At 39.0% G+C, this 115,988-nt stretch overlaps 2 protein-coding genes and 1 long non-coding RNA gene across 17 annotated transcripts; 2 read left to right on the top strand and 1 right to left on the bottom strand.

Moving 5' to 3' along the window:
- Positions 1-10,809: 10,809 nt before the first annotated feature.
- Positions 10,810-39,158, bottom strand: ZNF793 (zinc finger protein 793). 5 transcript variants are annotated; one of them, XM_078439070.2, is made up of 7 exons: positions 39,047-39,158; positions 37,730-37,871; positions 28,104-28,213; positions 23,502-23,544; positions 18,134-18,263; positions 17,511-17,606; positions 10,810-15,778 (listed from the first exon to the last, which is right to left on the bottom strand). In XM_078439070.2, exons 4-7 carry the CDS (start codon positions 23,514-23,516, stop codon positions 14,826-14,828), a joined length of 1,194 nt encoding a protein of 397 aa, XP_078295196.1. In that variant the 5' UTR covers positions 23,517-23,544; positions 28,104-28,213; positions 37,730-37,871; positions 39,047-39,158; the 3' UTR covers positions 10,810-14,825. The 5 variants fall into 5 exon arrangements, with proteins under 5 accessions (XP_078295196.1, XP_078295197.1, XP_078295194.1 ...); XM_078439071.2 differs by having other exon boundaries at positions 18,134-18,260; XM_078439068.2 differs by lacking the exon at positions 28,104-28,213.
- Positions 39,159-39,387: 229 nt separating this feature from the next.
- Positions 39,388-73,427, top strand: LOC132691052 (uncharacterized). Of its 6 annotated transcripts, none has more exons than XR_013552567.2 (7): positions 39,388-39,487; positions 46,639-46,966; positions 47,073-47,169; positions 61,811-61,882; positions 66,115-66,318; positions 72,100-72,136; positions 72,528-73,427. It is a non-coding gene; the product is annotated as an uncharacterized LOC132691052 (long non-coding RNA). The 6 variants fall into 6 exon arrangements; XR_014136192.1 differs by having other exon boundaries at positions 68,618-72,136; XR_014136191.1 differs by lacking the exons at positions 72,100-72,136; positions 72,528-73,427 and adding an exon at positions 68,618-71,383 and having other exon boundaries at positions 47,073-47,189.
- A 6,012-nt stretch (positions 73,428-79,439) lies between these two features.
- On the top strand, positions 79,440-105,246 carry ZFP30 (ZFP30 zinc finger protein). Of its 6 annotated transcripts, XM_078439054.2 has the most exons (8): positions 79,440-79,937; positions 80,123-80,262; positions 80,468-80,539; positions 82,746-82,844; positions 86,371-86,456; positions 88,631-88,757; positions 89,744-89,842; positions 96,200-105,246. In XM_078439054.2, exons 5-8 carry the CDS (start codon positions 86,448-86,450, stop codon positions 97,567-97,569), a joined length of 1,605 nt encoding a protein of 534 aa, XP_078295180.1. In that variant the 5' UTR covers positions 79,440-79,937; positions 80,123-80,262; positions 80,468-80,539; positions 82,746-82,844; positions 86,371-86,447; the 3' UTR covers positions 97,570-105,246. The 6 variants fall into 6 exon arrangements, with proteins under 6 accessions (XP_078295180.1, XP_078295178.1, XP_078295179.1 ...); XM_078439052.2 differs by lacking the exon at positions 82,746-82,844; XM_078439053.2 differs by lacking the exon at positions 82,746-82,844 and having other exon boundaries at positions 80,123-80,291.
- The last annotated feature ends 10,742 nt before the right edge of the window (positions 105,247-115,988 follow it).

Below are 115,988 nucleotides of genomic sequence, written 5' to 3'. Positions count from 1 at the left end.
TACTGTAACAGCTGGACATCTGCAGTCAAAAAAAAAAAAAAAAAATCTAGACCCACCTTACAGCCTTCACAAAAAATTAATTCAAAATGGATCATAGTCCTAATTGTAAAATGCAAAACTATAAAACTCCTAGAAGATAACACAAGAGAAAATACAGATGACTTTAGGTTTGGTGATGACTTTTTAATACAACACCAAAAGCATGATCCATGAAAGAAAGGATTGGTAAGCTGTACTTCATTAAAATTTTTAAAACTTCCACTCTGCAAAAGACACTTAAGAGAATGAGAAGACAAGCCATACACTAGAAGAAAATATTTGTGAAAGACCTATCTGATAATGGATTAGTATCCAAAATATACAAACAATTCTTAAAATTCAACAATAAGAAAACCCAATTTTTAAAAATGGGCAAAATTCCAGACATCACCAAAGAAAATGTACAGATGAAAAACATACAAAAAGATGCTCAATATCGTCTCCAAAGAGTTGTAAATTAGAACAATGAGATACCACTACACACTCGTGAGAATGGCTAAAATCCAAAACACTGGTAACACCAAATGCTGGCTAGGATGTAGGATAACAAGAAGTCTCATTCATTGCTAATGGGAATGCAGAATGTTTACAGCCACTTTGGAAGACAGTTTGGCACTTTCTTGTAAACTAAACATACTTTTAGCACACAATCCAGAAATCATGCCCCTTGGTGCTTACAAGTTAATTGAAACTTGCATTCACATAAATATTTGCACCTGAGGGGCGCCTGGGTGGCCCAGTCGGTTAAGCGTCTGACTTCGGCTCAGGTCATGATCTCACGGTTCTTGGGTTCAAGCCCCACGTTGGGCTCTGTGCTGACAGCTCAGAGCCTGGAACCTGTTTCAGATTCTGTGTCTCCCTCTCTTTCTCTGCCCCTCCCCCACTCGCGCTCTGTCTCAAAAATAAACATTAAAAAAAAAATTTAAAAACTTGCACCTGAGATAACATTTGCAAGATGGTGGAATAGGACACCCTAGATCCTCCTTCCCTTATGGAGAACCAAATCAAATCAACAAAATAACTGTGAGAAATCCAGAAGCCAGTCAAGAGGTTCTTTCACTCCAGGCAATCACAAAACCAATGGAATAGAAGCCTGGTAGGAAGTTTGGGATACTCTGCATTCTCTCTCAACAGAGAGAGGTACATTTGATTGGAAAACCCTAACTCCCATCTCTCTGGGGATAGAAAGGAGAAGAATGTTTCTCTAAGCGACTTTGGAGGGGGGAGGGGCTACCCAAGGGACTGTCTTGCTTGTGTCCAAGTACTGACAGGGATGTAGCAACAGGTTGAGGGTATTTCTGAGAATAAAGACATCAATGTGTGCCAGTCTACAGTACCACTAATAAATAGAAGGAGGAGCACCAGACCATGATTTACTAACCGCCCCAGATAGGCTGCAGTATCGTGGACAGTCACAAGGGCAAGTTCCTAGTAGAAACCAGTAAATCTATTCAAATAGATTGTACACACCAGCCCTGGAAGGATACATGCTCAGAAAAGGCTTGAGAGGTCTCCAGAATCTTTAGCCAGGCCATGTGGAAAATGTCTTGCCTGTAGGAAAGGAGACCAGAAAATCTGAGACAGTTGACTGATTCTTCAGATGCTGAATCCCGACAACAAAAATAACAAAACATACCATGATAGATTTAAAGGAACCAATTAAGTCTTTAAAAAGCCCAATCTAAATAGAGATACGAACTGCCAAAGAATTCAAAATTACCATCATAAGGATGCTCGATGAATTAAAAGAGCTCAGGTATCCATTGATCGATGAATAGATAAGGAAAATGTGGCATACACATACAATAGAATATTATGCAACCTTAAGAAAGAGGGAAATCCTGACAGATGCTACAACATAGATGACCCTGAAGGACATTATGCTAAGTGAAATAAGCCATTTGCAAAATAAAAAATATTATATTTCACCCCATCAACTATCCAAGCTATTCAAAATTATAGAAATAGAAAATATATATACCTAGTCAAATATATATGTACATATATTTTTGATAGTGATATCTCAGTTTATTTCTTGGTTCAAGGTTTCAGGCCCAGCAGTTATATTGTTGGAGGATATGAACTGATAATTTAGTGAAGTATATGTAGTGATTTGGATTTGTATGTAACCAAGTAGTTATGGTTGGAAATGCAGGGCAGAAGGTCAGGATGGAAAGCTTAAAGTGGGATAGCAGAGAAGGCACTGGGGAGTGAATTGTTCTCTCCCATGGGGATCAGGGAGTTGACTACTATGAGGTGAGTGCCTCCTGGGGAAAGCAATAATTTCCATTAATTTTTAGAATGACACAAGTAGTGACCTCTACCAGATTTCCCTTTACAAATGGGACTCTAGGGGTATAAGTTTCAGCAGGGAGCAAAGAGTATATTAGGATAATGAGTTAAGCATAGAGTGAGCTCAGGACAGATAATTGGATTCCTAATATCAAGGAAGAAAAGCAATAAATGTCCTTAGGACATTGCCTTAGGAAAGGCAGTCCACAGGTGTCACTGGAATGAAGGTTTTGATGTCCTGGGCAAAGCTGTTTGCAGTGCAGGGGTAAAATCATCTTGGTCTTGGATTGGGGTGATGTCATTTAAGGTAATGTCATCTTTATGAGAAAGCTCCTGGACCAAAGTGTTGTCACCTGGGATGTGGGACTGAGGTGACCTTTCTAAGTGGGTACCCACTTGAATTGATATGAGTCTTAGCATTTGTTTTATTGAAAGTGTGGCTTTTTTGGAGGGGTTGGGCCTCTGAACTATAAACCAGTGAAAGCACCCAGACCAATAGTAATAAGACAACAGAATGTTGTGCAGCTGCACTTGACAGGTTTTTGTTTTATGGTGAGAATTTAGCTCAAATGGGTCCCACATCAGATTAGCAGCTACTTGGCCCATGAAACAATCTATGGTTAATTGATCTCCGGAGGGTTTGTGCCCTCAATCTGGCCTCCAGCACTTATTTTATATATATATATATATATATATATATATATATATATATATATATATACACACACACACATATACATTATATATGTATGTGTGTGTGTATATATATGTATATATGTATATGTACATATATGTATATGTATATATGTATATACATATATTTATATATATATATATACACACATATACATTATATATTATATATGTATGTGTGTATGTGTATATATATATATATAATTTATTGTCAAATTGGTTTCCATACAACACCCAGTGCTCATCCCAACCCTCAGTTTGTTCTCAGTATTTAAGAGTCTCTTATGGTTTGCCTCCTTCCCTCTGTGTAACTTTTTTTCCCCCGTTCCTCTCCCCCATGGTCTTCTGTTAAGTTTCTCAGGACCCACATATGAGTGAAAGCATATGGTATCTGTCTTTCTCTGCCTGACTTATTTCAGTTCCATCCATGTTGCTACAAATGGCCAGATTTCATTCCTTCTCATTGCCAAATAGTATTCCAATGTATATATAAACCACATCTTCTTTATCCATTCATCAGTTGATGGACATTTAGGCTCTTTCCATAATTTGGCTATTGTTGAAAGTGCTGCTATAAACATTGGGGTACAAGTGCCCCTATGCATTAGCACTCCTGTATCCCTTGGATAAATTCCTAGTAGTGCTATTGCTGGATCATAGAGTAGATGTATTTAATTTTTTGAGGAACCTCCAGAGGAACTGTTTTCCAGAGGAAGTGTTTTCCAGAACGGCTGCACCAGTTTGCATTCCCACCAACAGTGCAAGAGGGTTCCTGTTTCTTCACATCCTCTCCAGCATCTATAGTCTCCTGATTTGTTCATTTTAGCCACTCTGACCAGCATGAGGTGGTATCTCAGTGTGGTTTTGATTTGTATTTCCCTGATGAGGAGTGACGTTGAGCATCTTTTCATGTGCCTGTTGGACACCTGGATGCCTTCTTTAGAAAAGTGTCTATTCATGTCTTCTGCCCATTTCTTCACTGGATTATTTGTTTTTTGGGTGTGGAGTTTGGTGAGTTCTTTATAGATTTTGGATACTAGCCCTTTATCTGATATGTCATTTGCAAATATCTTTTCCTATTCTGTCAGTTGCCTTTTAGTTTTGATTGTTTTCTTTGCACTGCAGAAGCTTTTTATCTTGATGAGGTCCCAATAGTTCATTTTTGCTTTTAATTCCCTTGCCTTTGGAGATGTGTCGAGTAAGAAATTGCTACAGCTGAGGTCAGAGAGGTTTTTTCCTGCTTTCTCCTCTAGGGTTTTGATGGTTTCCTGTTTCACATTCAGGTCCTTCATCCATTTTGAGTTTATTTTTGTGAATGGTGTGAGAAAGTGGTCTAGTTTCATTCTTCTGCATGTTACTGCCCAGTTCTCCCAGCACCATTTGTTAAAGAGACTGTCTTTTTTCCACTGGATATTCTTTCCTGCTTTGTCAAAGATTAGTTGGCCACACATTTTTGGGTCCAATTCTGGAGTTTCTATTCTATTCCATTGGTCTATGTGTCTGTTTTTGTGCCAATACCATGCTGTCTTGATGATGACAGCTTTGTAGTAGAAGCTAAAGTCTGGGATTGTGATGCCTCCCACTTTGGTTTTCTTCTTCAATATTACTTTAGCTATTTGGGGTCTTTTGTGGTTCCATACAAATTTTAGGATTGCTTGTTCTAGGTTCGAGAAGAATACTGGTGCAATTTTGATTGGGATTGCATTGAATGTGTAGATTGCTTTGGGCAATATTGACATTTTAACAATATTTATTCTTCCAATCCATGAGCATGGAATGTTTTTCCACTTCTTTGTATCTTCTTCAATTTCCTTCATAAGCTTTCTACAGTTTTAAGCATACAGATCTTTTACATCTTTGGTTAGGTTTATTCCTAGGTATTTTATGATTGTGAATGGGATCAGTTTCTTTATTCGTCTTTCTGTTGCTTCATTATTGGTTATAAAAATGCAACTGATTTCTGTACATTAATTTTGTATCCTGTGACTTTGCTGAATTCATGTATCAATTCTAGCAGACTTTTAGTGAAGTCTGTCGGGTTTTCCATGTAGAGTATCATGTCATCTGCAAAAAGTGAAAGCTTGACTTCATCTTTGCCAATTTTGATGCCTTTGATTACCTTTTGTTGTCTGGTTGTTGATGCTAGAACTTTCAACACTATGTTAAACAACAGCAGTGAGAGTGGACATCCCTGTCGTGTTCCTGATCTCAGGGGTAAAGCTCTCAGTTTTCCCCATTGAGGATGATGTTAGCTGTGGGCTTTTCATAAATGGCTTTTATGATGTTTAAGTATGTTCCTTCTATCCCGACTTTCTCAAGGGTTTTTATTAAGAAAGGATGTTGTATTTTGTCAAATGCTTTTTCTGCATCTATTGACAGAATCATATGGTTCTTATCTTTTCTTTTATTAATGTGATGTATCACATTGATTTGCGAATATTGAACCAGCCCTGCAGCCCAGGAATGAATCCCACTTGATCATGGTGAATAATTCTTTTTATCTGCTGTTGAATTTGATTTGCTAGTATCTTGTGGAGAATTTTTGCATCCATGTTCACCAGGGATATTGGCCTATAGTTCTCTTTTTTTGCTGGTCTCTGTCTGGTTTGGGAATCAAAGTAATGCTGGCTTCATAGAATGAGTCTGGAAGTTTTCCTTCCCTTTCTATTTTTTGGAACAGCTTGAGACGGATAGGTATTATCTCTGCTTTAAATGTCTGGTAGAATTCCCCAGGGAAGCCATCTGGTCCTGGACCCTTATTTGTTCGGAGATTTTTGATAACTGATTCAATTTCTTCACTAGTTATGGGTCTGTTCAAATTTTCTGTTTCTTCCCATGTGAGTTTTGGTAATGTGTGGATATTTAGGAATTTGTCCATTTCTTCCAGGTTGTCCAATTTGTTGGCATATAATTTTTCATAGTATTCCCTGATAATTGCTTGTATTTCTGAGGGATTGGCTGTAATAATTCCATTTTCATTTGTGATTTTATCTATTTGGGTCCTTTCTCTTTTCTTTTTGAGAAGCCTGGCTAGAGATTTATCAATTTTGTTTATTTTCAAAAAACCAACTCTTGGTTTCATTGATCTGCTCTACTGTTTTTTTAGCTTCTATATTATTTATTTCTGCTCTGGTCTTTATTATTTCTCTTCTTCTGCTGGGTTTGGGGTGTCTTTGTTGTTCTGCTTCTAGTTCCTTTAGGTGTGCTGTTAGATTTTGTATTTGGGATTTTTCTTGTTTCTTGAGATTGGCCTCCAGTACTTATGACAAGATAAAAAAAATTATAAAGATAAGGAGAGACGAAGTGCCTGGGTGAATCAGTTGGTTAAGTGTCTGACTCTTGATTTCAGCTCAGGTCATGATCTTGTGGTTCGTGTTCGAGCCCCATGTCAGTGCAGAGACAGTGCAGAGCCTCCTTGGGATTCTCTCAGTCCCTCTCTCTCTGCCCCTCCCTCCCACTCTCTCTCTCTCTCTCTCAAAATAAATTAATAAACTAAAAAAAAAAACTATTCAAAAAAGATGAGATATTAAAGGACTTCATATATAATGAGTCTTTATATACATGGAGATGAGACACATTTCCCTTTTAAATATAAGAAACAGTGATGAGAAAGTTTTTTAGAGTTGGTATAAGGTATGAATTGGCCAAGGAGCATTGAATTAAGAGATTAAGGCCCAGGGCAAGAGAGGCTCATTTAGGGGTCTATTTGTCAGACTGGTATCGAAAAGGAGTTGAGGACACCATTATGTTTCAGTTAACCTGGCTATCTGGGACCTATTAAGGACATGAAAGTTCTATTGAATGCCTCTTTCAAGAGCGCAGTGTGTGTATTCTGAGAAGTGAATTATGTGCCTTGGTTACTATCAGTAATGTCTATAACTCTGAAAGAAATAAGGTGTGTCCTGGCAAGGCCTTGTATTGTGGTCTTAGTATATGTAGAGCCGTGTGTAATATTGATTTGTATCTGGGGTTTCTGTGCAGCAACAGACTTTTTTACCCTGAAGGGAACAATTTTTAATCAATGGGCCAACAGTCTGTAATGAATATGAAGACGGAACCATTTGTTGGCTGGGACATCCAGTGCTAAGGTGACTGCCTAAAGTTTGCCCAAGTGTATTGTCCCTTGTGTCCTATCATTTATGAGGGAAATCCTGGCTAAGGGAAGGGAAACAGAAATATTACACTGAGCTCCATCACATAAGATGGTTGGCAGTGCTCTTTGTATGTAGCCTACAAACACTCTTCACTGTACATTCAGTTGATACCAAGGGGCTCCCAGATAGCAAAGGGGGAGGGTGAAGGGAGACCTCCTCCAGTACTATGGCATCTGGCAAGGGACTAAGGACAGGGGAGACCAGCTCTTGCAGATTTGGCTCCACCCTGTCTTAAGGAGATCTCAGTAGCTTTGCCAAGCCTGTCAGGCACTGTTTCCATGACCCAGAGCATAATGAGAAGCTGGGTAAAGAGGGTCACAGCCTCAGGGTCTGTGAGAACCTCTCTTTCTAGGAGATCCTAATATGTGGCCAGCCATCAGTTGTCTTAATGGTGTGTACATGAATCCAAGATAACCAGTCTCTTTCATCAGTTCTTGGATAACTTATGGCCATCAAGTGGTCCACAGACTCTAGGAGGCATGACAGGCTACTAAAGCCTCTATGGTGAAGGAATTTCTGAGGACACTAATGAGAGTAACTGTTGATTTCAACTTGGACAGATTTTAACCCTTTTGTTGGGGAGGGTTCCATTAAGGAGGGCTGATTTATCCATGGAAACATCAATTAGATAAAGTAAAATTTAGAAATGAGGACTATGTTGCCACAAGAACCCAAAAAAGACTAAAACATGTTGGACTTGTATGTCTGTAATGAGTGTGTGAAATGAATCTCCTTGCAGGAGTATGTGATTAATGTAGTGCCATACTCGTGCTCCTAGAGAAAGGCAGATACAGCTAAGATTTTGTCTGCAATTTGTAACAACAAAGTTATTGAGGAACTCCATGGGTAGCCTGGAAAAATTTATTATGTCCCTTTGGAAGCAAGGACAAACTACAGCTGAGAGGTTGTTGAAATAGGCATTAAACAGAACATATTAGCCAAATCTATAAGAGCAAAATATTTACCAGTTGTTGAAAATTGAATAGAATTAGTAATTTTAATAATATTGGGTATTGGGTATGGGGCCTCTAATAGATGGGACCATAGCATTAAGGTTGTAGTAATTCACCATGTGGCACCATGCACTCATTTATGCACTTATATTTGTTTGTTTGTTTGTTTATCTTCCAAGCTTAAGGCAGGCAAAATTAGGCTATCAAATGTAGAAGTGTTAGGGATAATCACCCTCTATACATTAGACTTATATAATAAATTTTAATCCTCAAAGCCCTTGTTTTAATTTATATTGGATCATATTAATATTTTAACTGGAATCTATATTCCATATTATCAGGCCAATTTCTCCACCCCCCAACTCCACTGTCTTGCTTTTAATTAGTTTCAAACTAAGTTTTTAGTTTAAAATTTTTTTAAGTTCAATTTATTTATTTATTTATTTATTTATTTAGAAAGTGCGCACACAGGAGAGGGAAGTACAGAGAGAGAGGGGGAAAGAATCCCAAGCTGAAAGAGTGAAGCCCCATGTAGGGCTCAAACTCCTGAACTCCGAGATCATCCTGAGCTGAAATCAAGAGTCAGACTCAACTGACTGGACCATCCAGGTGCCCTTCATAAGCTTTTAAAGTGGAATCAACCAGAAGGTGAGAGTGTAAGGGAAATGATTTTCCAACACCTCTCATGTACCCTAAAATTTCTTTTTGGGAATGCAACAGGTTCTTTGCTGTTTACAAGGGGTGTGGGAAAAATATCTTTTCTCATGTTTCTCCTTTAGTCTCACACTACTACCACACTCACAACACTTCTGACACTCAAGGAATTCTGTGACAGCAGCTGGAGGCCTACAATTTAACTCAATTCTGACCCTATCTACCTGGAGATAGCACCAGAACTCATAAGTTAAGGCTTATTCCCACACGACTGCCCTGTTACCATTCCCACCCCCACAGATATTTCAGATGCCAATCACAAGTCTAGGTTGTTATGTGTGCTCCTGACACATCAGCTATAATGTGGAGGTCCCAAGACCCCCTCCTAAGGTTTGATTAACTTGCTAGAGCAGCTTACAGAACCCAGGAAAACAGTTTACTTGCTGTTTACCAGCTTATTATAAAAAGATATGATAAAGTATATAGATGAACATCCAGATAGAAAGATACATAGGGCTAGGTCTGGGACGGTTCTGAGTGCAGGAACTTCTGTTACGTGGAGTTGGGGTGTGCCACCCTCCTGGTAAATGGCTGTGCTCATCAACTTGGAAATTCCCCAGACCCCATTCTATTGGGATTTTTATGGATGCTTCCTCACATAGACACGATCAATTAACAACTCCATTTCTAGCACCTCTATTCTCTCTAGAAAGCTGGACTTCAGAGAGGCCCATATGGCAAGGAACTAAGGGTAGCCTCTGGCCCACAGCCAGCAAGGAACTGAGGCCCTTAGTCTAATAGCTCACAAAGAACTGAATTCTGCCAACAACCATGTGATCTTGCAAGCAGGTCCTTCCCTAGTTGAGGATCAGATGAGACCACTGTTCTGGGAAATACTGAACTATAGCCTTGTAAGACCCTGAATCAGAGGACCTAGCTAAGCTATACCTGGACTTCTGACTCAGAGAAACTGCAAGATGATGTGTGTTGCTTTAAGCTACTAAGTTTGTGCTTATTTTTAGGTAGTACTAGATAACTAACACACCTAGGTTACCAAAGCTAAAGACCAGTGTTTATAAATGTCATAATTCAGTTTCTCATTACTATTTGTTCTGTAAGGATGATGCTTTGTTTCAGGGCTAATGATTAGGTGTGTTGTCCATATCCAAAGTCCACTCTTGTCTGCCCATTAGAATTACTAGGGATGCTTGAATCCTTGGAGCTAATTAAACAGAATCTCTGGGGCCAAGGCCTGCTGAGATGTATTTTTAAAAAATTCTGCAAAATTATCTTGCCCAAGATATTTATTAACTACAAGGGAAGTTAGTACCTTCCTAATGTAGAAATCTAACAGTAAACATCTTAACCATGTGATCAATGGTGACTGTTAGATTTCATCAACATCATGTATCCTCTGATATTATGCTCTGAGGATACATCACTTTTGTAGTATTGATGCATAACCTCAGTGAAATCAGAGAAAATACTGAATCAAACACAAATTGAGGAATATTCTACAAAATAACTGGTGAGTATTCCTTAAAAAAAAAAAAAAAAAAAGCGTCTAAGTCATGAAAGACCAAACACTGAGGAACTGTCACAAATTGGAGGAGACTGAAGATAAATAACAAGTAAATGCACTGTGGGGTCTTGACTTGAACTTGGACTAGATAGACATCAGTGGGAAGGACTATACTTACTAGTTTGTATCATGTTAATTTCCTGGTTTTGATAATTGTACTAAGGTTATATAAGATGTTACCATTAGGAGACACTGGATGAAGACTACATAAGAACTGTTTTGCAACTTTTTTTTATAAATCAAAATTTATTTCAAAATAAAAACAAAAAACCTCTCTCTGCTTGGGAGTTTCTCAAAATATTTCCTTTTGCTTTACAGAAGCACAAGTAACAATCTAGACATTTACTTTTACTTTGGTGATATCTGAAGGACAGTGCTGGAGGAAAGGCAGTAAACCAGACCAAGGTGCCATCTTGTCAGAAAACAGAAACACTTGCAATGCTTTATGCACTTTGAAACATTTTCCCCCTTTATTTTGTTTTTCAAATTACAAAAGGTATATATGTTAAAACAAGTAAAACAATACAAAGACATATAAATTAAACAACTGCCATTTTTCCCTTCCCTACCAAGATAACCAATGTTAACACCCTGCTGTATATCCATCCATACTTTGTTCATATAAACATACATGCATATATACACATACAGGATTTTTAATTAAAAAAAATAGATTTGTATACATTATTCTGCAATTTGCCCTTTTCACTTAACAATATAGCACAAACATATCAACAAATTAGCAGAATTCTAGCTCCCCACTCAAATAACTTTAAACACACATTTGAGATATCATACTTGGTTCATTTATGTATTTTTTTTTCTTTTTGGCTTTCATTTTCCCTCTCTGACTCCTCAAACCAACCTATATCACCCACCTCCCCCCAACCCAATGTATACTCTTCAATACTTTTCTCCATGCATAGAAAATCATACACAAACATATATGGATACATATTTATCACTCATAAACACCTAGAGGCATTTTGTCACTGATTTACAAAAACAGGATCATATTTTACACACTTAAAATATGCTTTTTTCACTCCCTTGCTTTTTTCACTCAAGAAAACATTATGGAATTCAAGTCCACTAGCATGGTTTAATTTGTTCACCTTAGTGGCTATATAAACATGTTATGGAATGGATATAATTCCTTCCCTTTTCCAATTTCCCTATTGATGGGCATTTATTTGGATTCTAGTGTCTTCTTGCCACTAGGAATAATTTTATAATAAATATCCATATTCATCTGTCTTTACGTATTGGGGTTTTACTTCTAAGAGATTCCTCAAAGTGGCATAAGTACTTTAAATTATAATAGATGTTACCACATTGATTTTTTGAAAGAGCTGTAATGATTATGTTTCTACCAGTGGTGTATAAGAACCTTTGTTGGGACAGCAAAAAAGCAGTCCTGCTATTTTTTGTCAGTTTGATTGCACAGTTATCTCATTAGGACTTTAAATCTTTTTTAATGTTTATTTATTTTTGAAAGAGAGAGAGTGCTAGTGGGGAAGGGGCAGAGAGAGAGGGAGACCCAGAATCCAAAGCAGTCTCCAGGTTCCGAGCTGTCAACAGAGAGCCCAACGCAGGGCTCAAACTCATGAACCTCAAGATCATGACCTGAGCCGAAGCTGGATGCTCAACCCCACTCATTATGACACCCCATCTCATTATGAGTTTAATCTGTATTCCCCAACAACCACTGAAGCTAAACATTTTTTGATAGCCAGCCAGTTGGGTTTGCTGTTTTTACAACTGTCTATTCACAATACTTTCCCATGTTTTGCCACTGAGTTATCTTTTTCCTGTCAATTTGAAAAGCACCTCTTCTCTGATTGGCTTTGCAAATATTTCCCTCAAAAATATCGTGTACTGACTTTGTTGATGGCACCTTTTGCCATACAAAAGATTATACTTTTATGTAGTCAAGTATTTTTTAATAGCCTTCAAGTATCTTTTGTTGGTAAAGTTAATCTTCCCAACTCCTAGATTATACCTGTAGTCTCCTTTCATTTTTCCTTCAAGAATTTTATTATTAAACAATTTAAATCTTAAATCCACCTGGATTTTTTTTTCATATGCTTTGGGGTATTAGTCAAATTTCACTTTCTTCCTGAGTAAAAGCCAATTCTACCAGAATTCTTTTTAAATAAACTATTCCTTTCCCCTCTAGCCTGAAATTCCACCTCTTCCATATATGAGAAAGCTCATATACACTTAGGTCTATTTCAAGATTTTCTATTCTGATCCATTGATGTATTTATCCTTTGCCAATACTTTATTAATTTGATTAAAGTGACTTCATGTTATATTCTGACATCTGGTATGAAATTCTTTTTCATACTTTTCTTGTCTAGATTGTTAGGCATTTGTTCTTCCATATGGATTTTAAGATCATTTCACATAAGTTAAAAGAAAAAATCACTGACATTTAGTGTAATTCCAAAAGAAGTACATGTAAGTTATTAGATGTTTACAGAGAAAACTTAATTTCTATACTGTCTTTTTAGAAAATTACCTTTCAACCCAAAACAATTACTAGTCTCTTCATTTATTGATATATAATATCATCAAAAAGTTTCCCTCTTTTTAAATTGTTTATACCAATTATTTAATTTAATTTTTTTACTGCCTTCATTGGAAACTCCAACACAATGTTTAGTAAAAATAGACAGCAGTGAACACCCTTATCTCTAATACTATTAAATTCTTAATTTTCAAAAAATGGTTTCAGTATAAAATATGCTATAGGATTTTGGTAAAGTAACTCCTAAGTGGTTACTAAGTATTACAATTTAATTTACATTTTATTAGATTGGAAATGTTTGCAGATTCTATTAAATATCTTGTCAGCATTGATGGATGGCATCTTCTCTTTTAAACTGTTAATTTTATTGATTTATTTCCTATTACTGCATTGGCTCTGCATTCTTGGAATAATTCTTCCTTGGTCATTATGTCATTCTTTAGGTATATTGCTGAATTCTACTTGTAATTATTTTAATTATAATTTTTGTTTCTAAATTCATGAGTAAGACTGGCCTGGAGTTTTCTTTTTTCCAATTACCTTTATTTGGTTTTGGTGTTAAAACTTATTCTGACTTCATAAAATAAACTGGAGAACATAATCTATGGGCTGAAATACTTCAAATAACACTGGTATCAAGAAGAAACAATGAAATCATCTGGGCCCTGGAGCATTTTTCAATCCTAGATCTTTAACCACTTTTCCAAACTCTTCAATGGTAATTGTTCTATCAAGTTTCTACTTCTTGCAATTTTCCTAACTTCTATTTTGCAAGAAAAGCATTTAATTCCTCTTTTAAAAACAGGTTGATCTAGATTTGTATGAAGTATCTTTTATCACTCTTTTAATCATATCTTTATCTGTGATTATTTTTTTCCCAGATTTTTATTTAAATTCCAGTTAATTAACATACAGTGTAATATTAGTTTCAGGTGTAGAATTTAGTGATTCATCACTTACATACAACATCCGGTGCTCATGTGATTGTTTCCTTTCTCATTCTGGACCAGGCATTCTTACAGGAGGCATATCTTGAACAGTGTGGGCATTTGTTTTATTTGGAAGATGTGGCAGCTCAAGGAAGTAGATTTTTTTTTCAAGATTGGAATGATGAAACAATTTGGGTTTTCATGCCCAGGATATTCACAGGGAAATTGATAGGGAAGAAAAGTGGACATTGCTGAATTAATTTGCAAAAAGAAAAAAAAAAAAACAACAGAAAAATTCTATCTTTGGTCTCTGCAAGAAACATTTCTGAATTATAAGACTCATATAAACACTGTCTTTCCTAATTTGCTGCAAAGGCATGTTAAGCTAAGACTAATAAAATAGAAGTAGTGCACAATATGCCAGGGCCACACTACTATTTGTCAAATAATGGCTGTGCTATCAAGTTTATAGTATTTTGTTCATCCAATATTGTGAAACTATTCCTTAGCCTTGCCTTTTCAACATTAACAAATGTTCTTATTTTTTATATTGTTAAGACATTAAAAGACAATGGTGATATTTAGAGTGAAAAAGTTTGGTGAATGGCATTCTACATACTATGTGACAAATGTGCTTGATATTCACAAATCACATTAAATCCACATTTACGTTTCCAAAATATAAATAATGCTTATTATGTGGCTCACTGTGGAATATGCCATAATATACCAATTCTTTTCACATATATTTTGTATTGTTATTCCATTAACATATTTTTAAACTTTCATAAGCCAGAGTGACCATGTTTATGTTTTATAAAGTGTTTTCTACAATCTTTGTATAAAGTTTCCTATCACAATTAGAACATGACTCCCCTTATGGTAAAAACATTTTGTCCAAATTCATTAAATCAATGAGAGTTCTCCTGAAAATGAATGCTTCCACATACAATGAAATAGGATACCTTGCTTAAGGCTTCCCACAATTATTATGTTTTAATTCCTATAGGCATTCTTTCTGGCATGAATTTTCTGGTGTCTACTGAGGTTTGGCTTCTGATAGAAAGCTTTGCCACATTCACTGCATCCATAGGGTTTTTCTCCTGTATGAGTTCTCCAATGTTTATTGAGGCATGATTTTTGGCTGAAGGATTTTCCACATTCTCTACAACGATATGGTCTTTCTCCTGTGTGTATTTTTCGATGTACATTGAGGTATGACTTCTCACCAAATGACTTCCCACATTCACTGCACACAAAGGGTCTTTCTCCAGTATGTGTTCTTTGATGTTCTCTGCGGTGTGACTTCTGAGTGAAGGCTTTCCCACAAAAAAAACATTCAAAGGGTCTTACCCCAGTGTGAATTCGCTGGTGTTTAATAAGGGTTGACTTATGTGAAAAGGCTTTCCCACAGTCAGTGCATCCATATGGCTTCTCCCCAGTGTGACTTCTCTGATGCCTAATGAATTCAGACTTGTAGCAGAAGGCTTTCCCACACTCACTACAGACATGGGGTTTCTCTGTAGGTGGAACCCTCTTACGTTTGTACACAAGAGAATTGGTTACTGTTGGTTTATACATAAGTGCTGGGTTGTGGCTAAAAGCTCTCTCACAGTGACTGCATTCCCAGAGTTTTTCTCCATTAGGTTTTCTATCATGGTTTGTATGCTGTAACAATTTCCCACATCCACAGCACTCATCTTTTTTTGAATAGTTTCTCTTAAAACCAATCAAGTCTAAATTATGGTTCACACTTTTTCCATAGGGGTCCCAGTTATTGGGGTCTTGAACTGAAGGAAAAAGATTAATGCTCAGAGGTGATATTTTCCCAAACTTATTGTTTTCATGGCTTCTTTCCTTGGGCAATGTTTTTTTGCTGATGAATGCCCCTTGTTTCAAAATCATGTCTTGCTGTCTTTTCCTCTGGACATTAACTTGACAAATGTTTTCTGGAGAAAATACAGCAAACCTTTCTTTATTCTATTATTATGATCTGGAATAAAATTACTTGAAAAATACCCTAAACATTTAAGCAACACACAGCATATAAACAGACACAGCCTGAACCATAACTAAATGCGGAGAAGGGTGCTGTATGAGAAGACTCACAACAGGCACAAATGAAATGGAACATGTCACAGAGTATACAAAGTTATAATTTTGAAGAAGATGGAATATTATAGACCAGTGGTTGGCAAACATGTTCTTAAAGGGTCAGAGAGTAAATATTTTAGGCTTTGTGGGCCATATGGTCTCAGTCAAAATTATTCAACTCTCCCACTGTATTTGGGGAACACAGTATGTAAATGTTAAGGCATGGCTGTGTTCCAATAAACTTTCTTCACAAAATCACGTGGCCAAACTATAGGCTGTAGTCTGTCAATCTTGTTACTGAGGAAAGGGGTTTAAGTGTCATATAGCACCTTGCTATTCAATGTGTGGCTCTTAAAAGAGGGAAAAGAAAGGCAGCTGATAGCCAGGTTACAATGTTTCAGGAAGGCTGATGAGCACAGTTTAATGAAGCAAAATACACCCCAAAGGGTACCAGTGTGTTGGTGTGACAGTTATGAGTACTGGTTCTGAAATACGACCACATGAGTTCAAATCTCTGTTTGGTCCCTTACTATGCTATATGTTCTTAGATAAGTTTCCTAACTTTCCTGTGATCGTTTCATTTGTAAATGGAGTAATAAAGGTTGGATACCTCACAGGTCTTGTAAGGGTTGAACAAGATGATATATGTAAAAGGCTGAGAACAGATCTGGCATATAGTGAGCACACACTGAGTGTTGGCCAGTAATTCTAATGCTGTTACTGCTACTACTACAACCAAGGTGGATGAAAGGTGACTGGTGGTAATTTCAGAGACATTTTGGAGAGAAGCACGAAAATAACTTGAATGGTATTTTCATAATGTAATATTAATTCAATTATGTGATTACAAAACCAAGAGTGAGTGGCATAAAGAGATGTGGGAACAGACAACACTGACTCTTCTTACTAAGTTCATGACTCTTGTGGAGAAGTAGTTCAGAGGCATCCTTAAGAGTAGGTTACCAACACTTGGGGTACCATGGGTATTGTTGCAATATTTTACAGAGCTGCTAGGAAAGGGGCAGTTATTCTGAATGTTATAAGGAAGTGGTTAAGATGGGCCAAGCTCAGTCATCTCCTTTACCACCCAGGTGTCTTTAGTTACCTGAAATTCAATACTTCCTCTTCTGTGACTTAAGGAAACTAAAGGACTAAGGGATAACTTAAAGGATTAGGGAAAGGATGGGAAGTGAGAGTATGGGTATGGCAGGCAGGTCTGAGGCGTTTTACCTGGAAAGTGTGGGAAAAGGGAATAGGAAGGGACCAGCAGGAGCAGGGGAATGACAGAAGCTTATTTGTGAGAAAGCCTGAATGTGATGGAAAAGGTAACCTTAAGAGAAATGAAGGATTCTGGAGATAGGGGGATGGAGCAAGAGCACAGGGAGAGGTGAGATTTAAAGAAGGAAAGGAACACCTGGATAAGGGAGGTGGGGTGCATGGAGGTTGAAGGACATCAAGAAGGCTAAAGCTCTCAGAGAAATGTCTCCAGTGGCTTGCAAAGCTCTAAGGCTTTTGAAAGGTGGACTCAACAAAATCCCAAAGGTGCCAGCCTCCCATAGCACCTCTTGCTGGATTTATCATACTTACCCTGACAGTGGCAGCCCGAGCATGCTGCCTCACAGATCCACGGTGCTTCTTCCTGCTCCAGCTTGAGGATCACATATGGTTTAGTGCCTTCATAACCTGTTCCAGGGAAATGATCCAGGCCTTGGGCTGAGCTCCTTGGTCTTCAGGGCCACTCAGGCAGCATTAAAGGCTGCACAACAGACATTGGACTTGGGAGAAGACTGTACACACACCTTGTCCAGAACCCAAAAGGAATTAGTAACTCAGGACCACTGAAACTCAAGCCAAACTCACTGGGGCAGCACAGTATAAGGGTTAGGGATGCAGACTGTGCAGCCAGACTACTGGGGTTCAAATCCTAGCCTGGCTCTATTATGTACTTGGTGAATAACACTGGGCAAGTGACTTCACCTATTTGCCTCTGTTTCCAAATGTGTAAAATGGTGGTATAAATAGTACCTACCTCATGGGGCTCTTATGAGGATTAAATAAGTTAATATGTTAAAAGTGGCTGAAATAGTGTCTGGCACATAAAAAGTATTTGGTACTTCAGAGCTCTAGGTATCTCAGTTACTTTTAGCAACTGAAAAATGAAAGGTGGTCAATCAAGCACAATCTAAATTGTGTGGAGGAGTTCTTCTTACCCACTGAAACAAGGTTGCTATAGGTCTCCAGCATCACATCCCGGTACAGTGCCCTCTGGGCAGGATTCAGCCTGTACCACTCCTCTTGAGTGAAGCCCACTACCACGTCTTTGAATGACACAGGTCTCTGCTGAGGATGAAATGACACTGAGTCATGTGGGAAAAATGTAGCCAGGGGTAGATGGTATGGAATTTTTATGTTCCTAGGTCAGAGCTTATCATGATCATTTATCTACCTAGAATACCTTTTACATTCCTGGCTTTAGGCTATCTATGGTAGGAAAAATAACAATCTCACTGGAACCTACTGCCACATACACTTTGAGTCAACAGATACTGACTGAAGACCTGCTGTGTATAACCCAGTGCTGGTTGCTGGAAACACAATCATGGATGGTTCCTGACCTCAAGGAGCTGACAGCCCAGCAAAGAGCAATATGTAAAGCCATCAGGGTGAAAGTATAAGAGCTATGGTGGCAAGACATCTAGGTTATAGCATGTAGAAAAGTGTGACTGTTTCAAAGGCTAGTAAGGCTTCAGAGCTACGGGATATGTGGAGCTGAGTCTCCTCTACAGAAAGATGAAGAAACTACAGTCCTTGCAGAGGGAGCAGCATGAACACCGGCATGGGAGCAGCACAGTGATTTTAAGGGCTACAAGGCACTCAGTAGCAGGAAGAGAATACAGGGGCCTGTGGGTGATGAGATGATGGACTTTAAATCAATGGAAATATCAAGGAATAGGTGTGTATAGAAAGCACATTCTAGAAGGCATGTGGTGAGTTTCCTGCGTTCCACATCAAGTGGTACACCAGTAACTCTAAGCAGACTGAAAAGTTAAGGGTATATATTGAATTCCTAAAGTAACCACTAAAATTATAGTGCAAACAGGTATACTGAAGTAAACGAATTTCAAAAATATTTAATACACACACACACACACACACACACACACACAAGAGAAAAGAAATAAAGGAACAAAAGGCGATAGGACAAACAGAAAACTAAATACTAAAAGGATAGATACAAATCCAACCACACCAATAATTATATTAAATGATATTAAATTATAATATAAATTAATATAAGATTGAACACTCCAAAAGGCAGAGATTGGTAGGCTGGATAAAAAACCTGCCTAAAGAAGTATAGAACTCACATAATTTGAAAGTGAATGGCTAGAAAGAGAAATGTGATGGGGGATCTGGAGAGAAGTGAAAAGAAAGACCGTAATAATGCAGGTGGAAGATGATGTTCACAAGTAGCACAGTAAGACACAGTGAGACAGAGAAAAGAAAGAGTAAAGAAGAGCAGAACCTGAACCTTAACTGGTTGTGGGGAGTGAGTGAAAAGGGGTAAGGGTAACACCCAGGTGTCTCAAAGCCAACTGGGTGATGGTGGTGGTAAATCAGAAGTGAGAAAAACAGAAGTGAGAAGCAAAGAGGATGTGTTGTTAGTCATGTCTGGGGACACATGGGTGGAGACACTTAGCAGGCAGTGGGATGGACGCAGGAGTCTTGTAGCAGAAGCAAGATCAGGAAGGGAGCTAAAAGCTCTGTGAGCCATCAGCAGAGAAATGGTAGCTAAGATTGTTAGTGTGGGATCTCTCTGCAGGGAGACAGGATGAGCAAAGTGCCTAGGCCAGAGCCCCAAGGGACACTAAAGAGTTCAGCTGGAGACCCAAAGAAGGACCCATGGGTATTAACCTAAAGAGGGCACCTGTGATATTAAGATATATTAAGAAATATATATTTGGTCTTCCTTCATGGTTCCTAGAACAAAGCTTCTTAAACCCTTGTAACTTCCTGAGTAATAGGGATAATAGGAGTATCTTTTGTTATTCATAACAAGCCCCAGTCAAGGATACACGAGTTTTTGCTAATGACACAGATGGGGGCTGGTTGCCACAGGAACTAGCCATGTGATTAGAGGGTTGGAACTTTCAGTCTCCTTTTCCACCCCCTCTAGATGGGGGTGGGTGTGGGTGGGCAGTACTGGAGATTGAGCTGATCCCCAACCCATGATTTAATCAGTGATGCCTACAAAATGGAAATCCCATGAAAACCCTGGAGGGCTTCCAGGTTGGTGAACACATCTGGGAGGATGCACACCCCAAACTCCACAGACAGAAGCTCATATGCTCAGGACCATTCTGTACCTTCTCATCTGGCTTTCCATTTGTAACCTTTATAATAAACCTATAATAGTAAATAAAGTGTTTCCCAGAGTTCTGTGAGTCACTATAGCAAATTATCAAAACTAAGCAAGGGGTCACAGGAACCCCTGATTTACAGCTAGTTGGTCAGAAGTTCAGGTGACAACCTGGGATGCAATTAGCATGTGGGGGGGGGGCAGTCTTGTGAGACTGAGACCCTAACTTGTAGGGTCTGTGCTAACTCTGAGTTGAATTAAATTGTAGGACACCTAGTTGGCATCCACAGAGAATTGGAGAACTGTTTGGTGTAAGGAAAAGTAATCCTCTATTCCTGTGAGTAGAGGAAACTAACTATGATACATCTTCAACTGACTGTAAAGAATGAACCTGGCCCAAAGAGAGGTCTGATCTTTGCACTCAGCTCCTGGGAGTTAATCTCTAAGCCCCTGGAATGTTCTGTGTGATAAGACTGCCTTTGTTTACCTGGGGGCTTTCGGTCACATGAGATGGTCTAACAATGTGATTTCTGGTGGGGGCTTTGGGTCACAGGCATCAGCTCAACCTCAGGAGGTGGCTGTACATCTCTTTGAAAAATGTGGGATCCTACAGTGGCACCTGAGCAGTGGCCCAAGCAGATGGGCTGGAAGGCAGGACCAAAACCAGGGTGAAGCCATGGATGCTGGTACATGAGACCCTAAGGCCCATACCAAGGCCATGTACATAGTGGGTAACAACCAGATATCCTCTCTGATGCCAGAATGACATACCATGGTAGAGGGAGAGTAGCAATCAGGCTTTTATCACAGAGCATGGAGCCTGGGTCAGTTGACAGCTCTGGGTTGATATTTCCCAAACAGAGCTAATTGGAATGGGAATGAGATGGGATGGGATGGAATAGAACAGAACAAAATAGATGTAATTTGGCACCCAAAAGGCCATGTCATTTTCACCAAACATAGGACGTAACATTAAGGTTGTAAAATTAGCATGGCTTAGTGATTGAGTGTGAGAGGGAGAAGGTGGGGAGAAGTCAAGGGTAAATCTCAGGGTCCTGGTTTGCCCACTGTGATGGTACCATTTCCCGAGGTGGAAAACGGGGGCACAAAAAGGTTCAGAGACTTGTGCAAGGTCATACAGATAGTAAGAACTGGGATTAAAATTCAGCAGTCTGGTTCCAAAGTGTGTGCTCTTATCCAGTATATGGTGCTGCCTTCCACACAGAAGGGGGCAAAAGGTGCGATCTAATTTAGCAGAACAATAAAAAAGCATCTTCTGATTTCAACCTCAGTGAAGTCACCTGGGATCTTGGCCAGAAAAGTTTTAGTAAGGTGGGAAGAAAGGATGTTGGACTCAAGAAAGAATAAGAAACATGGGATGCCTGGGTGGCTCAATCAGTTGACTCTTGATTTTGGCTCAGGTCATGATCCCAGGGTCGTGGGAGTCAGGCTCCATGCTCAGTGTGGAGCCTGCTTAGGATTTTCTCTCTCCCTGCCCCTCTCCCCCACTCACACACACTTTCTCTCTCTAAAAAATAAAAATTAATTAAAAAAAAAAGAAAGAATAAGAAGCAGGATATGGAAACACCAAGAGAAGGAAATCACCACAGGAGGCGAAGGAGGCCAGGGGAGAAAGGCAAGGATTTTTTGGTTTGGAAGTGGTGATGGTTTCTAGGGTTGGAGGCACTGATGGTGGTTGTAGGGACAAGGGAAAAGATCTGGGAAAGGGGAAAGGATGAGTCTTCAGAAAGAGATATCCCTGCTGGAGGGAGGCCTCCAAAGAGGTGGAAATGCAGGAACTCCAGGGCTGAGGGGGTCTTGTCAGGACACAGGGCCCTTCACAGTCCAGAGATGGTGAGGAAGGTAGGGGGAGCTGGGAACACTTCACACTGAGACTTGCTAGGGAATAAGATGTTCAACTGTTTGCTGCCAAACTCGTAAAAACAGTTAAGGGAATGACAGTAATTTAAATACTGGAGAGCTCATCTGTTCCCCAGTCTAGATCAAAGCTACAGATACCCTGGATCAAAATCAGGACTTCCATAAACGTAGAGGAAGCTTCCTGCCTGTCCCCTCTGAAAAGAAATAATATTTGTATTTTCAATTACTCTAACTGAAATTTAGCATTTTATTCCATTACATATGTGGGCCACAAAGCACAGAGGAGTTAAAACTTCCTGCAACCCTGGGGCACCTGGATGGCTCAGTTGGTTGAGCTTCTGATTCTTGATTTTGGCTCAGGTCATTATCTAATGGTTCATGGGTTCAAGCCCCATGTCCAGGTTTGTGCTGACGATGCAGAGCCTCCTTGGGATTCTCTCTCTGCCCCTCCCCCACTCATGCATGAGCATGTGCTCTCTCTCTCAAAAAATACATTTTAAAAACTTAAAAAGAGGGGCGCCTGGGTGGCTCAGGTCATGATCTCACAGTCTGTGGGTTCGAGCCCCGCGTCAGGCTCTGTGCTGACAGCTCGGAGCCTGGAGCCTGTTTCCAATCCTGTGTCTCCCTCTCTCTCTGCCCCTACCCCAGTCTCACTTTGTCTCACTCTGTCTCTCAAAAATAAATAAATATTTAAAAAAAATTAAAAAAAAAACTTAAAAAGAAAAACACTTCCTGCAACCTCAACACAGATTGTGGTCCCAAGTACTAATATGTACCACCTCTAGCATATTTTAACTGGAAAAAAAGGGGGTAGACCGTATGTGTAAGTATCTTGCCATTGTATCTACATGTAGAGAGAAAAACTGTGGTTTTCCACCCAAATCCCCCTGAAGGACCAAGGTATTTCTCCCAGCTGCTAGAAGACTGGCTACTGCAGGCTTCAGACCTTTTGCAAACCGCACTTGGTCAAAGGGAGGTACCCCACCCAAGCTTAAGTCCCCCACCACGGGGCAGAAAACCAATGACTGATTGATTTCCGAATTAAAGGCCTCCTTGGCTCCATTCAGGACAAAGTTGGAGTTGGAGGGCCATCCCAATTTCAAAGCATCTTGTAAGATCAGCTGGTGCCGTTTAACTCCCTCTGCCTAATCCTGCTTCCTTCACTCTTTATAGGTGTTCCAAGAGTCTCCCTACTAAACTTCATGTGTGCAAACCTCCATCTCCAAGTCTGTTTTCTAAGAACCCAATCTGTGACAAAGTATATATGCTTGAAATGCACATATTTTTTCTAGAACAGTTTCCCAAGGGAAACTAGGTTACTTAAATGTCACACTTACCTGGTACTCAATCATTTTCTGTTCTTGGAAAAAGATTTGAATCCTGTGAAGACAGAGATTGGGGGGAGAAGGAGGAGAAAGAGAACAGAGCTGTGAGGGACCAGGCCCATCCTGGAACATGCAAAGTCGCTATGTAAATCTTATATAAAAACCTATGCTTTAAATCACTGTGGTAGAAGAAAAAATATAGGGCCATTCAATTCAGAATGTGAATGTATAAAACAGACCCCCCAGGAAGTAAAAGCTGCTACCAAGTAAGTGAAAATTTATTTAAAAACAAAATCCTTAAAACTTAAATAACTGGCCCCATGGAGCCACGTTCATGCTCTGAATAAGATCACCTTTGCACAAGGACAATATGTTTTCTCTTAAAGGCAAAATGCCTGGGTTTTACCTCTTATTTACTTTTAAAGTTTGCACTTTACTTCACCTACTAGTTTTTATGAAATCCTATATTTAGGATGCTTTTTCTATAATAATGTTATTATTTTTTTAAAGTATAAACTGGAAAAAGGCTTTTGTAACTTATTACAAAGAACTTAAAGCAAAATAAAATAACTGCATAACATTAGTAAAACTAATAGTTACTTAAACTATGGCACAAATGATTACTAAAAGCTAAACCTTGTTATTCATCTGGAATATTATTAAGTGTTGTCGTTAAAAAATAATTTTCAACGAATGAGAACAAACAACTGTTACTTTTTTTTTTTAAATGTTTATTTATTTTTGAGACAGAGAGACAGAGCATGAACGGGGGAGGGTCAGAGAGAGAGGGAGACATAGAATCTGAAGCAGGCTCCAGGCTCTGAGCTTTCAGCACAGAGCCCGACGCGGGGCTCGAACTCACTGACCGTGAGATGATGACCTGAGCCGAAGTCGGACGCTCAACCGACTGAGCCACCCAGGCGCCCCAAACTGTTACTTTTTAAAAAATTTTATTTATTTCTTTTGAGAGAGAGAGAAAGAGTGCAAGCGGGGAAGAGGCAGAGAGAAGGAGAGAGAGAATCCCAAGCAGGCTCCGTGATGTCAGTGCAGAGCCCAACGTGGGGCTCAACTCACAAACTGTGAGATCAGGACCTGAGCCAAGATCAAGAGTCAGATGCTTAACCAACTAAGGCACCCAGGCGCCTCAACAATTGTTATTTTTAATTAAGGTGTTTAATTAAAGAGATAACTACGTGGCTTAAATTATAAAAGAAAAAGGGTAAATCATAGTTTAAGAGTATAAATATTTTACGATGTACTTGAATGTTTAATGTTAAAATCATCAATGGGATAACTCCTGATTTTAAAAATTATATCTTTTGTGGCTGTTCTCACTGAAGTAACTTGAGGTGGTGTCATCCCAACTAGAAAAACCTGCTAGTACCCAGATTCTGATCTCTTCCACTAATTTCACCAAAAACGAACTAAACCTCCTTGGGAAATGGCTGAGTCCACATCTGGAGCAAAGAACACAAAATGCATCTCTGTAATATTAAGTGCCAGAAAGCAAAGACACTTCTTCAGTGATGGGTCCTGGCAAAGGGACAGAGGAGCCAGCCTCACAGGCTCTAACCATGTGAGAAGGAGTGCTAGTTTCAAGGGGAAAAAATTCTTTCAAAATGAATACGTTCTCCTGGCTTTGTTTTACAGAAGTCTTTTCTCACTAATCTACTGACAAATCAATCATCTTTTGAAAAAGGAAAATAATTTTAAAGTGCTGGAAATATTCTCTGTCATAATCTAGGTGGTGGGTACATGAGGGTACACATGGAAAACTTCTTAACATATAATGCTAAATGAGTTAATGATTTACTTTTAGCAGACAATAAATATCCACTCTCTCTTAATTGTATCAAAATGCTTTGAAATATTGTACAGGTCAGACAACATAAGTCATATAGCACAGTTAGTGTGAAAGAGGCATTTAGCTGTCCTATCAGTAATAGAAGGACTGAGCAGTGAGCTTATTATGCTTTTTGAAATATTTTTTTCTTTCCTGAGGTATAATTTACATAAAATAAATGAATCCGGTTTAATTGTATAGTTCAATGAGTTTTGACAAATGTATTCACCCACATAACCACCACATTATCAGGATATGGAACATTTCCAGGAACATCCTGTTCACAAGATAGAATAATGAATTTGTCTTAATGATGCTAAGATTAACTACTTAGATTCCTGTCTCTAGAATAAAAAAAGTGATTTCCTTGAATGCTAAATAAAATATAGATACTTCTTTGCTTAAAAAATAATCAAGTTATACCAGTAAGTCAAAAAAATAGTTTAAAAAAAAGGAAGATCTACTGTTTGAATTTCATTTACATGAAGGTCAGAAACAGGCAACCCTAACCTATGTCACTGCTTTGACTAGGCACTGCTTGGGAGGGGTGGGGGAAACCTTTGGGGCGCTGGAAATGTTCCCTATTATGATCTGGGTGGTAGGTATATGAGTGTGCACATGTGGAACGATTCATTAAGCTACACGCTGTTCTCTATGCACATCTCAAGTTAAAAAAAAAATATCCCATTATTTAAAAAATATATGTGTAGAAAAACTTTTGGTATGAAATACAATAAAATGTTAGTGTTTCGATTTGGGTGGCAGGATGTTTCTTATTCTAATCTGTAACTGAAACACACACACAGGTACATACTTCATTATTTACAGATCATTATTCCACTGCTTTTTTTCATCATGAGGGAAGCCACAGGAGGGCTTTGAAAGCAGGAGAAGGTTCTCTGAGAGAACTGAACCGTCCACTAGGGACAGAGCTGGCAGGAAAGGCCTAAGGCCCAGCAAGCTGGGGCAGTTAATCCAGCTTTGGAGAACTACTCAATCCTCTAAAAGAGTATACTCCCTCCCTCACCCTCCTGGACTGAGCTACTCAGCTTTGGCCTGGTCTCCAAGGCTGCAAGGTTCCAGCTGAGTGGTGGTGTGGCAAACATGTCAGCGAATGGGTATCTGGAGGCCTGTGTTCTGTGGCCTGGGAAAGTCACTTCCTTCACTTTTAAATAAGATGGCAACATCAATGTATGCAAAAACCATTGGCAAAAGCTGGGTGAAAAAATAGGGTATTTCTATAGTATCTGAATATCCCCCCCCAAGATATTTATTAATTATAAAATGAGGGGGCGCCTGGGTAGCTCAGTCGGTTAAGTATCTGACTCTTGATTTTGGCTCAGGTCATGATCTCACGGTTTGTGAGTTTGATGTTCCATGCTTTTAGCACGGAGCCTGCTTGGATTCTCTCTCTTCCCCGCACTCTCTCTCTCTCTGCCTCTCCCTGGCTTGTGCTCGCTCGCTCTCTCTCTCTCAAAATAAGACTAAAGTGAACTTAAAAAAAATAGCAACTTTGCCTTGGAGAAACCTGGCAGATATCACCTTAGCCTTAACCTTGTGATATTAACAAGTGATGAGACATATCATCATGTGCCCCCTGATATGATACACCGTGACGGGCACAACATCCCTTCCGTGATATTCTGCCCAAAATGAACACTTGAATCTAATCATGAAGAAACAGACAAAATCATACTGAGTGACATTAATACAAAATAGCTGACCAATGCTCTTCAAAAATATTGAAACTTTATGAAAGACAAAGACTGAGGAACTGATCCCAATTAAAGGAGACTAAAGGGATGTGTCAACTAAAGGTAGCAGGTGATCCCAAACTGGATTCTAGAATGAAAAAAGAAATGTTGCCATGAAATGGCATTATTGGTTCACATCTGAATATGGACTGTGGATTGGATAATGGTATCAAATGAGTGTTAACTGCCTGATTTTGAAAACTGCTAGTTGTATAAGGAAAATGTTCTCATTCTTAGGAAATGTACACTGAAGTACTTTGGGGTAAAGGAGCATCATGTTTGTAACTTACTCTGAAAAACTTGAGAAAAAAAGTATAAAAATATATTTATAACATTATATTTAGAGAAAGAGAGGATGTGATTGTAAACATTTATCTAGGTGAACTTATATGAAGAACACATAAAAGCTGACAGTAATATTCCTGCAAATCTTCCAAGTAGAGTTTAATTAAAAAAAAATCTATAGCTATAGTAGGTCTGCTGCCACCAGAACTCTGAGAATCCAGGAACTTTTCTGCCCCTTGTCAGGATGGAATGAATTCCCCATATTCCCAGAGGCCAGGTAAGGTGGCAAAAATGATAAGGGAGCAACCTAGAGTCCAGAAACTGCCAGTAAGAGTAAGGGAATGGGTTGACCACATCCCATACTACAAGATGGCAAAATGCACTATGTTGGACCGAGGTCTCCTTCCCTTAAGAGAACACGCCTATCACACTTGACCTTCTCTGCTTTCCCCTTCACTTCGGTCTCTCTGAATCTTGGAACCAACCCTTTCCCTACCCTGAGCCATGGAGGGTCTCTGGAAGGAATGATGCCAAGTTGAGTCTTGCTCAGCTTCTGGCTAAGGGATGATGCTATTTCCTGCTACTTAGGAGTCTTTGCTCTGGCAAGAGGTCTCGGACCCTACGTTCCTCCTTCAGAAGAGATTCTTTTCCCAAGATCCCCTCTCTGGATCCAGAGGATCTTCTACCTGGCCTGCTAGTCCCTCACAGCTCCATCTCTCAACAGTAACTCACCCTCAGCTGTAGCCCCAGGCAGGGCCTTCTGTAGACTTGACCAAGGTCCTGTGGAGCCCTGCTGTCAGCGAAGTGGTGGGACCCACAGGTATACAGGGGACTCAGGTAACCTGAAGATAAACAGACCTCAAGGTAAGAGTCATCCACCAGTCCCTCCTCAATACTCTCTGAGGCTCAAGAGGAAGAAGTCTGCGGAGGACTATGCAGGAGACATAGCTGAGTGATGGCTCTGCTGTGGGTGTGGGGTAGGGGGAACTTCTGGAAAGACTGTGAGCTTTGGAATCATCAGACAGAAGACTGAACCAAGCAATTCCTCTAACTGACTGGGGGGAATCTAGGCCAAATAATTTACCTGCCTGGGGCTCAGTTTATTTATCTGTGAAAACAGGAATGATAAATGATAAAAATAATTTTTATTTTAATGTTTATTTATTTTTGAAAGGGAGAGACAGAACGTGAGCGGAGGAGGGGCAGAGAGAGAGAGAAAGACACAGAATCTGAAGCAGGCTCCAGGCTCTGAGCTGTCAGCACAGAGCCCGATGCAGGGCTTGAACTCGTGAACTGCGAGACGTTGGACACTTAGCCAACTGAGCCACCCACACGCCCCAATAAAAATAATTTTTAAAAGCCCATCTGTAGAGGCTTTCTATAAGTTACCTCATTTAATACAAAATTCAGGTATGGTTGAAAGGGGCTGAATTATGACTAACACTTTTATCCTTATCACTTAGGAAATTCCAAGGGTTTCAGGAGATCTGTGCCAGAAATGCACTGAAAGACCAAAAATATATTTCTGCTTACAAATCATAGTATCACACAGACTAAAATAAGAAGGGCAGGAAACAGTAATTGGGTGCACATGGTGAAATTAAAGAGACGTTGTTTTCTAACTTCTTTCAACAATAAGGTAAAATTATTTAGAAATTTTGTTTTTCACTAAAAAGCAGATTATTTTTCGGGGCGCCTGGGTGGCTCAGTCAGTTAAGTGTCTGACTTTGGCTCAAGTCATGATCTTGTGGTTCACGGGTTCGAGCCCTGCATCGGGCTCTGTGCTGACAGCTCAGAGCCTGGAGCCTGCTCTGAATTCTGTTTCTTCTCTCTGCCTCTCCCCACTTGTGCTCTCTCTGTCTCTCAAAAATAAATAAATGTTTTTTAAAAAAAAGGCAGATCATTTTTCTACTAAAGGGCTTGTCTGCATACCCCTAGTACAGCAGACAAAGCCACAGTGCCACATGCTCCAAGGAAGGAAATGTGAAAAACAAGGTTCCCCTCCTCCCTCAGCCTCAAGTTCTCCCCCAAACTGAGCAACACTGGGGGAAGGCAAAGTCAATCACTCTCTTTCTTGATAAAGAGTCAATCTTGGTAAGTGGTACCAACATGCAGTCAGTCTCCCCACTGCATCGTCAATGAAGGGGGGTAGGTGGCTCCCCGAGAGTCCCCCAACAGAAGCACAGCAGTCATCTTTTCTTCCTTACCTACATGAATCTGTCTCACACATCTGTATCACCAGTCCCTAACATTTGAACTCAAAAGCCATGTTTTACTATATATTTACCATCATTTGGATGCTCTCAGGCATCAATTTTAAATCAGATAGATCAGAGATCTCTCATGAACTCAGTATCCTTTCCCTCAACTAGCTCTTCTCAGGTCACAGCTTTATACTCTTCAAGTTCTATAAGATGTTTTAAAACTTTGGTAGGCTGCCTCACATTACTTATTTTTCAGAAATATCCTTGGGGCACCTGGGTGGCTCAGTTGAGTGTCCGACTCTTGACTTTGACTCAGGTCATGATCCCAGGGTCCTGTGATCCAGTGCTGCATCAGGCTCCACTCTCAGCATGAAGCCTGCCTGGGATTCTTCCTCTCTCTCCCTCTGCCCCTCCCCCCAGCTCGGGCTCTCTCTCTCTCTCAAAATAAATAAAATGGAAAAAACAAACAAACAAACAAAAAGAAATATCCGGGCTAAGGGTGCCTGACTGGCTTAGTCAGGAGAGCTTGCGACTCTTGATCTCAAAGTTGTGAGTTCAAACCCTACACTGGGCATGGAGCCTACTTAAAAAAAATATCCTGGCTATTCTCAAATGTATCATGTTCAGTATATAATGTAGAATTATTCTACTACACTAAAAAAAAAAAAAAATCTCTCCTTAGATTTTGCTTGATGTCGTACAATTTAAATTTGCCCATTCATATAAGAAAATGTACACAATTTTGAAAAATATTGAGCCTTTCAATCCAAGATCAAGATTTCTCCATTTAATCAAGACTTCCCTTACATTTCAAAACATTTTTATACTTTGCTTCATGTAGGTACTCCAATTCTCTTTTTATATTTATTGCTAGGTAGCCAATTGTGTTTCAGGTTCCTATTCTAAATGGCATGTTTTCATCCTCATAATTACTAACTGAAATTGAAAAGTCATCAATTTATTTTCCTATACTCATTTTAAAACAGCCACCTTACTGAACTTTCTTTTTAATATTTTTTTTTTTAGTTTATTTTTGCAGGGAGAGAGAGAGAGAGCAAGCATGAGTGGGAGAGGGACAGAGAGAGAGGGAGACACAGAATCCGAAGCAGGCTCCAGGCTCTGAGCTGCCAGCATAGAGCCCGACACGGGGCTCGAACTCACGGACCGCGAGATCATGACCTGAGCTGAAGTCGGATGCTCAACCGACTGAGCCACCCAGGCGCCCCACTGAACTTTCTTAATATCTGTAATAGTTTGGAATGAATCATCTTGAGCTTTGTATGTGTATTGGGGGGGGAGGTATGTAATTATTTCATCCACAAATACTTAACAGTTTTTTCTTCTCTTTTCTAAATGTGTTATACCTCTTCCCTCACTCTTTGATTACTGCACTCACTATACTCTAAAAGGTAAAATTACATTAGGGACAGGCTGCTCACTTGAATGCCAGTAAATTGGATACTGAGTTTCAATTTGACATAAAGAAGGTCTTATCGTGTTTAAAACATATCAAAACAGTCTTACTTTACTATTTAAAAAAAAATCCAGGGGTACCTGGATGGCTCAGTCAGTTGAGTGTCCGACTTCAGCTCATCTCATGGTTTGTGGGTTCAAGCCCTGCATCAAGCTCTGCGCTGACAGCTCGGAGACTGGAGCCTGCTTCAGATTGGATTCTGTGTCTCCCTCTCTCTCTGCCCCTCCCCACTCGTGCTCTGGTGCTTTCTCTCTCTCTCAAAAATAAACATTAAAAGAAAAAAATTTTAAAGAAATCCAGAACAAATGTTGAACTTTATCAAATTCTTTTTTATTATCTATCATCTATTTATCATCATCTATCATTTTTTAGCATCTATCAGGACTGTATGGTATTTTTCCTTTGACTTACTAATATGGTAAAATTCATTAACAAATCCTTTAAACATCGAATTTACCTTGCACCTTTAGGATGAATTTCTTTGCTCTCAGAATGCATTATTATTTGAATGTATTGTTAATTTATTCAATTTTTGTTTTTTAGGATTTTGCATATATAGTCACAAAGTTGGTCTATGATTTTCTTTTGCAATGCCACCTTTTCCAGTTTTTGTAATCAATGCAACAATGATGTCTTTATAAAAAGAGGTGGTAATGCTTCCCTCCTTTATAAATTATCTTGGAGAGTTTAACTATTTGAAAAATTATATGCTACTTGAAGTGACTTCAAGGCTCTATAAGAAATCTCCAACTGGACCATCCAAGTCTGATAGTTGACTTGTTTTTTGTTTATTTTTTGAGAAATAGGGGATGATGGGGCCCCTGGGTGGCTCAGTCAATCGTCCAACTGTTGGTTTCAGTTCAGGTCATGATCTCATGGTTCATGGGTTTGAGCTCTGCATTGGGCTCTGTGCTGACAGCTTGAAGCCTACTTGGGATTCTGTCTTCCTCTCTCTCTGCCCCTCCTCTGCTCACTCTCACTCTCTCAAAAATAAACAAACACTAAAAAAAGAAATAGGGGATGGCAGGAAGTGGTGTGCAGGAATCTTTCTGAATATTTGAAACTTTAGCTCTTGATCTTTTAGTTTTCTTTCTCTTTGTATTGAAGTTTTATACAGCCATATAGTCCTAGAAAATAATGTTCTGCATCCTAGCTTTGAAATATATTAGTTAAGTTTTACAAAAATACTTTTTAATAATATGATTATTCTATTTTTTGCATTCTTATTTGTTTACCTGTTCATTCCTCCTGATTTGATAAGGTTTGCTAATGGTTTATCTATATTATCAATTTTTTAAAAATTAGATTTATTAGTTTCCCCTTTTTTCTTTAACTCATTAATTTCCCCTTTTATTTATTTATTATTGATTCCTTCTACTTCTCATATATACCTTCTAACACTCTCAATTAAATGTTTAATTAAGACAGAAAATAAAGGGGCACCTGGGTGGCTCAGTCGGTTAAGCGTCCGACTTCAGCTCAGATCATGATCTTACAGTTCATGGGTTCAAGCCCTCCATCAGGCTCTGTACTGACACCTCAGAGCCTGGTGCCTGCTTCTGATTCTGTATCTCCCTCTCTCTCTCTGCTCCTCCCCCACTTGTGCTCTTTCTCTCTCTCAAAAAAAAAAAAAAAAAAAAAAAAAAATTAAAAAAAAAAAAAGAAAACTATCCACAGTTTGGTATAAATCAATTGAAGACACTATCCCCCATTATCTTATCTGACCTTTTCAATCTTGATTTTTAAAAAATACAGTAAGATTTACTGTCACAGAATAAATGAAACCATGACTTAGATTTTATAATACACATGGATCATTTCATCAGGTTTTGACAATTCTATCATATTTCTGACAGGATGTTTCTTTTCCTTCTCCAGCTCCCAATCCCTCATTGTGGGAGCATGATGGAAATCTACCTGGCCCAGAGTGGGACCCTAGCAGTTTCCTGTCTGTGTGGGTCATTTTGTCACATGAGCTGACAACTCTTTCTCTACAAGAAGTCAATCTCCCAAGATGTTTTCTTTGCAATTAAGAAGATCGGAGCTCTGGCTAATGGTATAACTCAACATTTCAAACAGCTTTGCAAGTTTCTGATGTACAGTTCGTATTTTATTATATGTAACTAGGCCACACTATTATATTTTTACCGATAAATACATAGGGGAATAAGGAAAGCTTCAACTAATATATGTAGAAGTAACAGTACAATTAGAAAATTATCATATGACAACCACAATAATAGTAGTTGATTCAGGCAAAAATCACTAATGGAGGGGCACCTTGGTGGCTCAGTCAGTTAAGTGTCAGTCTCTTGATTTCTGCTCAGGTCATGATCTCACCGTTGTGGCACTGGGCTCCGTGTTGGGCTCCGAGCTGGCTGTGGAGACTGCTTAAGATTCTCTCTCCTTCTCCCTCTGCCCCTCCCCTACTCTCTTTCTCTCTTTCAAAAAAAAAAAAATCATTAACGGATACTAATACTAAGTGAATGAAAATTTGAAATTATTTAACATGGTCTCAAAATATTTCCCCCTAAGATACTAAGTGGAGGGCCATGGTGGTCATACCTTAACCAAGTGATCAAAGTTAACATTACCAGCAATGCGACACACCAACATCATGCCTCTCGTGACACATGGCACATTGAGGACACAATATCATTTCTGTGGTATTCCTGTCAGAAATATACATGATTCGGGGTGCCTGGGTGGCTCAGTTGGTTAAGTGGCCAACTTCATTTCAAGTCATGATCTTGTGGTTTGTGAGTTCCAGCCCCATGCTGGGCTCTGTGTAGACAGCTCAGAGCCTGGATGGAGCCTGCTTCGGATTCTGTCTCTCCTCTCTCTGCCCCTTCCCTACTTATGCTCTCTCTCTCTCTCTCTCTCTCTCAAAAATAAACATTAAGAAAATGTTTAAAAAATATACATGATTTTTTTAAAGTTTATTTTGAGAGAGAGAGAGAGAGCGTGAGAGAGCAGATGAGGGGCAAAGAGAGAGAGAGAGAGAGACAGAATCCCAAGCAGTCCACACTGTCAGTGCAGAGCCCAGTGCAGTGTTCAAACCCACGAACCATGAGATCATGACCAGAGTTGAAGTCAAGAGTTGGACACTTAACCAACTGAGCCACCCAGATGCCCCTACATGATTTTAATCATGAAGAAGAATCAGAAAAACTTAAATTGAAGAACACCTTATAAAAATAATTGGCTGTACTCCTCAAAATGTCAAGGTCAAAAGAAGCAAAAAGCAACTGAGAAAATATTCCAATTTTAACATAGTCTAAAGAGACATGACAACTAAATGCAACATGTAATCGTGAATTTGAATCCTGAACCAGAAAAAAGAATTGCTATAAAGGACATTATTGGGACAACTTAAAAAAATCTAAATAAGGTCTGTAGATTATAATACTAACACCATAATAATAATAATAATACTGTTTCAATGTTAACTTCACTGTTTTCAATAATTATATTATGGTCATATAAGGAAATACACATAGGGGTAAGGACCATCATGTCTGCAACTACCAAATGGTTCAGAAAAAAAAATCAAAATCTACATATATATACATATATAGCAAGAAAATGAAATTATTTACACATATAGGAAAATATTAACTACTGCAGAATCTGGGTGAAGGGTGTAATAAGACTTCTGTACTATTCTTGCAACTTTCTTAACTCTAAAATTATTTAAAAACAAAACAAAAATCCCTTATGTTTGTGGAAAGGCAAGCAAGATGGAGAGACCTGTGAGTCAAAGAAGGAGGTTAGCTGTTTTCCCAGGTTAAGTCAGGTTGGATGGGAGGGACAGAGGCTTCTCCTCTGCCCAGAATGAATCCATCAGATCTTCTAGGTTCACTGAAAAAGACTCCTTGCAGAGTATCCTATATTTGCTGAGCCTCAGGGCAGGTAGCCCCTGAAGAGACTCTTTCAAGCTACCTTATTCAGGTCTTTGCAAGCAAAGGTCAGTCTCCAAAGGTTAATAAGAGATTTTGACCAGGGGGCTCTGGACCCCTCCGAATATCTACAAAGAGCCATCCTCAACTTGTTAACTTCATTAATGGGACCCTTATTTCACATCTACTCTAAACCCATAGGGTCCATTTCACTGTGCATAATTTTGGCTTCCAGAGAGACTTAACAGAAAACAGGCAATCTCAAATGGCCAAGCCAGGGCTGTAGATGAGAAACCAAAGAGTTTTGTTTTTGTTTTTTTTAATTTTTAAAACAATATTTTAGGGGCGCCCGGGGGGCTCAGTCGGTTGAGCATCCAACTTTGGCCCAGGTCATGATCTCACAGTTCGCGAGTTCGAGCCCCGTGTCGGGCTCTGTGCTGACAGCTCAGAGCCTGGAGCCTGCTTCACATTCTGTGTCTCCCTCTCTCTCTGCCCCATCCCCACTCATGCTCTGTCTCTCTGTCTTAAAAATAAATAAAAGATTAAAAAATTTTTTTTAATATTTTATTTATTTTGAGAGAGAGAGAGAGACAGAGCTTGAGCGGGGGAAGGGCTGAGGGAGACGGAGACACAGAATCCAAAGCAGGCTCCAGGCTCTGAGCTATCAGCACAGAGCCCAACGCAGGGCTTGAACGCACAAACTGCGAGATCATGACCTGAGCTGAAGTAGGACTGAACCACCCAGGCGTCCCTTGGTTTCAGAGTTTTGGACAAAACTTCCCATGGTATGAATGTTTTGCCTTCAGATTATTTCTATGACTCTATTTAAGTCAAGTTCAAAAATAGGCAAAATTAATCCATGATATTAGACCCAGCAGTGGCAATGGGTACTGACTGATACAAAAGGCTTCAGGGTGCGAGAGATGATGTCTATGTTGATCTTGGTTGAATTTACATGATTTTCCTCAATGTAGAAATTCACCGAGCTATACCCTTAGGATAAGCATACTTCACTGTATGTATGTTATACCTGTATGTATGTTATACCAAGTTATACCACCTGTATGTTATACCAAGTTATACCACCTGTATGTATGTTATACCAGGTTTTAAAAAAGCCTATTTAATTATCTGGAAAAATGTCTGAGGTACAAATAAAATGAAATAATTTGTATTCATACTTAAAAAACCTTCACACATAGCTACATACTTCCTCTTTCTTCCTACCCCCCTGGTATGAGTGTTCCCCCTCCTCTTTTTTTTAAGTAGGCTCCATGCCAATGCGGGGCCTGAACTCACCACCCTGAGATTAGGACCTGAACTGAAACCAAGGTCGGACGCTTAACGGACTGAGCCACCCAGATGCCCTGAATGTTCTAATTAGGGTTCAAAACAGACAACATTAATCAGTAACGTTAGAAGCTGGGAGAATGGTTTCCCCTTGGCAGGGTGTAACAGGGAAAGGGTATTATGGAAGCTTTCAGGGTGCTACAACATTGTTTTCTGACCTGAGTACATTACCCCAGGGTTTTCCCTTTGTGGTAATTCATTGAGCTGTATATTTCTGTATATTTCTGTATGTATCTTATATCTCAGTAAAACGTTTAAAAAAAAGATGGTGCTCCTGGGTGGCATCTGATTGAGCATCTGATTCCTGACTTTGGCTTAGGTCATGATCCCAGAGTCATGGGATCCAGCCTCAGGTCAGGCTCTGGGCTGAGAGTTGAGCCTGCTTAAGATTCTCTCTCTCCCACACCTCTCTCTCTCTTCCTCTTTGCCCCTCTCCCTTGCTGGAGTGTGTATGCTCTCTCGCTGGAGTGTGTATGCTCTCTCGCTCTCTCAAATAAAATAAGATAAAATAAAATAAAAACATTAAAAAAAAATTATTTGCTCCCCAACCTGGCACTAAATACAGTGTAGGTGTCAAAGGAAAATAGCACAAGAAAAAGAAAATGCCCTAACTCCTTATCTAAGCTCATGACTTCTGCATCAAAACAACTACCTGTCTTTGATTCTGTGCAACTGAAAACAGAGACTATCTGCTCTAAAAACTAAAGCCTGATGTGCATGGCTTCCGACAGATATTTAACTGCCTTACCTTTCAGCTTCCTTTGTTTCAGAAAATGTTACAGTTATTGTGCTTTGTCTGAGGACTACATGAGGATTGGATATAATATTTTAAAAAACAAAATACTGTTTTGGCATTTTACCCCTTCATTAAGCTAATGGTCAAAATCTTATATCCGTTTTATTTGTAATCTTATCTTGGCCCATCTTAATTAGCATTAGTTTGACTTTAATTTCAATGAAGAGCAGTTTCTAAAAATAGCTTCAAGTTTTGATTTTGTGGTTTTATCTTTACTGAATTATTCTGCCAGGATATTATAAGGAACAGATTCAAGGAGGTCAAATGTGTCATGCCTAAAAAATACAGAACAAGGCAAGAAGATTCTTAGAACACAGTAACTTCCAGATCCAGTTTCTTTTCCTTATATTATTTATTTATTTATTTTTGTTTTTTCCTCAACCTTACTGAGGTATGGGACATATAATATTGTAGAAGTTTAAAGTGTACAATGCCATGACTTGATATATGTATATATTGCAAAATAATTGCCACAATAGTGTTAACACTTCCATCACCTCACATAATTACTTTTTTTTTTGGTATGTGTGTGTTAACAACATTTTTAAGTTAAGCCTAGATAAAAGTATTTTCCAAACACTCTCAAAGTTTGTTCCTTTGGCAAAATCTTTTACAAGATCAGTTTAGATACTTACTCAGTAAATTCTTTGTTTTTTAACCACAGGCAAAGACACATCCATCCTAGCTGCCATGGAGTCAGAATAGATTTCCAGAAACCAGACTCATTCTTGGGATGCTGTCACAGACAGATACATCATTACTGTTGCCAGAAAGGACCTTAAAGGAAACATTAAAAGAAATATGCACTAAATGCTTGGCAAAAGCAATAGAAGACACATCCTTAATAACATATTACTTTAGATAAGTTTAACACTTGGTCCTTTGAAAGCACTATCTTTAACGCTGGGACAATAAAAAGGGGAAGGAGGTTGCAGAGTTTTGATGTGGGCTTTTGGGAGAGACTGAACTGAACTGACTGCTCATCAGCTGGAGAGAGTCACAGGGGTTGAAGTGTGCTCCCATTATGCAGGACTGCAGACTCAAATCCTTAACTCTCCCATCCACAACCTCTAAATTTCCCAATCCTTCTTAACATCCATTAAGCTTCCTAATCACAGACATATATGGCGCCCCAATCTACAACAAAGGATCTTGTAGTCACTGATATTCCCGGATGTCCAAAAATGACCATCAGAGACCGCTAGCCAGTGACTACAAAGCTCACTGATCCATTCTGATTGCCCAACAGAGAATTACACAGATCACCAATCACGAACCCACACTGATCTCCAATGATACCCCAATGACTGAATATCAATCGCTGACCCCAACAGACCCACCTCCCCCCCACAATTACTGACAGTCCCATTCGCTGACCCCCCACTGATCCGTATGTTCTCCATTCCTTGATTTACAAAAGTTCAATCACTAATACCCTCAGATTCCTCCCATCGATGATCTAAAGGAAGTGTCAATCACTGATGGCCGAAAGCATTTCTCTAAACCTTGGTCCCCATTAACCCTTCTCATCAGTTAACCTCAAAGTTTCCACAATCATCACTTCCAGGTACCCAAACAGAACTCAGAACCTCCAATCACGGACCCTCTCAGGCTTCCGATCATTGCGCTCTAAGAAGCACCCACTTGGCTCCAGACCCCTAAAGACCACTGTAAACTGATCCCCACTCACTGTGCCAATCAAGAAATCGAGAACCCTCCTTTATTGATTCCCACATACTTCTAATCCATCTTCACAGACACTGCCACTGACTCCTACAAACCTCCTCCCGCCCCACAGACCCCCACGAGGTTCACAAGTCCAATCACTTAACCTCTTCAGTAAGCTCGTCACTGACCCTTACGGGCACCCATGACTGACCCATAAGGGCCACCGTAGTCGTCCGATCACTATCCTACAGAAGTCTTTAATTTTGACTGTTTCTCATACTGACCTTTCCCATTTTTCCTGGATCCGCGCCCATAACCCGAAATTGATCTTCGTACCACGCCGCCTCACCGCAGTATAATCTCTTCCCATCCCGAGTGGCCAGTGCGCAGACTCAGTCGCGACTTTGAGGCTGTCGGCCTCCACCTGGCAACCTTCCAAGCGAACAGGATTCTGGGTTTCTGAACTTTAACAGAAGGCCTGATGGCCGCTCCCTCTTGACACCTTGTTGGAGGCAGCCATGTTTAAATCTGTGCCGTACAGTAGTGATTAGGCCCTTTGTTAGACCAGAGGGTTAAGCTGTTTTAGGGCTGGGAGAAACAAGTGCTCCTGGGGCTGCAAACACAGACGTCCCGGCTGCTTTTAGCATCTCAGAAGCCCAAACCGGCTGTGACCAATATGGAGGCGAAGCTGAGCTTTCTTTGTCTCCAGCAGGGCAGGCGCTGAGGTAAGATGGCCTCGTACATTTATACTGTTTCTTACGTGTAATGGGCGGGGCCGCCTTATAGGAGGAGCTCCCCCCAAAAAGGTGAAACTTCTCTTCGAACGGCTCTTGGAGTTGGAGAGCAGCTAAGAAGCTCTTCCCTTGGGGACACTGAGGCCACCGGAGGAAGGGTCGAGAACTCCGGTGAGAGCGGAGCCATGGGAGAGGGCGAGTAAGAAGCTATTGGCTCTTACCGAAAGAAAATGTTGGAAGCAGGGACTTTTTTTTTTTTTTTTTAGGATTTCAACTATTTTAAATAAATGATAATTAAGACTTTTAGCACTCTATGTTTTTGCTGCTGATATGAGAGATCCCATAGGAAATAAAAAAAATTTAAAGAGACATAATTCCCTGCCTTGTGTTAATGCTGGGCCAGATATACAGGGACTTTGTCTTAAGTAGTGTTACAAAATAAAAATTCAGGTGGGTAAATTTGAACATCTAGTTGAGTTTATTGAACGATTCATGAATCAGGCCACATCCCATCTAGCAAGTCAAAAGGAGCTCCCCGAAGTTGTACAAAATGGAAAGCTTTTATAGGAAGATGGGGCGATGTGGGAAAGGGGCAAGAAAGTTATTAGCAAAAGAAAGGATTGTTCCAGGCAAGGTCACCTTCCTTTAGGTGGAAGAGCAGGGAGTCTTTTTAGGTGGATAACTGACCCATATGGATCACCAGGTTTGTCACTGAACACAAAGGGCACCTAGCTTGGGTGCATCAGCCAAACGATTGACCCATGTCTTTCGGTTTGAGCAAATGGATTTTACTATTTGCAGGTAGTACGGAGACAGAGATAGTCCACAAAGTTCTGTCTCTAACACAAACTTCAGGACCAATTTATACTGCTAGCGGCAACCTTTTGGTAGGCTATTCTTGCAATTAAGAAGTGGTCACAGGAACTGAGAAAACCTTTATAAAAATTGTTCAAGCATAACTTAACAGGGGTTTGCTGAACTCCAATTTCCCAGGAACATTTATGATTTTTTTTTGTTCCCAGACATCTGCTCAATTGAATAACTTTGGTGGGTTTCCAGGAACAGGGAAGTTCTCAAGGACTCATAAAGCTGAAAAACAAACATGCTGAGAAACAGGATAGTTTATTTAATTTCTCACTGTGGTCCCTGATGAGCTAATCCCTAACTAACATAATTTCATTTTAGGGGGATGGAGAGGGCCCAAGTAACAGTTTACCTCATTGGTGCTAATCAGAAAATTCCTGATTACTGGTTAATGATGAAGTTTTGGGGTGATGGTGGGGTCTGGACCCGAGGGCCAAAAAAGAATTCTTGAAGACATCTTTGGTGCAAAAAGGTGATTTTATTAAAGCATGGGACAGGACCCATGGGCACGAAGAGCTGTACAGGGGTTGTGACAAGTAACTCATTATATTAACCTCAGGTTGGGAGGAGGTCAGGGATAGAGTATGTCTCTAAGGGATTTTGGAAGCAAGGTTTCCAGGACCTTGAGGGGCTAACTGTTGCTAGGGAAACATCATTTATCACTGTTTAATAAAACCTAAGTCATGAGACCCTTCAGATGCGTATCGGGGACCATAAACTTGGAGCATGATTGCCAGCATATATCCTGGGTCAGTTGAGATAAAGGAAGTGGACAATGTTAAGCCGGGATCTCTTTTGCCCCCAGAAAAGAGTCATCCTTGAGGCAGCTGAGCTCATAGAGGGAGGTCACTCTGCCTGTCTCAAGGACTTGTCAATGGGCTGTAAGCAGAAAGGGAATTTAATTTTTCATTTGCCTTAGTTTCCCCCATTACCATGGCAAGCACTTAAACCCCTTCCTTTGTTCTTGGGTGAACCAGGAGTGTCCAAGGAATATCACACAGATCCCACCTAGGGTGGGGGTGGGGGTGCTAGCTTGTACTTTATCCTTCAGTCTGCCTCATGCTCCTTCATCAATTAAGACTTACGTTTCTACGGGAGGTTGAAACTACAGTTAAGTTAGGTAGTAGTAAGCCCTGGTTTGGAGGCTTAGATAAATGACACGATTTAGGGCTTGTGGTTTTCTTTCTAACAGTGGCCTGCCCCGGATGCTGACCTGAGACAAGGATGTGAGTGTGGGCAGTTTTTTTGGCAGGTAGGGGCTAGGGAAGTGACAAAGGAGGAGTGGAACCCAATACAGAGTGTATCAATGAGGGGATTATCCCTGTGAACAATGGGAGCTCAGTGCTGTGGGGAACTCTGGAAGACAGTGTAGATACAAGTTGTCTCGTTCAAGGGCCACTGAAGCTGAGATATTTGTACATCATTTCTCAGTCCTCATTTTTGGGTGCTACTACAAGGGCCTTAAAACTCTAGCACTTCTAGCCTGTCTCATGGGCAAGGTCTCAGGCAGAGTCTGTAGGAACTGTATGCAGAATGTGTAGGCAGAGTTTCTGTTAGGCCCCATTTACTAATCATCTTCTTCTTCTTCTTAAGTTTATTTATTTACTTTGAGAGAGAGAGAGTGCAAGCAAGAGAGAGGCAGAGAGAGAGAATCCCAAGCAGTCTCTGCACTGCCAGTGCAGAGACCGATGTGGGATTTGAACTCACGAACTGCAGGATCATGACTTGAGCTGAAGTCAGACACTTAACAGACTAAGCCACCCAGGTACCTCTTCTTTTCTTTTTAATGTTTATTTATTTATTTATTTTGAGAGAGAGAGAGAGAGAGAGAGAGAGAGGGAACCAAACAGAGAGAGAGGAGAGAAAATCCCAACAGACCCTGTGCTGTCAGCATGGAGCCCAATCTCAGATTATGACCTGAGCTGAAATCCAGAATCAGACTGGTTAGCCGACTGAGCCACCCAGGCACCCCTGTTTACTCAGGTTCTATATTTTGCCTGTGAATAAGCCAAAGAGGCTATGTTCCCACTTCAAGGGGGAAGCAAGAAAGCTAATCATTCTCTGAGTTTTGTCCTGCGCCCCAAACACCTGATGATATCCAATAAGAGCCAGATCCCAAACATGTTCCAGGACATAGCTTCAAACAAACCTCTGCTGACCCTGGCATCAACACCCCCTACCATTGGTGATTTTCAGAATAACACCTATTGTTCACCAAACTCTTGCCTTTGATTGGATCCTACCCTGGATTCCTGAAAGAAACTGAGTACTCTAAACCCCTTTCCAATATAAACACTTAACCACAAGTGATGATGAGACTCATTCTCTTTTCCTTCCTGAGTCTCCCAGACACTCTGTCTGCTATTCTCTGTCACTCACACTTTTCAGTAAACTCTGTCTTCACTTTCTCCAGCTCTCATTAGATTTCTCTCCTGCATAAAGCCAAGGACCCTCTTGGCTGGTCCTGTGGAACCGTCCTGAGTCTTCAGACCCAGCCTGCCTGCATCATACTGACAGGATTCATTTCATAGCACCCAAAGCAGTGCTCTACCTATCATAGACATTGGAATCTTTAGGAATGGTTACCTTGTCTTATGAAAATAGCTTTTTAAAAAAACATAATTCCAATTGGTCATCATACTAACTGGTGTAACAGCTGACCCCCAAAATGGCTACCTGTTGCCATTAACACCTTTGTGTAGTCCCCTTCCACATTGGACCAGGGCTGGTCTAGGAGGCTAATAAAATACAGTAGAAGTGATGGCACACCACTGCTAAGATTAAATTATAAATGATACCTCTTCTGTCTTCAAGGTGTGCTCACTCGCTCTCTTCTCTCTCTCTCTCTCTCTCTCTCTCTCTCTCTCTTGCTCTCTCTCAAATAATTTACTCTGGGAGAAGTTAGTTGTCATGTCATGAGGACGCTGACACAGCCTATGTAGAGGCCCAGGTAGCAAGGAACTGAAATCTGCCAACAGCCAGGGAGGAACTGATACCCTCCCCATCCAAGTGGGTCATCTTGGGAGCAGATCCTGCAGCCCTGGTCAAACCTTGACATGCTGCAGGCCTTGCCAATAACAGATTGACTGCAACTGCATGAGAGACTCAGCACTCTAACCAGCAGCTCCCGTATTGTTGACTTTCAGAAACCGTGTGAGATACTAAATGTTTGTTTTAAGCTGTTGAGTTTGGGAGTAATTTGTTATACAGCAATAGATAACTGATGCTGTGGTAAAAATACTATAATTGATGTCTTTGGATTTCTTAAAGACGTCCTTAAACTTGTGAGATTTTTCTTTCAGATCAGAGAGGATTATTAGCATTTTCCTCTTGTCCTGCATGATGGAACAATCATTGCTCTGCTGGAGCCAAGTTAGTGGAAGAAAGACTCTTGGAATAAGATTGCAAATTTACATACAAAACTATTTCATGTCCTACAGGGCAATAAAAACCAAACCTTTAAGGTTATCTTTTCTGTAAAAAATCAATTTGCATCTGTAATAGACTAATAGATGAAATGCATCAGTTTTTTGCAAGTGAATACCTAGCTATGCATATGCATAGTCTGAGTCCTAATTAGTAAAAAGCCAATCACACCTATATTACACTAGAGTAGTAGGATCTCAAACTGGTGCAATTTTATTTTTTTTTTAATTTTTTAAAACATTTTTATTTATTTTTGAGAGAGAGAGAGACAGAACATGAGCGGGGGATGGGCAGAGAGAGAGGGAGACACAGAATCCAAAGCGGGCTCCAGGCCCTGAGCTGTCAGCACAAAGCCCAACATGGGGCTCAAACCCACCAACTGTGAGATCATGACGTGAGCCAAAGTCAGACGCTTAACCTACTGAGCCACCCAGGCACCCTCAAACTGTGCAATTTTAATCCCCAGGGTACATTTGGCAATGTCTGGAGACAGTTTTGGTTGTCACCATCTGGGGGGGTGGGAGGGGAAGGATGGGCAGAATGCAACTAGCACATGGTGGGTAAAAGCCAGGGATGGATGCCCCCAACCATTCTACAATGCAGAAGACAACCTTCCACAACAAAGGATTATCTGGCCAAAAATGTGAACAGTGCTAAATTTAGAAAACCTTCACTAGAATGGCTTATTAGACCTTGGGTCAACTTTTATTTAAAAAAAAATTTTTTTTTAATGTTTATTTTTTAGAGAGAGACAGAGAGCGTGAGCGAGCACGAGTTGGGGAGGGGCAGAGAGAGATGGGGACACAGAATCCAAAGCAGGCTCCAGGCTCTGAGCTGTTAGCACAGAGCCTGACATGGGACTCCAACTCACCAGCAGTGAGATCATGACCTGAGCCGAATTCGGACGCTTAACTGACGGAGCCAGCCAGGTGTCCCAACCTTGGGTGGGTTTTTGGACCATGCTCTGGTATGACTTTGAAGAGTCACACAGGATGACATAGTAATGTTTCCTTATTTCCTAGTTTTTTAAAATAACTTTTCTTAATGCAAAATTGGCAAAATACTGAGAACTTAAATCTGGATAATGAGTACATAGTGATTAATCTTTTCTCTCTGTTTTTGTAAATATTTTTGTGAAAAAAAGAAAAAACTGTAAATTCTTATCTTTAGCTTATGGTCAGTGCCATGTATGAGGGACCATGACTGAAGATCATGTTTAGATATAATGTTTAAATCTAAAGATGTTCTTCTTTTACAACTTGCCCCCTATGCTCTGCCTTTCTCTTAAGTCCAGTGCTTCTGAATTCTAGCTAAATCTTAAAGTCACTCAGAAACTTAAAAAATACCAATGATTGGGATCCATTCCCAGCAATCCTCATTTGCTTTTCCTGGGGCAAAGTTCTATTTTTCTTTCTTTTCAAGTTTACTAGATGTGGGAAATTATGGACTCACAACCTAAATCAATTAAGGAACCTCAAATTTGATTTGACTTGGGCTGGCTAATACCTGGCAAGATGAATGAGAGTCCACACTGCAGGTGGGCATACCAACCTTATGCTTCTGCCTCCACAAATAACTTTTTAGGGATAATGACCAGCAAGCTGTCATAGATAACAAGTCATGCAAGGGAACAGAACCACATGAGCGAGACCTAGCAGAAAGAGTAGAGGGGTGCCTGGGTGGCTCAGTCGGTTAAGCATCTGAATTCAGCTAAGGTCATGATCTCATGGTCCGTGGGTTCAAACCTGTATTGGGCTGTATGCTGACAGCTCAGAGGCTGGAGTCTGCTTTGGATTCTGTGTATCCCTCTCTCTGCACGTCCCCTGCTCATGCTCTGTCTCTCTCTCTCTCTCTCAAAAATGAATAAACATTAAAAAAAAAAAACAACCCAGTAGACAGTATGGTTGACCCTTGAACAGAATATGTTTGACCGCATGGTCCACTGATCTGTGGATTTTTTTCCCGATAAACACAGTGAAGTAATGCAAATGTATTTTCTCTTTATTATAATTGTCTTAATAACATTTTCTTTTCTCTAGCTTACTTTATTCTAAAAATATAGTATATAATACATATACAAAATATGTGTTGTTTGACTGTTTATGTTATTGTTAAGGCTTTCAGTCAATGGTATACCATTAGTAGTTAAGTTTTGGGGAATTAAGTTATAAACAGATTTTCAACTCTGATGGGGGGGTCAGCACCCCTAACACCCCCATATTGTTCAAGGGTCAACTGTGTAAGCAGATCCGTCTAAACAGAGTAGTTTTGGACTATCGATGTGGCTTTAGTTTAGCATGAGACAGATTGTGAGCAGGGGAGGGGCAGAAAGAGGGAGACACAGAATCCAGAGCAGGCTCCAGGCTCTGAGCTGTCAGCACAGAGATCAACACCAGGCTTGAACTCACAAACCATAAGATCATGACCTGAGCCAAGCTGGATGCTTAACCAACTGAGCCATGTAGATATCACCATAAGAGAAGATTTGATGAAAGTAAAAAACAAAACCGTAGAACCTTCCAGAGAAAAAAAAGGGCTTTCAAAGGAGCAACCATTCCACCAAGAAAAAGCAAAGAGATAAGCAATTGGATATCATTTTAAAGTGAAAGAAAAATAGAATGCAGATAACATCACTAGACAACAGGAATGAAAAGGCCAAGAGCTAAGAATGAATGATCCCATTGTATGTAAAGCATAGTGAAACCAAAAGTTATTTTGTACAAAGAAAATATCAACAGAGAAATTTATAACAATAGCATATATCCCAGAAGAAACATATATGTTGATGAGAAAAAATTATTTCAATGATAACAGAATTCTATGAATTTCATTTTGATTTTGTTTCTTCCTAGGACTTACACAAAATAAACATGCATCAGGATCCTCAAAGACAAGAAAAGATTGAGAAAACGTGGAAGGTGGCAAAGGCTAAGGGGAAATAACAACTGAATGTAAAGCAGATCCTGGATCAGAAAAAAAGACATTAGTGGGAAAATGGCAGAATCTCCATTAAAATCTGCAGCTCAGTTTATAATGTTGTACCACCGTGAAGTTCCTGTTCTCAAAATATCTACAATTAGTTATGTGGTTCCCTTTAGAGCAAGAGGGCTTGTGAGATGTTATAAAGACTGTACATGGCCCATTGTTGTACCTCTTCTATAATATGAAAGTGAGTTGACAGTGAGTATTCTTGTTATGTTTATATTCTTTGTTTTTGTTTTGTTTTGTTTTGTTTTGCTTTATTTATTCATTCATTCATTCATTCATTCATTCATATCTCTGGCAGACTTCTTCAGGGACAATCACATTCACACATTCAATGAAGACTTGAGACAAGGATCCTACCGCACATCCTAGGCTCCCCTTGCCACCTCTTCAGACTGGTATGGAGGGAATGTGGCTGGTAGGTTGGGGGCAGGGATATGAAAGTCCAAGTCCCTAAGTGATAGTGTCTATTGTAAATAGACACTCATAGGTATTGTGAGACCAGTACCTCCTTCAGACATTGAAAAAGGACCCCAATCCTGGCCTCAAACTCCAGGGGTTACTGACTCTTTGAGCACATTCCTAGAAATAGTGGAACCACCCCACCTCTTTTAGCTGTACTTGGGACTGGTCATGGAGAGTGCTATCTCCTGACTTGGGCACCTTGGTGGGCCAGCACCTCCACAGGGCCAATTCTAAAACTTCTACCGAGGGGGGCCATGCCTCTTAGAGCACTTTCCTGGAAATGCTGCACCTGCCCTGTCTTATATCACCAATTCCTTACCCCAATTCCTTTCAGATAACTGGACCTGGCTATTGAGGGTGCTACCTCCTGAGTTGGATGTAAATATGGGTGGGCTAGCAGGCACCTTACTTCTTCCACAGGAGCAAATCCTCCAAGAGGCCTTCCTGGAGCCAGGGCTCTTTCCAAAGTAGTTGTCCTCCTGGGAGAGTCTTGCCCCATGTGACAGGGACTGGCTGGACTTTCCTTTAAAAGATAGGTCAGCTATCTGGTGCCATTCTCCCTTTGCCCTGAATGTACAAACTAATGGAGGGGGCCACAGGAGGCCTTGGTCTGAATTCCTTGAGAACCTCTCCAAACAGGAAGGCATAGTTCTGTAAACTTAAAAGGCAGTTCCTGAAAAATAGAGTGTTTGTCTTCCTGGAAGACAGAAGATGCTCCAGGTGCTTTCTGGTTTTCCAAGAGTTCTCTGGTTTTTATCACAGACATACCTTTTCCTTCCCCAGGCACACTCTGCCAGATAAGATTCTCAGGGCTTACCTTTCCCCAGAGTACAAGGTGCTGTCTGTCACTAAGGGTTCCTGATGGAACACCCTACATAGTGTCCCTCTCCCACTTGCCTATTATCAACCTCTTCACTTAAAAAAATCCTCCTCAGCTTTCTACCTGTACAAGAGTTTTCTTCCTCTTGGAGAGAAGTGGGAAAGCCATGATATTGGACAGTATTTAGTGGAGGAAGAATTGAAGACTATATGGAACCAGTTGAGAATTTATCTTCCATCTTCTCCAGTGACCTGGTTTCAAAAATTAGGCAAGGTAGGACCTGCTTTTCTCAGGTGTGATATGACCAGGATTTTGCTTTGCCAAGTCCCATTGATGGCTTTTGATGGTTAGTTTGGATTAAGAGGCAGGGCTTTATGGAGACAAGATAGTTAAAATTGTAGTGAGGACAAAGTATGAGTTGAAGTTTCCCCACCTGAGTTGGTTTCTGGGCAATGACAGCCTGATGTGCTTCATGGAAAGATACAGTATGGATAGCTTGCCTAACAGCCTGATGTCCGCACTTTGATTCTAGCTGAGATGGACTCCTAGCTGAGATCTATACCGCTATTAGACATGTGGGCTACTAACTTCAAAAAATTGTGTCAGGGGTTGTGCGCCCTGACAATGGTGGTTGGGGGATGAAGTGGTTATAACCACTGTGGAAAGGAACACAATGGGAAAGAAATGTTTTCTTCCTGGCTCTGTGGCTTTTGCAAAGAGTTACCTGAAAGGCTTTCCAGGTTCTGCCCCTTCCCTGTGTTGGAGCTTCCATTATGGCAGCACTCCACCTCTATGTTTGTAAAAAATCATCATACACTTAAAGGAGTAGCAGTGTGCTTTGTTTGAGTGAATTATGTTTGAATGAAATTCTGAGTGAAAGACAGTTTACTGATACAGGGGAAGTACAAATATAAAGTCAGTCATAAGTGAAAGACACAGAAAAGCAGTGGTCAACTGGACAGGGAATGGAATCTCTTTTATGAGTTTACAAACAAGAAAATAAACCAAGGAAATGAGAAAAAGATGCTCACAACTGAAAACAACAAAAGAAATGGCCTGAGCAGACAGGTTTAAGAACAAGTGGACGTAGCAGAAGGAAAAGTGAACTCCCTGGAATATAACATGGACCACAGAGGAGGAGAGAAAGGGCAATAATGCTTCCCATAGGTCTTCCAGAATCCAGGCTCTTTCTTCAGTGGCTATCCTCCTGACATATTCTTGACCTCAGTGTCAGGAACAGCCAGCCTCCCTTTGACAAAGCTGGCAAGTCCTGTGGAGCTCCTGTCCCTCTGCCTCATATCTGTAGCCTCAGAGGAGGGCTTGGTCTGAATTCCTGTAGTCTGGGGCATCTAGTCTCCTGATACCTTTCTTATTCTCTAGTCCCAAGACCAGTGCCCCTGGAAACAATAGCTTGGCCTACCTGAAGGCTGAGGTCCAGAGAAGGGAATGGGATTTGCCTGTCCAGTGGGTTTCCCAATCCCTATGTGGCCACCTAGTGTGGCCACATTTATTTAGCAAGTCTTTCATGGCCCTTTGTCTTTACAAGGATTTTTCCTCCTCCTGGAGGGAAAGTCTCGAACTGTGATGGGAGACAGTATTTTGTGGAGGAGGAAAAGTAGGCCTGGTTGGTACCTTTGATGTCCTCTCCAGACCCCGGTTGACAGACTGGGCCTGGTTGGAGCCACTTGTTTCAGTCAGGAATACAGTCCAGTGTGGCGGTTGGCTGTGTCTGGGGGTGCAGTGTTAGGGGTGAGAGACAGTGGTTTTTGAAGAGAGAAAGAATCCAACACCATACAAAGAATGACGTACGTTTGGAGATTGGCCTGCCTGACTTTGTTTTGGGGCAAGACACTATGTGTGAGTCTTAGAGCTGACTCTGGTTCAGGAGAGCTTGAGGGTAAGATGCCTGCCTGGAGTGTGGACTTGGATCGGGGCTGTGTCTGAGTCTCAGTTCAGGCATACACCACTAGAGGCCACCACTGACTGGAATCCTGCATGTCGGGACATCAGCACCTCCATGGTGCTGATACCCACAAAGGGCTTCTAGCAGTTCTCTAGAGAACCCTGAGGAAAAAGAAGCGGTTTCTTCTAGTCCCCAGTGATTTTTCACTCATAGTTTCCTCAGAGGCTTTCTGGGTTCCATCCCCTCCAGTGTTTGAGGTTCTGGTGACAGCAGCAAACCACCTCCAAGGACATCTGCCAAATGTTGTCAGACACCAAATGGAAAGGCAGTGCATTTTGTTTGATGTGAATTATGCTCAAAGACAGTTCCTTGGTAGTGGCAGGGGAGGTAGGGACATAGATTCAGTCACAGAAGAGAAATGCTCAGGCTGGACAGGAAATGAAATCTCTTCTAGGAGTTCAATAACAACACAAAAACCAGGAGAAAAGAAAAAAAAAGTTTTGCCCATGACATACAAAAAATATGTGATGACCTCAGCAGAATAGTTTCAGAAGGAAAAATGAACTCGCTGGAATATAACACGTCCCCTATAGGAGGAGGAGAGAATAATGGAAATTGCTGAGGAGCAAACACAGGCACAGAGAACAGAAAGATCAAGTTGAATAGGTGTAGAATTGGGATCCAGCAAGGGAAGATGGAGGAAGAAAGTGTATGTCTGAGGCAGTATTTGGATACTGCAAGACTGACAGTGACCCCAAGCCATGCTTGGGCAGCAAGAAGAAGCCCCGGAAGGCTCACAATCAAGAATTTCATATCCAGGACCACAAGAAGAAACATGGCTGGTGCCAACCCCAAATCAGACAAGATTGCAGTGGGTGGGGAAAAAAAAGAAAAGAAAAAAAAAAAAGAAAAGAAAAGCACATTCCAAGTAGCAACGCTCCTCTGGAAAACACCCCTCCCACCTCCACTTCTACTCCCCCAAACTCAAACGGGGACCGGCTTCCCAGTAAGGAGTGGAAGCCAGAAGATGAAATGCTGGAAGTGGATCAGTGGTAAATTTGCCATCAAGTCAGCCACGGAGTGGATCATACCCTCCTAATGTGACTTGCCTCCTGTGGATCATGGCACAATGGTTAGGTGAGATATATGAATTTTGGGAAGTGGGGTGAGGTGGGGCCTTAAAGAGTGAAGAGCACCTTCTTTGACCTCTTTCCTCAAAGTCTAAAAGGCATTCCTGAGCAGGTCTTTTTGTATTCTTGTGTTTGGAAAGGTGCCTTTTAGGATGGAGAGGGGCTTCCTACAACTGCTGGTCTGAAGCCATCGCCAGGTCAGGCACACCTTAAGAAAACCGAGGACAAACGAGGAGGAAAAAAATCACACTCAGCTACACAGCCAAACACAGCAAAAACAGCTACAAGGTCACTAGGAAGAATGGGGACTGTAAGCATCCCTAGGCCTAGATGACAAGTCCCATCCCTCCACCCACACTGGGCAGCTCATTGGCTTCCGGCTGGCTCTGGCTCCAGTAACTGAAGCCTGCGAGGGAGCAAATTGGCCCGGAAGCACACAGGGGCAGTCCCATCTCAGGGTCAGAGGGCAGACCCCTTCCAGAATCATCCCAGGCACACTCGCAAGGGAAGGGATACCAACGCTACTGTTCTCATCCTGCTTGGTCAGTCTAGCTTGGCCCTCCCTCGCTCCCTCTCTTCTTTCCTCCCTCCCTCCCTTCTTTCCATCCGCTGGACCCACTAGAAGACAGAGGACAGCCACAGCCTGTGTCTCAGCCTGTCCAACACTACCGCCAGAGGGCGCCCCCGCCCCCCTACAGTTTCCGCCCTTCGTTTAGGAATGGTGGTGGTTCCTGGTGAAGCTGGCAATATCTGTTGCCCGCACTTGTGCAGTTGGAGGGCGGGCCTCAACCCCGAGTTGCTGGGCTCCTGGAGCGTTGTGGCCGGTGGGGAGGGGGTGAAAGAGGAGGGTGTAACCCGGGAAGTGGGGAGGGTGAGCCTGCTTTACTCTCCTCGGTTCCCCTAGATCATGGGCCTCTGGACCACAGCCGTGGCCGCCACTACGGCCATGCCGGCCAGATTTGATGGCCAGATGCAGACACTACAGACTGCATACACTATGGACCGAAATCCAAATGGAGCGGGTAGGAATGGGATCTGATGTAAGGCCAGGTGGGGTGGGGATGATATCTGGTGAGTGAGGTAGTAAAGATCCCATAGCCTTGTCACCTGAAAATCCATTTTCCCTGAGACCTAGATGTGGGTGGAGGAGTCCCATGCCCTGGCACCACACATCGGAGCTTTTGCCTCTCCCAGTGCCTTTCAGGAATCCCTTTCTGCAGGTCTGCAACCCCACTGCCCCCCACCCCCCGGAAAAACACCCTCTTCCCTAGTGTACATAGGCCCAGCTGTGGAGGGGCTCCCTCCCTGGTGGGGCACACCAGTTGCTTAGCACCTGCCTCCTTGGACAGGGGGGATGGTGCTTCCCAGAAGCATTCCAGGACCCAGGGCTCTTTCCTCAGTGGCTGGCCGCTGACGGATTCTTGACCTCCCTCTGTCAAGGACAGTCAGCCTCCCCTTGACAAAGCAAATAAGTCCTGTGGTGCATCTGTAGACTCAGGGGAGGGCCTGAGTTACTTCTGGCCCTGGTGTCTAGTCTCCTGATGACTTTATTGTCCCCTCGTGTATTTCTCCTAAGATGAGTGCCATAGAAAGCAGGAAAGCACAGCTTGGGCCTGCATGAATGCTGAGGTCCACAGAAGAGGGTGGGATTTGCCTGCCCAGTGAGTTCCCGTGGCCTACCTGCTGTGGCCATATTCATTTGGCAAGTCTTTCATGGCCTTCTGTCTTCACAGAGATTTTTCCTTGCAAGTTATTACACATGCTGTTTATTTTTCACTTGATTTTTTTCTTACATGTGCTTTCCTTCTCCATGTATGTTTTCCCTGATAGACATGTTCATGGGCCTTTTATTTTCATTGATTGATGGCAGCCCATGGCAGTGAGAGAGCATTGGTGAATTCAGACCCTTCCCAATGCCCCTTTTCCTCCGACCTAGTATATACATAGGCATTTGGTAAGTCTTGGTTTGTCCACATTTTAGTGGAGTTTCTTTCTCTGTAGGAAATAGTAAACCTTTATTTTACATATTATCTGCTGGGGGAAGAATTAAGCTTAGATAGAATTAGATTCTATTTATAGTTGATCTTGAAAGATGTATTTTTAAAACAAAGCAAGGTAGAAGGTATTGGTTCTAGCCATTAGGTGAGCAGAACTTGCACTAAGAGAATGTCAGGCATAGGTATTAACTATTTTTTAACATAGAATTTTATTTTCACTTTTTTTTAACGTTTATTTATTAATGAGAGACAGACACAGAGCCTGAGCAGGGGAGGGGTAGAGAGAGGGGGAGACATAGAATCTGAAGTAGGCTCCAGGCTCTGAGCTGTCAGCACAGAGCCCGACACAGGGCTCAAGCTCACAAACTGTGAGATCATGACCTGAGCCAAAGTTAATTGCTTAAACAACTAAGCCACCCAGGTGCCCCCTATTTCACTTTTTAAAGTTTATTTATTTATTTTGAGAGAGACAGAAACAGCACAAGTGGGGAAGGGGCAGAGAGAGAGAGAGGGAGAGAGAATCCCAAGCAGGCTCTATGCTGCCAGCATAGAGCCCAACATGGGGCTCGAACTCACGAAACTGTGAGATCATGACCTGAGCCAAAACCAAGTCAGAGGCTTGCCCAATTGAGCCACCCAGGCACTCCTGTAACAGAGGACTTTAGATTAAGAGAATATAGTAATGAGAACTGTGTTGAAGCCTTTGAAATTTAACTGTGTCAGTTTGTGTCAGATGAAACTCTTATGTGCCTTTGGGAGATAGCACAACTTGATGGTTAATAGTCTGACTCTGGAATTTTATTCTGGGTCTTAATTCTAACTTGGTCATTTGCCATCTGTGGGCACTTGGGCCATTCACTGAAATTCTCTGTAGAACTGTTTTGTCATTTCTAGAATGGTGGTTTGGTAGTAAAGTGTTCAAGTTTACCTAGAAAGAGGTATTTTTTTTTCTCCTTAGCTCCTACTTATTTTTACCTCTTTGGAATATTTTGCCTGGTAAATGTCTTTGTTTACGAGCGGCTCTGTGTTAGGCAGGGATTAACAAGGTTATTTGGAGTACAGGCCTTAGGCCAAGCCAAATAATAACAACTAATTTACATAGAGGCTTTGGGTCACACTAACAATGTGATTCAGGGTCTAGGCTTTTGGTCACATAACTGTCAACATCCAGAGGGGCTGTAAACATAGGCAATATTTTTATTTAGTAGGCAACATACAGACAATCATCCATGGAGTTTTAAGAAAGACTCTGATACCAATGCTCAAGTGAGCTTCTTTATATTTTTTAATTAATTTATTTAATTCAAATTAGTTAACATACAGTGTAATATTGGTTTCAGGAGTAGAACCCAGTGATTCATCACTTCCATATAACACCCAGTGCTCATCCCAACAAGTGCCCTCTTTAATGCCCACTGCCCATTTAGCCCTACCCCCTACCCACCTCCCCTCCAGCAACCCTCAGTTTGTTGCTATAATTAAGAGTGTCTTATGGTTTACCTCCCTCTCTGTTTTTATCTTATTTTTCCTTCCCTTCCCCTGTGTTCATCTGTTGTGTTTCTTAAATTCCACATGTGAGTGAAATCATATGATATTTGTCTTTCTCTGACTGACTTATTTCGCTTAGCATACATAATACATTATAGTTCCATCCATGTTGTTGCAAATGCCAAGATTTCATTCTTTTTGATGGCCGAGTAATATTCCATTGTATATATCTACCACATCTTTTTTATCCATTTGTCAGTCAATGGACATTTGGGCTTTTTCCATAATTTGGCTATTGTTGATAATAACACCGCTAAAAACATTAGGGTGCATGTGCCCCTTCGAATTAGCAATTTTTTAAGTCTTTTGGATAAATACCTAGTAGTGCAATTGCTGAGTTGTAGAGTAGTTCTATTTTTAACTTTTTGAGGACTCTCCACACTGTTTTCCAGAGTGGCTGCACCAGTTTGCATTCCCACCAAAAGCATAATAGGGTTCCCCTTTCTCCACATCCTCACCAATAGCTATTGTTTCCTGAGTTGTTAATTTTAGCCATTCTGACCAGTATGAGGTGGTATCTCATTGTGGTTTTGATTTGTATTCCCTGATGATGAGTGATGTTGACCATCATTTCATGTATCTGTTAGCCCTCTGGATGTCTTCTTTGGAAAAGTGTTCATGTGTTCTGCCCATTTCTTCACTGGATTATTTGGGGTTTTTTTTGAGTGTTGAGTTTGATAATTCTAAATTTCTTCTTTAATTTCCTGGTTAACCCATTCATTCTTTAGTAGGATGTTCTTTAACTTCCAAGTATTTGGGGGCTTTCTGAATTTTTTTCTTATAGTTGATTTGTTTCATAGCATCTGAAAATGCTACGAAAATAGCATTTTGTTATCTGAAAATATGCATGGTATAATCTTGATCTTTTTGTACCTGTTGAGGGCTGATATGTGACCCAGTATGTGATCTATTCTGGAGAATGTTCCATATGCGTTCAAGAAGAATGTGTATTCCGCTCCCTTAGGATGAAATGTTCTGAATATATCTGTTAAGTCCATCTGGTCCAGTGTGTCATTCAAAGCCATTGTTTCCTTGTTGATTTTCTGCTTAGATGATCTGTCCATTGTTGTAAGTGGGGTATTAAAATCTCCTATTATGGTATTATTATCAATGAGTTTTCTTTATGTTTGTGATTAATTGATTCACATATTTGGGTGTTCCAAGTTGGGGCATAAATATTTACAATTGTTAGGTCTTCTTGACGGAAAGACCCCTTAATTATGATATAATGCCCTTCTTCATCTCTTGTTACAGTCTATGTTTTTAAATCTAGTTTGTCTGATATAGTATGGCTATTCTGGCCTTCTTTTCATCTCCATTAGCATGAAAGATGGTTCTCTATCCCTTCACTTTCAATCTGTAGGTGTCTTTAAGTCTAAAATGAGTCTCTTGTAGGGGCACCTGGTGGCTCAATCGTTAAGCGTCCAACTTTGGCTCAGGTCATGATCTCAAGGTTTGTGAGTTCGAACCCTACATCAGGCTCTGTGCTGACCAGTCAGAGCCTGGAGCCTGCTTTGGATTCTGTGTCTCCCTCTCTCTCTGCCCTTCCCCTGCTAATGCTCTGTCTCTCAAAAATAAATAAACATTAAATAAATAAATAAAATGAGTCTCTTGTAGGCAACATATAGATGAATCTTGTTGTGTTTTTTTATCCATTCTGATACCATATGTCTTTTGATTGGAACATTTAGTCTATTTACATTCAGAATGATTACTGAAAGACATGAATTTAGTGCCAGTGTGTTACCTGTAGAGTTGGTGTGTCTGGTAATGTTCTCTGGTTCTTTGTAGTCTTTGTTGCTTTGGTCTTTTTTTTTTTTTCCACTCAGAGAGACAACCGCCCCCCCCCCCCCCCTTAAATTTCTTGTGGGGCTGGTTTAGTGGTTTAGTGGTTGAATGGCTTAGTGGTCACAAACTCCTTTAGTTTTGTTTGTCTGGGAAACTCTCCTATACTGAATGACAGCCTTGCTGGATAAAGAATTCTTGGCTGTATATTTTTCCTATTCAGCACATTGAGTATTTCCTGCCATTCCCTTCTGGCCTGCCAAGTTTCAGTGGACAGGTCTGCTGTTAACCTTATTATGTTCCATTCTTGTAGGTTAAGCACCTTTTGTCCCTAGCTGTTTTCAGAATTCTCTCTTTATTTTTGTATTTTGCAAGTTTCACTATGATATGTCATGGTGTTGAATTGTTTTTGTTGATTTTGAGGGGAGTTCTCTGTGCCTCTTGGATTTGAATGCCTGTTTCCTTCCCCAGATTAGAGAAGTTCTCAGCTATCATTTGTTCAAATAAACCTTCTGCCCCCTTTTCGCCTTTCTTCTTCTGGGACTCCCTATGATATGGATATTGTTTTGTTTCATGGAATCACTTAGTTCTCTAAGTCTCCCCTCGTGATCTAATAATTTCCTTTCCCTCTTTTTCAGCTTCATTATTTTCCATAATTTTATCTCTATATCACCTATTCTCTCCTCTGCTTCTTCAGTCCTCATTGTCACTGTATCCAGTTTGTTTTGTATCTCAGTTACAGCACTTTTTATTTCATCCTGACTAGTTCTTAGGTCTTTGATCTCTGCGGCAAGGATTTTTCTGGTGTCGTCTATGCTTTTCTCAAGCCCAGTTAGTAATCTAATGACTATTGTTCTAAATTATTGTTCGGATATATTGCTTATGTCTATTTTGAGCAATTCTCTGGCTGTGATTTCCTCTTGATTTTTCTTTTGGGGAGAATTCTTCCATCTTGTCATTTTGGCTAAGTTTCTGTCTTTTGTGTGCTTTAAAATGTTTTGTGTTTCCTGAACCTGAGAGTACTGCTGTATTAAAAAGGGGTCATACCCTGTCCAGGGCCTGGCACTTCATGAAGTGTTTCTAGTGTATGTTGTGTATACTCTGTTGTTGCTTTTTGGCTGCTCTTTCCTACTGGTCAGTCCTCTGCAGAGTTCCTCCATGCTTCCTGTGGTGGAGTGTTTGGACCTTTAACTAGGTCCACACCTTTGATTTGTTTGTTCAAGTAACCTTGGTAAAAAGGGGGGAGGGAGAAAAAGCCTGATCTCAAAAAAAAAAAAAAAAAAAAAAAAAAGACAAAAGGAAAGGGTACAAAAAACCAAACAGAGAATCAAAAAACTATAAGGCTGATTCCAAAGAAAAAGAAAGGAAAAGAAAAGGAAAAAAAGAAGGAAGGAAAAAGGAAGAAAAAGAAAGAATTTTAAAAACTCTGATCCAAAAAAAGAGAAAAGGTAATAAAAAAAACAAACGAGAAACTACGAGCCTGATTAAACTCATTAAACAGCAGCTCTCCATTCTGCCCTCCCCCCAATCTCTGGCAAGCTCTATTCTAGTTGCAGTCTCTATAACAGATACCTCATTTAAGTGCAATTATACAGTATTTGTCTTTTTGTGACTGGCTTATTTCACTTAGCATGATGTCTGTAACTTTTCCCCATGTTGTATGTAGCACGTGTCAGAATTTCCTTCCTTTTTAAGGCTGAATAATTCTATTGTATGTGTATACCACATTTTGTTCTATTTACCTGGCAATAGACACTTGGACTGCTTCCACCTTTGGCTGTTGTAAATAATGCTGCTATGAAAATGGGTGTACAAAAATTTCTTTGAACACTCTCTTCAGTTATTTTGGATATATACCCAGAAGTGGAATGGGTGGACAATATGGTGATTCTATTTTTAATTTTTTGAAGAATCACCATACTGTTTTCCATTGCATCTGTACCATTTTACATTACCAACAGTGCATAAGGATCCCAAAATCTAAATATCCTCACCAATACTTGTTATTTTGTTTTTCTTTTCTTTTTGATAGTAGCCATTCTAATAGGTGTAAGGTAGTATGTCTCATCGTGATTTTGATTTGCATTTCCCTGGTCAGTGATATTGAGCATCTTTTTATATTCTTATTGACCGTTTATATATCTTCTTTAGAGAAATGTCTATTCAAGTCCTTTGCTCATTTTAAAAGTGGGTTGTTTGGGGTTATTGTGGTTGAGTGGTAGGAGTTCTTCATATATTCTGGATATTAACCTCTTATCAGGTATATGATTTGCAAATATTGTCTCCCATTCTATGGGTTGCCTTTTCACTCTGTTGATTGTGTCCTTTGATGCACAGTTTAAACTTTTTATGTAATATAATTTATTTTTCCTCTTATTGCTTGTACTTTTGGTATCATATCCAAGAAATGATTGCCAGATTCAATGTCGTGAACCCTTCCCCTATGTTGTCTTCTAATAATTTTATAGTTTTACACTCTTACACTTAGGTCTTTGATCCATATTGAATTAATAGTTTTATATTGTGTAAGGTAAGGGTCCAACTTCATTCTTTCACATGTGAATATTCAATTTTCCCAATCCCAAATTAGATTCTTCAAATCCAATTTTCTTTTTTTTTTTTTTTTTTTTTTTTAACGTTTATTTATTTTTGAGACAGAGAGAGACAGAGCATGAATGGGGGAGGGTCAGAGAGAGAGGGAGGCACAGAATCTGAAACGGGCTCCAGGCTCTGAGCTGTCAGCACAGAGCCCAACGCGGGGCTTGAACTCACGGACCGTGAGATCATGACCTGAGCCGAAGTCGGACGCTTAACCGACTGAGCCACCCAGGCGCCCCAAATCCAATTTTCAATTGTTTGTTGAAAAGATTGTTGTTTCCCCCATGGAATGGTCTTGCAGCCTTGTCAAAAATCAACTAACTATACTGCAAGGTAATTTTCTGGGCTTCTTATTCTTTTTTACTGGTCTGTATGTCCATCTTAATGTCAGTACAACACTGTTTTGATTACTGTAGCTTTGTAGTAGGTTTGAAATCAGGGTGAGACCTCTAACTTTGTTCTTTTTTTTCAAGAGTTTTTTTGGGGGACATTCAGGGTCCCTTAAGATTCCATATGAATTTTAGGATGGATTTTTCTATTTTTACAAAAAATGTTACTGGAATTTTGATAGTGATTGCATTGAAGCCACAAGGACCAGTTCAACTACAACGTTGGTTCCAAAAAGGGAACCTGAGCCCAGGTAAGTACCTCCAGCCATTTATAGCATCACTATTGATAGGTTGAGACTGGCGCAAAATAGTATTCTGTATATGTCTGTTAGGTTCAGCTGGTTTATAGTGTTAATCAAGTCCTCTGTTTCCTTACTGACTTTCTATCTGCCTCTTCTATCATTACTGAAAGTGGGAACTGAAGTCTACTATTATTGTAGAGCTGTGTATTTCTTCAGTTCTATCAATGTTTGCTTCATAGATTTAGGACCTCTGATATTTGTTGTATATATGCTCATAATTGTATGTCATCTTAATTGACCCTTTTATCATTATATAATGTCCTTTTTTTTTTTTTGTCTCTCGTAAGAATTTTTGAGCTAAAGTCCACATTAGCATAGCTACTCCTGCTGTCTCTTGGCTACTATCTACCTGGAATATCTTTTCCCATACTTTCACTTTCAACTTATATATGTCCTTAGAGATTTTCAATCTTTTATAGATGGCATATGGTTGAATATTGATTTTTATTTTTATTTTTTAATTTCTTAAAAGCTTATTTTGAGAGAGAGAGAGACAGAGAGAGAGAGAGAGAATCCCATGCAGTCTCCATGCTGTCAGCGAGGAGCCTGACCCAGGAATCAGTCTCACAAATCGTGAGATCATGACCTGAGCCAAAACCAAGAGTCAGTCTTTTAAATGATTGAGCCACCCAGGCACCCCTGAATCCTGAGTTTTAAAAACCCATCCTGTCAATCTGTATCTTTTGATTGGCAGTTTAATCAATTTACATTTAAGCTAATGTAAGGACTTACTTTTGCCAAATTGTTATTTTGTCACAGACTTTGAGTCAGAGTTCCCTCTTGTCCAGCAAGAGAGTGGATGCAGAATTGAATACGAGAGAGGCTAATGTCCGGGAGGAGACGAGAGCCCCAAGTAAGGGTCCTTGCTCCATATTTATTAGGATCAGAAGGCTTACAAACATGATGGACATGCAGAAAGAGACAATAAAACACTAACCATTAATTCATGTGTGTGAGAGAAAGGCGGTTTCAAAGGTACGTGGTGTTAGGGGTTTGGGTCAATACAAATCAAAGTCCCAGTGCTGAGCAGATGGCTGTTTACTGCAGCCACCAGGCACTGTGTCTGTTTATCTTAACTTGTCTAGGGGCTAACCCTGCTGCCTCAGGGTTAACAAGGCATTTTTCTTGCTAATTAGCTCTGGACGTTTTTACCCTGCTGCAGGGGCTTTCTGCTTCTACCTGTTCACAGACACTTCCATCCTGTGGAAGTGACTTTCCGCTCTATGCTTTCTACACTGGTGGCACTTTCTCCCTGTGCTGGCTTTCCACCCTAAGCCTTGTTAACCCATTGGTGAAAGCTCAGGAAATTCTTAAGCTTATTCCTCACATTATTTGTTTCTGTAGGTCTTAAAATTTTTTGTCTTTCATTTCCTCCATTCCTTCCTTTGAGTTTGGCTTTAAATGTAGAACACTGAAAGCAGCTGTTTTTGCACATCCTTGGGATACTCTTGGGAAACATGGTACTAAAGAATGTGAGTACAAGTCAAAAACTATTCAGGATTACCCATGTTTCCTTCAGCTTTAGAGGAGAGCTCAGAGGGGGGAAGAATCGCAGGCTCACTGGGAGGTGTAAACCACCACAAGCCCAGTCAGCAGTTGTGGCTTGAGGGATGAAAGTCATCTGACTGGCTCCATGTTGCCCCAGAGCAGTTGTCCTCTGTGGTATCCTCAGCACATAGCATAGTACATGGCACACAATATGAATTCAATAAGAATTTGGTAGGTGAATAGAGAAATTCCACCAATGGCTCTGTCTGTAGGCTTCATCTAGTGACTAGCACACAGTAGGAGCTCAATAAATAGCAACTGCTATGGGCAGTTGAGATGGTAGAGTGGTTAAGTCTCTGATATTTGGAATAAAAGAAATCACAGCAACTCCACTTATGTGCTATTGGGGCTGAGTAGGTCACATAACCTCTCTGAGATTCAATTTCCTCATATGTAGGATGAGAATTTACATCATGGGGTCCAGTGGGGATTAAAGAAGCTAATCCATGAAGAGCCTAGTATATGCTGAGTGCCCAGCAAGTTATAGCTATTGAAATTAATATTATTACCAAAATGTTAAGTAACTCTGGTAAACACTGCTGTTTTCATTCCAGGATTTGCAAAACAAGGACTGAGCAGATCACCTCCACATTTCTTCCACGCTACAATTCTATGAATTGGAAATGGTGAGATTTTGTTTTTCTTTCTTTCTTTCTCCTTTCTTTTTCTTTCTTTCTTTCTTTCTTTCTTTCTTTCTTTCTTTCTTTCTTTTCTTCTCTCTCTCTCCTTCCCTCTCTTTCTCTTTTGCAACAGGGGTTGGAATATAAATGTCACAGAGAATTTTGGAAGATAAAGTTTTGAAAAGCCATAGAAACGTTCAAAGAGAGGCCAGGAAGATGACCTGTATGTGTGCTAGGTCTTCCCAGAGAGTAAGATCAGATGAAGTTCCCTTAACAGTCACCCAGACTCCTGGGTGCCCACGTCCCTATCAGCTTTTGGAGAAGGACCATCTCCTCCCCAGGCCTCCCTGGGTCCTGGGTGATTTCTGGGTCCTGTGGACTTAGAGGCACATCTTTTATGTTCTGCTTCATCTGTCTCTGTATCAAGCTAAAAGCATTGCCTCCTGTTGCCTTCAACAGTCGTGCTCAAGATGTTGGGGCAGCAGAGGGGTCTGTGCCAGGGAACACCCAAGGCACTCTCCAAAGCTCTGGGTCATATATCAGTTCTGTATGTCCATGTGACATCAAGTCCATAAGCTCCTGGGTCTGACCCTCTCTGTTCTAAGGTTAAATTCCAACCATGTAGCTCTGTGGGGACACACAACATGCTTTCCCTTCCCCTCTTCTCCACACCTCTTCTACCTTTCCTCACATCTTTGACCAAAAGCACCCTTTCTGCCAAAATTATTCAGAATAAATGAGTATTCTCCCCTCTCTTTGTCTGCAGAGGAGACTTCAGTAGGGTCCATATCATAGAGTTGTGAGGGGTGAATGAGAGAAGCCATGTAAAGCATGAAGCCCAGGAATAGGAACAGTAAGCGTTTGAGAAGTGGAAATTGCTGTTACCATTATCATCAACAAGAAGTGCAAAAAGTCCATTTTCCTAAAAAAGAAATTGTATATTTATAAAAACCACATTGTTTGATTTATCATTTATGATCAGTTTTAAAGACATAAGAAGTTTTAATATTGGCGTCAAATGTGAATTTTCTTTATTAAAATATAAACAAAAATAAACCCATGTGTCAGCTGAGAGAGGGGGATGTTTGTTATTCAGTAGGCCACAGAGGGACCTTGTTTTATTTCATGTTGTCATGGTCTCAGAGAAACCTTGTCTGATATGATGTCTGTGAGATTGTTTATGTCCAACAGGAGAAAAGAATGGCCTGGTAGTGAACATCAGCCCTGTTTCCAAATGTTGGGGGAATTCCTTTCTCACAACTTTTCATTCACATTCATGCAGCAGACATTTAGTGAGCACCTACTAGATGCCAGGCCACGCAGCAGTGATGGTGAATACAGGGGTAAACAATACTCTCTACACGTTAGACTTCCCAGCATGCAGGAAAAGAGCAGGGGAAAAGTTAGAAAAGGGGAAGAACAGGTGCAGCCATCTGAAGGGCCAGAGATTCCCTGAAGAGGAAGTAATACCAAGTAGGAAAAGCACGGATGAGTCTGGAGGTGGGGGCAGCCTCTGGGGAAAACTAGTGCGTTTCTAACAGAAAGGGATAGTTTTAAAAGATGACGCTGCAGAGCTAAGCAAGAGCTAAACCTCTGGTAAACCTTAACAATGTTAAGGATTTTCAAGGTATGTGGCTTAAAAAAAAGGAAAAGGAAAAGAAAAAGAACAAAAAGGCAAGTGTTTTATAATTTTTAGTACAAACTTTGCTTTACTGTGCAGATCTTTAAAAATATTATGTAGGTGGTAGAGATATAGATATAGATACTGATATATCAGCATAGCAATATATCTAAAATATATTAATTTTTAAAAGTAAGTTTCTTAAGAGTATGTACAAGAGGCTACAATTAAAAAATATAAATATGGACACCACGAATGCCCAAACACAAGGTGACCCCAAATCTAAGGTACTTTTTCCAATGCAGTAATATTTCACAGTGAGCCAAGAAGATTTTGTTGGGATTGTCCTGATTGTATAAATTTTTAGGGAAATGAGATATGTACTTATAATATGTATTAGTTTAGATGAATTATATATTTAAATTGAATGAATAATATATAAATTTTGGTCTTTTCCAATTTCATGTTTTGAAAAAAAATTTTTTTTAACTCTCTACAAGTAGCAGTGTTTTTCTCATCCCCAAAGCAATTTTTTGATAATTTTTAAATGTTTATTTATATTTGAGAGAGAGTGCACATGCATGCACGAGTGGGGGAGGGGCAGAGAGATGGAGACAGAATCTGAAACAGGCTCCAGGCTTGGAGCTGTCAGCACAGAGCCCAACAGGGGGCTCAAACTCACAAGATCATGACCTGAGCTAAAGGCAGACACTTAACCAATTGAGCCACCCAGGCACCTCCCCCAAAGCTATTTTTGAGGTTTGTAAGCCAGTTTTCCAGGGTCCATCATTTTCTCTTCTAAGTAGAATAAGAAGTGGAATCTGAACATTATTGACAATGATGCATTCATTGCATGCATTCATGTGACATTAATACATTTTTCTATTTATCCTGTAGATACGTATATATTTTAAGTAATGTTTACACTCAATGTGGGGCTCTAACTCATGACCCCAAGATCAAGAGTTGCATGCTCCCCCAAATGAGCCAGCCAGGCACCCCTATAGGTATATATTTCTTATCTTCAAAATATCAAAATAGGATTTCCTATTTAAATAATTGTTAAAATACTTGTGTGCAATGCTATCCAGTCTATGCAAATGTACAGTCATCTTCCCAGGAATAACTGCCAAATCTGAACTAAGTTTCTCTGCCACTTGTTTGACTAATTTCTCTTCCTCCTCCTCCTCCTCCTTCTTTTAGAGAGAGTGAGTGGGGGGGTTGGTGGGGAGAGGGGCAGAGGAGAGAGAAGGGGAATATTAAGCAGGCTGTATGCTCAGTGCAGAGCCAGAGCCAGGGCTCAATCCCACGACCCTGGGATCATGACCTGAGCTGAAATCAAGACTCAAACACTCAAACCAACTGGGACACCCAGGCACCCCTGTTTGACTGATTTCATAGGGAGACCTCTTTAGGCCTCCAAAGCTCAAATGAATGGAGATCCTTTAAGGTCAATGAATCTTCTCCAAACTGTCCTATTATCTCTAAAATAAAGTCCTTCAGATAACTGCACCCTCTCCCATGAAAGACTTTTTAAGGACTCACATGTAAGACTCCTCACTTTTTGGTATGGGGTAATGGGGTAGGGAGGACTCACCTAGTAATAAGAATGGAAGAACATACACCCAAATATAAATGATCAGGATCCCTTGGTGATAGGATTATATGGATGGTTCTTATTTTCTTCATTCTGTACATCTGTACTTTTTTTTTTTTTTTTGATGTTTATTTATTTTGAGAGAGAGAGAGCAAGAGCACAAGCAGAGAAGAGGCAGAGAGAGGGGGAGAGAGAGAATCCCGAGCAGGCTCTGCACTGTCAGCACAGATCCTCATGTGGGGCTCAATCTCACAAACCATGAGATCATGAGCCAAAATCCAGAGTCAGATGCTCAACTGACTGAGACACCCAGGCACCTCTGCACATCTCCATTTTCTAATTTTTCTACCATGAACATGGATTAGTCATATAATAAGGAACAAAACAAGCAATAAAAATTGTAGGTGCCTTTTGTTTGTTTGTTTGTTTTAAGGAATTGTTTTCTGGCCCCAGACCCTCAAGCTTAGCCCAAGCCTCTGCATCCCTTCACTCCAGGCAGGAAGCACCTCCACACCTAGGAGCAGATGTTATTTACCTCCTGTAGGGATCAAGGTCTCCTCTTCATGCAGTAGGAAATGGGGAAAGGGAAGAGGCCAGCTCCAGGACACTTGAAAATTCCTAGGCTGAGTCTGAGGCCCACGGGAATTGCCCATCTCCCAGTCATTGTTCTTGTCAGCCTCAAACAGAAAGAAAATTCCACCTCTACAAGCTGAATTTCAATTTGCAAGTGTCAAGAGAGCAGGGAGAACGGCAGGAGGCTGGCTACTGAGCATAAGGCAGCCCAGGGCATGGGAACAATGTGCTGCAGGGAAGGTGCCCGTTCATCCTAGGGGGAGGAGGATAAATCCCTCTCTACCTTTACATGCTCTCCCTCCCCAGCTCTAGTCTTCTAGTTTTCTGGAGAAAGGCTAGACGGTGCCTTCTTCAAAAGAGTGGGCAGAAGCAGAGAGGATTTATTCAAGGGGTGCCCCGAATAAATTAAATTTATTCAATTTAAATATATATTCATGATTCCTGCAGAAATGGAACCTTCCCAGAACATGGGTGAGACCCCTGCAGACATGCTGGATACCCTCCCGGGGTAGAGCCCTCAGCCCCACTGAAGGGTACTGGAAGGAGGAAGTATAGGATACCCGGCGGGGAATCAAGTGGTTCCTGCAGGATCAGTGCCTCCATAATGACCAAGGTTTAGACCAAGACTTCAGGGTGCTAAAGGTGGTGAAGGTAAGCATTTGTGGACCCAGCGGGTTTCTTTTTTTTTTTTATTTTATTTTATTTTTTATTTTATTTTATTTTATTTTTTAATATATGAAATTTACTGTCAAATTGGTTTCCATACAACACCCAGTGCTCATCCCAAAAGGTGCCCTCCTCCCAGCGGGTTTCAAACCCAGCTCTTTCCCCTTGGACATTTGAGGCCTTGGGGGTGGAACTGCTTCATCTCTTTAAGCCTCAGATTCCTTTTTACCACTTGTTATAGGAAATAAGTGTATTGTCATCATCATTGTTTTCATATTGGGGATCCAGTTCTATGAGTTCCAAGGAATTTGGTGGAACAGGTATAGCAGTATAGCAGGTCATTATAATAATTGTGCTTTTTGTGTGTGGTTTAATGCTTCTTTACCTCCAAAGTTATAAAGATATTCTCCTACATTTTCTTCTAAAACAGCTTGTTCTAAAATGGTTTCTTCTGGGAAAATAACTTATAACTCAACTTTCAAGATGTCATGCTAAATGAAAAATGTTTTAACTATAAGTCTAGATTTTTCTTTATTCTGCTAAAATGAAAATAATGTAACACTAACTTAAATTAAGTAAATCAGGCTTTAGCTGGAGGAAATAATGGCTGCCATGTGTGAGGCTGAAAAGGAAGGACACACAGCTTTAAAAGATCTTAAAAAGCAGAAGCCAAAGGGTCGCCTGGGTGGCTCAGTCGGTTAAGCGTCCGACTTCGGCTCAGGTCATGATTTCGCCGTCCATGAGTTTGAGCCCCGCGTCGGGCTCTGTGCTGACAGCTCAGAGCCTGGAGCCCGTTTCCGATTCTGTGTCTCCCTCTCTCTGACCATCCCCCGTTCATGCTCTGTCTCTCTCTGTCTCAAAAAAAAAAAAAAAAAAAAAAAAATCCAAAACAGACACAAGTAACCATCCTTGTCTTCAAGGATCACCAATTTCCTTCTAAGACACACATCATAATTGGAACAATGCAGTTATCAACCTGCCAGATACTCAATGCTACAGGGCCAGAAACAGGAAAAGTCAGTCTCAGTTAAATACAGGTCAAGAGCCAGATGCTGGAAAATGACAGCAAGTATTTAAGCAGGAAGCAATGTGATGACATTGGCATTTAGGATAAGTCAGGCAGTGGCATATTAGGTGGATTAGAAAGAAGCTAAATCCAGGTGCTGGGCTAGGAAGCCATTACAGTAAAACCAGGCCTCAGAAAGGCCTAGAATTGTTATGTAGGTAAAAGTTGGACAGAGAAAAAGAGAAATTCAGGGCTATTCTGAAGGGGAAAAAATAAAATCAGGGTGGGTTTTCATACTAGAGTTGAACACTCACTATAACCACTTCCCTAGTAAACCAGGGGATTTGGGGAAGAGAAGTGACATAGAGTCTGGGAACTCTCAAAATTCTAGCCCTCCTTCCACTTCCCATTATTATATTCCTACTACTGAGTGGCATCCCTGGGCTGGGCCACACCTATGTAACCCCCAGAGCTGCATAGGAAGGGGCTGGTTTTGACCTAATTCACAGATGAGGGAAACAAGAGAACTCCCTTCCTTTCCGGGCCAAACTTGCTCACATTTGGTTAAGAAACTGGGCTCACTTAGGCCTGAAAGTCAGAGCATCCAGTGTGGAGTCCAGTCCCAAACTGCTAGTGACCTAGGGGCAGTTCTGAGCTGGAATTTCCTAATTTTTGGCATGAGCTTTAGCATGAGGAACTTGGTCCAGCTCCAAAATACCAAGATTTAGGGAAGCAGACTTCTCAACAGCAACAACTAGAAGCCAGGAGGTAGCAGAATCATATCTTTATTATTTTTTTTAATGTTTATTTATTTTTGAGAGGAAGAGAGTGTGCAAACAGGTGAAGGGCAGAGAGAACGGGGGAAGGAGGATCCAAAGCAGACTCTGCACTGTCAGCACAGAGCCCGATGAGGAGCTCAAACTCACCAACTGTGAGATCATGACCTGAGCTGAAGTGGGATGCTTAACTGACTAAGTCACCCAGGCTCCCCCCAGAATAATATATTTAAAGGTTGAGGTTAAAAATCCAGAACTGGGCATCTAGGAAATGAGCCAAGAATGATGATAAAATAATTACAAATTAAAACAAGAGTTCACTACCAAGAGACATCATTAAATGAACCTCAAAAGAATATGCCTCAGGAAAAATGAAAATGATCCCAGAAGGACAATTTAATGCACAACAAAGAATGGTGAGCACACACAATGGTAAACATGTATGTGAATAAAAACTAACTTTTGGAAAATATTAATTAACACAATACTATCTAATTGGCAGTATCAAAAGGAAAACACAGAAATGGACTTCCACTCCAACCATGATGGAGTCACAAGGACCAGATTTACCTTTGCTGCTTCAACAAATGAAAAACTGGAAAAAATAAGTAAAACAACATTTGAAAACAGGCAAAGCAGGGGAAAAATCCCTGAGAGAAGGAGAAAAGGAGGGAAGTCCTGTGACTGTCCTCGTGTACTTCCTGTAGAGACTTTTGCAAGCCACAGCAGAGGAAAGGGTAAACTAAACAGTCTTCCTGAACTGAAAAGATAAGAGTTGAGAATTCAGGAAGGCCGAAGTGGCTAGAATTCCAAGAAATTATACAGTCGATAGAATTCATGGAAAAGGTTGTCAAATAGGCTATTCTAAATAAAACTTCACGTATTCAAGAAGACAGAAGGTGTTGTCAAATGTGCAAGGAAGCCTCCTGAAAGGGAAGAGGGGCATGGGAGGGTGCCAGTGAAGCTCTCAGAATGATGAGTGCCACTGGCTGCCCCAGCCGCCTGTGAGTGCTATCAGAACTCACAAGAGATTGTGTATCCTACATGTATCCTGCTGGCTACGGTTCATCATCCGAGTAAGAATTGAAAAGTGTTTCAGAACCAGGAAGAAAAGCCCCACTTTCATGCAGTGTCTCTCCACTCCCATCTAGTAAAAAGCTTAACACTAGCCCAGCTGTCAGTGGGGAATGTTTACATGGCTCAGCTCCAATACTGCAAAGCAGGTCAAGGAAGGATAGATTTGCTAGGAAATAAATTGATAAAGCACAAGAGTATCCAAAACATTATATCTTTTGATTTTCACCTCTGACAAAGAAGATTCAACCTGAAGATTCACCAAAGAGAAACAGAGATCTCTATCAGTATCAATAAAAGGACAATGAAAATATAGCTCGTGAATAGAAGCCCAACTCTCTTCAGATTTTACCAGTAAGATGTCACATTTCCATTCCTCTGTTTTTCCACATTTAATTTCTAGACTTAGAAATATCATAATTTGGAAATTACAGTAAAGTATATATGCTGGTCTTAACTCCCTGGATGTGCTTTCATTATATTCACAGAATTGCTTATTTACAAGTAGTAGTCACCCCCTTGTCCGCGGGACATACATTCCAAGACCCTCAGGGGATGCCTCAAAGTACATACATACCAAACTCTGTATGTGCTATGTTTTTCCTATACATACATACCTATGGTAAAGTTTAACTTACAAATTAGGCATAGTTAGAGATTAACAATAATAACTAATAATAAAATAGAACAATTATAATAACATACAGTATAAAATCGTGAATATGGTTTCTCTCAATATATTACTGTACTATGATAGCCTTCTTCTTGTGATGTGACATGATAAATGCCTATGTGATGAGATGAAGTGAAGTGAATGACATAAGTACTATGACAAAGCACTAGGCTACTATTGATTGACTTTTTCATGGTATGTCAGGAGGATCATCTGCTTCCAGGCAGATGTGGTTGACCACAGATAACTGAAACAGTGAAAAGTGAAACTTTAGATGGGAGGGGGAAGCTACTTATGTGAATACATACACATACAAGCATATGCACGCGTGCACAAACACACTTAACCTTATTAGTTTTCAAAGAAATACAAATTGAAGCAACAGTTAAGAAAGCATGTTTTACCCATCTAATTGACAAAATGTAATTAGCATCCAATACTGCAGAGGGTACAGAAAAAGAAGGTGAAATTCAAGACTTGTGGGGAAAGGAAGAATATATGGGATAATATTTATTTCTTTATAATGTTTTCAACAGTAGAATGAGTGTTACTTTTGTAATTTTGGAAGAATTTTGTAAAAGTAAATTTTTAAGTTATACAAACAGAACTCTCAAAGCTCAAAAAATTAAAAAAAAAAAACCAATCCCATTAGAAAACATGCATAAGAGACAAGGATACATTTAACTGAGGATATACACATGCCAAATAAGCACACATGAAAGGATGTTCAACATCATTAGCCATGAGAGATATGCAGATTAAAACCTCAGTGAGCTATCACTACTATCATTTCACTTTAGAATGGCTAAAATGAAAAAGAGTAGCAATACCAAATGCTGGCAAGAATGCAGAGAAACTGAATCACTAATATATTGCTACTGGTAAGGTAAAATAGTACAGCCATTGCTATTACCATAAGTTTGGTGATTTCTTAAAAACTAAACATGGTGGGGCACTTGGGTGGCTCAGTCAGTTAAGCATCCAACTCTTGGTTTTTGGCTCAGGTCATGATCTCATGGTTTGTGGGTTCGAGCCCCATGTTGGGGTCTGCATTGACAGCATGGAGCCTGCTTCAGATTCTCTCTTTTCCTCTCTGTCCCTCCCCCGCTCTCTCTCACACATGTGCACTCTTTCTCTCTCTCTTAAAATGAATCAACTTTATATATTTAAAAAAAAAACACGACTAAACATGTAACTACCATATGACCCAGCAATTAAGGCTCTTTGGGTGTTTCCTCAACAGAAATGTAAACGAAGTTTACATAAAAACTTGTACACAAATATTTGTAACAGCTGTATTTGTAACAGCCAAGGCCCAAAAACAACCCAGATTCCCTCAAAAAGTAAACTAACTGAAGCTGATCCATATCATGGAAAGCTATTCAGATATAAAAAAGAAAGAAGGAAAATAATAGAAAAGAAAAATAACTATTGCTATACACAACAACCTGGATGAGTATCCTGAGAATCATGCTGAATGGAAAAAAAAAAAAAAAAAAAAAAAAAAAGCCAATCCTAAAAGATTACATTCTGTATAATCCCACCTATATAACATTCCTAAAATGACAATATTTTAGAAATAGAGAACAGATTAGTGGTTGCAGGTATGAAAGAGGTAATGGTAACAGAGAAGAGTGGTTGTGGTTCTAAAAATGCAACATTAGTGATCCTTGCATGATGCAAATGTTCAGTATCTTCACTATTATCAGTGTCAATACCTGGGTATTGTGGTATTCTGTTATGGGGTTTGCAAGATGTTAGAATTGGGGAAAGTTGGAAAAATGGTACATGTGATCTCTCTGTATGAATTCTATCAAATGTATAATTGCTTGGAATTCTAGCCACTTTGGCCTTCCTGAATTGTCAGCTCTTTTCAGTTCATGGGAGACTATTTAGTTTACCCTTTCCTGTGCTGTGGCTTGCAAAAGTCTCTACTGGAAGTACTCTAGGGCAACCACAAGACTTCCCTTTTCTCCTTCTCTCAGGGATTATTCTCCTGCTTCGCCTGTTTTTAAATGTTGCTTTATTTATTTTTTCTAGTTTTTCATTTGTTAAAGGCAACAAAGGTAAATCTGGTCCTTAATACTCCATCATGGTTAGAGTGGAAGTCCACTTGTTTTTTCCTTTTAATACTGCCAATTAGATGGTATTATGTTAATTAATGCTTCTGTAAAGTTAGTTTTTATTCACATACATGTTTACCATTGTTGTGTTCACCACTCTTTGTTGCACACTAGATTGTCCTTCTGGGATCATTTTCATTCTTCCTGAAGTGTATCCTTTTGAGGTTCATTTAACGATATCTCTTGGTAGTAAACTCTTGTTTTAATTTGTAAATATTTTATCATCATTCTTTTTTTTTTTTTTTTTTTTTTTTTTAATTTTTTTTTTTTTTCAACGTTTATTTATTTTTGGGACAGAGAGAGACAGAGCATGAACGGGGGAGGGACAGAGAGAGAGGGAGACACAGAATCGGAAACAGGCTCCAGGCTCTGAGCCATCAGCCCAGAGCCTGACGCGGGGCTCGAACTCACGGACCGTGAGATCGTGACCTGGCTGAAGTCGGACGCTTAACCGACTGCGCCACCCAGGCGCCCCTCATCATTCTTGAAAGACTCACTTCCTAGATGCCCAGTTATGGGCTTTAACCCTCAACTCTTTAAAGATATGATTCTGTGGGAATGCAAGCTGGTGCAGCCACTCTGGAAGAGTATGGAGGTTCTTCAAAAAACTAAAAATAGAACTACCCTACGGCCCAGCAACTGCACTACTAGGTATTTATCCAAGGGATACAGGTGTGCTGTTTTGGAGGGACACATGCACCCCAGTGTTTATAGCAGCACTATCAACAATAGCCAAAGTATGGAAAGAGCCCAGATGTCCAACAATGGATGAATGGATAAAGAAGATGTGGTGTATATATATATATATATATATATATATATATATATATATATATACAGCGGAGTATTACTCGGCAATGAAAAAGAATGAAATCAGGGCGCCTGGGTGACTCAGTTGGTTGAGCACCCGACTTCAGCTCAGGTCATGATCTCATGGTTTGTGGGTTCGAGCCCCGCATCAGGCTTTGTGCTGACTGCTTCCTCAGAGCCTGGAGCCTGCTTCAGATTCTGTGTCTCCTTCTCTCTCTCTCCCTCCCCTGCTCACGCTTTGTCTCACTCTGTTTCTCAAAAATAAATAAATGTAAAAAAAAAAAAAAAAATGAAATCTTGCTATTTGCAACTACGTGGATGGAACCGGAGGGTATTATGCTAAGTGAAATTAGTCAGTCAGAGAAAGACAAAAATCATATGACTTCACTCATAGGAGGACTTTAAGAGACAAAACAGATGAACATAAGGGAAGGGAAACAAAAATAATATAAAAACAGGGAGGGGGACAAAACAGAAGAGACTCATAAATATGGAGAAAAAAGTGAGGGTTACTGGAGGGGGTGTGGGAGGGGGGATGGGATAAATAGGGAAGGGGCACTAAGGAATCTACTTCTGAAATCATTGTTGCACTGTATGCTAATTTGGATGTAAATTTTAAAAATTAAATTAAACTTAAAAAAATGATAAAGATATGATTCTGTCTCTGGCTTCCGTTGTTGCTGTTCGGAGGTCTGCTGTTTTCTAACTGCAATAATTTTGTAGGTACTCTGTTTTTAATGCTTTTAGCTTAGGTGCTTTTAATTTTGTCTTTTGTATTCTCAAGTTGTTCTTGTTGCTGTTTTTAATAATATATTTAAGTATGCATCTTTTTTATCTCATTCATCTCACCTAGGATGTACTGTGCTTCCTAGATTTGTGGACTCATAGTTTTCTTCAATTCTGGAAACTTTACATTCATGATCTCTTTAGATACTGCCTTTTTTCATTCATTGTTTCCTTTTGACACTCCAATGAGAGCTATGTTAGACCTTTTCATTCTGTCCTCCACCCCCATTTTTATTGAGGTGTAACTGAATATTAAAATGACAGCTTGGCATATGCATACACTATGAAATGTCACCACATTCAAGCTAATCTACGTATCCATTCTACATACTAGCCCTTTTTTGGATATGTGGTTTACAAATATTTTCTCCTAGACTATGTCTTGTCTTTTCAACCTTTAAATGTGGACTTTCACAAGCCAAATACTTTACTTTTAATGAAGCCCAAGTTTTCAGTTTTCCTTTTATGGATTATGCTTTTGGTATCAGGTCTAAGTACTCTACCTCAACCTCGAACCTAAAGATTTTGTCCTGTTTCTTCCTACAAGTTTTATACTTTTAATGTTTAAGTCTGTGATCCTTTTTGATCTTCATATAAGGTTCATTTTAAAATTTTTGCTCTTTAATACTTTCTTCCTCCTGCTTGCTTTGTTTATATTGCTTTTTTTCCCCTTCGGTTCTTGAAGTGGAAGCTTAACTAGATTTTTGATTTGGGACTCTTCTTATTTTCTAATGTATTCACTTAGTGCTAAAAAGTTCCCCATAGCACTGCTTTAGCTGTGTCCCACAAATTTTGGTATGTTGTATTTTCATTCAACTTAATGTAATTTTCTAATTTCCCTTAAGGTTTCCTCTTTGACCCACAGTTTATTTAGAAGAGTGTTGTTTAGTTTCTAAGCGTTTGGAGATTTTCCTGCCTTCTGTTACTGATTTCTAGTTTGATTCCATTGTGGTCAGAGAATGTCCAAAAGAATTGGTTTCAAGTCTTTTTAAACATTTTTTAAAATGCTTATTTATTTATTTTGAGAGAGAGAGCAAGAGCACACATGAGCGAAGGAGGGGGAAAGAAAGAGAGGGAAAGAGAGAATTCCAGGCAGCCTCCAAGCTGTTAGCACAGAGCTCATTGTGGGGCTCAATCTCATGAACCATGAGATCATGACCTGAGGCAAAATCAAGAGTTGGATGCTTAACCAACTGGGCCACCACATGCCCCAATTCTTTTAAGTATTTTGAGGTTTATTTTATGGCCACGGATTTGCCATATCTTATTATATGCTCCATGGTAAACAATGTGTTTTCGGCTGCTGTTGGAACAAATGTTCTATAAATGTCAGTTAGACCCTGTTGGCTGCTGAGTCCTATATTCTGGTAAAGATGATAAACCTGGAGAGGTATGTACCTGGAAACAGTTTGGTTGAAAATTTGTGCACAAACTGGTTGCTCTCTCCCTTTACTTTTCCTCTTTTATGTAATCAAATACACTGCACATAGGGTTTGATCTCTGGATAAACCGACCTAGAAAGGATGTACAACTGCACAAAAGAAGACAGGATTGAGGCACAGGCAGCCTGAGTGAAAAATCAGGCCACTAAGGACCTTCCTTATCCTAGCCCCAAACACCAGTAACTCAGGAGACTGGACATGTTTTCTGCTCTAAACAGAGCAGAAAGAACAGAGAACAGAGCTCTCTGGCAGTCTTCCAGTAAAAAGGCTGGCTCTAATATCTGCCAGTTGAGAAACTTTACCTCTTGACTAGAGGCAAGGATTACCACACATTTCAGGAAAGGATCCCATGTAAATTAAACAATTCAAGGTTTTTTTGCAAAAAGAATTTGATTTGGACATAAAAGACAAAAATGGAGAAGAAAACTTTGAACAACTGTAATTACCCTGATAGAAAATTATACTGCATCCATATATAATAAGAGAAACCTATGAAAAAGGAAAAATTAGGCACAACTCATGAATAGTCCTTCCAGCAAATACAAATCCCAGGAATAAAAAATCTAAAATAGGGGTGCCTGGGTGGCTCAGTTAGTTGAACGACTGACTCTTGATTTCAGCTCAGGTCATGATCTCATGGTCATGAGATCAAGCCCCGTGTCTGACTCTGCATTGAGTGTGGAGCCTGCTTGGGAATCTTTCCCTCTCTCCCTCTGCCCCTCTCCACACCCCTGCATCTGTCTGTCTCTCTCTCAAAAATAAATAAACGTTTTTTAAAAAACTTAAAAACGTTTGTCCAAAAACAAAAATATAAGAAATATTCTCAGATCTGGAGTCTAAAGACTAAAATTCTCACCTAGCATAAAAAATGTTTGAAAATCCATACCATAAGTTAGGACATTTCAGTACACTGGAGATATAAATAACAATAAGTATCTGAATGGGGAGGGGGACATAAAGTTACATATACAGGAATGGAAAGCAACTAGTATTAGATTTGACAACATAAGCTACCAGAAGACTTGAGGTGATGTTTCCAAATTTTGAATACTGGAGAAGTGTGAGAGTAGAATAAAGACATTTTCAAACATGAAAGAACTAAAAAATTTAACTCTAACACATGCATCTAAAGGAAGCTATTGAAAAAAGAACCTTAATGAACCTTAATGAAAATGAAAAATTAACTTGATTCCAGGAAACAGTAATCCGATTCAGGAAAACAATGAAAGTGAGCTTCATGACAACTGTAGAGTCCAACTGGAGCCCCAGAACGGTAGACTGAGAGATTCTAATGGGATATTTGTTGTTGGTTTTTTAAAAAAGGTTTATTTAGTTATTTTGAGGGGGGGGGAGGGGCGGGGGGATTTCAAGCAGGCTCTGTGCTCTCAGCGGAGAGCCCGATGTGGGGCTTGATCTCACGAACTGTGAAATCATGATCTGAGCCAAAATCAAGAGTCAGATGCTTAACCAACAGAGCCACCCAGGCACCCCTCTAATTGGATATTTGAACAATTTAAAAAAATCATCTGTGGATATTTAACATAAATGTGGAACATTTATCTGTGGAACATCTATAAAAACTAAGAACAGGTACAAAGAAAACTAATGAAATCCTTAATAAACAAAAAAAGCTAGAAAATCTACTTGATTTTGAATAAAAAATAATTTACATAGTTAGTATATAAGTACCACATATTGACTTTGAGATATAATTATATTTGGAGGTGGTCAAGGAGAAAGAAAAAGGTGTAAGTTTTTTGCTTTAAATGAAATATTGATTATTACATTGACATTTTTATTAAAAAAGACATTTTTAACTGCTAAAAATAAGACTGATCTTTTTTTAATGTTTATTTATTTATTTTGAGAGAGCGAGAGAGAGAGAGAGCAAGTGCATGAGTGAAAGAGGAGCAGAGAGAGAATACCAAGCAGACTTCATGCTGTCAGTGCAGAGCCCAACGTGGGGCACAATCTCACAAACTGTGAGATTATGACCTGAGCCAAAATCAAGGTCAGACACTCAAATGACTGAGCCGCCCAGGCACCCCAAGACTGATCTTTTAACTAAAAGTGTTCAAAGATACTTTTATTATCCAAGAGTGATTGAAAACATTGAATTCATCCAAGATTTCATCTAAGTGCAGTTAAAAACAAAAACAAAAAAACCCTCATATGCAGATGAATATTGCAAGTACATTTATAAGAGAAAATAAAGTGCCCTTCTTTTGTTTTATGAAGTCCTATTAATTTCAACTTCCTGATTATATACTCCTACAATCTTATACTCATAAATAATGATAATTTTACATCCTCATTTCCAGTATTTTTGTGCCTGTAATTATTTTACTCACTTAAATGCCATAGCGCCACATTCTTGAGAGCACACTTAGTGGCCAAGATGCTGACCATCAAAATCCCAGAACCTAGTAACACAGTGATCCATGCTGGGGAGGAAAGATTATCCTTTGCCCTTCAAGATTCTCCTGGCTGATCTAAGAGTTAAACTGACACACCATAAATTAACAGAAGATAAACAAACAAAAGTTTAATAAAACATATACTTCCTGTATACAAGGGAGAGACCTAGGAAAACTGCGTGGCTCCCTGAAATGGCCAAAGCCATCACCTTAATTACCATCTTCAGTTAAAGACAAAAGATGTTGGGGTGGAGGGTCAGTTATGGGAGGTTACCAGGAAAAGCATATTAAATAAGGATAAGGTTGTTATGCAGATTTAAGTCCATGCCTTCTCCAGGGATAACATTCTAGAGATTTAGGTACCATCTTCTTCTTGGTACAGTGAGGGAGACACCCTTAAAAATAGAGATTTCCCTTACAAATGTAAATGTTTCTTACAAAAAGGTAACTTGTACTCAGTTTCAGAGCTTCTGTGTTTGAGTTCCTTAAAAAAATAATCAGCCTATAATAATCCTTATGCTAAAGAGACACATTTTGGGTGGCAAATTCTGCTCCCCTACACCCACAAACATGGTATCCATGCAAAGCAAGAACCAGAAGTACAGGCCTATCAAAACCGTGCCAGAAATAACACACAATGGGGCTTCGGGGAGAAAATATTTTACCTCTACTCATCTTAGGTTCTCTGCTAGGGCTCTGCAACAAAAAAGACAGATTAATAGGAGACATAAACAACTTATTAACATGTGTGCGCATGTCTTATGGGAGAAAACAAGAGTAACTCAAAAGTGGTGGCTTAGCACTCTAGCTTATACAGCATCTTTAACAAATAATATGGCTGTAGAGAAATGACAGGATAAAGAAAAGCAGTTTTAGAATCCCAAGTGTGGCAGTCTGTGAAAGGAAACTAATGGGAGTAAAACCTATTTGCAGATTCCTTTGGTACCATCTATGGGCTAAGAATCTAGAGCTGTCTCAAACAACTCAACAAACTCAACAACAGGGTATAAAACTCAAACAGGATATAAAATGAGAATTTATACCCTGAATTTAGGCAGAAATGGGGGAGGGTAGAGAGAGCTCTCCTGACTTTCATGCTTCTAAATTGCTTTCAGCTCAAAATAATTTTTTTGTCCAAGAGGCATATATAGAGGTGACATACTCTGGTTACCTTCACAGCACAGCCATCTTCAAGGATACACACAATGTGAGGCACTTCATTGTTACAATAAAAGAAACCAGCTCCAGATGGAGTCATTTTACCCTTAGAGAGCAAACCAAGATTAACAATTTTAATTAATCAACAGTTGCAGTTCCAACCACTCCCATAAATGTGACCTTTAAACAGTCAACCTGAAATTTCCTGAACAGCACTAGTAATCTGCAAAATAAGACTCCTGCCTATTCCCTTCCCTCAAAAAGATGACCTGGCCTGAAACAACCCTTTCTTTTCTTTTGCTAATAATTTCCTTGCCCCATCATCCTGCCTGGAAATCCTTCCATTCTGTAAAACTCCTAGGAATGTCTATTTACTAGAAGGGAGGCTGCCAACTCATTAAGAGTTAAATAAAGCCGATTAGATCTAGCCAATTGAGTCTGTTTCGTAATGCTACAAACCACAGAGACTTCAGAGATCCCTAGTCAGGCAAAATCATGCACAGTGTTCTCTGTGGCGCTTTCTCAGTCTTACATCCAAAGAATGACATATGCGGGGAAATCGCTCCATGTAGGAAAAAACACAACCCAGTATGCAATTACACTCTCAGGCACTTGGCGGTACCACGCCAGTCCCTCAGGAAGCTCCACGTGAACCACACACAGAGCACTGGGTATCGGTCAGGGTCCCCGTTACGAGCCTAGAGATCTGGATACCCAGGCCCAAGCCGGGCTCCTGGCTCCAACCTTTCTTACCTGCACCCCTTTCCCTTCCCCTACCCTCCAGCGATTGTGGCTCCAAGAGGCTCCCTGACCTCAGTAAAGGACAGGGTTCGCCCCCCCCCCACCCCACCCCAGCGCCTGCGTACTCGGAACGGAAACTGCAACTCCCCGGAGCCTCCACGCTCGTCTTGAGGGCGGTGCGGTGCTCGCGGCTCAAACCGAGGGCGGAGCCGAGAACCGAAAGAGGAAAGCCAGAATACGTAGCTTTTGTGATTTTTGGACTACTGTTCCAAAAGGGGAGCAGGCTCGGATTACCCTCGGTAGCACCGATCACTCACAGAGTCACCATTACGGGCCTGAGGAGTCCTGGCCCTGCAGAATTATGCTTCTCCATTCCGCAGGCCAGCTGCTGTAATCTGGCCCCATTTCCCCCCGCGAGCCCTTCTGAAGAGCCGAGGCCCTTCCCCCGCCCCCTGCGCGCTTGCGCACTCGTGCCGAGATAGACACTCTAGAAGCCCGACACAGCAGACTTGAGGGCTGGGCGGTCCTCAGAGCCAGTGGCGGCCGGAGTGCGCGAACTGCTTTTCTGAAGGACTAGATTCCGCAGACCCGACCCGGGGTGGGTCCTGGGGCCTCGGGCTACTGTGCGATTCTTCCCGAGTGAGGGCTTGCAGTTAGAGACACGGCCGGCTTGGGTTTAAATTCGTGCGCCAGTAGCGCCGCTGGGCCGGGTATGTGGGCGCGGCCTGTTCTGCAATGCGAGACCCTGCGGTCCTACTCACCTCGGTCTTCTCTACCACCCAGGCCTGGCTGTAAGAGGGAAGTCGGAGGTGGAGCCCCAGAATAAAGGTACCCTGCAGAGCGCTGGAACCAGATTCAGGGCTGGCCTGTGAGGACGGAACGACCCCTTGGACCGAAGAAGACGCAGTGGGCCGTCCCAGGCGGTGAGCAGTAGCGACGACCAAGCTATTGGGTACCGAGAGCTGCGAACCCGGACTCGGGTGACCGCAAACCTTTCCTCGTTTGCCTCTGGTTTGTGTTTGTGCATGCCTGTGGCGATTAGCGACGGGCGAGGGGCAAGGGGCAGAGCGGGTGGGTTTTGACGGACTAAGAAAAGCCTGGGGTGTAATGAACACTTTGCTTCCCTAGCCCTGCCAGTCTCCAGAGAAGGCCTTTGAAGTGAAACGAATCGCTGCCGCGCCTCTAAAAGCCAGGTTCTGTGTGAGTTTGTGCTGATTCTTTGTTTCCGTGAAATGATTTGATTTTATGGACACTGGGCTTTTTAAATTTTCTTCCCTTGTTATGTGCTGCTTAAGAATGATCTATTCATTGATTTGTGCTTTAAGATTTCCCTACCTAGTTAATGGCAGAGGACCTAATTAATAGATAACACTTCTTAGTGCCCGTCTAATACAGTTCTACGTTTAGTTTAACCATATGCTATATATTCTGATTATGGAAATGCCCCTTTTGGAAGTGAAAGTTCATGCTTTGTTTTCGACTGTGATTTGTTAAGGAGTAGTTCAGGGTTTGTTTAGATATCTTCAATGATTGATTCCAGAGTAGGGGTGGGAATTTTTTTCCAAGAGACTCCGCCATTGGAGATTTTTGGTAACTCTTGCCAGATGTGGTAGAGATTTGGTAGCATGAGTTTATTTTGCTTATTTTTGACAAATACAAAATGGTATATGTTTAACGCATAAATATATACATGTTTCAGTATATGTATACATTGTGGAATGGAATGATTACCACCGTCAGACTAACATCCATCACCTCCCATAGTTAACTTTTGTGTAAATAACTATGGTGAGTGGTGAGAGAATACTTAAGATCTACTCTTGTGGCAAATTTCAAACGTGTGTGGTGAGAATACTTAAGATCTACTCTGGTGGCAAATTTCAAGCCTATAATACATTATCATTATTTATAGTAACCATGTTGTACATTAGGTCTTCAGAGTTTACTTATGACTGAGAGTTTGTAGCATAAGTTTATTTAGGGCATGTTATTGGATAGACTGAGGTGTATAAGGTATTTAAGAATTTTGAAGCTAGGGGTGCGCCTGGGTGGCTCAGTCGGTTAAGCATGGGACTTCCGCTCAGGTCATGATCTCGCGGTCAGAGAGTTCCAGCCCAGTGGTGGGCTCTGTGCTGACACCTCAAGAGTCTAGAGCCTGCTTTGGATTCTTTGTCTCTCTCTCTGCCCCTCCCCTGCTGGCCTCTCTCAAAATAAATAAACATTAAAAATATATAAAAAATAAAAGGATTTTGAACCTAGGTTGAGAGAATTTGAATCTTGCCCACCACTTAAATCTGAGGGAGTTTGAGCAATATTTCTGTGTCTCAGTTTCTTCATCCATTAAATCAGAATTATAATAGTATTTATGTTGCAGAGTGGTTTTGAAGATTACCTGAATTAGTACCTGTAAAGCTCTTAGAGGAGTACCCCGCACATTGGAAGACTGCTTAACTAATATTACCTATTGGTATTAAATGATGATTGTTAGTCATTCTCTATCAGTTTTCTGTATTCCCAAGAGTAATGAAAATGTGAGCTTAATTAGGATGAATGCTTGCTAGCAGGAAAATGAATCACATACTCAAATGGACCAAAAGAGGAGTTCTTAACATGAAGTCTTTGGACTGTGTTTATGGGTTTTCAGGCCAACAAAAATCTAAGATTATGTACAGGATTGTTGTATATACTTGTTGGTAATTTGGTGGGGAGGAAGTCTGTCATTTCATGATACTAATCAAAGTTGTATAAGACCCAACAAGGTTGATTCTTACTGGTGTAGAATCGAAGTTTGGGATAACTGGGAATGACTTTTGTTATAATCTTTTATAAAAGTAGCATCCAGCAATATGGAAATGGTTAAGTAACTCACACTCCATCCATGTGATGCGATGTTATACGATACTAAAAATTCTATTTATTAGTAATTTAGTTAGTCATTAGAAAAACATATATGTATATAATGTAACATTAAGAAGTATTTATTCTGAATAAAAATCTTTAAGAAATTAAGTTATAGATGTATCTTGAACACTAAGATAACAATTTATAAGATACATTACAAGGGTTTAATAACTAGTGTATTAACTGGAGCCCAGTAGAGTTAAGCTCAAATATTTGAGCAGATGCTATGAAATAAGCATTTTTTCCCCTGTCTTTAGTTTGGAAAAGCATTGTGATCCTTCACAGAAGGTTCTCAGGTGTTGACGAAATACAATATTCAAGAATTGGTAGCGCGGAGGCTCATGGTTCATGGGTTCTAGCCCCTCATTGGGCTCTGGACTGACAGTGTAGAGCCTGCTTGGGATTCTCTCTCTCTCTCATTTCCCTGTTTTTACCACTTACATAGGCCAATTTAATCACAAAATTTTAAAAACATTTTATTTTTCTAAGTAATCTCTGTATCTAGTGTAGGGTTGGAACCCACAGCCCCGAGATCAAGAGTCACTCACTCTGTGGACTGAGCCAGCCAGACACCCCTAATCACAGTTTTCTTAATGACTATAAGGTATCCCATTCTCCCAAATCATTAAAAAATTATTTTTAGTGAGAATAGCTTTTTATAAATTTTTATTTATTTGTTTTTAGCTTTGAAAAATACTTTGTGTGTGTGTGTGTGAGAGAGAGAGAGAGAGAGAGAGAGAGAGCGCATGAGTAGGGGAGGGGCAGAGAGAGGGAGGAGGAGAAAGGAGGCTTTGTGCTGTCAATGCAGAACCCCAAACAAACCATGAGATCATGACCTGAGCCAAAATCAAGAGTCAGACACTTAACCCACTGAGCCACCCAGGCGCTCCAATGAGAATAGCTTTTTAAAACGATATTTCTGATGGAATTAATGCAGGCTTGTGAAATAAAATTATCCATGGTCCCAATATCCAGAAATAATCACTATTAATATTTAGAGCATATTTTCCCAAAATATTTCTACAAGCATGTATTTTTGTGTACGATTTTATTTCTGAATAATGGTATAACCCTAATTAAAAATTTAAAAGAAATCAAGACCTCTAGTTCTTGTTCTAGTTTAATTTTTTAAAGTTTATTTATTTATTTTGAGAGAGACAGACACAGTGCTAGTGAGGGAGGGGCAGAGAGAGAGGGAGAGGGAGAATCCCAAGCAGGCACCCTGCTGTCAGCACAGAGCCCTGTTGTGGAACTTGGTCTCACAAACCGTGAGATCATGACCTGAACCAAAACTAAGAGTTGGGCCCTTAACCGACTGAGCCACCCAGGAGTCCCCCTCTAGTTCTTAGTTTAAAAGAGACATTCAGTGTCCTCATGGATTTTTGAATCATGGATCTATGGGGAAAGGTAAAATCCCAGTAGTCCCCTTCTTGTTTGAGAAATCTTCCAAGCAATTACAATTCTTAAGATAGAAATGGAAATTAAATTGAGAGACTTAATTAAAATTAATTTTAAAATGTCAGAATTGAAATATAGAGATTTTTTTCCCCCATCTATTGATATCTGTTTCATATTGATGATTTAAAATAACTAATCATATTGGGGCGCTTGGGTTACTCAGTTGGTTAAGCGTCCGACTTTGGCTCAAGTCATGATCTCATGGTTCGCGAGTTCGAACCATGTCAGGCCCTGTGCTAACAGCTCAGAGCCTGGAGCCTGCTTTGAATTCTGTGTCTCCCTCTCTCTCTGCCCCTCCCCACCTGGTGCTCTGTCTCTCAAAAATAAATAAATGTTAAAAAATAATAAAAATTAAATAAATAAATAAAATAACTAATCATATTATATATTGTTTTGTAAACTGATTTTTTTTCTTTCAGTGTATCTTGAAAATACTTTCTATTCCTTAACTGTTTTCTAAAACTTAGCATTTAATGATTACTTTAGTATTCCATTTTATGAATGTTTTATAAATTATTTAAGAAATCAGTTATTGGGTAGTAATGTTCAAACTGCCTGAGCAATTCTTTCAACAGGCTTTCTATGTGCTATTACTTACCCAACTTTTCACTTCATGGTCATTTCAGAGACAGGAACACTTTTTACCAAGTGGGATATAGGTGACACTCTGTGAATTGTTTGGCTGAATTTCTGAAGGATTTAGTATGAAGTAGACCATAAAATTTAATTTTACCTGCCATTTCTTTCTTGGCCTTTGTCCCCCCCCCATCACTATGGAGACGAAGGTGATGCTAGGGCTCCAGGAAACTGAGTCTATAGGTTTCTGGAGATTGGGTTATTGATAAAATTGCCCTCTTTTTTTTTTTTTTTTTTTGTCATTTACTAAGACATAAGTAAACTGATGGAGACTCATGTCCTGCATGACTGTGATCTCTATCAGTTAACCATTTGTTTTCTTCCCTTTCCTTTGTTCTTGGGCAGCCAGAAGGGTCTGAGGAATATCACACATATCCCCCTGGGGGGGGGGGGGGAGGGGAGGGTTTGTGAGGTATTAGCTTGCCTTATGCTCCCTCATCATATACATGTATGTTTATGTAAGTAGTTTTCCTGCCAAATATACAATTATACTATAAAACTATTTCCTAACCTACCTTCTACCAGCAGTTTGTAGTTACCATCTTTCCATTATATCAAATAAGAATTTTACCTTCATTTTTAGTATTTTTTAAATTAAAATTTATTTTACTTTTTTAAAGTTTACTTACTTTTTTAGTAATTTCTACACCCAACATGGGGCTTGAACTCATGACCCTGAGATCAAGAGTTGCACACTCTTCACTGAGCTAACCCGGCACCCTCATTTTTCATGGGTATTTAGTGCCATTGTGTGAATGCACAATAATTCATTTAACCTGCTAAAAGATATTTAGGTTCTTTCCAGCTTTTTTGGTCCCATTATAAACACTTCCCATACATCATTCTACATCATACCTTAAGTGTCCATTTCCCCACAACTTTAGTAATAAGTAGTATTATCAATTTTTCAAATCTAGTCCAATTCCTTTAATATGGATTTCCTTAGTTATTAGTTAGTTTTAACGAATGAGTTATTTTTACTTTCTAGAGAATTAGCCATGGTCAGGTTTCACAAGGTCACTTTTCCCCAGCCTGGGTTCCAAGAGAGATGGGTTGATAAATGAGATCATGCAGGTAGTATTAATGATTCTGAACAGATATGTAGTGACTGGTGAGCTCTGAGGGCCTGCGAATGGTAGTTCATCCTCCCCCTGGGAAGGGATCCCAGTGTGCAAGTATAGTTTTGTCATGATAAAGACCGCTAGCATGGGCTATGCAAGTTTTTCTCAAATTGTGACATTTGGATGAGCAACATCAAGTATCACTTGGGAACTTGTTAGAACTGCAAATTCTCAAGCCCAACCCTAAACACCTACTAAATTCCAAACTCTAAGAGTGAGGCCCTGCAAACTGTGTTTTAATAAGCCCTCCAGGGGAATGTGATGCACACAAAGTTTGATTACCAAACTTTGTTGCTCATTATGATAACCTGGCAGAAATTTTATAAAATCTGAGGGGAATTTAAAAATCCTGATTCCCAGGTCACACTCTGTACTAATTAAATAAAAATGAGAGATGTGAGCCAGGCATCAGTATATTTTAAAGACCTGCAGGTAATTCCAGTGTCTAGCAAAGTTTAGGAAATTCTTGTCCATAGTATTTTCTATGTTTAGGTTAGGGACCCCAGCCACATTCCTGAGTCTTAGAAAGAAGTTCTGGGTTAGATGATATAACTACTTCTTGGCTGGGAAGGTGGGAATGGAGGGAAATGGATCTGCTCAGGACAGGCCTAGACAATCCATTCTCAGGTCCAGATCAGCCTCCCTGGGGCAGAAGACTAACTGGAAACACTCCTGCTAAAGTATATGAATATGTGCTTCCATGCAAAAGAATCTCTGCTCTGTGTCTGTCCTTGTGCAACTGATTTTCCTGTGGATTTGAGGACATCTGTTTGTCTAAACTACATACTACCTCTTATAACTTGTCTGTGTGTTGCTGGGGGGAGAGGGTTGTAGGAAGGGAGTAGTAGTATGACTTTTTAAAATTTGGGAGCTCTGAGGCAATTTTGTTCTTATGGCTTCACCTTCTTCCCCCAGCTCTAGCTTCTATGGACTCAGCTTCTCCAGCAAGTGACCTTTGAGGAAAACTAACCAGTTCTTGCAACTCTAAAATCATGGCTCATGTAAGTTGGTGTTTCTATTTAAAGTACGGTAATTTTTTTCAGGTTATGTGAACATTCTCATTAGATATCCTGAAACTTCTTAATAGAGCCTCACCCAACAACTTCTTCCTAGTCTTCCATTCTAGCAAGGGATGGAATCAGGCAGCCCAGGCCCCTTCTGTGTGCCTCTCTCTTCTCCATCCATGTCCATGTGTATATTGACCAAATTATTCAGCATCTCCTAAATGTTCAGTCTTTGCCTAGAGCAGAGATAAAATAGAAGTCCATAGAGGAAACTGTTTGATCTGCGACTCAGTACTGGAGATCACTGTAGAGCAGCTCCATCTAAAGGAATTATAATATGAGTTACCCATGTAATTTAAAATTTTCTAGTAGTCACATATTAAAAGTATAGAATTAGTGTCGTTTTAAAAATTTTAGAGATATACAAAGAGAGAGCGCACACTAGTTGGGGATAAGGACAGAGGGAGAAAGAGAGAATCTTAAGCAGGTTCTATGCTCAGAGTGGAGCCTGATGTGGGGCTCGATCCCACAACCGTGGGATCATAACTTCAGCTGAAACCAAGAGTTGGACACTCAGCTGACTGAGCCACCCAGGCACCCCAAAGAATTAGTGCCTTAAGTGCACTAGGCAGCATATCATCTCATAAAGAGTATAGAATAATATGCAAGGCACTTATGTCATCTTGAACTTTTTAGTAGTCTCATTAAAAAAAGTAAAAAGTAACATGTACAGTTAATGTTTTATTTAATTCAGTATATATAGTCAAAATGTTATCATTTAAAGTGTAATCAGTATGGAAATTATATTTTACATTTTTTTCTTTCTAAAGTCTTTAATAGCAGGTATGTATTTTATAATTATAGCACATCTAAATTTGGACTAGCCACAATTTAAGTGCTCAATAACTACATGTGTCTAAGTTAGAATACTGGACATTGCAGCTTCAGAGATTTTGTATAACTTAAATTTTAAATATGACTTAATATATTTAAAAGTATAGAAACATATGAAAATAATCATTACTAAGTCTAACACAAATGGACTATTGTTTAGTAAGTTATAAATATTCAGTAAAGTATTTGTTATAACAGAAAAAACACTAATGATACAATGATGAAGAGAGGTCTGGAAGAAATTTTTTAGTTTTATACAAACTCTACTTTTTAAATTTATTTTTTTATGTTTTTGAGAGAGAAAGAGAAGTGGGGGAGAAGGGCAGAGGGAAGAAAGAGAGAGAGAGAGAGAGAAAGAATCTTAAGCAGGCTCCATGCTGAGCATGGCTCAAAGCAGGGCTCAACACGGGCTCTATTCTACGACCCTGGAATCTTGACTTGAGTCGAAATCAAGAGTCAGACACTCAAGCGACTGAGCCACTCAGGCACCCCCAAACTCTACTTTTTAAAAATAGAAATTTTATGGTTCATTTGGAAGGGAAAAAAATCCATCAATTTTTTTTCTAATCCTTAAAGGAAGGGAAAAAAATCCATTAATTTTTTTTTCTAATCCTTAAAGGAAAAGGAGTTAGAATGAAACACATTTATTGAGAATTTTTTTAGGCCCATTTAAGCCCATTGCAAGCAGTGTTTTTATGATCACTATTCCAGTTAATTGTGAAATTCTGATTAATTTATGTGAACATATCTAGAAGTAAATAAAATTAAGTATCCCACAGTGCTTAATTAAGGGAAGTATCCCCCTTCCCACAGGAAGTTTTGTCTCTAGCAGTGGTTGGCAAACTACAGCTCATGAGCCAGATTCGTCCCTTGGCCTGTTTTTATTTTTATTTTTTAAAATTTTTAAAAATTTCTTTAATGTTTATTTTTGAGCATGAGTAGGGGAAGGGCAGAGGGGAGGGAGACACAGAATCTGAAGCAGTCTCCAGGCTCTGAACTGTCAGCACAAAGCCTAATGCAGGGCTCAAACACATGAACCACAGGACCATGACCTGAGCCGAAGTCGGACCGACTTAACCGACTGAGCCACCCATGTGCCCCCTTTGGCCTGTTTTCATACAGCCTTTGAGCTAATTATGTTTTGAAGGAATTGTTTAAAAAAAGAAGGGAAAGGGAAAGGATATGGAACAGACCATATGTGGCATGCAAAGCTTAAAATATTGGCCCTTTACAGAAATAAATAATTTTAGAAATAATACATGGGTTTGTCATTTCAGCATTTGGTGATGTTCAGAGATGTGGCTGTAGACTTTTCTCAGGAAGAGTGGGAATGCCTGAACTCATATCAGAGGAATTTGTACAGAGATGTGATATTAGAGAACTATAGCAACTTGGTGTCAGTGGGTAAGCTTATTTGTGTCATATAATTTAGAAATTCATAGGACTGAATTTCACGACTGTCTTTCTGGAAGCTAGCTGAATATTTTCTTTGTATTTAGGAATAGGCACCTGCAGCCATTAAGCATTTAAATAGCTCCTTCAGCTTCCCCGATAATTTAGTGACCTTTATGTCTTTCTTTGCCTTCTCCGTAATTACTTCTCTTTAATGACAGCTAGATATAAATTCTGAGACACTTATAGAAAAACCAGTTATCAAAGAAATCTGGTTTCTTATTGCTATAAATGGTCTATTATCTGTTACTTCACCTGAATGTGAGTAGGAAGACCAGAGGTATCTGGCTCCGCATATCTGTTTAAAAAGCTTATACAACATATGTGTTGCTGGGTTGAATCAACAGTTTATTAAAACTCAAGTGGACCATTGAATTTACCACAACAGACGTATTACCTTTTAAGTGATTTATGCGTAAAAGTTTAAAATACATGAATTTTGCATTTGATATTGGATGAATATCCTGGCAAGAAACTAATTATTTTCCTCTTAGCAGAAGAACAAAAAATAGCAAAAATATCTAATAAAAGTCCCTAATAAGTATGCATAGCGTGTACTGTGTACTAAACACGCATCCAAACACTTTACATTTATTAAATCAAACCTCACAACAGTACTTTGGCTAGATACAGTATTTCCTTTTTACAACAGAATAATAAGGCCATAGTGACCCAGGTAGCAGAGCCAGGATTTGAAAACCAGTGTTCTCAAATCATTATTTCTTCTTTAAAAAAAAAAAAAAAATCATTCCTTCCTCCTAAGAGACAGAGTTTGTATGAGTTTAAATAAGACAATGTTCCTACTTCTGTTCTTGTTATTCCTTGTGATCCTGAAGTAACACTATTATGAATGTTTTTTTTCAATCCCATTACTCTATTTCATTCTGCAGGCTTGATCAAGTAAATTCTTTATTACATACCCTTATGTTTTTTTCAAGCAGGGTATACCATTTCTAAGCCAGATGTGATTACTCTACTAGAGCAAGGGAAAGAACCCTGGATGGTTGTGAGGGATGAGAGAAGAAGAAGGAGCCTAGGTGAGTAAGTGCTAATCAGGCAGAGATACATGGTTATGGCATGGCATGGCCTACTGGTTGGGAAGGAAACGCACACCATAGATACTGGTAATGAAGAAAAGACCTGAAACCTGGGAAGAAAACTTAGATCTCAGCATGAGCCACCAAGGAAATTTCATCTGTACTATGGCTTGCTACTTGTTTCTTCACTTCTATTTCCCTGTCATTTCAGTGGGGGAAAGCTTTCTTCCATAATGACAACCTTTTTTTTAAATAAGGAAAAATTTTTAAATGTTTATTTATTTATTTTGAGAGAGTGGGAAAGGGAGAGGGCATGGGTAGGGGAGGGGCAGAGAGACAGGGAGAGTGAAAATCCCAAGCAGGCTCCATGCTTAGCCCTGAGCATGGTGGGTTCCACCTCACGAATGTGACATGACGACCTGAGCTGGTATCAAGAGTTAGGTGCTTAATGGAATGAGCCACCCAGGTACCCCTGTAATGACAACCATTTTACCTGTACTTTCGATCTAATCTTTTTGTTTCCAATCCATTTTTTGTATATGTATTTCTTCATTGCTCTTTTCATAAAGTTTACATTGTAGTAGGGAAGTCATACAATAAACAAACACATGGGTTACCAAATATCATAAGTGATTAAGTATTATGAAGAAAAGTATCTTATGTGGATCCTGAGAAACTTAACAGAAGACCATGGGGGAGGGGAAGGGAAAAAAAAAAAAGTTAGAGAGGGAGCCAAACCATAAGAGACACTTAAAAACTGAGAACAATCTGAGGGTTGATGGGGGGTGGGAGGGAGGGGAGGGTGGGTGATGGGTATTGAGGAGGGCACCTGTTGGGATGAGCACTGGGTGTTGTATGGAAACCAATTTGACAATAAATTTCATATTAAAAAAAAAGAAAAGTAGGTAGGGTAAGAATATGGAGAATTATGATGGGTGAGTTGGGTAACTTTAAATAGGGTGGTCAGAGAACAGGAAGCAGTTTGAAGAGGCTCTAGCTGGTCAAAGATGGAACTATTTGACTATACACATAACTGCAATATGTTATAATACATAAAATATGCTTAATTCCATACATTCTTAGTGTTACTAATAGTAAATTGTTCACCATTGGAAACTACTAGAGATTTAACTTATTAGAAAATATAAATATAAAGGAAAAGAAGTATTCTGCATTCTTTATAAGAACTGTACCAATAGGTATTAGATGGATGTTTTTCTTAAAAGTATTCAGTAAATAAATGAAAGATGACAGAATTAGAGTATTACCATTTTGGAACCCATAATGAACAACTAAATCTAGGCATTGAACATCAATACTGATAATGTCACAGAAATAGAGAAAATCAGACATACTTCTTCTAATGAAAGGATACAATATCACCTATGAAGTAACTTTGCCAATAAAATTGGTCCTAAGTCTGATCAAGTTTCTAAAGCCAACTACCAATTTATGGGAAGAAGATAGAGGAACATGTTCTACTGCCCCTTAGGAATGTAGTCCACAAAATTAAGAAATGGGAAACACTATGGGGTCAAAACCGTTTCTTCAACAAATAAATTACAAGGGAAATTGAAAGATTGCAGGAGAACCAACCTATAGATTAAAAGACATGTAAAAGACCTGTCAACCAGTTGTATTCTATGGACTTCTTGGGGGAATAAATTTACTATTTTTAAATTACTTAAAATTTTATCTTTGAGACAGTTGGAAGTATGAACACTCATTTTTTATATTCTTAAATAAGAGTTAGTGTCCATTTTTTTAGGTTTGGATAATGGTATTATTAGAGATAAATCCTGTAAGTAGAAAAAATGAATATATGGTATTTGTGTCAAATAATATGAGAAGAGTGGATTGGGGTGTGCATTGGCCTGGGTTGGTCAGGGGTTGATGGTTGTTCAGGCTGGGTCATAGATGTGTAGACATTTATTAAACTATTCTACTTTTGTGTATGTTAAAGGTGCTCTGTGGTAATCTTTTAAAGTTTTTGGGAAATAAAAAGAAAATGAGAGATGAGACCGTGTTAAAAATATATACAACTCTTTGAAGGAATTCTGCCATAAAAGTAGACACATAGGATACAGGAAATGTCTTCTACGATATGAGGTATTAGAACATATTAAATGTTGAAGGGAATGATTTCAAAGAAATGAAAATTGATGGAGTAGAAAGATCGATAATATTGTACGGAATGGCCTTCAGTAGATGGGAAAGAATAGGAGCCAATTTATGAAGAAAACCCATGCTTATGACAATGATACGGACACAGATTGGTTGAATAATGTGAAGGGGAGAATACGTATTTTTCTTTCAGTTGCTTCTGATTCCTTGTTTAAGTAAGCAGTAAGATTATCAGCAGAATGTGAGGATTATTTAGTATTTTATTAGGATTCAGTATGGATTATTTAGTATTTAGTAAGTATTGATTCTCAGAAGTACAATTCTGTGGTCATAGGGTTTTAATATTTACAGACTTCTTGATACATTAACCCTGGTGTTAATATAACCAATACTGCCTCTGTCATAAATATTCTGTATTCCATATTATCTTGTATCAGTAACAACAAAGAAAGGTAATGAAAGACATCATACCTCAGAAAACAAATTAATTCTGTGACCAGGTAACATGATCCTCGTTTTCTTTTTAATTTAAGCTGATACCCTGCAAAAGGAAAGAACATTTCTCCTTTCATATTGATCTAAGATGGGCTAACACTGTGTTTTCCTATTAGCATTGTTTACTAAAGTTCTTGATTCAGTAGAATCCAAAGTAGTGTTTGGTTTATTAATTTTAAATAGTTAAATATTTTACATATATCTTAAAAATCAAAACATTAAAATTCCTTACCATAGGCCAGTCTTTGGATGTTTAGTTTGGCCTTTGGTTTCATTGTAGGTCCAGCCAATTTTTTCTTTATAGATCATATATATATTACATAGGCTATTATTTCTAGTTTCAGTTTAAAGTAGAACAAGAACCTAAAATATTTAGCTTTGTTTTTATAGAAATGATTGTCTTAGTAGCTTGCAAGGATAAGAACTGGCATAAACAAATATGGCTGACTTTTTGTTTACAGAAATCATAAGATTAGAGTTCAGTGTTCATACTATAGAGTAGTCTCCTAGGTGAGAATTTTCAACATGCCAGGGTCTTAATCTGGCATGTCTTATAACGGGTGGGGGCATATATGAGAGTCTCAGGTTCACTATATCCACTTTCAGAAATTTTTTTTTTTAATGAAAACCTTTAAATTTATAGGATGTGTGTGTGTGTGTGTGTGTGTGTGTGTTTTAGATTTTATTAAGTAATCTCTATACCTAATGTGGGGCTTGAACTTACAACCCTGAGATAAGTGTTGCATGCTCCAACAACTGAGCCAGCCAGGCACCTCTATAGGATAAATTTTATAACTTGTTCTACTTTGTGGTGTGTGTGTGTGTGTGAGAATATGGACATTTTGTCTTAAGTTTGTGTATATTTATATATATTTTGTGTACTGTCTGCTCATCTCCTTTATTCTATTTTTCCATTCCATTGTTTAATGTTTCTTATTTCAATTTGTGTGAGCATTTATGCTGTGAACACTTTCTCATTTTCTTACAAATATTTTGGCTTACTTTTATTTTAACTATGACTTTCCTGTTTTTAAATTTTTTTATGAGTTTCCTTTTCCATTTCTGGTTTTTACTTTTTAAATTTATAAGTAAATCCTTTGAAATTACCATTTATAACGTTTGTCATACCTTTATAGCCTCCTACTTATTTACTACTGTTATTTAGCTAATTACTAGTCATTTAATATGTCATTTATATCTTATTTATCTTAATGAAGACTTAAATTGACTTTTTCCTAAAGATTCTTACAAAGTTGCCATAATTTTTTATTGCTTTTTTGGGGTAGGGAGATGGAGACAGAGAGAAGGGGAAGAGGGAAAGTGGGAGAATGGAAGGAACTAAGGGGAGAGGGAGGGAGGAAGACACACAGATTTCATAGTGATATATATATTTTTTAATTTTATGTTTTATTTATTTTTTAGAGAGAGACAGAGTACGTGTGAGGGAGGGGCAGAGAGAGAGAGGGAGACACAAAACCCAAAGCAGACTCCAGGCTCTGAGCTGTCAGCACAGAGCCTGACGCAGGGCTCAGACTCATGAACTGTGAGATCATTACCTGAACCAAAGTCAGACGCTTAACCTACTAAGCCACCCAGGTGCCCCGATAGTGGTATTTTCTATGATCATTTACCTGTCTCTGCTTATATTTTATCTACACTATTTAAATCATTGTTACTTTTTAATGTTTTCAGTAATCCTTTTCTAAGCAAAGTTACTGAAACATAAATGTATACCAAAAAAAAAAAAAAATAAATAAGTCCAGAAATCATAAGGAAACAGCTTACTGAATTTTCACGAAGTGATCACACCCATCTGACCGGCAGCAAAATAGAGTTTGCTGGAATATTAGAAGCTCCCTCCTGGGGTGCCTGGCTGGCTCAGTTGGAAGAGCATGTGACTCTTGATCTCAAGGTCCTGAGTTTGAGCCCCACATTCTGTGTAGAGAGTTCTTAAATAAATAAAAAACTCAAAGAAAAAAGAGAGAGAAGTAGTGGCTCCCTCCTAACTCCTTCGAGTCATTCCTCCCCACTGAAATTAACCACTATCCTGACTGTTAGCAACTCCATAGATTAATTTTACTTTTTTTGAAACTTATAAAATGGAACCATACAGTATATGTTCTTTTATGTCTGGCTTTTTTACTCACCATTATGTTTGTGAGATTGATCCATGTTGTTGCATGTACTTGTATATTATTCATTCTCCTTGGTATACAGTATTGTGTTGTTTCAGTATGTTTTAATTTGCATAGCCATTCTGATGGATTCTTTCCAGTTTGGGCATATTAAAACTAGTGTTCCTGTATTCTCAGTTTTTAAAAATACCATTTTCATTTTGAAAAGTAGTGAACTCTTAATTGGAATTTTTTTGAGGAAATACACATTTGAGAAAAACATCTCTTTGCTCAGAATTTTATTAGCATGCTAGTATGGTATAAAACTGTTCTTATGCCTGAAAAATCACGAAAATACTCTCCAGGTAGAATCTAAATGGCATTGGCTTTGAGGACTCTGGGGAGAGTATAGGGAAGGGCATGAAGGAACTAAACAGGCTGTTTGTAACATAGATGTGTGTAGATATATAAACTGAAATAAAGATGAGCTTCTTGTTACCTTGTGAAAACAGGCAAAGTTTACTCATGACTATGCAAGGTAGAAAATCAGATGTAGTGGAGATACCTAAGTGAAAGTAGACAATTGGGAAGATGATCAGATGTGAAGACATCACCATTTTTCATTTATATATTTGACTGAGATAGCTTAGATGTGCTTTTGTTTCCTATCTCTATAGGAAGTAATAAAAAATATTTAATCTGTAATAAGGTATAAGATTAGAGGCAAGGGAACATATGCAATAACTGTTAACCAATTATGAGATTTCATAATTAATAGTTACTATATGCTATGAGTTTGTTATTCAATGATAAATGAAAGGTTGCTTCTGCCCTTGGGAAGGTTTAAGGTAAGAGAATAAAGAGAATTTAAAAATGGGAAAAGTAATGAATATGTAACAACAAAATCAAAAAAGTGTTAAGAAACATGGAACAAGTTACTGGGATAAAAAATAAAGTATATAAATTAGATGAAGTCAGCATGGGTCTGATTTTTTTTTTTAACATTTATTCATTTTTGAAAGGCAGAGAGAGACAGAGCACAAATGGGGGAGGGGCAGAGAGAGAGGGAGACACAGAAACAGAAGCAGGCTCCAGGCTCTGAGCTGTCAGCACAGAGCCCAACGCGGGGCTCAAACTCACGGACCGCGAGATCATGACCTGAGCTGAAGTCGGCTGCGTAACCGACTGAGCCACCCAGGTGCCCAGAATGGGTCTGACTTTTAACATGGTATCTAAAGGAGGAAAGGAACCCAACTATGTAGAAAATGCAAGTTGAAATTCCTATGAATTTAAATTGTCAGTGAAAAGCTCTAAGAAATGGAAAGATTATGACATTCTAGGAGCTGAAAGGAGGCTAGTGGGATAGGAATATAGGGAGCAAAGCAAGCAGTGGCTTGAGATGATATGGTAAACAAAGGCCATGTTATTCATGGTAAGATGTTTGTGCATTATTCTAATTAAAAAGAGTAATCATTAAAAAATTTAAAGATTCTCAAACTTTGATGAGGTTTTTAGCTCGTTTACTTGAAATTGAGCTTTATTTTCTATTATAAAGTTTTTTTATATGCTTGTTTGCTTTTTCTAGAATAAGAAGATAGCATGTATTTATCTTGTTTTCTTTCAGATTTAGAATCCAGATATGACACTAAAAAGTTATTTCAAGAAAAGGATATTTGTGAAATGAATTTATCTCAGTGGGAGATAATGGGAAGAATTAGAAGTTGTGGCCTTGAAAACTCCTTTATCAGAAAAGATTATAAATATGAGAAGTTCGAGGGACAAGAACACCTTCAAGAGGGATATTTCCGGCAAGTGAAAAAAACCACCTCTGAAAAAATGCCCACTTACAGAAAACTCACTTCTCTTACTCTGTATCAGAGTATCCATAATAGAGAGAAACCCTATGAATGTGGGGATTGCGGGAAGGCCTTTAGAGTACGCCAACAACTTACTTTCCATCAGAGAATTCACACTGGCGAAAAACCCTATGAATGTAAAGAATGTGGAAAAGCCTTTAGACAGTGTGCCCACCTTAGTCGACATCAGAGAATTCATACTTCTGACAAACTCCTTGAATGTAAAAAATGTGGAAAGATCTTTACATGTGGTGCAGATCTTCGAGTACATCAGAGAACTCATATTGGTGAGAAGCCCTATGAATGTAAGGAATGTGGGAAGGCGTTTAGAGTAAGAGGACAACTTAATCTTCATCAAAGGATTCATACTGGTGAGAAACCCTATGAATGTAAGGAATGTGGGAAGACCTTTAGACAGTATGCACACCTTACACGACATCAGAGACTTAATATTGCTGAGAAGTGTTATGAATGTAAGGACTGTGGGCAGGCTTTTTTGTGTAGTACAGGCCTTAGAGTACATCACAAACTTCATACTGGTGAAAAACCCTATGAATGTAAGGAATGTGGAAAGGCCTTCAGGGTGCGGCAACAACTCACTCTCCATCAGAGAATTCATACTGGTGAGAAACCCTATGATTGTAAAGAATGTGGAAAGACTTTTAGTCGTGGCTATCATCTCACTCTCCATCAGAGAATTCATACTGGTGAGAAACCTTACGAATGTAAGGAATGTCGGAAGTTCTTCCGTCGTTACTCAGAACTTATTTCACATCAGGGTATTCATATTGGAGAGAAACCCTATGATTGTAAGGAATGTGGGAAGACCTTTAGACTGTTCTCACAACTTACCCAACATCAGAGTATTCATTTTGGTGAGAAACCTTATAAATGTAAGGAATGTGAGAAGACTTTTAGACTGCTATCACAACTTACTCAACATCAGAGTATTCATACTGGTGAGAAACCCTATGACTGTAAGGAATGTGGAAAGGCCTTTAGACTTCATTCATCACTTATTCAACATCAGAGAATTCATTCTGGTGAAAAACCATACAAATGTAAGGAATGTAAAAAGGCATTTAGACAACATTCACATCTTACTTACCATCAGCGAATTCATAATGTAACTAAATAATTTAGGAAAGCCTTCCACTGTGAATTTTGTGTTAAGGGGCATTAGAAAATAAATTCTAGGGGAAAAGTTTTTGAATATAGGAATCCCTTTTGCTTCGTGCTTACAGCTAACCTAAATAGTTAGGTTTTCTTTGAAGGAAAGGATAAATTTCATGAATTTTTAGAAGCCTTTTCTCATCATTAAAAACTATGTTAAACTTTGGGAAATGTGTTCTAGAAAGAAACTCTTTTTTAAAGGAGTGAATATAGAAGAGCTTTTAATCTTACCTATCATCGCCTCTATTTTTCCCATCTGTATAATATATCTATGAAGGTTGCTAGGGCACTATCTCATTCCAAAAACTGATAATTGAAAGGAAAATCATTTAGCCTGCATTTCTTGTTGAACTGTATTTTAGAGTAACTAGAAGTTGATGAGCTAAAGTTCTTTATTAGAGAATTTTGCAGCACATAATGAAATAATGGATCTAGGCACAATTCTCAGTGGAGGTTAAGACAAGTAGATACCCACTGATCAATTTTAATCTCAAAATAGGACAAAACATTTTGTGCCCCCTAATAAGTTACAGTAAGACATACACATGTTGCCAAAAAATATTGAACTGAATCTAAGCATCAAGATCTAACTCCCAGTTTAGGGAAGAATCACAGAACAGAAGAACATGACACAAGAAGAAGCAATGAAACAAATTTAAAATGTGGGTAATTCCACAAGAGAAATGACCTGCCTTCAAATTCAATAAAATAGCATTGAAAAAAGGGAGGTGGAACTCTTAAATATTAAGAGTCTGAAGAAATGTATATCAATCAAATGCAGTGAACTAGATCACAAGTTGAACAAATATGTAAAAAGGACATTTTTATGACAGTTGGGGAAATGGGAATATTGACAGATAATACTAAGAAATTGTGTTTTTGTTAGGTAGCATCGTAGTTATATAAAAATGTTAGAGATAAGTTTATACACATAAGATGGTATGATGTCTGGAACTTTTTAAAAGTGCTCATGCGGGGCACCTGGGTGGCTCAGTCGGTTGAGCAACTGACTTTGGCTCAGGTCATGATCTCACAGTTTGTGAGTTTGAGCCCCATGTCGGGCTCTTGGCTGACAGCTCGGAGCCTGGAGCCTGCTTTGGATTCTGTGTCTCCCTCTCTCTCTGCTCCTCCTCTGCTCGTGCTCTGTCTCTCAATAATAAATAAACGTTAAAAATTTTTTTTAAAAAAAAGTGCTCATGCAAAAGAAAAGGATAAGCTTGTTAAAGTGATGGTAAGATAAGTCTTGAGTACATAGTTTTTGTTTATTTTGTTCTTGCTATTTTCTTTTATGTATTTGAATTTTTCCATAATATTATTTTAAAGATAAAATTAGCTCTGGAATTTTAACCAAGTTGAAGTAAATGATTTTTTTAAATGACTGCATATCAAAATTTCTGGGTGTTGTCAAAGTTCTGCACATTGGGATATTAAATATGCTATACTGTATTTGGGAAATACAGATGGAAGATCCAAATTTTATCTAGTTCACCTATTACTACCTCTGTTACCATGCCTGTCCCACAGTACTTCATATGTTTAAAGAATGAGTTTAAAAAGCAGTTACTACAACTAAATGTGGAAATTAATGGACTAGACCTTCATTGTCAAATAAGATAGTTGCCAGCAACATGTTGAGCACTCAAAATTGAGCACTTGAATTGTGGCTAGTTCAAATTAAAATGGTGTTAGGTGTAAAATACACATGAGGTTTTGAAGATTTAGTTTTTAAAAGAATGTAATGTATATTGTTTCTCACAGTGTTTCTCTGCTGTGATATTCAGTGGGATATTCAGAACCCAATTTAAGTGTCTTTCTGCTTTCAAGTGGCATGTTTGCATACTGAGGTCTTGGTTCTACCCTGAATCATCCTTTGTTTTCCTCCCCTTCATGGAAGGTAGCCCGTGTTTATAGCTGAATAGTTTTCTCAGACTGTTTTTAGCCTGTAGATGTCTTGGGATCCCAAGGCCCTTTCACTTTGTACTATTTCTGTCCCATTAGGTTCAAGCTTGCAGTGCTTCAAGTAGTACCATTGTCTTAAAAAACGTATTTTCTTTTTTTTTTTTAATTTTAAAAAATTATTATTTTGAGAGCATGCACACAAGCAGGGGACGGGCAGAGAGAGAAGGAGAGAGAATAACAAGCACACTCTGTGCTATCAGCATGGAGACCATCACCAGGCTCCATCTCAACACTAAGATCATGACCTGAGCTGAAATCAAGATGTGGTGTCAATCTTCAATTGAGCCACCCAGGCACCCCTAAAAACTGTATTTTCTATGAATTTTATTAGGGTTCACTCAAAGAATCAACAGGCTCTTCTCTATTAGGTTCCCTATGAGGCTGCTGTAGAAAAATGAGTTTGAAATTGTTAGAAGCCCTAGTATTTCACAGGAAAGATAAAAGTTGGGTTCATCATTATTTGGAGGCTATATTTTCAGGACAGCGCTATATATTTGATTCCCACCCCCACCCCAGGCCCATTATAACTTTGAAAACCCTTTGCTCTCTGGAAACACTGCCATGGAACCCTCTATGTTTCCTTGAAATTTATTTGAAATATGCAGCAATTGATAGGAGTAAAATGTGATTTTTCTCTTTTGCTATGTTATGATGGATTACATTTATGAATTTTCAAATATCGATCAAGACTTACATCACTGGAATAAGCTCCATTTGTTTGTAGTGTACATTTTGTATGTAGTACATAAATACATTGCTGGATTTGCTGAGATTACTATGATGTGCTAATATTTTGAGGATTTTTTTTTTTTTAGGATCTTTGTATCTATATTCATGAGGAATACTAGTTTGTAGTTTTCTTGCATTCTACTGTCTTTGCCTCATTTTGCTATCAAGGTGATTATGGCCTCATAAAATGAGTTTCACAGAATTGCTTCCTTTCCATTTCTGGTAGAGATAGTGTTGAATTGTTAATTATTCTTCAAATGTTTGGTAGGATTCTCCAGTGAAGCCATTTGGGCCTTGAAATTCATGTGTTCACATCCTAACCCCCAATATAATGACATTAGGAAGTGGAGCCTTTTGGAGGAAATTAAGTTACAATGGTGGATCCCTCCTGATTGAGATTAGTCCCCTTGTAAAAGGGATCCCAGAGAGCTCTCTTACATTTTTGTGCCATCTGAGGATACAAGAAAATGGCAGTCTTTACTCTGGAAGACAGTTCTTGCCAGAAACTAACCGTGCTGGCACACTGATGTCAGACTTCAGCCTCAAGGATTGTGAGAAATAAATTGCTGTTGTTTATAAACCACCCCGTCTATTGTACTGTGTTATAGCAGACTGAAATGAACGAGACAGATATTGGTACCAGAAGTGGGGTGCTAATGTAACAAATAGCTAAAAATGTAGAAGTGGCTTTGGAATTGAATAATAGGTAAAAGCTGGAAGAGTTTTTAGATGCATGCAAAAAATAGAGACATTAATGGTGATTTTGGTGATATCTCAGAAAAGAGCTGAAGAGAAAACTTCAACCTTAGAGAATACATTATCGACAGAATGTTCATAGAAATGAATGGTAAAGGCAGTACAGATGAAGTCTCAGGTGGAAGTGAGGAACATATTGGAAACCGGAGGAAGGCAGTTCTTTTTATAAAGTGACAAAGAACTTGAAATTGCATTCCATTCTAGTGTTTTGTGGAAAGTAGAACTTGTAAACAATAATGAAGTTGAAGGTGTGGCTTGGCTCCTGGCTGATTACAAAAAAATGCCAAGTAGAGAGAAATTACTTAACAATGGAATTTTTCAAATGAGATTTGGGAAATTCTCAGCTGAATAGTTAAGTAGTGTTAAAGTGAGAGTATTGATTGGGAAAGAATGGGATCCTGTAAGATGGTATGGGGACAAGTGGGAAGGCTCTGATGTAGCTGTGACATTGAGCTCCTATATTCTGAGTCTTCTTCCCAGTAGAAGCAGCCTCATCAGCAGAGGTGGCCTTTCCATCCCTAGTGGCAGTGTCATCCCCACCCACAGTGACATCAGCCTTTCCATTTCCATCTGATGGAATTAACTATGCATTGCTTGAGGAAACTAATGACCTCCCTTGAGGTAGTGGCCATGCAAGACAATGCTACTTCTCAGAAACCCCCACAACCACCCCCTTTTGTTTCTAGACCTATCACTAGACTCTGTCCCAGCAGGCTCCTAAAAGTGCAGTGCAAAGTGTGACCCATGAGGAGGGGTGCTACAGTCCAAAAGAACTACCTGAGTTTTCTAACTTAGAAATCCAGGGAACAAGTGTGGAAATGGATACTAAGTGTGTGGCATTGTAGTGGAAGGAACATGATTGGAAATTTGGACAATGAAATCTGGGGGAGAGGTAGGTGGGTAGACCTCTCTGAATTAGGGCAAAAAAATTGAAGATACCTGTGTCCCATATAAATGAGTGACCTCAGCAAAGGAGGATTTTAATAATCAAGTGGACAGGATGGCCCATTCTGTGGCTAATAGTTTCTTTCCCCAGCCACCCTTGTCATCCAATGGACCCATGAACAAAGTGGCCATGGTGGCAGGGATGGAGGTAATGCATGTGATCAGCAACATGGACTTCCACTCACCAAGGCTGACCTGGCTATGACCATTGCTGAGTGCTCAATCTGCCAGAAGCAGAGACAATACTGAGCCCCCCAACATAACACTATTCCTTGAGGTGTTCAGCTAGCTACTGGAAGCAGGTTGGTTACCTTCGATCACTTCCATCATAGAAGAGGCAGCGTTTTGACCTTACTGGACTAGAAACTTAACTCTGGATATGGATTTACTTTCCCTGCATGCCAAGTTTCTGATAAAACTACCATCCATGGACTTAGAGAATGCCTTATCCATTGTCATAGTATTCCTCCTGGCATTACTTCTCATCAGTTACTACTAATTTGATGATAGACTGGTGCTTGGCATGTAATTTTTATATCATCCTGACTTGTGAAGGGGAATAATTAACTGAGGCTGGAAAATTTTTCAATTTTTACACTCTATTATTTATTGAATAATTTCTTCCCTTATCATTGTGTCCTGTTGTCTGCTTCTGAAATATGTGTGTGTGTGTGTGTGTGTGTGTGTGTGCGTGTGTATGTATAATATATATTTATATATATGTAAATATAGCATTGCAGAGACAGGAAAATGGCATAGAATATCCATTATAATTTTTTTATTGTTGCTGTTTTAATGTCCTTTAATATATATTAGTATTGTATCCTTCTAAACATTTTTACCTTTGCTCTTTATAAATAACTTTCTATAAAAATTGAGAAAATATACAGAAACATAATGAAAAAAAATCAAGATCACTTCTGTTTTCCTTTCTACCAAAGAAAATCTGTTAAGCTGCAAGGTGTTATACTGTATCCTATTCAGACAGGGTACTTAAAGAGGAAAATAAAAATTGAAATCTTTACAATATTAGATCTTCCATGCATTAAAACTAATTTAACTCTGTCAGCATAGAGCCTGATGTGGGGCTCAAACTCAGGAACTGTGAGATCACGACCTGAGCCAGAGTCGGACACTTAACCAACTGAGCCACCCAGGCGCCCCTAGTCGTTACACTTTTAGATAAAGAGCTTACAAATTCCTTGCTTGGTTCAATCATAGATGCATTATACATTTTGTTGATTTCATGACTGGAAATGTTCTGTTACAGTATCTAATTGATCATTACTGATATATAAGAAGGCTATTGATTTTTGTATGAAGATTGCAACCTTGTCACCTTATTTCTGTTGTTTGGTTATTTTGTCTTTTTTTTTGGATTATAGCTTTCAGGAATACATTCAGAGGTTTCTTAAATGCCTAACTTATTTCATTGATGCTTAAATGAGAGTTTGTCACAGTCTGGAAATTGGTACGAATTGTTTTTCTCTCTGAATTTGATGATTTACTTCATTGTCTTCCTACATGAGTATAATCTGTGAAAGTATAACGTTAATGTAGTTCTTATTCTTATGTATGTAAACTACTTTTTAAATTTTTCTTGAAACTTTCAGTATTTTTTAAAACTTATTTTTGGTATTTCAGGTATTACTATTTTACTTAATTTTTTCAAAGCCATCACTTTTAGAACCAGTTATTTTATTTACCATTTTAAAGGAAAGAAAGCACTGAATTAAACTATGCTATGTCACTGATATTAAGATGCATTCTGGTCTCACAGATGTTAAAATCAAAATGTGTACCAGAATTAATGATAATTGGAATTTTATTAACTTGCTAGGGCTCTCTCAAATTGAGTACTTAACATCCTTCTTGGTTTTGAGGTTACTTTCATTGATTACTAGTTCAAACATTATCTCTCCTCAATTATTTCTGTTATCTTCTGGGTCTTCTTTTAATGGATGGTGGAATTTCTACTTCAATCTTTTATGTCAAGTTTTATTCTAATACTTTGCATCACTTTGTTACATTTGGTTCCTCTGACCTGTATAGCAATGAAATCTGGCTTCCTAATTCACAATTCAGCTGTATGCATTCTGTTTTTCAGTCCATTAAGTTTTTTTTTAACTTTTTTACTTGAAAATAATTATAGGTACACAGGAATCTACAGAAATGGTACATTTTACCAAGTTTCCATCAGTGGTCACATCTTACATAAAGTACAATATCAAAACATAGAATTTGGCATTAATATGACATATATATGTAGTTACATGTCATCATGAGTATAAGTATAGATTCATGTAATCACTACTGCACTAAAGATACAGAACTATTCCAATACAAAGATCTCTCTTATGCTGCCCCTTTATAATCACACCTGCACGTCACCTACCATCACTAATCCCTGGAAACCATTAATCTGTTTTAGATCTCTATAATTTTTTGTTGAAGTTACATAAATAGAATCCTACAGTATGTGACCTTTTGAGACTGGCTTTCAGAACTCAATGTTTTTGAGATCTAAGTTGTCACATCTATCAATAGTTTGTTCCTTTTTAAATGCTGATAGCTCAGAGCCTGGAGCCTGCTTTGGATTCTGTGTCTCTGTCTCTCTCTGCCCCTCTCCAGCTCACGCTCTGTCCTTCTCACTGCCTCTCAAAAATAAATAAACATTTAAACATTTTTTAAAAAAAGAATGAAATCTTGCCATTTGCAACAACGATGAAACTAGAGTGTATTATGCTAAGCAAAACAAGTCAGAGAAAGACATATGATTTCACTCATGTGGAATTTAAAAAAACAAAACAGATGAACACAGGGGAAGGGAAAAAAGGTAAAAAGAGAGAGGGAAGTAAACCATAAGAGACTTAAATACAGAGAACAAACAGGTTTGCCGGGGTGGGAGGTGGGGGGGAGGGTGGGCTAAATATGTGATGAGCATTAAGGAGAGCACTTGTTGGGATGAGCCCTAGGTGTTACAGAGAAGTGATGAATCACTGGGTTCTACTCCTGAAACCAGTACTACACTGTATGTTAACTAGCTTTAAATAAATTTAAGGGGCCGCTAGGTGGCTCAGTCATTTAAGCGTCTGACTTCAGCTCAGGTCATGATCTCGTGATTTGTGAGTTCAAGCCCCGTATAGGGCTCTGTGCTGACAACTCAGAGCCTGGAACCTGCTTCAGATTCTGTGTCTCCCTCTCTCTGTCTCTGCCCCTCCCTGCCCACACTCCATCTGCCTCTCTCTCTCTCTCTCAAAAATAAACATTAAAAAGTATTTTTAATAAATTTTTAAAATACTACAGTTAATACAAAAACTATAGGCTAATATTCCTGATGAATATAGATGCAAATATTCTTAGCAAAATATTAACAAACGAAATTCAACAGCATGTTGAAAGGATCATACACCACTATCAAGTGGGATTTCTCCTTGGGATGCAAGAATGGATGAGCCTAAATGTCCATCAACTGATGAATGGATAAAGAAATTATGGTTTGTATATACAATGGAATACTATTTGGCAATGAGAAAGAATGAAATATGGCCTTTTGTAGCAACGTGGATGGAACTGGAAAGTGTTATGCTAAGTGAAATAAGCCATACAGAGAAAGACAGATACTGTATGTTTTCACTCTTATGTGGATCCTGAGAAACTTAACAGAAGACCATGGGGAAGGGGAAAAAAAAGGGAGGGAGCCAAACCATAAGAGACTCTTAAAAACTGAGAATAAACTGAGGGTTGATGGGGGGTGGGAGGGAGGGGAAAGTGGGTGATGGGCATTGAAGAGGCCACGTGTTGGGATGAGCACTGGGTGTTGTATGGAAACCAATTTGACAATAAATTTCATATAAAAATTAATAAACATTTTAAAAAATTACAAAAAAAAGAATATTAACTTGCAAATCAATAAATGTGTTATACCACATTAATTGAATGAAGGTTAAAAATATGATCACCTTATATGAAGAAAAAGTGTTTGATAAAGTTTAACATCCTTTCATATTGAGAACTTAAAAAAAACTGGGTATGAAAGAAATACATATCAGAATAATAAAGGCCATATTTGACAGACTCACAGCTAACATCCTATTTAACACTGAAAGGCTGAATGTTTTCCCTCTAAGATCAAGAACAACACAGAGTGCCCATCCATGCTCACCACTTATTCATATAGTACTGGAAGTTCTAGCCAGACCCATCAATACAATAAATAAAATAAAATAAAATAAAATAAAATAAAATAAAAAATACAATACAATAAAAAATAAAATACATCCTAATCAGAAAGTAAAACTGTCTCTGTTTGTTAATGACATGACCTTACATATAGAAAATCCTAAAGATGCCACCATAAAACTGTTAGAACTAACACACAAGTTGAGTAAAGTTAACAGGATATAAAATCAACATACAAAAATCAGTTATGTTTCTATATACTAACACTGAACTCTCTGAAAAAGAAATAAAACAATCCCATTGAAAATAGCATAGGGGCGCCTGGGTGGCTCCATTGGTTAAGCATCCATCTCTTGATTTTGGCTCAGGTCATGATTTCATGGTTTGTGAGTTCAAGCCCCGCATTGGGCTTCACTTGATAGTGCAGAGCCTGGTTGGGTTTCTCTCTCTCTCTCTCTCTCTCTCTCTCTCTCTCTCTCCCTCCCTCTCTCTCTCTGCCCCTCTCCTGCTTGCTGTCTCTCAAAATAAATAAATAAACAAACTTAAAAATTACAAAAAAATAGCGTAAAAAATAATAAAATACTCAGGAATAAATTTCACCAAGGAAGTAAAAGATCTGTACACTGAAAACTATTAAACACTGATGAAAGAAATTGAAGAAGACACAAATTAATGGAAAGGTATTCTGTATTTATGGATCAGAAGAATAATATTGTTAAGATGTTCATACTACCAAAGCCATGTACAGATTCAATGCAATGTCTATCAAAATTCCACTGACATTTCTCACAGAAATAGAAAAAACAATCCTAAAATAATTTTGAAACCACAAAAGACCCTGAATGTCCAAATGCCATCTTGAGAAAGAACAAAGACGGAGATGTCACATTTCTTGGTTTCAAACTATACTACAAAGCTATAGTAAGCAAAACAATATGATACTGGCATAAAAAGACACCTAGACTGATGGAACAGAACTGAGAGCCCTGAGATAAAATCACATATATTCATCCAGCTGATATTTGATAAAGGAGTCAAGAATACTCAGTGAGGAAAGGATAATCAATAAATGGTGCTGGGAAAAGTGGATATTCAAATGTAAAAGAATGAAATTGGACCTGTATCTTACATCATTAACATAAACAAAAATTAACATTAACATTAAAAAAGTAAATAAAAAACATAATCATTAACAAAAATTAAGTTGAAATGGACTAAATACTTAAATATAAAACCTGAAGCCATAAAACTTCTAGAGGAAAACACTGGAAAACTGGTCTTGGCAATGATATTTTGGATATGACACCACAAGCACAGGCAACAATAGCAAAAGTAAACAAGTGGGACTACATCAGACTAAAAAGCTTCTGTGCAGCAAAAGGAATCAACAAAATGAAAAGGCAGCCTTTTTGGAATGGGGGAAAATATTTGCAAACTAAATAGCTGCAAACCATATATTTGATATCCCAAATGTGTAAGGAACTTATACAACTTACAAGGGAAAAAAAAAAAAGCAATCAGATTTAAAAATGGGCAGAGTACTTGAATAGACATTTTTCTAAAGAATACATACAAATGGTCAACAGTTATATGAAAAGATGCTTGACATCACTAATCATCAGGGAAATGCAAATCAAAAACACAAGGAGATATCACCTCACATCTATTAGAATGGCTATCCTTAAGAAGACGAGATAACAAGTGGTGTCCAGGATGCAGAGAAAAGGGAGCCCTTGCACACTGTTGGTGGGAATATAAATTGGTACAGCCATTATGGAAAACTGTATAGAGGTTCCTCAAAAACTTAAGAATAGAACTATCATATGATCTAGCAATACCACATCTAGGTATATGTCTAAAGGAAATGAAATTACTCTCTCATATCTCTATATCAAAGATATGTCTGTACCTCTATGTTCATTGCAACATTATTCACAATAGCCAAGGGAAGGCAACAAACCTGTTTGCCTACCAACACGTGGATAAAGAAAATGTTATATATACATGTACCTAACATATGTACATGTTATCATATGTATATATATAACACATTTAGTGTATATAAAGATATAGATGCGCACACACACACACACACACACAATGGAATGTTACTCAGCTATAAAAAGGAAGGAAATCCTGTCATTTGAGACAACATGAATGAACTTTGAGGGTATTATTCTAAGTTAAATAAATCAGATAAAGACAAATATTGTATCTTCTCACTTATGTGTGGGGCCTTAAAAAACTGAACTCACTGAAACAAAGAGTAGATTAGTGTCTGCCAGGGTCTAGGATATTGAGAAAATGGGGAAATGTTGGTTAAAGAGTACAAACTTCCAGTTAGAAGATGAATAAGCTCTAGGGATCTTCTGTCCAGCTTGGTGGCTAGAGTCAACCATATACTTGTATACTTGAAAGTTGCTAAGAGAGTAGATCTTAAATGTTCTTTCACACATGAATACACATAAAGAGCTAATTGTGAGATAATTATCTGTTAATGTGTGTTAGGTGATGTGGTAATGTGAGGTAATGATGTGTTAAGGGTAATGACTATCCTTATGTAGTAATAATTTCACAATATTTACATATACCAAATCTTCACATTGTACATCATAAACTTATACAATGTTATATGTCAAACATATCTCAATAAAGGTGAGGGGGGAAATTAATGAATCAATTGTTTCCTGGAAGTCCACAAATGAAGGCAAATGGCATAGAGTTAAATGGTATTCTATATGACTTTAGCATTTGCTTCATTTTCTTACCTACAAGTGCCAATAAATTTAAGTTTACATTGTCATTGTTGTTGATCTACAGAAACCTGAGGGGGACTGGCTAAGAATTACCACATCATAATAACAGGTAAAATTTTCTGAGCTTTTAGTATGTGCCAGGGGCTGGTCTAAGGAATTGACACTATTACCTTATCCCCCACTCCTAATAATGTTATGAAGTGGGTAATCTTATTTTACAGTTAAGAAATGATGGCAAAGACACCTTGGAAGACAGTTTGATGGTTTCTTACAAAACTAAATATACTCTTACCATATAGTCCAGCAATGGAATTCCTTTGTATTTAGCCATAATAGTTGTAAACTTATGTCTGCATAAAAACCTGCACACTGATGTTTGTATTTATAGCAGCTTTATTCTTAATTGCCATAACTCAGAAGAAAGCAAGATGATCTTCAGTAGGTGAATGGATAAACTATGGTACCTCCTGGGGATAGTTACTCAGTGCTAAAAAGAAATGAGCTACCAAGCCACCAAAAGACATGAAGGAGAGGTGTCTGGGTGACTCAGTTGGTTAAGCATCCAACTCTTGATTTTGGCTCAGGTCATGAACTTGCAGTTTGTGAGATGGAGCCCCATGTTGGGCTCCGAGCTACCAGCATGGAGCCTGCTTGGGATTCTCCCTATGCCCCTCCCCCACTCACTTGGGCATGTGCTCTATCAAAATAAATAAACGTGAAAAAAAAAGACATGAAGGAAATTTAAGTTCACATTACTAAGTAAAAGAAATCAATCTTGGAAAAGGTTACAGATGGTCTGATTCTGAGTATATGATATTCTGGAAAAGGCAAATCTGGAAAAGGGGAACCTGAGCCACCCAGGTTCCCCAGGGATATTGATAATGGAGGAAACTACATATGTGTCAGGCAGGGGGTAAATGGGAAATCTTTGTACCTTCCTCTCAATTTTGTTGTAAACCTAAAGCTGCTCCATAATAAAGTCTTAAAAAATTTTTTTTAAGAAAAAACTATGGCAAGGAGAGTCTCAGTTTAACACATCCATGAAGCTCTAGGCAGTTTGGCTGGGGCTGGTTAGTCTAGGATAGTTTCACCGGTGGTTGGCAAGTTGGCTACCAGTGTATCTTGGTTCTTTACTAGATGACTATTCTAGCATGCTACAACAGATTCATTCACACCAGGTTCGTTCACACCATTCACACACAGAAATGGGCAAATTCCATTGGTCAAGTCACTGCTTATATCATATTTATTGATGTCCCAATAGCAAAAGCATGTGGTTAAGCCCAGATTCAGGAGATGGAGAAATAAACACTGCTTCATTTTGCTGTGTTTAATGGAGGATGGAAGGAGCAGCAAAGTCACATTACGAAGTGAATATAGAATGGCATAAATTATTGTGACTGTTTTTATAGTTAACCACACCAACTATGTCTGTAAATATCTTAAATAAAAATGATCTAAGTATTTCAATTAAAAGATAAAGACTACGAGGGTGCCTGGGTGGCTCAGCTGGTTGAGCATCAGACTCTTAATTTTGGTTCAGGTCATGATCCCAGCCAGGGTCATGGAATTGAGCCCCACATCAGGCTCTGTGCTGAGTGTAGAGCCTGCTGGAGATCCATTCTCTCTCTCTTCTGTCTCTCTCTTTCTTTATCACCCCTTCCTTCTCCCCTGCTTTGGCAAGTTGGCTCTCTAAAAAAAATTGAGACTATCAGACTAGATTTTATGTAAAAAGATCTACAAGACATACATTACATATGACAGAGAACGGTTGAAAGTAAAAAGATGGTGGAGGGAACAACATGCAAATGCTAACCAAAAAAATGCTGGGGTAGCTATTTTAATAGCTGATAGACTTTGAGAAAATAGATATTTCTAAAAATAAATAGGAACATAATGATAAAAGGAGCAATTCAACAGAAAAACTAATTCTAAATTTTATTCTCTCTCTTTTTTTTTAATTTGAGAGAGAGAGAGAGAGAGAGAGAGAGAGAGAGAGTGTGTGTGTGTGTGTGTGTGTGTGTGTGTGTGCGCGCAGGGGAGAGGGGCAGAGGGAGAGAGAGAGAGAGAGAGAAAGAGAGAGAATTCCAAACAGGCTCCAAGCTCAGCATGGAGCCCAATGTGGGGCACAATCCCATGACCCTGGGATCATAACCTGAGCCAGAATGAAGAGTCTGATGCTCAACTGACTGAGCAACCCAGGTGCCCTGGAATATATATTCTTTTCAAGTGAATGTGGACTGTGTGGCAAAATAAACCATACACTGGGCCATATAGCAAATCTAATATACTTCATAGGATTGAAATCATGTATAGTCTCGTGTCTGACCACAATGGAATTAAACTAAAAACCAAAAACCATTACAAAACAAAACATTGAAAACTTCCCAAGTTATCCAAACTTAAGCAACATAACTCTACAAAAGCAGTGGATCAAATAATGACAATGGAATTTAAAAGATATTTTGAACTTTTTGATAGTGAAAATCAAAAAGGGATTTTTGCTTTTACTGGGATGCAGTAAAAGCAGTAATTTGAGGGCATGTTTGTAGCTCTAAATGCATATATTAGAAAGGAGCAAATACTGAATATGAATAATGTAAGCCTCCATCATAAGAAACTAAAAGAAAGAATATCAAATTAAACCAAAAGAAAGTAAAAGGAAAGAAGAAATAAAGATATGTATGGACATCACTAAAATAGAAAGCAAACTTGTAATAGAGAAAATAAACTGAGCCAAAAGCTAGTTCTTTGAAAGATCAACAGAATTGATAAGCCATAGCAAGACTGACCAAAAAAGAAAACAATCCCACAAATATCAGGTATGGAAAAAGATTTTATAGATATTAAAGGGTAAACAAGAAGGCATTATGGACAACTTTACACCAATAAATTTGATCTTCAAAGAAATAAAACATTTCTTAAAAAATACAACTTGCAAAAATGACATGAGAAAAAATATAAAATTTGAGTAATTGTTAAAAAAAAATAAATCTTCATTTATAAATCTCCCACAAGGAAAATTCTAGTTCTGAATGTTTTCACTGGTGAATTCTTCCAAATATTTGATGGAACAGAAAATATCAGTCATGTACAAATTCTTACAAAGAAAAGGAAAAGGGGAATGACTTCCCGATTTCCTCTATGAAGCCAAAAACATCTTTATATTAACCCTGGAAATTTCAGGACAAGAAAAACATAAAAGCAAAGCCCTAAACAAAATATAGGTAGGCAAATTCAGTGAATGATAAAGAAGATAATAAATCATGACCAAATGAGTATTCTAGGAATGCTAGATGGTTTCACATACAAAAAATAATCAGTGTAACTTACCACATTAACAGAATAAAGGAGAAAAATCTTATGATCATCTAATGTGCAGGCTATCCATTAAAAAAATTCAACATCCATTAAAACAATTCTCAACAAAAGTGGCAGGAAAGAAAATTGCCTCAATCTGATAAAGAACATCTTTAAATAATCTCAGATAACAAACCTAATGGATTCCTCAAGGGAATAAAACAAGGATATCTACATTTGATACTTGCATTTATTATCATACTGGAGACCCAAGCCAGTGCAATAAACAGGAAAAAAGGAAAAAGTATAAAGATTGGAAAAAGAAGAAATATAACAGTTATCTGTCAATAACATAATTTGTATGTAGAAAATCCAAAAAAGAATTCTAAAACTTTTTTTTTAATGTTTATTTTGAGTGAGAGAGAGAAAGAGAGAGAAAATGTGAGCAGGGGAGGGGTAGAGAAAGAAGGTGAGAGAGAATCCCAAGAAGGCTATGCCATGGGACTCAATCCCATAGAACTTCGAGATCATGACCTGAGCTGAAATCAAGAGTTGGAAGTTTAACCAAATGAACCGCCCAGGCACCCCTAGAATTCTAAAACTCTTAATAAATAAGCAAATTTCGCATGATCACTGGATTTAAGTACATATAAAAACATAATTTGTGTCTCTATATACCAGCTTAAATTAAACAGTAAAATAAAAAAACAAAAGTATTTCTCATAGCAACAAAACACGAAAATAACAAAAAGGGACAAAAATTCTCAACAAAGTACTAACAAATTGAATCTAGTAAAAATAAAAAAATAATTTATACACCAGGACCAAGTGAGATTTATGCCAGGAATGCAAGGTTGGTGGTGTAGCATGCAAAAAAATCAATGTAATATATCAATAGAATAAAGGACAGAAAGCATATGATGTCTGGCAAAGAAAAAAAATTTAACAATATCTACTATCCTTTCATGATAAAAACACTCAACAAAGTCAGAATAGAGGAAAACTTCCTCATTCTAGTAAAGGGAATTTATGAAAAATCGACAGCTAACATCATAATTAACTAAGACAATGATTTCCCCCAAGGTATGTGGAAAATCCATACAATAGAAGAGTATTCAGCAATAAAGAGTAATAAAGTAATGTTACATGCTACAACAAAGATAAATCTTGATAAACTTATGTTAAGTGAAAGAAGCCAGTCACAAAAAAACAAATATTGTAGGATTCCATTTATATGCACTATCCTGAATAGGCAATTCTATAGATACAGATAGAAGATAAATGGTTGCCTGTGACTGGGGGACAGGAGACAGGAATTGGGATTACTGCTAAGGGGTGTGGGATTCTTTTTTCAGGCGATGAAAATGTAAAATCATTGACTGTGGGGTAATTGGGTGCATAACTGTAAATATACTAAAAACCACTGAAGTGAACAATTTGCAGGGCTCAAATTCACGAACCATGAGTTCATGACTTGAGCCAAAATCAAGACTCAGATGCTCAACCAACTGAGCCACCCATGTGCCCCTGAAGTGAACACTTCAAATGGGAGAATTTTATGGTATGTTAATTATATCTCAATAAAGCTGTTTTTTATAAAGACATAAATGCTTTCCAATGAAAATTATAAAACGTTGCTGAGATAAATTAATGAGGAGTCAAAGAAATGGAGAGATATGCCAATATTTGTGAATTGCAAGACTTAGTATTAAGATATCAATTCATCCTACATTTACAGGGTCAAAGAAAGCCAGTTAAGTCCCTCCAGGTTTCTTTGTGTAAATCAACCAGCTGATTCTTGAAATATATATGGAATTGCATAGCACCTAGAATGCCCAATATAATGAAAAAGAATAAAGTTTAAAATGTATACCATGATATTTCAATACTTACTCTAAAGACAGCTTGGTATTAGTGCAAGATAGCTAAATATACCAATGAGAAAATATAGTACAGAAATAGGCTCACAGATATAAAGTCACTTGACTTATTACAAAGGCACCACTGCAATTCAATAAACAGTGATGGAGCAACTGGTTATACGTATGGGGGAAAAATCTCTTGATCCTCAGCTCAAAAGAAAGAAACAAAACAATTAATTTGAGATGAATCATAACTATAAATGTGAAAGGTGAAACAATAAGATCTCTAGAAGAAAAATAGAATATCTTCAGGTCCTATGGTATAGGCAGAGGCTTTTAAACAGAATGAGACATCAGCTATAAATAAAATATTAATAAATTGAACTTCATTTAAATTAAAAGCAGCTGTTCTTCAAAAGACTTCATTATTAGAGTGAAAAGGCAAGCCATAGCCTGGAAAAGATATAACGCAAATGTCCTACAAAGACCTCATATCCTAGTATATACAAATACCTATGAATAAATAGAAAAAACACAAACTCATTTTAATAAAATGGTCAAAAGTTAAACAGACAACTCAACATAGAAGTTATCCAAGTGACTGGTATATGAAAGGATGCTAAAGTGAGTATTCATCAGGGAAATGCAAATTAAAATCACACTGAGATACCGCTATCCACCTTCTAGTATTGTAAAAATTAAAAAGACTGATAATACCAGGTGCCTAAAAGGATATGAAGCAACTGGAACCCTCTGCATTGTTGACAGAAATGTAAATTGACACAACTTTGGAAAATGATTTGGCAGTATCCCCACAGGTACATACAAATCTACTTTACGATCCAGCTATTCCACTCTTGGATTCCTAATAGAAATGAATGCTATGTCTCCCAAAATATGTAAGATTGACCACAGATTTATTAGTAAGAAAAACTGGAGGGACACCTGGGTGGCTCAGTCAGTTAAGTGCCCGACTTCAGCTCAGGTCATGATCTCACAGTTTGTGGGTTTGAACCCTGCATCAGGCCCTGCACTAACAGTGTAGAGCCTGCGTGGCATTCTCTCTCTTTCCCTCTCTCTCTGCCCCTCCCCAATTCATGCTTTCTCTCTCTCTCAAAAATAAATAAATAAACTTAAAAAAAAACAAAAACGAAAGAATAGAAAAAACTGAAACCCACACAAATGTGTATCAATACAGAATGAATATATCGTATCAAGATTTAGACAATGGCAGCCTGCAGGCAAAATATGGCCCGTCACCTATTTTGGTATGGCCAATGACCTAAGAAAGGTTTTACATTTTTAAATGGTTGAAAAAAAAAGAGTAGTATTTTGCAATATGTAAAAAATTATATGAAATCCAAATTTCAGCGTCCATAAATAAAGTTTTCTTGGAATACAGCCACACTAATTTGTTTACATATTATCTATGGTTGCTTTCATGCTAGAATAGCAGAGTTGAGTAGGTGTGACAGACAACATCTGGCACATAAAACCAAAAATATTTATTTGCTGGCTAAAGGACTCATCTTGGAGTCTTAATGTTGACAAAAACATGCCAGGCACATATCATTACATTGATTGTATTCAAATGAAGTTCAAGAATACACAAAAGTAATCTGTGGTGTTAGAAGTCCAAATAATGGTCCCTTCTAAGTAGAGTCACAGTTGACCAGGATGGGGCACAAGGGAACATTCTGGCATTTTGGAAATCAATGTTCTTTATCTTGATCTGTGTGTGGTGATTGCCTGTGTATGCAAAAATCATGGAGGTGTATATATAATATTTGTAGACTTTATGTAAATTATTCCTCTAAAAAAAAAAGACTAAGGCTGAAATTACACTTTTTCCCATCTCTCTTCATTTCAATATAAAACTCATTTTTCAAATTATT

This window comes from Panthera onca, chromosome E2 (assembly GCF_046562875.1).
Source record: "Panthera onca isolate mPanOnc1 chromosome E2, mPanOnc1 haplotype 2, whole genome shotgun sequence".
NCBI classification, from domain to species: Eukaryota; Metazoa; Chordata; class Mammalia; order Carnivora; family Felidae; genus Panthera; species Panthera onca.
This window is presented reverse-complemented; position numbering and strand designations above follow the sequence as displayed.

Excerpts from the sequence above, each read along its gene's own strand:
- ZNF793 (XM_078439068.2), bottom strand. The coding sequence starts at position 37,770 with ATGTGTCTTTGCCTGTGGTTAAAAAACAAAGAATTTACTGA. Across the intron at positions 23,545-37,729 it reads AAAAACAAAGAATTTACTGA|GATTCAAATCTTTTTCCAAG; the intron begins GTAAGTATCTAA and ends CTGTCTTCACAG. Across the intron at positions 15,779-17,510 it reads CTCGGGCTGCCACTGTCAGG|AAAACATTTGTCAAGTTAAT; the intron begins GTAAGTATGATA and ends TATTTTCTCCAG.
- ZFP30 (XM_060651990.3), top strand. The coding sequence starts at position 88,613 with ATGGGTTTGTCATTTCAGCATTTGGTGATGTTCAGAGATGTGGCTGTA. Across the intron at positions 88,758-89,743 it reads TAGCAACTTGGTGTCAGTGG|CAGGGTATACCATTTCTAAG; the intron begins GTAAGCTTATTT and ends GTTTTTTTCAAG. Across the intron at positions 89,843-96,199 it reads GAGAAGAAGAAGGAGCCTAG|ATTTAGAATCCAGATATGAC; the intron begins GTGAGTAAGTGC and ends GTTTTCTTTCAG.